A 144179-nucleotide genomic window follows, 5' to 3' on the forward strand; every position below is an offset into this window, starting at 1 on the left:
TATTTAAGATTTTCACTAGCTTTTTTTTTTTTTCTATTTTTTTCCTCTTTTTTTCCTTTTGCTGGTTTAGCTTTTTGGTGTTGAAGCTATTCTAATATCCAGAAAAGTCTGTGTATGCTTGGAATTAACTATTCCTTGAATTTACTTACAAAGTGAAACAGGCCTTTGTGAGATGTTCTTCTTAAGGAGGTTTCTGAGAATGGAGTTTGGCTACTGCTTATATGAGTATTCAGGTTTTCTCTTTCTTTAAAAGTTAGCACGGTAAGTTGCATTTTGAAAACACATCACTCCACAGCATCTACATTTTGAGCTGACCGTGGCATTTAATGTCTGAGATGCCTGTGGGCAAGGCTTCCTTTATTCTAACGTTTCTGGCTCTGTCTGTCTTCTTGATTAACCTTTTCTTATTTGTGTTACTCACATTTTCTTAAGAGTTGCGTTCAGCACTGATTGCTCATTTATGTCTGTGACTTTTATCTTCACGACTTCCTTCCTTCCTTCTGCTTCCTTTGGCACAAGTGAGGGAAGGCAGTGAAAACTTGAAATACTGAGAGGCCCTTTTGTCAGGGGCCGGGAAGACAGTCCATGACCCAGAGATGGGAGGTGAGGGGTGACAGAAGGGTGACAGAGGGGCGCCCCCACTGGAATGTGCTCAGGCTTCTTCCCTTAGCATGGAAACTCTCTAGCATTCAGTCTCAGGAATCCTTTATGCTCTTAAAAAGTACTTAACCCTTAAAAAGCTTTTGTTTAAATGGGAGATTACACATGTGCATGTGCAGGCACACACAGATACACACACAGACACACACATAAAGACACACACAGAGTTGTCCCTGGGTATCCATGGGGGATGAATTCCAGGAACCTTCATGGATAACAAAATCCAAGAACACTCAAATCCTCATATAAAATGGTGAAGGACTTGTGCACAACCTAGGTGCCTTCTACCTAGGCAGTATATCACCACTAGATAGGCTGGGGCGTAGCTCAGCGGTGTAGCACCTGCTTGGCAAGGTCTGGCAAGGTCTGGTGAGGTCTGGAGTTCAATTCTAGGTGCTCCCCCCAAATCATTCCTAGATGACTGTCTAATACAATGTAAATGCTACCTGAGTACTTATTATATTACATTTTTAAGGGAAAAACAACAAGAGTGTGCATGCCAAGCACAATTTTTCAGATATAGAAATTTTGGGGTTTTTTTTTTTGAGACAGGATCTCACTAAGTGATCCAGACCAATCTTATAGTACCCACTATGTAGCCCAGGTTAGCTTCAAATTTGTCCTGGCCTTCGGAGTGATGGGATTACAGGTCTACACCATCACACTGGCTTCTTTTAAGTATTTTAATCTGCAGTTACTGAAATTCATAGGGGTGGAATCCAAAGATACAGAGGACTGGCAGAGTACGCGTGTACACTGTGTCTGGTATATATATGTATATATATATGCATACATAATACACAGTTAAATTGTGCTGTAGTGTATAACTAGAATTTCTTCCCTGTATTATTTCATCTCTAAGACTACATTAGCTTGTTTCTAGTATAGAGAAGTATATGGTGCACAGAGTACAGCATGAGGATATAGAGGCACACTTGCTATTAGTCTCCTATGGAGGTGCAATGGAGCATTTTGGAAAACAGTTTGGAGATAAATGTATACAGTTTGATTCATGGACCTACCCAAGGATCTACTCTAAGGGAGAAGGAAACAAACTTAAGACCATTTGTGAGTGTGTGTGTGTGTGTGTGTGTGTGTGTGTGTGTGTGAGTTGTGATACACAAAGGCAACAACAAGTAGGACAAGAATAAGAGGCGGACTGAGAACTCCTCACAGTGCAGAGCAGGATGCTTGTATTTGGCTATGTCTCCACCCCTGGGGGAAATCATCAAACCTCTGAAACATATTCTCAGCTATAAAATGGGAGTGACTTTAATACTTTACAGAGCTGTTGTGACCTTAAAGTGAGATTATCCATGTCAAAAACACTTAACGTAACTCTGCCTTACACTAGAGCCGGTGAATCTGTATATTTTACTACTACTCTCATCGTGAGATACCATTCAACTCCATAAGCAATTAGACTGATGTAGAATTCAACACAACTGCATGAGAATGAATTCAGGTAGTGGAAGGTTCAGGAATTGCATAATTTTGCACAACTGTGCCCCTGTTTGCAAAAGACCCACGACAACACGGTTTATACCCAGATGTACATGGGCCGAGCTCTGTGCGCCTGGGTTTCCTCCCACTTGATCCGTGAAGCAGCGGCTGCACCGTGCCCCGGCTGACACCAGGAGGCGCAGCGGGATCTCGCGCGCTGCCCGCCGCATTGTGCACTTGGCTGCACCCAGGCCGCAACTGGGGGAGGCGGGAGGAGTGGGGACCTCAATCTAGCGCCCCGAAGGGACCAGGGCGGCTGGGCGGCCGGGGCGGACGCGGGCTGCAGTGAGCGTCGGACCCCAGGTGCGCGGCCAGGAGGAGGAGCATCCAGCTGGGCCCTGCTTCCACCAGGTCGGTTCCGGATCCCACTGCGGGTTCTGGGGTCCAGAGAGGCGTGGACTCCGCGAAGAGAATAGGGGCGGTGGCTTGAGACACTGTGCTCCCGGGGTCAGTCCTGGAAAGGATTGGAAATACACAAGGAGCCGCGACGTGGGCACCTTTGGAGAAAGAAGCTCGTGCAGGACAAAATGACCCCTGGGAACCCCTCGGTCAATTCTGATCGGCTGACCACCTGACATCGCAGACCCCCGAGATTGTGAGGCCGCCCTGCTGTTCCTTTACTGTGGCTCCCTCCACTCCGCTGGGTCCACGTGACCCAGCCGGGCCCTTCGGTCCACTGGACCTCCCAGAAGCTAAGGTCCTGACACCTCAGCTGGGGCCTGGCCCTTGACTTCCACTGGGTCCCCCACGGTGTAACAGGCCACATTTGGGGAGGCAAGGGCCCCATCTGTGCGGGACACAACTGCAAGATATCTGTGGGTGACTGACAACTCTCACAGCACTACTGAGGCTGGACACGATTTGGCATTGGGGCTAAATAGCTTTGCTGGGTGAGGAAGGGGAATCTGTGCTGGGGTTGAGGGCTTCAGCATCACTCTTAACCTCGGGCCGTGGTTGCCAGTGGCACAAAAAGGTTGCTGTGCACACACGCACGAGCGCGTGCGCACACACATGTACACACGTATACACGTACACACACACACACAGCCAGTTGCAAGGATTAAAAATGTCTGTGGATGTCAGCCAGCGTCCCACTGAACCAAAAATTATTCCTGGTTGGGAACCGTCGGTGTGGCTCAAATATGGATCTTGTTTTATCTTTTAAGGCAGATTTCTAGTTCTTGGGTCAGCACCTACTTTTTCTGCACCACCCAAATTCAAAGCTGCTTAGATCAATTAGTGCCTGCTTTTGGGCTGACGCCTAAGTGAGAATGACAAGTCTGGGTGCCAGTGTGTTTGGACTCCCAAGGCCCTGCTGCGGAGCCCTGCAGAGCTGGGCAAGGAAGGTGGCACTCGGGGCATCAGCAGCATCTGGCTTGTTTTGTTTTGTTTTTTTTTTTTTCCCACAGTTGCATCCACAGACCACATCTGCACAATGAGGCCAGGACACACTGCTGTGGTCACTTCAAAAGACAGAAAAAGGAAGGCTGGAAATTTAGCTCAATGGCGTAAGTGCCCGCCTAGCAAGCATGAGGTCCTGAGTTGCACCTTGGTACCAAAAACAAAACAAAACAAAAGAAGGAGGTTCAGCCCTGTCCCCCAGGGGAGAGAAGAGGCAGTGTACAGTTTGCTGGGCTTCGAATTACTTCATTTTGGTCACAGGGATGAAATTGCTAAGGCACAGGGCTGGGGAGGTGGGCTGCTTTGTGCAGTAGCATTCCTGAGTAATGGTCTTTGTAGCTTAAAGTCCTCTCTTCCCAGCAATGACTGACTTTCAGATTTTTCTTAGACTTCTTTGTTCCTTTCCCCACGCAATACCTGAGTTATCGCAATCATTGCAAACTAGCAGGAAATTTTAACATCGTCCAGTGCCCGGGTGGTTCTGGCTGGAACACGGCATCTGTGACGCTGTGGCACTAACCCGTCTTCCCCGGCCGGCTGGGCTGCAGGAATCACAGAATCACAGCCAAGATGTGTTGCTGACACCATTATTTCTTGAAAGAGACAGAAGGACCCAGCATCTTTATGTTCAGGAAGCATCTCATTTTACCGTCTCAGTTCTTGGACGTTGCCAGGAGTCACTGAACTGTGAGAAGCATGGAGGAAATTCACATTCCCCTGAAAATACATTTTTGCTCCATAAAGAAAAAGATACAAGTGAGGTAGGACTCTCTCCTGATGGAGCTGGACACACATGGAGAGATCAACAATGAGAGCCATAGCAAGGCTTCCTAGGCTTTCTGCCCTTTGGCTGAGCCTTTTCACAGCTTACCTGGTCTAGGCAGACCTCCCAGTGTTTGTTTTTCATTGCGTGAGCTGGCACCAGGTTGCAGGAGTTACCTGCAGTGCTAATGGTTTCAGCACTGCCTGTGCCCAGCTGAGGAATAGCTGCCAGCTTTTAATTGGAACCTACACATGAAAAAGAGAGACTTTTTTGACTGTTTATAAATTATCACAACTCTGTGGAAATATAGCAGCTACACCAAGACTTACGGAAGTTCCCTTTAAAATCTGCAAGGTTGCTTCATGCTTCTTTCTTTCTCTCCCTCACCCTCATCAGCTTTTCCTTTCTCTCCCCACCCTCATCAGCCTTTCCTTTCTCTCCCCCACCCTCATCAGCCTTTCCTTTCTCTCCCCACCCTCATCAGCCTTTCCTTTCTCTCCACCACCCTCATCAGCTTTTCCTGGTACAGCCGCTCTCTGCTTCTTTGTGCTCAGCGTTACCTCCTAATCTAGGCTTGCAATTCGGTCACTTGTTTTTCTTAATATTATGGTCTGATATTGACTTCGGTTTTCAAAAGTCTTCGTATGTATAACTTAAAACTTCAGTTTTAGCAAAGCATTGATTTAGGCTCTTCTCTCTATTGGAATGGAGCAAGTCCTGACCTTGGTGAAGGGTGTTCTTTAGAAGTACATCCAGACAGAGTCAACAGAGAGCACTGTCCTTCCTGGTTAATAAACGACAGACAACGGGAGCTCTGCATTCTGCCCCCTGAGGGAGACAGACTCCTAGTGGTGAGTGGGTGTGGAGGAACTTCCCCTCTGCCCATGCGGCCATGGTGGGTGAGCCGGGGGAAAGTCTCCCAGTTGGCTATGCAGAAGCTCTTGGAAGGCCATTAAAGTGGATCCTAGCCAAATCTACCTGACATTCTTGCTAGAAGAAGAAATCAAAACACAAACACATGAGAGGAAAGACTGTGAGGACACAGGAGAAGACAGCCACCTGTGAAGTGACAGGAGAGACCCCTGAAGAAATCAAGCCTGCCTGACTCTGATCCTGCAGCTTCTAGAACTGTGAGACAGTGAAATTGCACTGCCTGAGATGTGCAGTTCATGGCATGTTGGTGTGGCTGGCCAAGCTGACACCCTGGGAGGCTCTGCATGTTCAGAGCCCAGGTGACCAGTGGGTAGAAGGCCACTCAGTGGGGCAATGAGGTTGTGGTAGTTTGTACCTCTTAGTCATGAAGGAAGATGAAAAGTGTTATGATCCCCTGACCCTAAAATCACCTTGGCAGCCTGGACATCCAGGTAAGGCTGGGATTGGCTGGAGTCCCTGGAAGGTGAAGAAGTCTTGGATTTGTGAGTTTTGGGAGGATAGCTTTCCCCTCCCTTCAGTCTCCCCTCCTCTCATAGCTGCACTCCCAGCCTTCGGAGGACTTTTCCAGGTTCACTGGCATCCCCTTGGAAGGACCTGCTTCCCCATCTGTGCACTTCCCTTCCTCTGCACCCTCCTGGAATCAAAGGATAAAGTATTTGAAAGATGACTGACTAGTGTTAATGGCTGGGGCTTGGGTTGTGACCCTCAGACATCGCTTGTGTCAGAATCACTAAGGAGCTTTGTTAAAACATGGATTTCTGGGCTCCATCTCCGAAGATTCTGATTCAGGGGGCTCAGGGTAGGGCCCGAGAATCTGTATGACCAGTCAATTCCCAGGGAGTACTGGTGCTGTGGCTCCTAGGACCCTAATGTGAGACCCATTCATCCTGGGGACTGGAACAAAAAGAAACAGATTTCTTTCATTCTAGCCCCACCTAACCTTGTGTCTGTATTTTAAATGAGACCTTAATTGAGGGAGATGAATCTTAGAGGGTATCAGAAAAGGATGCTTTGCTGTGATTAAAGTTTTGCTCAAATAAAGGTGCTGAGGAAGCCAGGTATATCCGATAAGAAGACATTCTCTGACATTCCATTCAGCAAGGGTTTCTTTTGTGGGCTGATGATCAGTAGACAACAGCACCCTCAGTGTTCAAGGGTGAAGTATGCTCAAAATGCAAGGATACTTGAGTCCCCTACATAGGATAGCATAGTGCTTGGATACAGAAATGCACATCCTGTGTACTACCCATGATCTTTGAACCACTTATACCTCACTAACTGTAAACGCTATGTAAATTGTTGTTATACTGTATTCTTTAAGGAATGACATAAAAATTACTGACATAAAAAATTGAATATGTGTTCATTACAGGCACGAGATTTTCTTAAGTATTTTTGATCCACAGCTGTTTAAATTGGCAAATGTGAAGCTTGTGGATACTGAGGACTGTTTATAATTCAGTATTTAAATGTTATCCATCTTTTTCTTTACTTAAAAATGTACCAAAAAAATCTTGAAGGGAAGGAAATTACAGATCTGTGTGATCTTTAAAATGATCACTGAATTCATGGTGGCAGGGTATTTATTCCTCAACTTAGCAATATTGAATTTATGTTGAGTATCTGAGACAGGGAGAGTTGATCCTGCTCCAGTGAAACTGAGGGAATTGTCCAGAAGGTTCTGTTTAGGAAGATTAGCATGGCCCAGGACCCACTGAGTGACCATGGCTTGTAACTTGGGGGGGAGTTTTGTATTACTAGAGGTTTTGTTATAGAAGCGAGTGTTTGTGGGGTGTGACATTTTGGGATGGTCTGCACTGCATCTCCCAGCATCACCAGGAGGCAGTGTGTGGAGGCAGAAGCGCCCATCTACGCAGCAAGGTAGCAAGGGTGCCCTGTGCCTCCCCATGCTCACCAAGGGACTTTTGGTTGTCAGCACAAAGGCTGAGTCCAGAAGACAAGCAAAAAACAAAACAGATCCAAAGTTAAGGGGAGAGGGAAATGGAAAACTCCTGTTATATCTAACAGCAAACAAAGGAGCACATCAGGCTTAGCACTGCAGGGGCCAGGGAACTCCACTGACGAGATCTTGGGGACCTTGTTCCATAGCACCACATAACCCATGCCACATAACCCCATGCCACATAACCCCACACCACATAGCCCCACGCCACATAGCCCCATGCCACATAAGCTCACACCAGGAGTTCTTCAGGTTGGGTATTCTAAATCCACTCATTTCTATACTTTACAACTGAAACACTACAAGGTAATGAAGCTCGTGAGTATAACTATGTATGTTTTGCAGTAATACAAGTATGGTACAAAGAAAGAAAGATTCTCTGAAATAACTTGCATCTAACAATGTGTAAGCTCCTCCTGAAAATGCATCACACCCCCCTTATTATGGAATTATTATCCAACCAACTCCTCCTTTCTTACATGTTAACTAAGAGCTTGTAAATTTTAAGAAATACTAAAAGGAATTTTTCATTATGCTTCAAAGTGTTACTGACTTATTTTATGTGTTGTGATTGCTCCTGTAAAAGAGCTATGTCCTACTACTCTCCTCCAAACTGCTCTGGAGAAGCTTGGGTTCTTGTTTGTAGTAACTGCTGGAAGACAGAAAACTACGTGTCGTGTGTCCTAAGATAACAAGTGTCTGGGGCTAAACCGCAGAAGCCCTCACATCTAGTCTGCCTGTGGCTGCTCTCCAGACAGCCCATTTTCCTGTGTCTGTTAGCAAACATATTCAGAAACAACTTGCTGTCACTTGACAGGGTCAGCAATACGCCATCACAGCTACAAAACGCCCTGAGGACCCATGGACTAGTCAGGAACAATTTGGGTCTGGCTTACAGATGGCTCCGAAGGGTGCACTGGTACCCCTCACATGTGAATAGATTTTGAGAGTGCACCTGACTGACTTTTCCTTGGAAGGAGAAACATTGTGCCTCTCCAATTATCCAGAACATAAGCAACAAAGACATTGGAGGAACTCACATGGAGAACTGATGACAAGAAAGGTCAGGAGGTATGAGGACAGCCCTATTTAGAAGAGCACAGAATATGAATATTTGCGTTTCATATCAACGCTCACTAAATACGGCTCAGTCTAGGAAAGGAGGGTTTTAACAATGGGAAGCCGGTAAGATGACCAGTTCTGTAAATCCACTTTCCCTGGCTGTACCTGTTCCCCAGCTGCACCTTCTTTTCTCAGTGGGTTCATGAATAAAGTGATCACGGTGGAGAGACAGCAGTGTGATCCAATGTGGTGGCCGGCTGATCCCACACATCCAATGTGGGAGAAGTAGGGTTTCATTCTTACTGGGAGAAATACACTGCTGTTGGGTTCGCCTCTCTCATCTGCAGCCCAAACCATCTTTTAAACACCCCCTCACCACCATGGCACTCCATATAGTTTTGATTATGCTAACAGAAACACTTTTACAGCAAATCCAGTTTGCCAATGGGTTTTTGTGCACAAAATCAACCAATTTCACTCATTAAGACAGCTGGTTTGATAGAGCAATGAAATGGCCTTTTGAAGACTTAGGAACCCCGCTGGAAGACAACACTTTGCAAGCTCAGGTAATCCCCCCACAACATGGTGTATTCTCTGCGTCATCAACCAGGATGAAGTGGTGTTTTTCCCTGGCCATGACTCATGTATACGAGAGTCAAGAACAGAAGACTGGCTCCTCTCACAATTGTCCCTAATGACTCACTAGTGAAATCTTTCCTTCTGATGGCTGAATTTCCGGGTTCTGCGGATCTAGGATCTTAATTCACAAGAAGCGGTATGTCCCCCAGGGACAGCTGTGCTGTGGAATTGGGAGCGGAGACGGCATCTGGCTGCTTTGGCTCATGCTGCGTGAACCCATGGGCAAGGAATGGAGCTTCGGTGGGAGCTGGGGTTATTCATCATCACTGTGGGGCCATGGGGTGCTACACAGCTGGGGAGGTCATCCGGAGTGACCACGAATGCATCTGCCTCCTTCAGTGAGATGCTGCAGCCATCTCACACAGGCAGGACTTCTCCTGCATCCTGCCTTTCAAGAGTAAGGGTTGGGACTACCCAACAGAAAAAGCTCCACTACCAGCCCATGTGCTGGGTGATGGTGAAGGGAACACAAAGCAGGAAGCTTCTCTCTCCTTCCCCTTTCCACTCCAGCTCTTCTCATCTAATTTGCCGTGGGATAGTCATTCACTGTGTTATATGTCAATATTTAGGCTGCAGAGTAGACTGTGACTCAGCCACAAGACGGATGCCCATGACTCAAAGTAGAACACACTGACTATACGTAGCCTTTTTTGTGCAAGTGCTGGTGTGTTTTCAGGTGTGTAAGAGGCAGATGCTTGATGTTGCTACATTCTGATTTGGAAATTAAATATGGTCACACAGGTGTCACATGTTGAAGACAGATGGACTATGGTACTGTATTTTGTTTTTCAAAAGCATCTTGGCTTGGTTAAATGGAATCTGCCCTCTCAGAATCCATTGCTTGGATGATTCTGAGCTGGATTAGATGGAAAATGCCATCTACCATGCTGAAGGCAGCAGTGAAGCGGCAGTAGTTGCATTTGAGGGGTGCTTGTGTCAGGTGAGGGTTCAGTAGATGCTGAGACACTGATGGAATGGACTTGTCCTTGTCCTCTGCCTCTGTAGGTTCAGCCATTCTCTGTGACGGCTTGGATCAAGAGCAGCCCACCCCTACTACTAGACACTTGGCAAAGAACCGCAAAGACAGTACTGCCTAGAAACAGCTTCCTGCACCCACTCTGGAGGTCTCAGGTAGACTTTGTCATTTTGACATCTGCAGGTACTTGGCCTCTAGGACTCTGAATGGCTTCCTGGATCTTTGCTCCCACAGTTTCTCCTACAACCATTCAAGGTTCCACAGCTGCATGAATCCCAGACCTCATGGTGCTTCTGCTTTCAGAGTGAGCTTGAGTGATTCAAAAGCCTGTGTTAAACCAGGTGAAGAAGTTTCCACATGGTGCCTGACGGAGCAATGCATACGTACCCCAGGACACCTGGATAATTACTGATGATTATAATGTCCATATTGGTGAGTAACAGTAACAAGTGACATTTATTGAGTACCTACTATATTCCACACACAGGACTCCATGAGGTGTATGCCATTTAGTCCTTAAAAAATTTTCTCAGGTAGGTACATTGCTCAGCATACTTTGCAGCTAAGGAGAACTTGAAGGTAGCTCAAAATTAAAGAGCTATATATTTTTTTAATAACTATGCACTCTATAAAGAATGCCATATATTGTAAGTGTTTGTTGACATATCCCTGTTCTCCACTGGAATATGCTGTTTATTTCAAAGTCAAGAAGTACATCTTTTGGATGCCTTCATTCTTAAGCCCAAGACCTGAAAATTATGTTTATGATAAATGTTTGCTTAAAAAGCAGATAAATAGAATTAACAGCAGCCAGAGCAGGGCTGGCATAAGTACTTTGTGTTAAAAGAAAATGTCAGTGAGCCTTGTGACAGACTGGCTCACATTTGCAGAACGTAAGCCTAGCTCCGTAAAATAATTGAGAAAGAATGCAGAATGTATTTAGGCTACTGATGAAAACTGGTAACAGAAGTTTTATCACCATCTACTTCACATTTGGGCAGGGGCAGAGGGTAGCACAGGCAGGTGTTTTATAGGTGAAAAACCTTATATGTTGAAACAAGGCTTTTAATTTTATTGTTAAAGAGTGTGTGCACCTAACCAGCAGTAGGGGGAGTGAGATGCCGGGAAATCAATCTAAAACTTCCGAGCAAACACTAACCATTAAAAATGTGGGCCTCTGAGTCACCCAGAGATAAAAACATGGAAAAGTGATTTTGCAACACAGCTTGAAAGTAAAATATTAATATATTTTAAATACTTCTTGATTTAAAAGGGTTCTGACTACTCAGAGGGTCCTGATACATTAACAAACAGTTTGATATAGGTGCTTGGCCAAGGTAAAACAGAATTGATTGTTTTTAACCTAAATTATCTGATTCGTTCTTCAAGCATGGCAAAATCCTCACTATCTTTATGCCAATGTGATCCAGTTTTGAAGTGGAGCAAAAACTATCATTTAAATGAGCTTGGCTATACACAATGAAGGGTGACATGATGAAATCTCTGGTGTTATCCTTAGGTTTTGCTTGGATGGAGCATATTCAGTTTTGAAAATCAAAGAGAGATTCACAGAGCTTTTCAATGAAGACTAAGCCAGAGAAAATCAAGGTCACTTACAGGGTGTGATATCATCATAAAGGGCACACTTGTGGTGTTGAGGTTTGAGAGACTTCCTTGAACACTCTTCACAGCAAATCCTCCCTTAAGAATACCCATGCAGTTGGGCATGGTAGTGCACATCTGTAATCCCAGAACTCAGGAAGCTGAGGCAGAAGGATCATTGAAAGTTTGAGACCAGCCTGGGGTTCAAAGTGAGCCCAAGGCCAGTCTGAACTGCATAGCGAGACCCTGTCTCAAAAAGAAAGAAAGAGGAGGAGGAGGAGGAAGAGGAGGAGGAGGAGAATGAGGAGGAGGAGGAGGAGGGGAAAGAAAGAAAAAGAAGAAAGAAAGAAAGAAGAAGAAAGAGACGTTCAGCTGATATCAGAACAAATAACTCTTTCAAAATGATTTTGATCATTTTAGAATATTCTAATTAGAGTAAAAAAATTTTTGTACCTTCAAACTGAGCAACTTAGTTGCATAATGAATTATTCCTATTTCAATAGAATTACACAGATTTGGTTTGAAATCAATCCCTGTGCCTGTGAAATTAGTATTTGTTTTGTTTAATTCCTTTTTAGGGTTTTTTTCCTAGTCTCACCAAGCTCTGGAGCTCTAAAAGCCACACTTCAGGTTAAGTTCAGTGGAGCAGGAGTGAGAAGCCATTTGACATGAAATGCAAAGTGGAATGTAAAAGCTGACCTACGACGGGTCGTGCAGTCTTGGGCACCTGCTTTGGTAGTGTGAATACAGTCAAGCTCATTTCTAAGTCTGGGATGTGACAGGATTCTGTGACACGGAAGGTACATTTTGCGATTCACCACTCATGCCGTAGAATTGTGGCTGGCAGAGCCTGGCTGTCCTGTTATTTGCTTGAAGCAAGAGCTTTCTCATCATGATGTGATTTGTTCTCACAATGATTCACTCACAGACATCAAAATGAAGGCACAGGTTGCAAAGACGACTTTCTCTATTTCAATGCCCATTCATGGATGTAGAAACAGGCATACACAGCAGTCACAGCTCTGCAGATTTTTTACATTCCTAACTTTGGCAACTCAGAATCCCAGGTATTTTTTCACCATGCTGTGCATCACGGATCTTAATACTCATTTCAACTGCCTAATTCCCAAAACCTACCATCCCAGGTTTGGACTGGAAATCAATCTCAGGCGTGAAAAAAATTTCCACATTATGGTAAAAAATATTCTGGATCTCAGTAGACACTGGTTCATCATGGTTTGTCCCTCCATCTGCCTTTAACTGTAAGGAGCACTTATGAATCAAAAGACCCCTGGCTGGACTTTCCACTCTGTGCCCTATTGCTGCCTTCTGTCCATTAGTCAAGGGAGCTGGAGGGTGAGGGTACAAAGGGGAAGCCACGGGAGGCACAGACCCCTGTAGCCATTGTCCCTTTTCCTAACCTGAGTCAGTAAACTCCAGGAAGCATGTGCAACACTGTGATACCTGTAGGGGGCGTCACTTTTGGTGGACAAGAAAAGTTAGCAATCACCTCTCAGCTCCTGGGCTTAGAATTCAAAACAGCCTTTTCCGAGTGCAATTTACAATTCCCTTCCACATGCCAGTGGGAGCGTGCCTAATTAACCATGCACCCTAGCCATTGTGTAACCCAGTTAATGAAATCACATTTACACAATCGCTAGACAATTTTCTAAGTTATGTTGCATTGGAAGTTACTGTACATCAGCTTGGATTATTTTTACTCTTGGCCTTAATCATACCTAAAATAATTTTTTTTTCTTTTCATATCACTTCATTTATTTTTTTTAAGCAATGACTTGGTATTTTCGTTGACAATGATTCATACAGGCTTTGATTCATTCAGGCTAAATAGATGCTCGTTCGGTATCTTTGGAAGTGATATACTTAATTGTCATTGACTTAATCAAAGCCGGTATTCTTTTTCAGGTGGTTGGAACGTTGTTACATTGTCTCTTCATTCACGTAATAATAATAAAAGGTCTTGGAAAGCACGCACCACCATATCCCTGAATGAGACAGAATATACTGGGTAAACAAAGGAAAATTCTCAGGGCCGGGCATCCATGGAGCTTGAGGAGTGCGGAGGTCGTAAACACGCACTTTAATTGTGGTTTAGCTTTCACCGGCGTGTGTTTTGAGAAGATATCAGTCAATTTATTCTCTATGTGAGAGGGTATTTATAAATTGGGGAACAAACAGTAATCCTATATTACTAGCAATATATTCCAATCACTTTTTGTCCTTTTAGAAGTGTATTATTAATAGCACATTTTAAATGTATTAATTTTCTTCCAACAAATTCATCCATCAAGAATTGTGCCCAGGCATGAACCTGAAATGAAATTAGTAATACAAAAGGAGGGAACTGTACACTAAAATAAGCAAGCACTCAAGTCATATTTAGGCTGCAAACACATTGAGCTGTGTGGTTACATAAGCGGAAAGATTAGCATTTAGGTCACTAAATTAGTCTTTGAATTTCTTTGCTCTTTATTAAGGATTCTATTTGCTTCCTGGAATGATTAACCAGGCCGTATTAACTACCGCTCTTTATCTACCAGCATTCCAAATTTTAAACTCTTATCAATAACTGTATCCCCATGACAGATGTGTTAGTGGCTCTGACAATGAAATGTCACCTGATAATATCTATTGAATTTTATCTGCGATGGTAAGTGCTTCTGTAAAATCCTCACCCTCATGGATTAGAAAAGCACATTTTATATTCCTGCTTTGACAGTTTATGCACTAAAAAGATTTTGAAGCATTAAGAGATTACAGGGGGGATTCAAACAATTTTTCTTACAATACCATTTTTTTTTTACTTTAGAATTTTTTATTAAAAAGTAAAAACCAAAAACCAAAAACATTGTCTCTCTCTTTTTGTTTGTAGCCCTGAGGGTACAAGAAGTGCTAAGCTGAATCCATATTGCACCGTGCTGGCCAGGTCTGTTCTTGGTGACTGTCCCGAAATGACTGACTCTCAAAAATCAAAAGGCCCATTGGTCATTTGAAAGAGGCTGTCTGGTTCTTAAATAAGTTTTCCTTTTGCTGTGGACATGTATGTGAGGAAGAATAGGAACAGGATGCTTGTTATTAGCAAAGATAAACTATTTTGTTCTGACATGAAGGGCGCTTCCCATTGATGTGGGAATCCATAGAAGTACACCCAGTTCCCCATCTGGATCTTGCAAAATCACCCGGAGCCTCACCAGGCGGCCCCCAGATTTCTGCTTCCTTCAGCTTCCACTGTGTGTGGACAAGCAGTTCTTCCCACCACACGGGGAATCGTACAAACAGCGTTGCCAGGTGACGGATTTTCTCTGTTTTCTCTACTCATGTCTGCATCAGAGAAATGACTCCCAGAATTTGAAATCTGAAATGGAATGGTAATTGCTAAGCACTAGTTAATTCAAGAAAAACCATAAAAGCAGTTGAGGTCCAATAAGAACACAATTTGGGGGTACTATGTACTGATGTGTCTCAGCTGGAAAATCCTACTAGGAGTCAGTGAAAAAAATGGGGGGTGGTGTGTGTATTTAGGGTATTTTGATGTCTAGTAATTTTCCTTTATTCCCCATATGTTTCTAAAACAGTTTATAAAGAAGATGCCTGTTTACATCTATGTAGATAGACAGATGTGGAGTTTTGGTATTTCAGAACAAACTCCGCACTCTGCTCCTGCACGGATACAAGACAGATGGCAGATCTAGGGTGCCTCATGAAACCCCAGCAAAGGCGTCAAAGGCAGTGGACTCCAGAGATAGCTGCACAGCCCATGTCTCCGGGCAGACCACTCAGGACAGCCGAGCTAGGGAATCGGCTGAGGGGCCATTCCTGGATTGATGGAGTATTATTCAGCTACCAAGAAAAATGAAGTCGTGTCATTTGCAGGCGAATGGACAGAGAAGGGGACCATAATCTAGACTCAGAAAGACAAGCATGGCTTGTTTTTTTCTTTCTTTGTGCAATCTGGGGCTGGGGGAGTTATAAAATTGAGAGGGAACTATCGAGGAGGGGACTGGGAAGCAAGCAGAAGGAGAAGAGGAACACCAGAGGGAAAAGGGAGGGTAGACACCGTCAAAGTATGTGTTAGACGTATGGGATTCCATAAAGAAAACCATTATTTGCACACTGAGCATATGTGAATAATTTTAATGTGAACTGTTTTTAAAGAAGAAAGCCTGGCTGTCAGAGTTTCGCTTCCACAGTTGCTTGCGCTGCCTCCTCCTGACCACACACGCCCCTCTGCAGGCTTCTGTGCCTGCCTGACATTCCTTCACAGTGGAAGGTCCACGCCACTTTCTCACAGCACTTACACTGTGCTTTTGATATCGCTCACACGCTTCTCCCCAAAGCAGCGCTGCTGCGAGTTCCTGAGGTCAGAAACGTGATGTCCCCAGCTCTCCCGCCTGTGGCCCCCGAGCAGGGCCTGCCTGACTCCGGATGCCCAGCTCACAAGACGCCTCGCAGGGCTCTGGAACAATTTGTGTGACGTAGCAAAAGGACAGAGGCGGGGCCCGAGCTGCTTACCGGTACCGTAGCTTCCCTCCGGCCCCAGCGCCATGTCATGGATGGGCCAGGCCTTGTGCATGTGAAGCAATGACATGAGCCACTACTGATGAGGCGCCAACTAACTTAGGACACAAGTAAACAATCACCTTGGAGTGGCCGAGGTGCTCAGGTTAAAAGCTATTGCTCGTAAGTTTGTCAATCGTTTCAACATTGCACATTACACCATGTTCAGTATTTATTAGTGTCAAGTAGGTTCTTTGTTGATGATACAGCGCTCTGTGAAAATTACCGTGCTATATAAATGGCTGCCTGGTGAGGTTGTGAGTTCAATTTCTGATACCAAAAAAAATTTAACATGCTGTGCATGTGTATCAACTCCCCACAACCCACGTGATCATTACATAGGGCAAGCAAGTACTAATAACAATTTTTAAAACTGTATTTTCCAGTTTAAATACAAATGGTTTAAAAAGAAAAATAAGTGAATTAATGTCTGGCTATGCATTTGCTGGAAGAACATTTTTCTATGGAATAAGAGCTGTTACATTTTTTATTTCACGTCTCTTGCCTACATACAAAATGGTCGATAAACAAGAGTAACCAAGTGCTCTTTTGTTAGACGGAAGCATTCCTGGAGACGCTAGCTAGCCTGACTCTGCGGTTCTTCTCTTTCCCCAGGATTTTCAGGTGCAGGCTGTCCCCTGGTTTCTTCCTGGGTTGGTGACAGCCAGCTACCTGTCCTCACAGGGGTCGGTCACAGTGCGGGATCACAAGCCCAGGTTAGTGGAGGTGGGTGCATGCTCTGTGATACTTCTGGCTCATTTGCAGAGGCCTGTGGACTCTTTTGACCACAAAATGTTACCGCAGTGATGCATCAGCAAGGGTCCTGGTTGTCATGCAGGGCCACATCTTAGTTGGCATCACAGAAGGGGAAGGATGAGACCCGCCCTCTAAGGTGGAACAGCAATATAGTTTCTGACGGTAAAATCCCTAAAGGATTCTGGCTGTGGGACGAAGGAGGACTGATCACCCTTACCAGGGCTCAACCTAGCTGGCCTTGACTCTAGCCCAGGGCTTTCCTGACTCACTGGTGGATGGATGCCACAGAAAGCCAGTAGAGCAGTCTTTGGAGAGGGGTGGGTTGACATCTGACTAAAGCGGGACTCTCCACCTTGCGGTGGCTTAAAAGGAAAAAAGTTCCATCTCCACTAAAAGAAACTCATTCCTTTTTGAAGCAAAAAGCCCTCAAAGATGATTTCCCTGGAAAGGAAAAAAAGGCATTAGAATCATTTTCAGAGATAGTCATTCAAAAATTTAATCCAGGCATTCAAATGTAGCGGTGCCTCGGTTCACAAACTTGATTCTTTCTGTGGCTTTGGTTGCAAAGGAAATCGAATAAGAACTGAATCAAATTTGATGGTTAGGTTCGATGTTGCTCTTACTGGATTATTTGATCATGTTCTCAACCAGTTTGGTTTGTGGCCAGCATCCGGGAGAAAACTGACTCTGTGAACCAAGGTATCACTGGGTTCACCCAATGATTTACCCCTCCAAAATGAATTAAAATGAAAAAATTAGTCTGTGACTTTCAGAAACAGCATCCATAGATAACATTCCCATTCTTTATTTGTTATTAATAGAAATCCACCTCATCACCCTTAACACAAGGAGATAGTATTTATAAATCACAAGACTAAAATGTATTTTTATATCTTAGCTCAGATACTATCCTTTTCAAAAATGCAAATCATATCTTTAATTTGTATTCATCTTATGGCACAAGAAATTTCTTTTTTAAGTTCTCTAGCTCCCCCCCCAAAAAAAGAAGTAAAATAAAGTTTCAAAATTATGTCTTGAAGAGAATCTCAAAACGACTCACAGGAAGAATGGAAAACACTTTTGCCCAAAGAACTTAAGTATCTCAGTAGATCACCTGTCTTTGCTTCAGGATATTCTGATGAGGTCTGGGATCTTGGAGCACGCAGGCCCTCCTGGCAAGACCAGCTTCAGTCTGTGGACATGGGGTCAGCGTGGCCAGCCCAGCGAGTCCCTCTTACCCCACTGTGGGTGCACATATCATCCCACAGGTCAGACACCTCTAGTCCTAGACACTCCTTTGGGCTCTGCTGGGGACACTGCAGCAGCACCAGACCTTGGCCGTCATGGTCTTTCCCTACCCTGAACTGAGTTACTAAGACTTCTCAGTACAGTAGATTTATGGATGCCCTACTAATTGAGTTAAAAATTTAACCTACTATTTACCTCAGTCATAGTGCTTAACATTTACTGAATGTTTTGTCTGCCAGAAATTGTTTTCCAATCCTTTATGTACATTAGCTTTCCAATCCATTATGTACATTTGGACCTCATGTGACTAATTAATCCTACGAGTCCAGTGCTATTTATTATTTCCATCTCATAGACGTAGATCCCAGGTCTAGCACTGTGTAATTCCTCAGAGTCACACTCCGGGGATTGCCTTATGGATTCTATTTTTAAACCTAAATTTCTTCTATTGATAAAAAGGAAGCCCATACTAAAATATTCTTTTTAGCAGTTGATTTTACTTGAAACAAAACTAACAAAACTTTGATAACACTGTATGAGCCACACCTGTGATAAACACTTACACAGACATTAATTTCTTTACTCTTCGTTGCAATCCTGTGCCATAGAAATCATCTTTAATCTTGTTGCATGGAAGGAAAACTGAGACACAGAGAAACTAAGTAGGTGGTCCATGACCAATCAGCTAGTACATGACACTCAGGGGTAAAAAGTCTCTTGCTGGCCCGGGGGTTTAGCTCACTGGCATAAGCACCTACCTGGCAAGTGCTAGGTCATGAGTTTGATCCCCAGTACAAAAAAAAAAAAAAAATCTCTTGCCAATTACTGCAATTATGTCAACAGAATAATCCTACCACTGCTGTTTGCCTCTGAACAGGTTGCTCTGTCTTCCTAAATCTTAGTACTCTCATTTATAAGTACAAGTAGGGTCCCATGCCTTCGAAGATTCCTATTGATTGTGCACAAAAAATTCATTTAGAGAAAAGAAAACTTGCTTATGCAGCCCAAAGGCTGCAACACAAACTTCAGCTTTTAACCTGATTGCAAGTTCTAATATTTGTCTGCATAGCACTAAGGATGGTTCTGGCAGGGGACCTAGCGGGACAATTCGGAGACAGTATTGTAAAGGTCTCTGGAAACACAAACATTATCTATCTCCACATCTGCTAGCAGGACCACATAATCTCGAAAACCGTGAAAACCCTTTTTTTTGTCATTTACCAGTGGGATCATCCTAAGGAAATAGTCCATCTCTCTGACTTTGCTATCTTTCTCATAGAATAGGAGTAATAATGATCCTACCTCAGCAGAACTGCATGTAAACCTGGAGGAATAGTACATGGCCTAAGTTAAAGTGAGTAAAACTTAACATTACTATCGAGTAAGCTTTCTGCTCCTATGAAAGTTAGGACAGTCAGTTCCTATAATCAGAACTGCAGAAGTTTCGCCTGAAGTAGTATATGGAAATCCCAGACTCCTACCAAGATGTGGAAAACTGAGCTTTAACTTTTTATTTAATCTTGGGTCAAAAAAAAAAAAAAAAGAGAGAGAGAGAGAGAAAGAAAATCTGGTTAAATTGCTCATTGACTAATATAGTTATAACTTGATGGTAAACAAAGTTTGCTGGAGTTATTTCATTTCAGGGGGCCTTGTGGATGAGAGCAGCAAAAGCCAGAAGGATTTACATATTTAATCCGATCAATATTATCAGGCAATCAGAATCATGCAGTATAGACAGAGGTTTAGACTGAATTTTTTTGAAGTTTGTAGGGTAAGTATTATTCTGATCACCTCTCTTCAGTTAAGAGGTGGCCTGATTATTTGCCAAATGTCATTTGAGTTCATCGTCTGAGGGCTAGAAGCAGTTTTCCTGTTATATGACATATTCTCTCAAATTACCCATTATGCAGGGTAATGGAGGAGAAAACATAGGGAAATTTACTTTTGTTGTTCTTGCTGTTGCTTGGAAGTGTGAAAATATACTCTACTGCTGAAATGCAATACTACCGGAAGGTCCTTTTCTGTCATTCTTAGTAGTGTAAACCCACTTTTGCTCCATAGAAGAGCTCAACAAATTAGTCAAGAGCTTTAAAGTGAGTTTTTAGCCCAACACATATCCAATCTGAGAGAAAAAAATGAAACCTTTAAAAAATTTCTTATGGAATGGTACCCTAGTGGGAATTGATGAGGTATACTCACTCCTTGCTGTTATGTGCAAATATGATTGATTGTCTATCGGCTGAAACCAGTACCCTGAACTTCAGTAAAGCATTTAGAGTTGAAGGCCATCACAGAGATCACATCACGAAGCAGAGGCCCAGATTAAGTGATTCACTAAGGTTATTCCAATAATGAGTGGATAGTCCAGATTTCAGCCAAGGTGAGGCCAGGGAAGGCCAGTTCTTCCACAGCATGCATGGTGGGGTAGTAATCATGGCTGCAACCAATCATGGTCTCATGGCTGCAGCCACTGAGACTCTGTGTTGGTGACACTCGTAGGCCTTCGCCCAGAGCTGGGATCCACCCTTAGTCCTGGATCTGTACTCTGCAGGACCAGCTGCTCCACTGGGACTGCATTTTTCACTGGTTTCCCTTCACAGTCCACCAGGACAGTCAGGCTCCCTGAGCTTGCATCCAAATGGCCAAAGGAAGGCGACACCATTGCCAAGATTCCCAGGTCACAGGAAAGGAGAGACACCAGGATTTAAATTAATTCTTCATCAACTCTTCTTACAAATCAAAAGACTGTCAAAAGCATCAAATACAAAGTCTGCTAACGTACTGAAACATTACCTTTTTGCCTATAGTTAAGATCATAAATTTAGATAGCATCAAAATCAGATAGCAAAATCCAAGAGGCTAAGAAAAAGAATAGTAGGCCTTTAGCTCTGTATGTTAATATTCTGAGGTTAACTAGAAATATTATGGAAATGTGCTAGGTAACCTATTAAAGAAATGTGCTATGTAAAAATTCATTCTACTTGAAAAAGAAACCCCCAAATGTGTTGTACTACTTTTCTGTTTTTAAGTTAAAAACATATTGGTAATCAATGTAATCATATTTTGGGAGAAGATAACAGAAGACATAGTAGCAATGTCACAGCAACATATTTGAGATTTAACAGATATTTTAGATTTACCAGATATTTAAACTACCAGATTTACAGATAAATGTTAAAAGTGTTAGTTCTCAGGCAAAAAAAAAAAAAGCAAAGTTATGTTGAATTGTTTGGAAACTTCTTTTATTCAAAGAATTTTAAATATTAATGCTATTTTTCAATACACAGGTGTGAGAATACTCAATAAAGCATGAATTGGTTCATGTTGTGAGCTCGGGAATGTGGCAACCCAGCTAGCTGTTACTGCCTTCCAGTCTGGAAACCAGACCCTAGTAGTAAGTAAAATGCAAATACCCTTTTGAAAAATAAAGACAGTGCATGAGCAGAGTGTGGGAGGACAAGGGGCACACTCTTGCCTCAATTTGGCTTGGACTTCATATAGAAAGATCAACTCAGAGAGAGCTGGGCTTCTGTGCTCCGCAAAGGGAGGAAAAATACAAGCTTCTCATTTGCAAGCAGCTATAGAGGAGACCTGTGGTGGAACATAGGGGTTAGGAAATTTAGGTATTCCCAAAAAAGATTCGAGTAAAGTGCACAGTTACTGTCAAAAATATATTATTTTGATTCTAAGAAAATTAAGAGATTTCCTTTTTATCTGAGGAACTAGATTGCTGACCTTGTGAATACATTTGGTTTTCAAGGACCATACAATCACCATCGGACATAAAAAGACTAGATTGCTTTGTTTAAAAAAAAAATTGCTTGGAGTAATCTACAGGAATCTTGTGAACACAACTCAAGGATAACATTCGGCAGCTCTTTGGATATGGAATGATGTCCTCGGATCAGTCCGCAAAGGCGTCGAGGGGCTGCTAATGCACTGATGGAAGTGGGCGATTCTGGCCTTCTTCTGCTGTCCTCTCCCTAGTCGCCAGTACTCTCCTCCTCCTCTTCTTCTTCTTCTGCCCCTATGGCACGAGACCTGGAAATCATGAAGAGTTTCTCCTTATTTGTAAACTGCCTCTGCACAGGCTGGGGTGTTTGGGTCTCCAGTGGCTCTTTACTGGGACCCTCCGAGTGGCTTTGCTCACTCTCCATATCAGAGGCTGTCGTACAGTCCTGCTTGTGACTGGCCACTGAGTCCACCACTGACTCCAGCGAGGTGCCGGCATCCTGCAGCGGGGTGTAGCCCTTATCGCTGCTGCTGGACGGGTCATCGGACTGTGAGCTCTGTGAGTCCCGCCTGCTGGCACAGGGCGATTCTTCCAGGCGCAGGGGAGTCAAGGGGGAGGCGGCCGAGTTGGAATGGGTGGAGCCCGGGTCCGCGACTCTCAGGGAGGGCGGCGGCTCCGGCGACGGCGGTGCGCGGAAGTCCGGGAGCCCGCTGATGCTGCGGCGCCTCAGGGACGCGAACCTGACGGTCCTGGGCAGGCGGCCGCCCTGGCCTCCCGCGATGTGCGCCGCCTCCTTGCCCTCGACTTCCTCGGGCGCGCCGTGCCCCCAGGGCGCGCCGCCCTCGGCGCCGCGGAGGTCGGTGAGACTCAGGTCGAGCGCGCCGCCCCGCGGGAGCTCCGAGGAGCCACGCTCCCCGGGCGACCTCCGCCAGCTGCAGCTTGCGCCCTCCGCGTCCCCGTCCCGCTCGCGGTCCCCAGGCAAGGGCAGCAGCGCGAAGGCGCTCAGCGAGGAGCCCACGAGGGAGCTGGCGGTGCTCGGGCGCTCCCAGCTCCCGGGAGGGCTGCAGGGCGCCGGGCTGCTGCAGCCGCTGGCGGCCGTGGGAGCCGCGGTCCGGCGCTGGCCGGCCACCCCGGCGCGCTCGCGCCAGATGCTGTACACTGCCTCAGCCAGGCTCGGGGGCTCGGGCGGGCGGCGCGGAGAGGAGGCCAGGTCTGGCGGGGACGCCGCGCGGGGGCGCCACGCGCCACGAGCCAGCAGCGCCGCCGCTCCGAAGGCGTCGCCCGCGCCGCCCGGCGTCCGCTCCAGGCCGCGCGGCTGCAAGCGGCCCAGGAAGCCGTTGAGCGGCGCGGGGCCCGGGGGCGCGGGCGCGGCGGCGGCGGCGGCTGCGGCGGCCGGATCCTTGGCGCGGAGGCTGTGCACGTCGATGACGGTGGAGTAGAGGTCCCGAAGGTTGATGATCTTGGTCTTCTTGTCGCGGTTCTCGTGCAGCACGGCGTTGGCGCAGATGAAGAGGAAGATGCCAATGCCCATGATGAGCGGCCCGAAGACCTTGAGCTTGTCTGAGTGCAGGTAGCCCGAGAAGATGCGGAAGAAGAAGCCTACGGGTGCAGGCGTGGACCGGCCGGGCGCACGTGTGCTTCGGGGCGCTCCCATGGCACTGGAGGGGGCGCCCACCGAGGGTGCCTGGCCGCTGCCATTGGCTGGGGCGCTGTGCCCAGTGCCCGCTGGGGGCGGCTGCCTGCCCCCCTCCCGGGCGGCCCCGCTGGCTTTGGGCCAGTAGCCCACCACGGCCAGGGCAATGCCCACTAGCAGCACCAGGATTCCGCACAGGGCGATGAGGCCCGAAATGGAGCACAGTTTCAGCTTGCCTTTCACCACTACCACGTCGTTCTTGCGCCTCTTCTTAGCTTTCCGCTTCCGCTTGGGCACCTGGCCCGGGGTGCGCAAGGGATCCTGCTTCCGGGCGGAAATCCTCAGCAGGCCGCCGGTGGCGATCATGGCCAGTTCGTGGAGTGTGGGGCTGGCCCCGGGGGCCCGGCGGACGCTCGTGCAGGGGGGCCGCCAGCTGCCCGCTAGCTGCTCCTCCACCTCCTCCTGCTGCAGAGCAGAGGGAGACAGTCAGAGGGTGGAGGCTCGGCTGCAGAGACATCCCACGCGCACCATGGCCTGGCTCCTAGAGCCCATGGGGTGCCCCACCCAGCGCCCTTACCCGAGTGCCCAGTCTGGGAGCAGGGATGCATGGAGAGTAAGGGAGGGGGCACGAGGGCAGTAACCTAATGATAGTGGGGATGAAATAATTTAGGGACGCCTCTAACCCTCCATCCCAAGACTCCAACCGGCTCTTCCAAAACCTTCTGGCTTCCTGCGCGGACTCAAAGTAGTAGAGGAGGGCTTTCCTGACATTTCTGGCTAGAATCAGACTTCCTAAGCAGGAGTGTCCCTAGTAAGACAAGGAGTGTCCCCGGGGGCCCCAAATCACTAACGCAGTCACAAAAGTGTTTCTTGTCCAAAGGTAAAAGGAATTCACCTCACTGGATGAAAGGCCTTACACACAGGGAGAAGGCTTAATTACTCCACATACTTAATAGAGTTCAAGGGTGGAGGAAACACAAATGTTTTAATACTCTTGTAACAAGTCCCTGCACCAAGCTGCCGGTCTGCTATTCTGGTTCCTTTGGCAAACAGCAAGTAGATCTCATCTCTACCCTGCAACATCTGGACAGCTTCTTGGGGTGGAATATTTAGTTTTAGGTAACAGTTATGTAACTGAGCTCTGCCTAATGGCCTTCTCTCCTCCCTCAGAGGAATCCCTTAAAGATATCTCAGGCTACATTTCACCAGGGATTTTGAGAGGTCCTTTGGAATCTCCAAAGAGAAAGATTTTTCTCTCAGATGAGAAAATTATGGGGGGAGGGGGAGGAGTCACAGCCCTCTGCTGTAATAGCTTCCTGACTCCCTTCCCCGGTAACATGCCCACAGGAATGCCAGGACTCAGAGCAGTAGAGGATGGTCCTTAGGGTGGCATTTCCCCAGGGACAGCTGCTGGCTCCATCCTTTCCATGAGGTCATGTTTGGGGAAGGAAGGTGGCACCAATCCATGGACTGTCTTTTGGAAGTTTATTTAGTTGTTTGCAATGCAGCCTGCAGAGGTCAATTCCCAGATGCCTGTTTGTGGTTATCTGACAGCCTCTTGAAATCGCAGTCCCGCTGGACCCTCAGAATACTTCCTTTCCCATAACAGAGATGCTAATATCAAGGGTGTTGCCCTGGTCTGAAAGATGCAGTCCTCCCTGGCAGGCCTTTGGTATTTTACCCTTTCTAAAATAATCCACGTTTTTGAATAAACTGCCCTTTGAAAATGTAGGGTTACTTGCTTTGCATTGGTGTTGGGGTGAACACCGCGGGCCCTGAGCCCTCCTCCCATTGTATTAGTACAGGCAGACTCTTCCTGTAGCAAAGCAAATGGTAATCCACTTCAGCTCCTTGGCTGATCAGTGTCTCTTTGGAACTCTTTGGAGTTGAATTGCAGTAAACAAAGACACTAGGTAGACTAGGGAGGGTATAGAGAGGATACAACTACGCACCTTTTTAAATTTTAAAAAGTGTAAGTACAAATCTTACCCCCCAAGTCCCCAATAAACGCGTTTATCATGTAGTTGCCAGACAGAGACTGCTGTGGCCAGCCCTAGACTCCAGCATCTCTAATAACCCGGAGGTCTGGGGTTCTCTCCAGAAAGCACTAAGGACATTTTAGAAGCAAAGCCAGACTCGGTCTGCAGGGTGCCTCCCCCTGAGCGAAGGGCTTCCTTCTTGGGTCTCAGCCAGGGGCCCCAGCATGCTGGCTGTCCTGGATCTGGAGAAAGGTGGCCAGTTAGCTTACCCTTCCGCTAGGGCTCGGAATGGATTCCAGCACTGGTTTACTAAAGATCTTTAAAATGAGTTAAATAGCTAGTAATTAGCTCCCTGGTTTATTATTCCTTCAGCTCTACTGAAGGCTCAACTGGCCAGCGCATTGCCACCTGACCGACAGGAAACGGTGACCAAGGTCTGTACCTCGGGAGACCCCTTCGGAGGCGGGGGGCCTTTTTCACCCCATCCAAGAAACTTAGCGACAGAGGGAGGCTGGCTCCTGCCCTGGCGATAGCTGCCTGTGCCGGGCTTCCCGCGGAGAAGGGGTGGAGGATGGGAAGCTTCGGGGCAATGTCTAAAAATACAACTGCTTCCAAGAGACAGTCAAGTTCTCCGGGCTCATGATGGATGAAGCCCCCGGCGTCGGAGGCTCTGCTCCCTCCCGCGGGCTGTGAGAGCCCGACGTCCTCGACCCCGGCCCAGCGGGGCAGCGCGCCCGGGCCTCGGCGGTGGCCGCGTCTGTGCTGGGGTCACCTGCGCGCGGCGGCGGTGGCGAGCGCGCCTGGCAGGGAGGGGAGGCGGCGGGAGTGCAGCGAGCCACCCGCGCTCATCCCTGGGCAGCGCCTCTCGGGGACCCCGGGAAGGCGCCTCCCCCGGGACGCCGGGGCCGGGAACACCGGGGCCGGGGTCGGGGCGCGGGGCGCCCGGGCCGGTGACAAGATGGCAGCGGCCTCACCGAACAATCGCTCACTTACCCGGGCAGGGCGCGGGCGCTCGGGTGACACAAAGGAAGCATGGAGAAACTTTTCAGCCCGAGCCGACGGCGGGGCGCGGGGACAGCGGCGCGGAGGCCCCGGGGCGCGCGCGGCTCAGCGGCCTAGCGGGGGCGCGCGTCCTCGCCGCGCTCGCGGCCCCCTCCGGCGCCGTGGCGGGAGCCATTTCCAAGAGTTTCCAAGAAGTGTCGGGTCCACGGCGGCGTCCTGCATCCTGCTGGAGCCCGGCCCCCTCCGGCGCTCCGCCTCCCGCGCGCCGTGTCCCCTCCCGCGGCGCCCCGGCCGCCGTGCGCCCGCGCGGTCCCCGGCCTCGAGCTTCTTTTGTGTGGCTGCGGCGCGCCGGGCTCCGCCGGGTGGAGTGGAGCTCGGGGCGGCCGGACTGGCGGCTGTTGCTAAGAGACCGGAGCCATGACACTGGGAGATTGCGGCAGGATGGCAGTCGGTACCCGGCCCGATCCGCGGCTCAGGGCTCCCCCGCCCCGTTCCGCCCCCGCCTCCTCTCAGGACCCCCTCCACTGTGGTCCCCGCTTCCCCACTTCCTTTCCAGCCGGCCGCCGCCCGTCCCTTCTAAAGCCAGGTGTCTGGGAGCAGGGGCGCGAGGACAGGCACGAGGCAGCGTCCTGAGGCGCGGGGCAATGGACCTTCCCGCCCCCCGGGTCACCCCGGGGCCGCCCCTGCCATCACTGGGAGCTGGCTGCTTTCCCCTAACTACCTGTCTGAGCAGCAGCCAAGAGACGTCCCCAGGCCAGATCCGCCTCTCCTGGGCTTACCCCCATCTGCACCCCAGGCGCGCTCTCCTGGGAGTCAGGCACTGCCCGGCCCCTGTCCTTCTCCCTCTTGGCCTCCCTCCTCTTAGCCCTCTGCTCTTTTGTTGCCTTCCTTCCTGGACGCGACACAGCCTCGGCGGTGTCACCCGCTTCCACTTGGGAGTTTGCAATTGTGGACGCCCGGCGAGCGAGCGCAGTAAGTTGTCCCCAGCGAGCTCCGGCTGGTGGGGGCGCGGGAGCCTCTGTCTGGTGTCACTGCGCTGCCGCCCTCCCAGGCTTTGAGACCGGCCTGATGGGGACCTGGGATCCCAAGAGTCGGGCAGCCCGCTGGGGTACAGAGGAGGTTGGCGTGGGTTCCGAAGTTCCTCCGCGGGCAGCCCCCACCGCTCGCACCCGGAGCAGTAATCAGGGATTAAAAGGAAAACTAATTCTCCAGGAATGGGGTTAGCAGCAAAGAGGGGAGGTGGGGGCAGGGAGGCTGTGCAAACTCCCTACGTCATTTGCAAAAAAGTGAAGAGAGCGAGAGCCAGAGCTCCTTCTGCCCTGCTCATCCCTCGCCTCTCTGCGGTGAAGGAAAAATGACAGGCGAGAGAGAATTTCCGAGTGGAATTTCCCCACGGGTATTAGAAAGTAAGAAAGGCTTTAATTATCTATTGAAAGGAAGAAGCCAGGATTCAGGAACAGAGCACCAGAAGAGCAGGTAAAGCCAGTGCTGCCTGAGAGCTGGGATCCAGACAGAAATGTTTCCGTGGTGGTGGTGGTGGTAGGTGTTGTCTATTTCGTTTTGCTGTTTAGGGGTCCCCAGGAGGAGGGCCTGGTCGCCCCCAGTTTGAGTGGTCTCTGTGTAAGCAGTGTGGGCACGCATTTCTAAATAAATAAATAAAGCTCCCACATTGACATGTCCACTGATGTAAACGTGCATAATGAAGTGCGAGGTGGGGGTAGAGACTGTGAACAGACACCTGTGTGCAGGAGAAATGAATCCTACAGGCAACTGGGAACCTATTTGGGGGTTCGCCCTTGTGCCCTTTCTTGGGGAAGGAGGCATCTGTATTGTGATCAGGGTGACCAGAGCCCACTTCCTTCCGCCTGTCTAATTCTGCGCTGGCCAAGAATGCTAGAACTCAAGCCTCCACAGCAGGCCAGTTTTAAATCCCCCCTTGACTGTCTCCTTTTAGGGAGGTCACTACAGGGAAGAAATGACTCAACTAGATCTGGTCACCTTCTAATGCCTCTTCTGGCTGGGAACGTCCAGATTTCTTGAATACTGATGATGATCTGGATCCGCAGTCTCATTTCCTTACACAGCCAGCTGCCCAGCTGGAGCTGCCCACTCCTGCCCACTGCATAGGGAGCCACAGGCAGGAATAATGGGGAGGAACTCCGCGAGGGTTTCAGGTGGATGAAGCTGTTAATAGTCTCAAATTTTTGCATAAATTAGAGTCATCATTTGCACATTTAAGACTCATTTGCAGGATTTGGAGAAGACTTTTTCTAGACAAGTGGACCTTGGGCTATGGCTAGCTTTCCCTTACATGGGTGACTGAAACGGAATTTATGGCTTATCATCCAAGGGCTTCCCTTCCAAACCCAGCTCCTGGCTACTGTCAATTGTTGTATTTTAACCAGGAGAGTTAACAAGTTCAGTAATTTTCTTGGTTTTCAGCTCACAGTATCAGAGGAAATCAAATGACCCCATCTGTTGGCAGCGGAGTCCTTTATTTCCTCTGTGACACAGCATCTGCAGACATCCCCGGGACTTACATAGGGTTATTGCAAGGAGCCTTGATGCTCTTGGGCCTCTGGCCTTGTTTCCCTCTTGGTCCACAGTTAGGCTGGGCTGATTCCTGAGACCGTTGGATACTGCTGCTCTCCTGCCAAGGACCAAAGGCTAAGGCTTCCTGGTTTGGACAGTTCTCCCATGTCTCCCGCTCCCTGCAACCCTGGGAACCTGTTTAGCAGGGACAGTCTTGGACAGAGATAGTCTTGGGAATGGGGAAGAGAAGAAGAAAAACATTAGCTTAGTCTCATTAAACTCTGGCCAACCTGCAACCTTTCATTTGCTCTTTCATTAAAAGAGCCTTCTACAATGGCTTCTGGGTCATCATTTATTCATGACTTCCCTGGTCAGGTCACCAACCCTGCCTGGCAGGTTTCTCTGTGCATGTGAGCTACCAGTGGGGAGATGGTGGCCTGCCACAGGCATACTCAACCCGTCTTATCCTCAACTGTTTCCCCTGGGCCACACTCTGCTCAAGCCAGCAGCCAGGGGCTGCCTCCTCTGCACACACTAATTCTCCCTTCCACAAACTAGCTTCTTAATTTAGCTAAGAAATGAGGTTGCTTAGCTTTCCTGACTCAGTTCCCCATCTGTAATGGGATAATGATACCATTACCCCCCTTAGCATGCTGGGATGACATTTAAATGAGTTTAGTTGGCATAAGCCAATGCTTAGCACATTCTACGTGTACAGAATTAGCTAGGACCTTGCTGGTCCCAACAGCATTCAATTCGAAGCCCTCCCTCTACTGCTTAATTGAGTTCCCCGGAATCTACACTAGACCTGTGTGCTCCTCATCTCCTGCCCCAGAATCAGCCTGCTGCCATTAAATTGTCCCTAGCCACAGGGGCCCAAGGCCACTCCAGAAAGCCCACTTTGCAGGGTAAAAGCACTTCCTCCTTTAGTAATGTAGTAATGTGCTCATTTTGCAATTAACCTGGCTCCTTTAATTTGAGTTTGCTAAGTGAACTCAGATTTCAAATTCATATCACACATCATTCAAATTAGAAATTTGCAAAATCACAACCAAGAGATATATTCTCCAGGCTAGAAGCATGAGGACTCCACAGAAAGCCCCATCCCAGCCTGTAAGACAGGTCCTCCTAAGCAGAAAGAACCACCACCCTAGTCTGGGTCAGGACACAGAATCTCCCCTTCTTCCTCTTTATGCTTTCATCCTCTTCATATCCCCATCAATAAAAAATCAAATGGTAAACAAGTTGACAACCAAAAACAATGTGCTGAGCAACACGCGGGCTAACCAGCTCGACTGTCACCGGGACCCACCTCTACCACAAAACTATTTGCTGTCTACCTGAAATTAAAGCTTAGTTGGCCATCCTGCATTTCATCTGTAAGCCAATGTGACATCCCTCCATAGCTTCACAATTTGGTCTTGGTACAGCCAAAGGCCAAAGAACCCAAGAAGGAGAAAACACGACATACAACAGTGGATTAAAACCTCTGTCATGGTTTAATCCTGCAGTGTCCTCCAAAAGTTCTGTGTTTGGAAGATGGTTGACCATGGGTCCTGTACCCATGAGCGGATTTATCCTGTCATGGCTTCAGAAGTTCATATGCTGTGGGTCCTGGTTGGCAGGGTGTGTCATTAGGAGACCCCCCTCCCCTGTGTGTGTCTGCTTCCTGGCTACCACAGGTTGGGCAGATTTTCTCTGCCATGTGCTTCCAGTATGCCCATTCATGCCTTATAGACAGACAACCATGGACTGAATCCATGAAAACTGTGAATCAAATAAGCCTCTCTTCATTTAAATTGTGGGTGTCCCAGTGACAGGAGAATGACTAGTACAGCCTCGTTCAGTTTTTCTGGGAACAGGTCAGCAGGTAGACCAAACACCACCCTGAGACTGAGTAGAACAGTAGTGCCAGCAAGCCCCGGAGTGGACGTTCCTAGCTGGGTCGGTGGAGCTTTAGGGATTTTCCTAAGCGAAGGTTACGTGGTTTGCACCTGCAGCTTTGCTTCATAGGATGCTGCTGCCTAGAAGGACAGGCACCTGCCTCTGCCTCCAATCCTCAGGTCCCTTCCAAAGAGAAAGAATTCAGCTTCACTTTCAAGAACTACAGTTTGGAAATCCAAGGTAAAGTAACCCTAGTGTCAAGGTCACGATGAACCCCTTTCTTGTGCTGATGAGAAAAATCCACGAAGTTCAAACCCAGATTCCTCTGTCACAAAGCTGAGGGTAAAGGAATAATGCAGAATCTAAGTGCATCCCTCAGAGCCCATCCACCAGGTCTTCTCTTCTGTGCCATGTGCAGTGTCAGCCTTCATTCCTGTCCTCCATCCTTGTCATTACAGATAGCTGTGCTCTTGGTTACAGACCTACCAGAAGATTGGTTTCTTTAACAAATTCATTTTATGTACTTTCAATTTTCCCAAATAGCATGACTTCTCTACCATTTTCCATGTACACCATCAAAGCTGGATTCTGTGCCTTCTGGGGTAATTTGAGATCTGAGATGAGGACCTAGAAAGGCCGACTTAAAAGTAGATCAAAGATGGGCTTGGAGCAGACTTTGCAGAGCCCCGGAGAAGGGACCCACAGCTGCATTTGCCCTGTGTTCCCAAAGTACACCCAGAGTCCACCCTGGTGTCTAGGTTGTTTCGTATAATTTACAGTGTCCTGCACAGATGACTGGTGCCACTAAGAGCCCAATAAATTATAACTCACTTATCTGATCTTTCTAAATTATTGCTGATGGGAGATTAAGATGTATTATGTATCTCAGATACACACTAATAAAAAAAGAAATATCATGCTGTAAGCTGCCCTGGGTACACAGCAGCGAAGAGAAGTTAGATTTTTGAACATAAAGAATGATAAGATCCCAGATCTTTGATTCTCCCAGGAGCATTTGTTAAACATCTCTTGTGGGCCCAGCACTGTGAGTCCTGCACTCATCCGACAGTTTTCTGAGCACCGACTCTTTGACAGTTTCCAGGCACTGGGAACAGAGCGGTGATCAGTGCAAACAAATCCCTGTCCCTCTGTGGGTAGGGAGAGGGGCCAGATAATACATAAGTGAGATACACTGAAATGTTGAACTCTTGATAAGGGGCAGGAAGACTTTTAAAGAGTATTCTGGCACTGCTCAGAAGGGGTAGTAGGATGGATATTCAGGGACCGGTACTCAGGGAGTGACATTCCACTGAGAAGAGGAAGCTGAAAAGGAGCCATTCGAATGTATTCTTGAGACAAGAAACTAGTTAAAGGACACAATCTATCATCCAGTTAGACTCCAAGAAGAAGCAGCCAGTGCAGTGGGAGAGGGAGCATCTTAAAGGCTGGAGGGCTTTCAAAAATTACAGAAAATCCCTTCAGGGAGAAACACCAATCAGGGACAGTTTGCAAGTGTGGACACCGCTTCCTGACCTGCAATGGATTTGGAGGAGGGAAGGGAAAGACAGGCTTGGTTATGTGAGCAGGACATGGCCTCTCGGATGGCTGTAGGGGCCTCTGAAGTGACAGGGAAGAGAGGCTGGCCCAGGTGCTAGGTGGCCAGGCAGGCCATGGGCAGGCACGTGAAGAAGCCCTGAAGGAAGCCACTGTGGCCCTGTGCTCCTCCCTGTGCAGCCCTAGGACTTTTGTCCTGGAAGCTGCTTAGAACTGCACACAGGAGCTCAGTCCTGAGTCGGAGCCTGCCTTTTATCAAGTGGCCCAGGTGATTTTTGTGCACATGAAACTGAGAGACACAGCAACAGAACTTACCTGATCCTAGTCTTTGCTGTCTGTGACTTGGGGTGTGTGTGTGGGGGGGGGCGGAGCAATGTCTAACTTTCAAATGTGTCTTTCAAATAGTGACCCCGAAGATATCTGACATCTGAGGCCAAATTCTGAGTGGGTCTTTCACAGGGCACCAGTGCGTCTTTTAGCACAGACATGGGGAAACTTACAGCTTAGTGGCTTTGGTAGGCTTCTGCCTCTGTCTTGAAAATAGGCTTGGTGGGAGCCGGCCCCGAATCGAGCTTTTGAAAGACTGCATTTACTCTATTCTTGGCTTAATCTTAATCCAGGGCCCTCCCATGTTCCTTGCAGCCTTGCTACATTGAGCAAGTTACTTGCATCTCTGAATATAGCTGTGCTGTCTTGGGGGTGCCCTATGACTCCCCTCTCTCAAGATAACTGCAAGGAAATGAGTTGGAGGCAGCACTGAGCTACAGTGGAGACAAGGCCCCCACCATCCCTTTCACCCCTACAGAGCACCCTAGGTGGGCAGGTGGTAGGGAAAGCCATGTACTTGGTATATAATATTCCGCCAGTCTCTATCACCGGTCCTACACTTATTCTATGTCATGGAGCCACTAAGCCACTACTAGATTTGCCTGGAGTGTGAGTATCAAGGTCTGGAGCCTTTTTGTCACATGCTCGAGATCAGGTCCTGATGATGATGGTGAGTGAACCTACACTTGGAGCAGTCGATCCGGCATCTCGTTGGTCCTGGAGATGCAGTGGCAATGAACAGCTACCTGTGAAGCTGGGGTCTCATCTTGCAGGCTCAGCAGGCTCTTGCACTCGCTCCATGGTTCCCTGGGAGGCCCCAACAGCTGTCAGCAGGCTCGTGGTCTCCACTCTGTCTCTCTGACCCTCTTGCTGCTTCTCTTACCATGCTTCCACGTACGTGAGGTTTCCCTGCATCTTGCAGCCCTGACATTGGAACCCCAAGGCAGTGCTGCTGCGTAGGACTTCAGGTCATGTCTTTAGCAGCCTCTCCATGCCTGCAGTGTGCAATTATAAATTTGGAAGTTTAAGCCTTACGAAGGGGCCAAGGGGCCATGATGAGGGTATAAATTTTATAGTTCAGGGAGTGCCACCCAATTATTTTTTATTCCTTTCACATACCTTTCAGATGGTCCCATCTGGCAACATTTATGTTGCATTCATATTCCTTGGGGATAAAGAAAGTCATAACAAAGAAAAAAACCCAGCCTCCTCCAAGTCACACCATAAAGCATATATATGTTTAATTTATAAAACCAATGAGTCAGTAGTTAATTGTATCATGTTTTTGCCTAGTGCAACTCTTCTGATCTTATCAGAATCATAAAAGATATGTTAAATTATTAAAATGAACAAGTATATAGTTCCAATGGAGGGAAAAAGCACACATTTTTCACAGTAAATTTGATTTCGAATTTCTATAAAACCTTACTGAAAACAATCAGAGCTGGTTTCTTTATACTAAAGAAGACTGAAGCATCATTACATTGGATAAACATCACAAATATTTCTTTTCTGGTGAGAAAGATGCCAACATTACTTCTTGACAGACCACATAATTATACAACTTTTTGTAGAAGCAAGATACTGGTGTGGAATATCAGTGTACTGGAAATTGATGTGCAGGGAAATCAGACATAATGCTTTGAAATATGCCTGATTTCTGTTATTTTCCAAGGTCATTCCCTCCAAGGGTCAGGACTGGACTATGGAAAGGTCTGTAGAGAAAGAACTAAGTACAGCAGATCAGTGAGAGCTTAATACCTTTACCCTCAAAGTGTAACGGTGGTGGACTCCCTTCAAATTCCTCCCATATGCTTGTAGTTTATGACTTTGATGCCATTAATATGAATGCAATGATAGAGAAAGGATACTTTTCTGGGAATTTGATACTGATCAGTATTATAGTTCCATTTTTTTGTGTGGTTAGGTCAATCATGTTTTTCCCATTTGTCGCCACATGTATACATACCATCAAGACTAAGCAAACAGCAACCCAAGGCAGAAGAATTAGGCATGATTGCAAACGTGGTGGTCACCTTAAAAATCTCACTCACAGGTTGTTTCTCGAAGTGTGATAACTCACTAAGTCTGCATTTCATGGGCGGTGAAGGAATCATCCTACAGCTGTCAAATCCAAAGCCACGGAGGACGGCTGGGCAGGGTGGTGACCCTGACCTATGCTTCTTCTCACTAAAGGAAGTTACAGGCTGAGGACCTGAACTCGGTTTTCTGTTTCCATCTCTGCTGCTGATGGACGCATCAAAATGCTGACACATTTGTGTCTCTAAGCAAGACAGGTTCTAAACCAGGTCAGGCCAATGGCTTTTGTCCCCTTTCCTCTTTGAGCGATCTCCTCAAGCCATAGATGGGGTGGGGACTTGAAAATGTCCTGGGTATGAAGAGGATGTAGAAAGCCAAACCACAGCACATGATTTCCTCTTCGCTTTCGCAGCCGTTAAAATCTCCAGGATGTGTTACAGGACCTCTTGTACCTCATACACGTTAACATAATATTTAAAAGATGCAGGATGTTGAATATTTGGTATTGAAGGATGTGATGAAAAGGACCTACTATTCAGCCTTTAAAGAGTCTTTCCTTTCGATCCCCGGTACCAATAAAAAGGAAAAAGACCAAAAAAAAAAAAAAAAAGAGTCTTTCCTGTCATCTGAAATTTGATCCTGAAAAACCCAAACTGACTTCTTTATATCAAGTTCCTGGGATGCTTTTTCGCAGCTGTGGAAGCCTGGAACACGTCACTTATGTCACGTTCCTTGGGCAGCTTTCTTGGCCTCTCTAGTGAAACTAGAAATACTGGTTCATACAAAACCAAGTAAGAGGCCGACGTCCGGGTCACCGGAAGCTGCTGTGCTTCAGTTTGTGCTACTCTGATCCCGCCCCATTTTGACCCTGTGACTCCCCGACTTCCTCTGAGGTGGGATGTTTGAGAATCTCAGCTCTTTTTGGAACACAATGGTTCATCAGGCTTACAATACAGTCTCGTGAGTTTGGGCTGAATCATGGTGTGGATTGGCTGGGTGTCATCAAAGGCCGTGTGTTGAAAGCTTGGTCTCCATCCCCGGGTGCTCTCAGGATGGGGGCAGCTTCATGAGTGGGGGCCCAGTGGAGGACTTGCCACTTGCCGTCACTGGGTGCAGGGCCTGAGGGGAAATTGGGGCCTCTGCCCCGTTCTCTTCTACTCCTTCATCCCACCCTTGATGTGAGTGGCTTTGCTTGCCACGGACTCCTGCCAGAATGTGCCACCATAGGCCCAAAGCCGTGGGGCCACCTGATGGTAGACTAAACCCTCCAAAAGCACAAGCTGAAAGAAATCCTTTCTCCTTCTAACTGGACCATCTCAGGCATATGTTACAGTGATAGGAAGCAGGCCAGCATGAGCCACTAACATCAGATTCTTCCAGAGAAGCAAAAGACTCCTAAAATACACAAGGAAGATTAATGAAGGCCTGAAAACTGTGTGTTTTGGTCTGATAGCATTTTCTCCCTGAAATCACTCTGAGTCATGGGACATTTTGGCCTCAGTTATAGGAATACAACTGTTTTTCAAGAATATAATTTATGAAATACAACTTTGCTGTTTTGCAATTTCTATTATACATTTTGGTCCTTATTTACACATTTAGTTTTTCACACCAGAGAAACAATGTAGTATTTCAACATGTGTGGCTGATTTACTGCACTTAAGAGGATGGCCACAAGATGCACCAATTTAGCTAGGAATAATTCAAGTTTGTTCATCTTTACAGCAGAGTAATACTCCACTGTATTAAAAAATCCACATTTTCTTCATGCATTCATCAGCTGATGGGCATTTGGGTTTTTTCCAAGATTCAGGTGTTGTAAATTGTGCTGCTATAAACATGAGTGCACATCTATTGCTGTAGTATGATGTTTTCAGTTCTTATGGGATGATGCCCAGAAGGGGACTAGCTGGGTCCAATAGAACTTGGAATCCCAGATTCTGAAGAATCTCCACACTGGTTTCCACAGTGGTTGCACCAGTTTACACTCCCACCAACAGTGGAGAAGGGTTCCTTTTCCCCTCCAGCCCCTTCAGCATTTGTGACGGGTTGATTTCTTGATAGTAGCCATTTTTTCTGGGGTGAGACGGAATCTCAGTGTGGTTTTAATTTTCATCTCTTGAATGATCAACAATGTTGAATGTTTTTCGTACATTTATTTGCTGTTTGTATTTCTTCATCTGAGGAAGAAAATGTTCAAATGGGAAGGGGCATGAGAGAGGGGAGGGGGAAAGGAAGGAAGGGAAAAGAAAAAAAGATGAGGAAAGAAGGAAAAAATGGAAACCAAGCTTTTGTAAGTGAGAGAAAAAGGGGTTGACAGGCGGTAAGGGAAGTGCCTTATAATGAGCGTGATCATTCTGTATACCTAACATGTACCAATAAACTTAATTAATTAAAAAAGTAAAGAAAAAACTCACAATCTCAGCAGTCATGCGCTGAGAACCGCTGTCTCCAGCCACCAGTTTTCACCACACAGCGCGCTTTCCCCGGTGGTCACAGCGCAGACACCTCCTGCCTTCTTATTCTTGGACCTTCCTGGCCTCTTTCCTCAGCGCTGCTTTTCAGGTTTATTTAGCCCATTAGCCACCTTGTTGCTCTGGAAAACACCCCGGAGGTATTAGCTGGCATCTTCTCAAGCTGAGTATCATCTTTTCCCCAAGCACATTTTCTTCATCCAAGCAAACCTTTGCTTTCGTTGCTGTAGCCCTGTGGGCCCACCTGGCCCCTCTCTATTTGGTCTCTGCACAGGGAAGGTGCTGTTTACTCCCTTCACCTGCTCATTAGTGAGCTCCTGGAATCTCCTAGGGGAATTCTTCTCCACCCTCTGCATTAGGGATCTCACCATCCGCTCAGGGACAAGTGCCCAGAGGCCTGCGGTTTGAAAACAGAGAAAGGGCTCAATCCACTTCACATCCATCTTTTGAAGAAACGTTCGTAAGTACTGCTTTACACAGCTGGGGGGATTGCTCACACCCAGTTCAGACACTGCTACTGTGTTCCTGTCCTCAGGACTTCAGCTGTCACACTCCCCCGATGGATCCCATAGCATTTTTCTCATGGTGTGTCTGCAGGATGCTCGTAGTGAGGACTAGTGGTTTGCAGAGTTCTCTGGGCAGTTGGCAGGCTGGTCCTTCCCGCAGCCTCCGCCCCACAGGACTGGGGCAGAGCAGCCTCCGCTCTGTGCCTCTGCCTCTGCATCCCATAGCTCCTTCTTGTCCACACAGCCCCACAGACACTCACTGCTTCAGGATTTTTCTCCCCTCAAACCCATTCTCAGAGTCAGTGGCTTCTTCCTAGCCATTTCTCAAAGCCTCCAATCAAAGGCAAGCTCTGATCTCTCGGGCCAGCAGCATGTGTCATGTAAATACCACACGTGAGGAATTTGCAGGAATTACAGGATCTTGTGGCCAGATGAGGGAGGTTGTAAGTGAAGCCCCACTGGCTTTCCTGCAGCTTACTTCATCTCAGAGCCTGTGATGCGCCCCTCCTTCCCTGTCTTCTGCTGGCAAAGGCCCCACAGACCTGTGCTTTCACAGCCCTCCTCCCCCCCATGCTGGGCTGAGGAGTTGAGAGGGACTTTGGGTTCAGGCCAGTGTGGCAAACATTGTTGCTCTGTGTCTCCGAGATGGCAGATGGGAAGGACAGCCTGGCCTTTCACCAGGTCACCCATTCCTCTTCCAAATTCTCACTCACTAACCCTGCCACTGCCACCATGCTGTCCACCTCGCTGGTGGTTTCATGCACCTGGTCACTCTGTTCAGCTAGAAAGTATATTTGGTGTGAGCAGCGGCTTTGTCTCCTGCCCTGCTGCATCCTTAACACCAAGGAGGACTAGCAAGGACCTCCCGGGTACCGGGCTGCAGATGGCTTGGTGGGCAAAACAGAGGTACGCAAAATGAGTTACAAGTATCAGGCAGCAGCCTCTTCATCAGGAGATGATATAAATACAGGATTAGGATGGAAGTCCTGTCACTTGGATAAAGGAAGCAGGTGCATTTTTTTCAAGATGGAAAGACAGTAATAACGTCAGTTATTCCTTTGCTTTAAAGCAACACCAGCCCACCTTCAACTGGCTGTTTCTTTTTTAACTTTTAACTTTTTCTTTTTAAGTGTTAACTTTTAAACATTATTCTACAGATCTACTCAAGAGACATGAAAAGATATTTCCATGTAAGACTTGTATATGAATGCTTATAGCATTATCCATGGGAGCTTTATAAAAGCAGAATTAACTCAAATACTCATGAAGTAGTGAAGAGATTATAAAAATATAGCATATTCAGCTAGAGGAATACTACTCAGCAACAAAAAAGTAACGATGAAGGCCTGACACACGCTACAACAGAAAGATAAAGACATTGAGTGCAGGGAAGGAGAGCAGACACCAAAGGCCACATGTGGGAATTCAGCCTTCCATTTAGATGAAAAGTCTATAAAAGGGCAAATGTGCAGAGGTAGAATGTGCTTAGTGGTTGTCTGGGGCTGGGTGCAGAAGAGTAGAAAGATTGTTTTTCCCCCAGAAGACTTCTTTCAGACGTGATAAATACATTCTCAAATGAGAGTGTGAGGGCAGCTACAAAGTAAAGACATTAAAATCCACTTATGTATACACCTAAGGTGGGTGGATTTCTCTATCAGTGTATCTGATACACGGGTAAAATAGGGCATTCTGAAGTTTATGTGTAAGAACAGGGAGGTCTGGGGAACGAGGCGCTTATGGGAGAAAGTTGTGGGGGTACTAGGACATTCTCTTGGAAAAGTCTTAGAAGGAGGATTTCTGGATTAAAGGCTGTCCACTAAATGATCATAGCCAGCACTAATCACAATAAACACCGGCTTTCATAACAGACCCAGACTACACAGCACACTGTAAAAACCAAGCAAACCAAAAGGAATCCAACTTCAAAAAGAAACCCAGAACTATTGAATATTAGGAGAAGATGCTGGGGGAGATGTGTGGGATTTAGGCCTCAGGCCTAGTGGTCTTAAACATGACACCAAAAGCTCAGTGTGAGAAAGAAGAGGTGGACAAGCTGGCTTCACCTAAATTAAGAGCTTTTGAGAGCCGGCACAGCGCGGCCGTGGGCACCTGCCCGGAATGCACAAGGCCAACACCAGCCAACCAGTGACCAGTAAAAACAAGATCTTTGGTTTGACAACTGACCCCATCAATAGGATGACCCAAGAGTAGTGAGAAAATAAGTGTAAAGCACGTACTGAGAAAGGACTCAGGTGTAGGCTACGGAAATAGCCCTAAAATGCAATAGTGCAAAGCAAACTCCACAAGAAAATGGGCAACGTATGTGAGGCACTGCATGAAGGGGGCGTCACAGTGCAGGTCCGCGAAGCGGCGTTTTTCTGAGACCCCACCCCTTAGGAAAAGGCCAGGCCACGGGAGCGATCACTGCACCACCACCAACATAGCTAAAAGTGAACAATAATAGCAACGCTAAATGCTAGTGGTGGTGAGGAGGAAGTCTAATACATTACTGGCAGGGATGTAAAAATATAAAGTGTGATACATCACTGGTAGTAATTTGAGAGGCATATGTCCTCTTAAAATAAGGCAGCAGCTTTTAAGAATACTGAATATATTTTTACTGTATGACTCACCTTTTGCCTTCTGGACGTTCATCCCCGAGAAGTGAAAAGTTGTACCTCCATGCAATCCCATTCGCTGTTATTCACAAAAGCTTTATGTGAATGGTCAGGAGCTGGAAACAACTGAAAGAATGGTTAAGTAAACTGGCTTAGTCACACCCAGAATACTACTACCCAATAAAAGAGAACAGCTCCTGAGTTAAGCAACATCCGGGCTTCCAGGTGCGGAGTGGAAACGCCCGTCTGTAAGGTGCTTGCTGCACATTTCCTATTGGGTAATGTTCTCCAGGTGTCAGAGTTACGGGCACAGAGGACAGATGAGTTGGTACTGATACGTGGACAGAGGACTTGAGGTGGCTCAGCTGTAAGACAGAGACCCCTGGAGTGGGGGGTGGAGTAGTTCTGAATCACAGCTTCGGTGATGGTTACACACACACATACACACACACATGCACATGCACACGTGCACATACCCACACGCGTAGTCACACAGAGCTCTATCCAGACCCTGCCAATGTCGGTTTGACATTGTGCTGTAAGTCTGCGAGATGGAACTAAAGAAAAATACCAGGTGAAAAGTATACAAAATCCATCTCTTTGGACAATCTTAGAGAATCTATAATTATATTTTTTAAAATTTAAAAAGTGGTTAAAAAAAGTAGACATAAAATTATGTTATAAAATTATAAAATTCAGTCATTAAAGGGGTAGTGCAGATGATGATAACAAAAGTTACAGGTAGTTTCATCGTGTACTGATAGGTAAATCAAAGCGATTTCAACACGTGAAAAGTGATGCTTTTTGTCAGAAGTCAAGGTTTTTACCTAAAATTTCCTAGGTTAGTTATTCAGTTAAAAAAAAAAGTCCCTGCTTTTCACTATTCTCCAAAATGAATTGCAAATAGATAACATCTTTTAAAAGTAAAATAATTATACCACTAACACATTCAAAGAAAACGCAAATGAATATACGTTGGATCTCAGAATAGTGAGACAGAAGTCATGAAAAACCTATGCTGATAGTTTTGTACTACATACAATTTTAATATTTTAATTAACTTAACTTAACAAATTAAAATTCAGGAACAAAGATCAAGTTAGGAAGGAATTTCAGTGTAGACACCAAAGGGTTGGTGTCTAAGAAGAGGAAAAGCTCTTCAGGTGCGGGACAGGGCAGGACCCCGTCTGGGATCTGGGTCTTCGGAACCACAGTCAAACAAGGTAGGCTCGGTCTTTCTCAGAAAGACAAGGCCACAGGAAGGGACTGTTTTTCCATGGACAGCTGGCTACTCTGGAGTGGGGTTCTGGTTTCTATGACCCACTTTGGCCCAGAGGATTTCTGGTTTCTGTGACCTGTGCTGTGGGGAGTTGAGAGGTGAGAGAGGGGTGAAGGAGGAGGTCAGAGGCAAGCTTAGTGTCTGAGGTCTTCACTTTGGGGTTCATTTCCTGAGTCTCAAGAACCCACGCGAAGAGTCTATCTTCTTTCTTTAGAAAAGTACTTCATACTTCTCCCGATTCTGTGGACTCTCGTGCTTTTGCTTCCTCCCAATCTTGAATGTTCCCCATGTTGCTGTCTCCTTTCGCCTTGGTGTGAGTTCAAACAAGACACTCACTTGCTTCTAGAACAGACTCAGAGCAGAATATTCACTGCAAGATGGTTTCCTTTTTTTTTTTTTTTTGTTTTTTGTTTTTGTTTTGTTTTTTTTTAATTTTATTTAAGGAGAAAAGAAAAAAAAAGCAGGGAAAGGGTACAAGTTATACAGATTTACAGAAAAAAAATGAACAGTAGGAAATCACTAGTTAATGGATTACATATTGTCATCTTAGAAATAATTGTTCAAGTCACAAAATTAAAGCTTGTAAAGTGGACATTCCATCAATGATACTGCAAACAGTTCTGTTCATTGATCCAATAAAACTCTGTGATATCATTTTCTATCTTATACACTTAAATATACATGCAGTTATATAGTTTAGAGCACTTTCTTTTCCTCTCTTTTGTACTATGACTATTACACATTTTGGGTTTCATTGCTCCCACGGTTCTTATTACTTTTTTGGAAGAGAGTAAAACCAAATGTGACATAACAGAACAGAATCGGTCAAGTCAAAAGGGTGGACATAATAGATAATGTAAAAACATAATACAGGTGATCAACAATGGTTACCATAATGTCTCCCGCTATCTCTAATAGAATTGCCTATATCATTAGTTATAATACAATTGAACAAAACAGTAAAGAATAAAACCGACAAAACCAAAACATTGGAGACATTGTAGGTCTTCAAAAGTAGCTAAAAGTCAACAAGAATGGGCGTCATAATGAATCTCATTATCTTCACAGCTGATGCCTAAACTTTCGAACCTGATACTATCCAGCAAAACAGAATAGGGGAACATCAGTTAAAAACCAGATGGTGAGAGTAATACAGGGCTTTAAATCAAGGTAATGAAAAGTCAAAATGGGTTACTATAATATATCCTGCTATTTTTTTCCTTTAATTAAAAGGATAAAGATAAAAAAGTAAATAATGGAGTGGAGATTGAGATAAAAGAGGGCATAACAACGAAACAGCGCAGATCAAAACATAACCTGTCGATGTCCGCTCCCGGCCGGCAGGAAGGACACACGACAAAGTCTGGTAGTGGACAACCTTTTCTTTTTATTTTCCTTCTCCGTACAGCCTGCCCTGGGATCGCTCCCAGCCGAAGCCTCCTCTGGTCCGCTCCCCGAGGCTCCTTTTGTGCTTCAGTCTGCCCCAAAGCCTCTACCGGTCCGCTCTCCGCGGCTCCTTTTGGGCTTTTACTTCTGGGCTTCTACCTGGCTTCTTCTTCCGCCCAGGGGTGGCACCGGTATATATACGGGTACAGTGTCCAATCATGTTAAAGTAAGCAAGGCAAGCTGATTGGCTAACATCATCAGTTGCCAGGCAGACTATATTGTTGAGCGGGTTGCTTACGCGGTAAGCAGGAAACTAACGTGCTCGATGGGAGGGGTAATCTACCTCAGGCTTTGCTCTTTACTACAGGCCTCACGTCCGCCAAGTGAGGCAACCGGGCTCGGGGCTGCGGCTCCCAACATCTCCCCCTTTTTTATTTTTTATGAATGTGCGCATCGTAGCCCTTTCTGGACTGGGTGCAGAGGCTTATGCCCTATGCGTAGGCCCACCGTAGGTCCTTGGCTTAGACCCTGGTCGGCCATGCCATGGTCTGCCAAGGCCCTGAGGCCCTCGTCCTTTTTCTAGGGCCAGGCACAAACTGGACGGAACCTGGATGCACACAAGCTTGCACTCATTTCCTCTCCGTAAAGAAATCCCCTTGGAGAGAAATTTAGACCTGGGCAGCATCTAACAGTCCAGCGGCTTACGTGCAGGATGGGGTAGGGCCTGGCTTAGGTCGAGTCGTGCTGGGGAGGCACGCTCTTACCCGTCATTGACTCACCTACCCTGCTGTGTATTGTCACCTTATGGAGGAGAATGAGGGATGCCCGCCATATCTAGACTCGGTCGTGGGCCAATTGAGCAAGCCATGCATATGTCTGAGGATCTTCTTGTCTATTTCGGGCTACCGCTATTTCTATTCATCTTATTGGTTGGTCTGTGATGGATCTCCAGTAGGGCAGGTCTGATCTTCAGTCGAGGGCTTTGTTGCCCATGTCAGTCTCTCCGGTATCCACAGTGGTTCTCGTCCCGATTCCTGTGGGAAAACACAAACCGCGCCTCGGTTCCAGCTGACCACTGGATCCGGGCCCATCCATTGTCCTGTCATAGATAACCGCGCCTTTGGAGGCAGGCCTTGGCTTACTCCCCCTTTTTGTTTTTTATTTTTTATTTTTTATTTTTATCTTTTTCGTTTTTTTTTTTTTTTTTTTTTATTGGTACCAGGGATCGAACTGGCGATTGCCTGCTTACAAGGCAGGCGCTTATGCCGCTAAGCTAAATCCCCAGCTCCCATTTCCTCGACCGGCGTTTTTCTCAGCCTGCTCGGCAGAGAACTCTGTGTACCAGGCTCGCCAATCCAGGTAACTACCCGAGGGCAGACACGCCTTTGCCAGCTGAATCCAGTCCGCGGGGGTGAGGGGCCCAGAAGACAGATTCTCCAGCATGGCAATGGTGTAAGGCGCAGTCGGCCCAAAGGTTGTAACTGCATTTTTAAGTTCTCTAATCTGCTTTATCTCAAAAGGCTCCCATACATTGCGTCCCTGGCCCATAGCTACTTGTACAGGAAATATCCCGTAGGGGCCACTATCTATCCCAGGTGGATGTACCTCATGAGACAAGCGTCCCCCCTGCCAAAGCCGCCTGTAAAAATACCGACCCGCCGGCGGCGGAGCATAAGACAGCAGCCGTGATTGGGCGGAAAATGGGGGCCCGTGCATCACTTCCTGTTCTGGCGAAAGGGGAGAGAGCTCCCAGGCGGCCGCCTCGTGGCGAGGAATCGCCTCCGGAAACGGCCCCCAAGGTGGGGCGGAAGGCTTCGCCTCCCTCTCGCGCCGGGGAGCGCTCAGGAGCTCTCTACTCCTCCGCAGACCAGGTTGAGCAGAGCGCAATTCGCGGGGCAACGCTGGAAAAGAACCCTGCGACTCCTTATTGAGCGATTTAGGCTCCTGACAGCTGGTCTCTTTGGCCTCCTTGCCATTCAACTTTCCCTCGTCCTCGGAGTCAGACGACTCCGAGGTTAGAGCCCCGTCCTCCTCCTTAGCATCCTTGTTCCCCTTGACGGACCCCTCTCGGGAGCTCCCTGACTGGGCCTGCTCAGATACCCTGCGTACTTTTGTAAGCTCTTGAGAGCTTTCTCCACAACCACCCTCGCTCTTAGAGTTGCTACCTAACATGTTTCCCATCTTTTAATATGTTACTCACCGCGTGAGGCCCAAGGAATCCGCCACTTACGCGTGAGCCTGAGGGGAGTCTAAAAGCCCTGTAGGTGCGCGCCACCCAGAGCCCAGGCTTATCCCCAACTCACCTGTCTCGCAGCTCTGTACTGGAGCGTTGTCCACTTCCACGTCTCGGGGGTGATCAGTCCCCAGGCGGGCCTCCAAATGTCGATGTCCGCTCCAGGCCGGCAGGAAGGACACACGACAAAGTCTGGTAGTGGACAACCTTTTCTTTTTATTTTCCTTCTCCGTACAGCCTGCCCTGGGATCGCTCCCAGCCGAAGCCTCCTCTGGTCCGCTCCCCGAGGCTCCTTTTGTGCTTCAGTCTGCCCCAAAGCCTCTACCGGTCCGCTCTCCGCGGCTCCTTTTGGGCTTTTACTTCTGGGCTTCTACCTGGCTTCTTCTTCCGCCCAGGGGTGGCACCGGTATATATACGGGTACAGTGTCCAATCATGTTAAAGTAAGCAAGGCAAGCTGATTGGCTAACATCATCAGTTGCCAGGCAGACTATATTGTTGAGCGGGTTGCTTACGCGGTAAGCAGGAAACTAACGTGCTCGATGGGAGGGGTAATCTACCTCAGGCTTTGCTCTTTACTACAGGCCTCACGTCCGCCAAGTGAGGCGACCGGGCTCGGGGCTGCGGCTCCCAACAATAACCATTTAAGCAGAATAGTGTTTCACCACCAGATAATCCTAACCTAAAAGTAGTTACCATATTGTTTCTTTCTTTGAAATCCTTGAGTACAACTTCATATACTGTAGCATTAAGTATATCAAAACAATGTAAAACCATTCAAGAGAATGACAGCATTACAGAGTATTTAGAATCGACTAACAGAAAATGAACAATGGTTTCTGTATAATCTCCTTGTCTTTAAAAGGTTTTTGCTTATACTATCGTACATAATAAAATCCAATAAGATACAGCCTATTTAGACCATTGGAGACAGAAGGACAAAAGCTAGATGAGACTTCAAAACAAGATGATACTAAATCAGTATTACCTATTAAGATGTCATTTTCTCCAAAATAGCTGTTCCTATCATCCAATCTTCTCTGCCTCATTTCTGTTAAGCTCTTTTTCTGTCAGTAGCTGTCAGTTTGTCTTCTTTATTTTGTTCTCTGCTCCATTTGTTGTGGCCTCCCCGCCACTATTTCTGGGTTCTTTGTATTTTTCTTTTTTTAGAATATCCTGCAATACTTTCTGTAGAGTTGAATTGGTGGTTGCAAATTCCCCCAGTTCCTCTTTATCCTGGAAGCACCTTGTTTTTCCATCAATTTCCAGGGACAGTTGTGCAGGATATCTCAATCTTGGCTGGAGATTATTATCTTTCAATGCTTGAAGTATTTCCCCCCACGCTCTTCGTGATTTGATGGTTTGTGCAGAGAAATCTGCTGTAATTCTGATGGGTGTTCCCTTGTAAGTGGTCTGTTTCTTGTCTCTTACAGCTTTTAATATTCTGTTCTTGTATTGAATTTCTGGAATTTTTATTATTATATGCCTGGGTGTTGCTCTGTTTGGGTTGTAGGTAGCTGGGGTCCTGTATGCCTCATACATCTGAGTATCTTTACCTTTTGCTAAATTAGGAAAATTCTCCTGGATTATTTCTGTGAGTAGCTTTTGTAGTTCACTTGTTTGCATCCCTACTTCTTCTTTTATGTTCTTAATCCTTAAGTTATGGATCCTCTTATCATCTTCTTGTCTTTGTATTATTGCTGTTTGTTTCTTTGTTATTTTTAAGAAGTTTTTCATTTCATTCTCCCATATTACAAGTCTGCCCTCCAGTTCAGATAGTCTGTCCTTAGTTTCTTTCAAGCTGTTATGCCAGTCTTCTATAGACTTCTTAGTATCTTGGTAGTCCCTTTGAACCTGCTTCACGTATTCTATGCTTTCTCTGTTTTCTCCATCAAACAATTCTCCCCTTTTTTTCTGTTCTTCCATTCCACCACCTGTTTTTTCTTGGGTGGTGCTTAGCATTTCTCTAACTATTCTGCATACTTCTAGCTTCAGGTCGTTGATAACTTCATTCCTGAATTGGTCTATGAGGCTCTCTATATGGTGCCTTATGTGTATTGGTGCGGTGTCTGCTATTGCCTGTTTCTCAGAATTGGGGGCCGAGGAGCCTTTCTTGTTGCTGCCTCTTCCCATGCTGCCTCTTCTTCTCTGTTCCTTATATATGCAAGCTTATATAAGAGGCCCAGCTTCTCTCCCAGTCAGCCACAGCCTGATCGAATTGCGCCAGTTAGGTCCGTAACTCCCTGGTGCGCAGCGGTGAGCGGGAACACCTAGCGAGATGGTTTCCGAAACCCTCCCTCCCTGTCGCCATCACCATCTCTATTATTTATTTATTTATTTATTCATTTTGTCTTTTTAAAGCAAGGTTTCACTGTGCAGTTCAGGCTTGCCTTGCACTCACAGCAATTCTCCTGCCTCAGCTTCCCAAGTGCTGGGATGACAGGCATGCGCCATCACACCGGGCTCCTCCACCTCTTTTGAGAAACGTTTTCCTCATGTCCTCCCTGAACTCCACAGACTTGACGTCTGAGTCTCAAGTCTGTACCCTTTGTGCTGCAGCCGGCCCCAGAGGAGATGCCTGCATAGAAGCAGAGCTCTGGGCCGGCTCGAGGCAGTGTCCCTCCAGACCCTGGTCTTAGATGACACCTTAAAAGTAAGAGCATCTGGTGCCCCTGTCATCTCTGCAGCCTTCCTGGTGCTGCTGCCTGAAAATCCCACTTGTGTCCGTGTGGGTCCCAATCTTCAGATACTGCCTAGGAGTCGGGGAGCTAAACTAGGTCTGGGAGCTGATATTAGCAGGAAATATCCAGAGGCTGTGCCAGGGAGACTTCGTAGGCCCTTCTGCAGCCGCCTCCCTCCCTTCCTTGCCTTTTGTTGCCTAAACCTCCAAGTGACTCAACAGATCGCACGTCAGACTGTGGGTGGAGGAGGAGCAGGCAGGCGGGACTCTGTTTAAAATTTCTCAGAAACCGTGGAGAAGAAAATGACTGACAAATGGGTCCTGAGGGTCTAAAGAACAAGCTAAATTTTTAGCAAAAAAATATCAGGATGCCTCCGACGTGCTAGATGGACAAGGACACAGAGTGTGGGGCTCAGGAGAGAAGCCACGGGAATAACAGGTCCTCCGCACCCTCTGTCATCCTGTCAGTCTGTGAGGACAGCCACACTGATAATAACTCTCAGTATTTGTCACCCGCGGGGACCAACATGAACTTCTGTTTATTCCCAAGACAGTGCTGGCATTGGGGTTTGACTGATTCTTTCCACAAGGCACGTGGAGAAACTGAGGCAGGGTTTTAGAGAGAAAGAGATGAGTCAGAGAGAGAATGAACCCCAGGAACCATCTCTCTGCTTCTTCCTGCTACAGAAATGTTATTTATAAATTGTGTGAAATCATCGCAGCACCAAGAACACCAATTCCATCAAGACACAGTGCCCGCGTGCAGTTTCACTCCCCCTGGCCAGAGGTAGCTCAGATGTAGCAATTGCAAAGGCGAGAAGTCCCAGCTTCGGTGAGCAATCTTGGGGCTCCCTGCCAAAGCTGAGAACCTGGCCTAGCGCTGGAAAGGCACTTCCTCTTCCTGGGCTACAGTGATTCTAGAAGGGTTGTCTGTTCCCTGTGGGGAAATCTCAGGGTCAGGAGTTGCCTCAAACCCGATGGTTATTGGAAGGTTATGTGTTGAAGCTGGGGCTCGATGGAAGTAAGGGTTCTCAGCCCATACACAGCCCAGAGTTTGGTCTCCTACACACAGAAACCAACGAATAACGAAGTACAGTTCACGTCCAACAAACCCACGGAGGCCTTGGCACTGGGACCATAGGGGCAGTGCTCTGACTGAGAGGGGGCCATCGCCATGGCAACAGCAGGGTGGGCAGGGTGACACTGGTCCTCCACAGTTCTTTTAAATCAGTAATTTTCAAACATTCTTGGGTGACAGAATCCCCTGGAGGACTTATTAAGACACAGGTGGTTTCATAACTGTGTGGTCCTTAACAACTTGCATTTCTAACAAGTCCTCAGGTCCAGCTAAAGAACAGATCCAAATTCCTGCTGCTGCTGGTTCCTGTAAAGCCTGCAGTCTAACAATGGATTTTACAGATGAACATTTGCAATGAATGCCATGATAGGAAACATTAACTCTCTGTGAAAGACTGGCCTCCTCCACCACCAAATTACATTCTTTGCATTAGTAGACCTCTATGTGAATGACCACACTCAGTATTAGGGTTTGAAATTTATCAATAAAAACTTAATGGCATCTGTTTTCTTCTTTCTTGTGCTATAAAAATGCACATGATGTCCTCAGTGTTGCCTCTAAGGCCACACAGTCTGAACTTTATTTTTTAGCCCTATACGGAGAAGCTGCCAACCAACGGTCTAGTCCGTCATTACTGATCTTCGGGTAACTTCGAGAACCACTCTCCAGACTGCTTTTATTAATCCTTCTCCTCTCAGAGGCATAGCACGGCCCAACCTCCCGACACTCTAGGCAGGAGGTTAAGTGGAATCCAACAGAATGTAGCAATGACAGCCTCTGGGGATTCTCTGTCCACCTGGGGGACCTCCCCAACACCCCTACAGCCCCAGTAAACCAGCTGAGGCCAAGTCTTCAGGATGTGTAAAGTCTGCGATTCACCTCTAGTATTTATGGTACATTCATTCGCTTCCTTTTGCCTTTAATGATGAATTGCATGTTGTGGGAAATTACTGCTCTGAAAAATGTTACTTTCCAGAAAATCTTGTTTTGTCCCCATTCCCCAATTCTACTGTCAATCGAAGTCTCAATGTTAAAAACTGCTCAAGGCTGGGGTTTTTAGTTTCGATTTTTTTATTGTAGCTGGTCTGACTTCTACCAACTAATGAAAGGTGTAATTTTCTCTGGGAAAAGTTCTTCTGCCTTGACTCTTGCAATCAAAGAATGTCAGCTTAGAGCTTCAGCTCCAGGAAATCCTAAGGAAAGTAGAATGATGGAACCACAGGATGCAAATTATTTTTGCTGTCACATTGAACGTGACACATGGAAGAAAATTGCTTGTTTTTCTTTTTTACATTGGAAAGCACAACTGGAAAACTCTTGGCTATTAAGAAAGTTAAGAGAGAGAGCTGCTGAGCACAGTTCTTAAAAGAATTTTAGAGTCAGTTAGCCTAAATCTAAGCTCTTATTTTTGCACTAATGTAATGAACTTGGGCACAAGGACATCTCTCTCTGCACCATTTCTGCAGATGTAGTGGTGTGGAGACCAGGCTTTGGAGAAGGTTATAAGGACTATAGCAGATAATGCACAGAGTCTGGAGGATAATATCTGACCCTTGGCTTACTGTGACTCTGTAAATTGTAGGTCTTTATAAAGTGCTTTATTAACTGGAAGTTAATCATACCTGTAGAGGTGTTTCCCAGAAACCTGTCCATCTGTCTACTCATCAATTTATCCATTTAAGAAATATTTTTGAGGAACTACTGTAAGCAAAGTGCCCCTTGGAACTTATGGACACAGTGTGATCAAGGCCGGTATGGCCCCAGCCTGCTCCAAGATCAGTTTGGTGGCCCAAGAGGTCCTATCTCTGCATCTCTGGCTACAGCCTAGCATAGCCCTTCACTCAGATTCTATGCACAAAGAGTGTTTGTTAAAGAGTGACTGGGTGGCTGGCACATTGAGTGAGTGACAAGCTCTGTGTGGGGACTGGGACTGGACCACCATTACCCACAGCACAAGTGCTGACCGTTCTCCAAGCTCTGGGCCCAAAACAGATGTCCCAGTGGGTGCAAGGGGAAGTGACAGCCCCTGGGGAGGTGGCAGCCACTCTGACCGTGGTCCACATCTTAATTGCAGCCTGTAACTCAGTACTAAATTCTAAGTGGCAGCCACACTGAGGTTGTTTTCTGACATAACTAAATGTTCTTTTCCGCGCCATGGTATGCAGAACAAACTGCTCAGCTGTGAGCGAATTCCGGGAAAGGAAATATAATGCTTTTCAGATTATGGAGCAATTAATTGAGGAACAATCATGAAAATGTTCCAGATTATTCACAGCAAGCAGCTACTCAGTTACTTTATTATTTTGGATAATATTCATGATTGCTGTTTAATTTGTTTCCAATGCGAACGTACAGTTCTATGTAATCCTCTTGTAATTGAGCAGCAGTAAGAGGTCCACGTACTCTGAAATACTTCTTTATTCAATTATGCAACTTTTACAAGAATCCTGCTGTTCAGTTAACCCAGTTTACTAACATTAGGCAATCTGTTCTCTTTTTATTCATGCAGGCACAACCATAACCCTATGTGATTTAAATTGTGAGCTTCATGGCCAAAACCATATTGTCATTTCTCCGCGAGCCTAAGTAATACTACTGGGTCTGTAGTCCCTTTGAGGGCAATTCCTCAGTAGTCAGTTGGATAATTACCTTGCCCAATACATGAGAAAGGAGACTTGTAGCTAGTTACTCAGGAATTTTACAGAACTTCGTCTTTGAGCTCTAGACACTCAGCTTCCTTTAGAAAATAATGCACATAGGCATAGGAAGAGAATTTATGTCAAATGCTAATGTCAAACAATAGTTACAGGAGCCCACAAGGGACAGAACTATGGTCATAGTCAATTGTGAAAGTCTTGTACACTTTGGCTATCAGTCTCAGGGAAGGTCACCCTGTGGGAGAATGGTGGGCTGAGTGTCTTCCCTTGCTGCTCAGACTGGAAAACTTTTGGCCATGCAGAATCTGAAGTCCTGGCCCAGGTAGACTGGGCAGGACTCTGTCGTGTCATGAGACCCTCAGAGTTTCACAGAGCATTGAGATCACAGCAGCACTGGTGCCTCCTATAGATGCAGAAGTTGCTGCTTCTTACCTGAGGAAAGTGAGACTCATATTTGGTCATCTCATTTGAGCCTCAGCACAACAACAATTACTCAACAACCTCTGGATTGGAAGATTGAGGCAGAAGGATCCCAGCTTTAGCTCAAACTGGGACAAGTTAGTCGCTCTGTAGTTCCTACTTGAAAATAACAAAAGGCCTGGGGATGCAGCTCGCAGCAAACACCTGCGGTTTGGTCTTCAGTGCTGGGAGGTGGAGGAGGACAAACCTCGATGTGCCATCTGTGCACCAGGTACCCTGAGCATGTGCCAGCACCTGAGGACAGTGGTGGTTATTTCATGTTTCCTGTGACTTCCCCCTGTGCACTCAGAGGTGTAAGAGCCTCATAGATGCTCTGTACTCAGGGATCGCTCTTTCATCAGCCAAGACACAGCCACCTCAGAAGTGGGGCCAGGGCGTGAGTCCTGGGGAAGGAGATGCTCTAATGCCAGAGCAGGGCTAAAACAGGTCAGAACTGCGTTCAGTTTCCTCCTGGCCTGAAGACTCTGTACCCAAACACCTACCTGGTGTTGCATCTCATGTGCCCAACAGGCTTTTTGGTGATAAACATCCAAAAGAAATGCTGACCTTCTCCCACAAGTCCATTTTCCCTGAATCTACCTCTTCTTAAGGCATATGTATATATTCAGTTAATAATCATCCGGCAAATTCGTATACATTCATCAATTTTCCTATCATACAAAAATCCGTGAGCACTTTGTGAATTCCTCCTTCAGACTCACGATCTTGGATACATCCCCTTTGGATCATCTTCTTGAGCACTATCAGTCCTCTTGCCCTGTGAACCATGCTGTCTACCAAGTGCTTTTCCTGTCTCAACTCTGTTCTTCCCCAAGCTAGTCACCATACAACAGCCAGGATGTTCCCTTTGTATCATCCTAGTGCTTCACATTATAATGATTTCCTATTTACATTTTATAAATAGAAACAATCAGGCCTTGTTGGATCAGGATCTATACCCATCTCTTTACCTATCACATATTGCGTTCCAGCCAAACTGATTTTCTAAGTATTCTTTCAACATTACCATCTCTTCTCTACTATAAGACCTTCTCATTTGTTCCCTAGAACAATCTAGAATGATCCAGAACAGTCTGCATGATTCTTCACATGGCTACCTCTTGCTTTTTTTTGATCTCAAAGCAACTCTGCTGTTACATTGAAGATCTTCCCTGAAGTTCAAGTAGTTAGCAACCCCAGTGATCTTCATATATTTTATTGTTCTAATGATAAGCTTCAATCAAATTTTTACTTTTTTGTTTTTTTCTTATTTAAGTCTGTCTCTCAGCTTCAAAATGAACATATAAGCTTGGGAAGTAGCTCTTCTCTGGCTCATCTTTATATTCTAACCATTCAGTGTGAGTCAATGAATGAATGAATACAAATGTATTTCTAGGTTGGTGTGACTTGCTTTTTTTTCTTCTTCTATTTTCCTTCTTTTGGGGAAAACCTGAAAAGTATTTTTATCCAGTTTCCTACTTGCTAGAATACTGTTATGTAATTGACACAGATTATGAACACAGGCCTATACATTCTGCCCCTCCTCCAAACAGGTACACCAAGGAGCGATGTGTACTGTTTCTGTTGGAGACAAGTGCCAATAGGTACCTGGTGGAGGAGAGGAGCTTGCTTAACACCCAGCCATGTCTGCATGCAGCAGCATTTCCTTCCAGTACCTCCCCCAGGGGCCCCCTGAAGCCACATTTAGTATATTTATTTATTAGCTTGTCCATTACTGGGACAAAATGCCTACTACATACAACTCACAGGAGAGGTTCATTTTGCCTCATGGTTTCAGAGGGTTCAGTTTGTTGTCAGCTGGCTTTGAAGCTGAAGCATCATGGCAGAAGGGTGTAGGGTACTGCTTGCTTCATAGATGTTGGGAAGCAGAACACAGGGGAAAAACCCCAACGAGGAGGGGATCAGATACCAAATATAGTCTGCAAGATTTCCCTGTGGCCACCCAGAAATATGCTTTCCTAATCTGATAGACATGCCTCAAGCCAATCAAGTTGACAATCAAGATTAACTTCTGTGGGTAAATGGACCCCAGCAATGGTCCTCTTGAAGTATAACATAGGTAAGAGGGTCCTCTATGTCCCTATATCCTGACAGAATGTAGATGAAGCTTGCATCTTGAAAGGAGGTACATATAAATCTCTATGCCCTTAGAGAAATGTACCCAGACATAAACATAGAGGAAGCAAATACTACAGTCTCCTTAAGTGATTTAGATTGCTGTGTCCTTTTGAGCTCTAAGGAATTCAGAAACTTTTAGAAAATTGTAGTCAGCTACCTGTTTCCATGTCTAATACAATACCAAAGTTTACTTAATATCATAGGTGGAGTGATAGATGTCCCAAATGTATTTAGGTCCCAATCCCCCAGAATCTGTGAGCATTACCTTACAGATGCAGTTAAGAACCCTGAGGCCCAGAGATTGCCTTAGATTATCTAGATGGGTCTAGTAATCATTAATGTGTTTTAAAAGGTCAGATAATGAGAGCTATGTCACCTATGATGACATAACAGAGTGTTAGACTGAGATTTGAAGATGCTGCCAGGCGGGGTTTGAAGTTGAGAGGAAGCCATGAGCCAACAAAGTAGCAGCTTCCAGAAGCTGGGAAAGGGAAGGCAACAAATATTCCGTCTGGGCTCAGAGAAATCCAGCCCTGCTAGGAACACTCTGATCTAGCCTAGTGGGACCCATTCAGACTCCTGACTTCCAGATCTGAGGGATAATGCTTTGCGATGTCCTAAACTGATACATCTGTAGACATCTGTCACAGTGGGAGTGGGTGGTACAGATAAATGCTTCAGTCTTCAGTGTCACTTAAAAGTAAGGATTGTTTTAATGTCTGCTCTGGGGTCCTAACGGGAACCCTAAAGTCAAAGCATTTCAACCAGAGCAGGTCTGCCTACTGTGTTCACTTGGAAGCCTTTCTGTCTTAGTTGCCTTCTCATCACTGAGACACAGTACTCAGCACCCATAACTCTAGGGAGGAAAGAGTTAAAAGGGTTATTTTGTCTTGTTTGTAGAGTGGTCTGGGTCCAAGGCAGGGTGGCATGGCAGAAAAGAAATAGCCCATGGCATGGCAGCAGAAAGAGAGAGAGAGATTGAGAGAGAGAGATTGGGAGAGAGAGAGAGAGAGAGAGAGAGAGAGAGAGAGAGAGACCAAGGGAGGAAGAGGAGGAGAGAGAGAGACCCTTCCAGGCCACAGCTCCAGTGACCTACCCCCTCTCACCAGGCTTCACCTCACCTCCCAGCCTCATACGAGCTAGAAAATTTTCAGTGCACTAATCCATTATAGTATCAGTCCCCATGATCCAAACACCTTCCTACACTCCACCTATAATTGCATGAGGTTTCGGGGGCACATCCAGGTATAAACCAAACCACCCCCTCTCTATTTCTCACACAGTCCTTGTGACCTTATTAGCCAGCTCTCTGGCTTGCCACAGATTAAAAATAACAAATGAAGAATAGTTAGGGCAAAATAATGCCTGTCACGATATGTTACAGAGAACGGCTTGTCTGAGAAAGAAGACAGCAAACCCACAGAAAGGCCACAAGAGGCAGGCCACTGGGTGCTAACCAGTGCCCGGGATGTGACACTCCCCAGAGCAATCACTCAGCACATCCCCGCCTAGTACTCACTGTTTGAGTCATGGCCCTGAGTCATGGATCACAAACATTAAGCAAGTCATTCCTAATAAACCTCCCAGATACAGTGAAATGGGCCCTACCTTTGAGAGATGTGTCCAAGAAAAAGTTAAAGTCAAAACGATCTGAGGATTCAGGGTTGACAGTTGAGGTGGACTCTCTAACCGTACTGGGAAGTGTGGCATTGGTGTGAACATTTCTGTCTTTTCACAAAAATGACCGTTTGGTGTGGTTTTCTAGGACAGAGAGGATGCCTTCAGGGAACTTAATTCCTCTGTCCTTTCTGAAAAGAGGTGCGAAGTGATAGACGCTGTTGATTGTATTTAGAAAGAGTAGTTCCTTCCTTCCTGCCTGCCATCCTGAGAGAATAGCTGTCTGGTGAAAGGAATTCTCAGCAACCATCAGAGCTAAGTGCTTGCAATACAATTAGGCAAAGGCATGGTTGACATTTAAACATTTTTCATTTTTAACCATCCTGTAAGGATTAAGTAATTAAATCTCATCAGGCACAAATGCAAGAAAAAAATACCTTCAATATTCTGTGATGGAAATAGTTCATACAGTACTTCTGAACATTCACCTAGGAGGAGGAGATAAGTCTCCTGCTGCACACCGCAGCAATGTGCTGCTTTATTGATTTATTTCTCCTGTCGACAGAGGCCAGGGCTTTGTCCACGCTAGCCAAGTGCTCTACTATTGAGCTCCACCCCCAGCCTACTGCAGGATCTTAAGGCAGAGGTTTTCAAGAGTGCCCTGGTGTTATTGAAAGGAGACTGTCTGGACGTACAACCAAATGCAAATCCAGCCATAAGTTCCCAACATATGTTGGTGCTGCAGATCCAGAACTCAGAGTTTTAGAATTGTTCATCTTGGGTTCTGGTACAAGAGAAACACATTGCCAGTTCTCATTTCTATGGTTATGGTCCTAAACACCTCTATTCAACACAATAGATAGGATGAACTTTAAAAAGTATGTCATCTGTATCTTAATTTAAGCCTTGGTGGAGGTAGATGGATTTTAGAGGATACAGAGAAGTCAATACTTTGCTATGATTAAAATTTTCCTTACCGGAAGTGCCAGGGAAGGCCAGCTGTGCCCAGTAAGAAGATATTCTCTGAGCTGGGAGTGGTGGCTCACGCCTGTAATCCCAGCACCCGGGAGGCTGAGGTGGGAGGATTGCTGGGAGTTTGAGACCAGCCTGGGCTACAAAGTAAGCTCAAGGCCAGCCAGAACTGCATAGCGAGACCTCATCCCAAAAAAGACAAAAAAAAAAAAAAAAAAAAAAAAAGATTTTCCCTGAAATTCTGTTTAGCACACACTACTTTTTGTGACTGTATCAATTAGCTTTCCTTTGCTGGGAGAAAACAACTAACCAACAGAATTTAAGGGAGGAAAGGTCTGTTTTGGCTCATGGTTTCCAAGGTTTCAGCCCATGGTTCGCTGGTCCCAGAAACACCATTCAGAAAGCACACAGTAGAGGAAAGCTGCTCAGCTCACGCACGGCACTGGCAATCAGAAAGCAGGTGAAGAGTTGGAGAAGGAGGATCAAAAGGGGAGAAGCAGTCCCCAAGGTCTCACCTCTGAGATGCACCTATGTCCCCACGGTTTGACCCTAAATGTACTGCATAGTGTGGTAGTGCTGTGAGTGTCTCTTATCTTCTCATAAAAATAACCATCAGGTATGGTTTTCTAGGAGATACTGGAGGATACTTCGAGGGGACTTGATTTCTCTATCTTTCCCAGTAGTGTGTTTTACTAATCTTTTAAGATTCTCTCCAGTCCATCAAGTTAATGAGATTAATCACCATGGTAGTTAGTGAGCAGTAAACATACTACCTTCCCTTGGTGTTTGAAGTGGATCTGTGTTTCAGGATTCCCTGTGCATACCAAAACCTGAAGAGGCACAACCCTCTGCTATAAAATGGCATAGTGTTTTCATGTAGCCTGTGCACACCTACAGCCACACTTGAAATCACATCTGGCCCATTTATCACACTGAATACCATGTAAACGCCCTGAGAGTAGCAGTACACTGTATGTTTAGGGGATACTGACAAAGGGAACATCTGTACATGTTCAGTACAGATACCCTTTAAAAATATTTGCAGTCTGCAAGGGGTTGAATCCACAAGTGCAGACCTGGGGGTGCAGGAAGCTGATAGCTTCTAGTCAGATAGCTTCTAGTACCTTCCATTCATGTGGTAACAATACAGACCCCAAAGGTACCCATATTTTGTGGCACATACATGTGTGGGGTCTATTCAACATGGAGCTTCCTCTGCCCACCTTGTCCTCTGTAATATAGGATAAATCTCATCATGATCCACCCGAACTGGGACGGTAGAGTCCTGGTAGCTCTCCTGGGTTCCCTCCTCCCCACACATACAGTCTTTCTCCTCACCTTAGGCAATGATCTTATAAAAACTTGAATCAGATCAGCACCACTCTTTTGATTAAATCCTCCCAACTTGCCTTACTGTTACGATAAAATCCACTCTTCCTGATTTCTGTTATGGACTGCACTTTTGTATCTATCTCAAAATTGATGTATTGAAATCGAATTCCTGATATAATGCTGTTTGGAGTGAGGCCTTGGGAGCTAGGATCAGCATTCTCCTGGAATGGAGTTAGAGAGCTCCTGCATTCCACCACAGGTGGTCCATGAGCTGGAAGGGACCCTCCCCAGTGCCCAGCCACGCTGACCATCTGAACTCAGACGTCCAGCCTACAGAACTATGAGATGGCGTCTCTGTTGCTAGTAAGCCACCCAATCTGCAGCACTGGGGTGTAGCCTTCCTAATGGACAGAGATGACTTCAAAGCCCTGCAGGGTCTCATGCCTGCCGGCCTCTAATGCTGATCCTTGCTCATTAGGCCGGGTCACACTGGCTTCGTCCTCTCCGTCCAATAACCCAACCACACTCACTCCTAGACTCTGTACTGCTGCACCTCTGACCATCTCACACCAGCTTCTTCTCAGCCTGTTATCTTCTTTTCAGTCCTCCCCTAGCGACCCAGCCTACAGAGATATGAGACCCACTGTGATGAATAAAACACATGAATTCAAGAGTACTGTAAAAGTCACGATAAGTTTGGATCATTTGGAATTTTTTCCCAATTAACATGGCCTATGAAGTGTTCAACTTGTAAAAAAAAATTAAATTCCATCCTTGAAGGAAACTATGAGATGGAGCCTCTTTGCTGTTTTGAAAAATGCCTTGAACAAAAATGATACTACTACTGTATCCCAAGTTGGTAATTCAATATATATTCTTGGGATATTTCTCAAAACGACTATTGATTTTAATAGTGTCAGGTGGAAATACCTAGTGCAGTGTCAGGTATGGGGTAATAGAACTTTATTATTCTGGAAGTATGGGAGAACTTGTTTTTCTATGCTTTCCAAGTCCACATTTATTCATTGAAACTTAAGATAGCTTCACCGTCCTGTTTGCCAACAGAACCTATAAAGAAGAGAAAATTGCCACCAGTCCCACTGCAAGCAATTTAACTATCAACTTGTAAGACAGAATACATTTGCTCTCTAAAATACCCATCTGAGGAGCAAATAGGTTTATTTGTTATGCATATACAATGTGAATCTGCTGATTTGTAAGTTACAAAGAGACTGAATGGTCTCTAAAGAAGTTAAAAAGAGGTACTATTTTAAAAAGTCATTAGGAACAAGACAAAACCTGGAGGAACATGGATCATGAAATAGAAGAAGGGTCTTTGGAAGGGAGAGGGTCTCTATGATTTAGTGGGCTTGGAGAGGGCTGAACTACTCTGTGAACCTGCTGTCAGAATTAGAGGGAAGAGTTCAGAGTGCGATCCAGAAAGTGCAGGGGCTGAGAATGGGAAGAGAAAGTTAAGGAAGAGGAAACTAGGTCACTCACATGGAAAGGGTCAGTGACAGAGCTCTGTGACAGGGGACAGGAGACAAAGGGTAGTTTAGGGAAAGAATGTGAGTCATGGGATGATCTGTCATCGGAAATATGCTGGCTATATGACTATTCTTAGTGATCTTTCAAGCTTTAATAGACTTGACTTTATATGACTGCATGTGAATGCATTGCAAGCTGAAGAAGTAGCTAAATTTTGCAGTTATTTAGCGAGAGACATGGCCATGAGAATACAAGCCTTTCGGAAACTCACAGATCTCCTGGGTTCAGACCCCACCCGGAATTTAGCTTCATCTGAGAAAGCTCTTAGTACAAGCACCACAGTGCATCTGGATTTGAAGCCTTGGAAAGTTCTCGTGGATTGGATGGGAAGGACTAATAAAAGGCCTGTTTTAGAGCATTCTGCTGAGGAAGATCATTGGTGCTTAGCTGAGGGTGACACTGAGTGGAGAAGCCACAACTTTTATCTCTTGGTTACACACAGCTTTAGTTGAAGGACAAAGTGTCTCAATGCTTCGAATCAGACCAGAACACTTCTTACCACAGCTTGATAAAATTCCTACCTATAAACATGGTCAGGAATGATAGAAACTTGAATTTAATTTCACCGAAGAGAATTCCCCAACGTGCAATATAAGGAATAGTTTCACAAACGTTGAAAAATGACAGTAAGTGGCTGACAGAGGTGCTTAGTCTTTCAAGAAGTTATTGAAATCTTCAGTGTAACACTGAGCTCAGCGTGATAAAATGGCAGTTGTGATAGATATGAAGCCACAACATTTAAAATTTGATGCTATTTATTTATAAACCTATATTTATTTAAATGGGGAGAAAATAGATTAAAAGTGATCTAATTAAAGATTGTTTTCTGGAACATTACCTGAAAAAAAGTGCAACCTAGTGTATGAGAGTTGAAGTCTAAATTTTGATTCTTCAAGCTATTGTGGTTCTTCATTAAGCCAGGTGTTAACTTGAGGCTTATTCCCAACAATTCTATTTGTATAAATTTCATAGATTTTCAGTGTGCCCTTTGAACAGGTTATTACGAAATGTGAAGTGAGAAGATCAGTCTCCTGGTAAAAAGAAAAGGAGGTTTGTCATTGGACTTCTGGGAAGGTAAGACTCAGAGAAATCTAAGCAAACAAATGTAGTTTTGAGAGGATAAGCCATAATTGTATCCCTTATCCTCCATGAAGAGACAATTCTACTTCCCATGGCATAAACGGCAAAGGTAGGAATCCAGGCAATTTGCTTAAAGTACGAAGTCAGCAAATTAGCACTGGAAGGGACTGTCACACAGGTGGGGAGAGAAGGCTGCTCACTGGTAGCTCGAGTGTGAGGGGAAAAGAAATGAACGGGAAGGAATGATAAAACTCTAACTCCTTATTCCTCTTCCTTCAACTCTTTTCCATCCTCCCAGTTGGCTCCCTTTTCCCCTGGTTGATATCACACATGTGTGAGCACACACACACACACACACACACACACACACACATGAATTTCTTTTAACTCAGGCTAAATTTCTATTTAGGTTCCAACTCGGTCCTCTACCCATGGAGCTTTGGTTTTCCCAGCCATCTGCACATGGCCCCAACTCACAGGAAGGGCTTGGCTTCTCGTTGGCCTCGTGTTCCCCTCCCCTGCAGTCTGTGAATGGCACTGACTCATAGGAAAAGCCTTGCATCTGGTTCTCCACACAGTGGCCCGCACATGGCACTGACTCACAGCGAGGGCTCAGCTTCTTGTTGGCCTTTTGTTCTTCTCCCCTCTAGTCCTGGTGACTAAATCCAGTGAGAAACTCATCCCAGACAAGTTTCCACTTCCAGATGGAGGAGGTTGATGATCTCTCAGGGCTGGAGAGCACATTCCAGCAGGCAGTGAGTGGCACAGACACCTCGTCCATAGCTGTAAAGTGGAGCACTTGTGATGCCTGGCTTGGAGGGAAAGTGCCTCTGGCTCTGGGGCACTCACCATCTCTATGCAGGATCCAAGCACTGTGGACATCAGGCCGCGTGAGAAAGGGCTGCTGCTTACGTGGAAAGGGAAGCCCAGGTCTTGGTGAGATCTGCAATGACTCTTCATCATTGGACGTTAGGGTATAGAGCTGCTGGGTTGAGCCTGACGGAAATAAAAGTGAGCAAAGCAGCTCTATCTGGAGTGTGGCTAATGTGATCAGTGCAAGCTTCTTCAGACGCTGGTTGCAAGTACTGCTTTGAGTTTCGGGTTTCAATGAGGGTCATTTTCATTTATCAAAATCCTAGCATGTGCCAGATATTTCTTGAAAGCTGGTGTATACGTGGTATTAAAAAAATCATCCTGTCTTTCCTTGAGGATTGATAGCTTGTCTTACTGTATAGAGGAAAGATCTGAGCCCGGGGGTGCTGGATATTTAGCCCAGGTCAGCAGCAGAGGCCAAAACGTTTTTATTCAGTCACCTGGTCTTTCATTATGCAGTGTTCCTACTCAATAAAGGAAGGAAGAGCCAGGAAATTTGCCACCAGCTAGGGACCAAATTGAGAACATTTTTTGTTGTGGTATAAATAAGAAATTGGCATAATAAGAAATCAAAGGTAGAAGGAAAACTTACGCATCCAGATGGAAAGACATTAGATTACTTAATAATTTAATAAGTGATTTGAATCAGAGCACACAGCAAGGTCTCAAGAATTAAAGATGGAAGTGAAATGTCAAACTGACAGGGATAAACCTCAGAAGATCTCATGAGGTTTCATGAGTGGGTAGAGAGATAGCAAATGCACTCGAGCGTGGGCTAATATGAGGCAACATAGCCAGAAAAATCATAGAAAACTTTGCGTATGACACTTCTCATTTTCAGTGTGAAAAAAAGGAGCTTGAAACCAATATCAAATATCATATGTGTGTGTTTACATATATATAAATGATGGTCCTTATTTTTAAAAGATATTTTAGATCCATTACTTCTGGATTTCATAAAGAATCAGGGAGGGGGATTTCTGCTAACCCATTTTATAGAGAAAGACCAGGTTGCTCCTGTGCTTCTCAAGATCACTTGAGAAGTCACTGCAAGCACTCTAACTAAAAACCTGTTCCACACACATGGAATCCTAGAGTATGCTCTCCTCTCTTCTGCTGATTCTTCTATAGGTCTATAGGTCTTCTATAGGTCTTAAAACTAGTAATTTTAGGTTACTGGTTCAAATATTCTTTTATCTTTAGCATATCGAGAGAAATATCTTAGACTTCATAGTCATATAAACCTAGACTTTAATCCTATTTGGCCAGAATGCTTGGCTTAAGACAGGTTTACACAATAAGTTCCAAGGAGATGGTCAAATAGTAAACAGCAGAGAAGCAGCGTCTCCAACTTTTGGTGTCCAGGTGCTGGAATGTAGCAATGTGAGGAAGAGAATGAAGAGGGCAGTGGTCCCGGGACCCAGGGAGCATCTGAAGTAAGAACTGAAGCCTATGGGGAGAACAAAGAAGACAGTCCAAGACCTCAAGAAGAAGAAGAAAGAGGTGTCAGGTAACACTTCCTCGCTGAGCCCTGACTCAGTTTGTGGGAAGGGCAGCTCAAAACTGCAGATGCATGGGGACCACTGGTGACCTCAGAGGCCTCCCCAGAGAAACACATGACTGTAAAAAGGCAGTGGACACAGTGGACTGTAGGGGCTGGGAGTTACTTGTTGTCAAGATATCCCTGAGGAGATGGTGACTAGCTGGGAGCCATCTTGGAGAGGGACCAACAAAGATCAGAAGTTAGAGCCACTGCCAGTTCCATCTCGTGGCCCCCAGTGTCAGGGTAAAACCAAGGCAGCCGGAGATCGAGGGATTTCAAGCTGGCAGGAGACAAATGAACTGTTACAAGTTCAAAACTGAGTTCCAGCCTCATAGCCAGAAACCAGACTGAAGTTCAGGGGAACTAAAGATATAAGCTTGCTAGGATTGTCCACAACCTACTGTAAAGCTACAGCTGGCTTGCTGGAATCAATCGCATGGATCTGGAGTTGGTCTTCTCACTTAGTCTACCAATAACAGCAGAGACATGTCTGGAGGTGGAATTATTTTTCCCTTTTGTCCTCCAGCCTCGTTTCTACTTTCTTCTTCTTGTATTTCTGTTTTTACCCCAATCTCTTTTAAATTTCTCCCATGAGGGTAAAATTACCCTACTGATAACTACCATAGTAGAAACTATGCTCAGTGACTCTGCAGCAGAGATAAAAACAACTGAGGAACTTAGGAAAATTATGGAAACTGTGAGTGCTCAGCACAGGGAAGAAATAGAATCCCCATATCCACGCAGATATCCAGGAGAACAGACGGTCCACTGAAAGTATCTGCAGCAAAATGAGCCAATGTGAGGACAGAATCTCAGATGTAGAAGAAACACTTGTGGGGAGCAGTCATGAAAAGAAGGATTTATTAAAAATAGCAAAGGACCATGAGAAATCAATCCAGAAGCTGTAGGTGAAGCAAAGAAAAATAACCGAAGATTGATTGGAGCCCATGAAAAAGCAGGAGATAGCTCAAATGATATTTTAAAAAAAGACTTCATACACACCATGGTAGAAAACTTCCTTGGCAAGGAAAAAGAATTTGACATCCAGGTAAGTGAAGTGTTATAGAACTTTGGTTAGTCATGCTTCAAAAACAAAGAAAAAACCCAGAAATAAAAACACACACAGCCAGGTGTACCATAGTCAACAGTCCAGAAATTCAACACAAGAATAGAATATTAAAAGCTGTTAGGGAAAAGAAGCAACTCACCTATAAAGGAAAGCCCATCACAATCACAGCTTATGTCTCAGCACAAACCCTCAAGCTAAGGAGAGCTTTGAGTGAAGTATTTCAAGCCCTAAATAAAAAAGTGACCTTCAACTCAGATTGATGTCTCCTGGAATACTATCTTTCAAAATTGATGGAGAAACAAGATACTTCAATGACAAAGAACACCTGTGAAACCAGTATTCTAATCCTTTAAACCAGTATTCCAAAATGTTCTGAAAGACATTCTAGAAAGATACAAAAAGGACTACAATACTATGAACCCCAATAGAATGAATCCACCAGGCAAAGCCAGCAATAAAACAAAAGGGGGAAAGAAGGAAACCAACTACAGGAAAATAACATGACAATGTGTATCAGTTACAACCATTAATGTTAATGATCTCAATTCACCAGTCAAAAGAAACAGACTGGCAGAATAGATCAAAAAACAAGATCCAATAATATCCTGCATGTAAGAAACATTTAATTCAAAAACAATTCATAGAGTAAAAGTCAAAAGATGGAAACCAATATTCCATGGGACAGGAAACAGGGAAAGATCAGGGGTAGCTATTTACAGACAAAGTGAGTTTCAAGCTAAGACTGATTAAGTGAGACAAAGAAGGTCACTACATCCTTGTAACAGGAAAAATCCAAGAGGAAGAGATAACAATCATAAATATATATGCACCAAATACCTGTGGGGCTCACTATAAAAAACAAACAGTAACAGACATGAAAAATCAAATAAACACTGATGTAATTGAAATGGGTACCTCAATATGCCACTGTCACAAATAGATCAACTAGACAAAAAATTAACTACCAAATATTGGAAATGAACCAAACTTTTGAACAAATGGACTTAGTAGACATCTACAAAGTGTTCTACTCTTCAACATCAGAATACAAATTATTCTCAATTGTACATGGGCTATTCTCCAAAATAGATGATATGTTAGCTCATAGGACATATTCAAGTAAATTCAAAGGAATTGAAATTATCCCATGCAAGTTATTAGACCGTAGTGTAATGAAATTAGAAAACAATGGCCAAAGAAACCACAAGAATTTCATAAACACATAGAAACTAAATAACACTCTCCTGAACAACCAATAGTCACAGATGAAATCAAACAAGAAATTAGACAGTTTCTGCAATTAAATGATCATGCCAGTACAACATACTGAAACTTATGGGGCACAATGAAGCAGGCGTAGGATGGATATTTATAGCACTGAATTCCTGCATCAGAAAAACAGAGCGAGGTCAAATAAGTCATCCAGTGTTGAACATCAAGCTCCTAGCAAAAGAGCTAGTCAAGACAAAAGTTCATGTGAAGGAGGAAATCATAAAAATTAGAGCAGAATTTCATGCAATTGAGACAAGAAAACAATACAAAGAATCAGTGAACTGAAGAGCTGTTCTTTGAAAGGTTAAAGTTGAAAAACCTTAGCCAAGCTCATTTAAAAAGGAAAGAAAAGACTCATATCCATGCAGTTAGGAATAATAGGATGAAATCACAGTAGCCCCTATGGAAATTAGAAAATCATCAGTACTTCTTCAAGCACCTGTATTCTAACAAGATAAAAAAAAATACAGAAGAAATGGACAGATGCCTAGATATCTGTGAATAACCAAAGCTGAATCAACAATATATAACAATTCTAAAGAAACCAATATCAGTCAATGAAATATAAGATATATTTGAAAACCTACCAAAAAAGGAAATCCCACGCCCTTATGGATTCACTGCTGAATTGTACAAGAGGAGACCTGGTGCCTCTACTTCTCAAACTCTTTAATGATGTTGCAAGGGAAGTAATAATCTCAAATTCATTGCTGGAAGCAAGTGTTATCTTGATATCAAAATCAGAGAAGGATCAAATCAAAAGGCCAATCTCCTCAATGAACATGGGCACAAAAATCCTCAATAAAATACTGGCAAGCAGAATGCAGTAAATCATCAAGAAGATTATACACCGTGACCAAGTAGGATTCATCCGAGAGATGCAGGGATGGTGCATAAATCCATAAAAGTAATATACCATATTAACAAACCAAGGACAAAAAACATATGATCCTCTCAATAGAGGCAAAAAAAAAACCAACCAAACAAACAAACAAAAAAAACCACCTGGCAAAGTCTAGCATCCATTCATTATAAAAACCCTACAGAAAATTGGAATAGATAGGATTATCTTGATCTGATAAGCCATCTGTGATAAACCAACAGCCAACATCATAGTAAGCGGACAAAAACTGAAAGCTTTTACTCCAAAATCAGGAACAAGGAAAAGATGTCCACGGTCACTACTGATATTCAGTATTGTTTTGGAAACATTAGCCAGAGCAATTAAAGAAAAGTAAAAGGAATGAGGATAGGAAAGGAAGAAGTTAAATTATCATTATTTGCAGATGGCATGATACTCTATGTACAAGACCCCAAAAACCCCACCAAAAGAATTCTAGATTTAAAACCAAACTCAATAGTGTAGCTAGATACAAAGTCAACACTCAAAAATCAACAGCATTCCTATATAGAAATAACAAACTCACTGAGAGAGAAATTAGGGAAACAACACATTTTCAATAGTGTCCAAAAAATAAAAATAAAAAAAGAAACACCTAGGAACCAACCCAATGAAGGAAGTAAAAGACCTATATATTGAAAAGTACAGTCCTCTGAAAAAGGCGATCAAAGAGCCTAATGGGAAATTGAAAGATGTCCCTCATTCTCGGGAAGAAAGAACCGATACAGTGAAAATGGCCATACTCTCAAAATTGTTACACAGATTTAATGCTATCCTGATCAAAATACCAAAACAGTTTATATCATAAAATTTGAGAAAACAATTCTGAAATTCATTTGGAACCAGAAGGGACCTAGAATAACAAAAACAATTCCTGACTTGAAATTGTACCACAAAGCTATTAAAAAAAGAAAAAAGAAAGCATGGTACTGGCAAAAACAAAAACATAAAGAACCAACCAACAACAAAAACCCAGACCCAAGGACTAAAGGAACAGATTAGAAAATGCAGAAACAACTTTAAACACACTCCATGATGAAGGAGCCAAATACCTTCCCTGGAAGAAGGCATCTTTTATAAATGAAGCTGGAAAAACTGGCTCTCCACATGCCAAAGATTAAAACTGGACCTATAACTTCACCATGCACTAAACTAAAATCAAAATGAATTAAAGACCTAAATATTAAAATAGAAACACTAAATCTACTTGAATGTACAATAGATAGAACTCTTGAAGACATTGGAGTAGGCAAAGACTACGCGGGATCACATGGGAACTCACAGAAAGAATCAAGAACATCTCATCATGTTCAAAAGCTTTTGTGAAGCAAAAGAAACCAGCAAGAGAATGAAGGGACAACCCACAATGCAGGAAAAAATTTTGCCAGCTATTGCTCTGACAAAGTTCTAATATTTAGAATACATAATGAATTAAAATACATCAGACCCCTACATTTAAAGGCCCAAATCAAAAATGTGTGTTCAGAAATGAATAGACACTTCTCAGATGAAAAAGTAGAAATGGCAAATAAATACATGAAAAAATGTTCAGTGTTACTGGTCATATGAGAGATGCAACTTAAAATTACACTGAGATTCCATATCACTGCAAAACAAATGGCGATTATCAAGTAAACAACCAATAACAAGTGCTGGGGGAATGTGGGGAAAGTGGAACCCTTCTGCACTGTTGGTAGGATTGCAGACTGGTGCAACCACTGTGTAAATCAGGGTGGAGATTCCTCAAAAATTGTTTTTCCATTTGACCCAACTATTATCCCCCTTTTCAGTATCTTCCCAAAAGAATTAAAAGCATCATAGCACAGTGATATATGCACATCCATGTTTACAGTAGCATAGTTTATAATAGCTAAATCTTAAAAACAGCCCAAATGCCCATCAGCAGATGAATGGATAAAGTAGATGTGTTTTTTTTTTTATACAACAGAGTACTGCTCTGCCATAAATAAGGATAAAGTTGAGACATTTCTAGCTAAATAGATACCTTGGGGTCATTTTCTTAAGTGAAATAAATTGGACACATATACTTAAATACTGTATTGTTTCTCTGGTGTGAGAAGCTACAAGTGTAAATGACTAGAATGTGTAATAGACATTGGGAAATGTTTAGATGAGAAGGGAAAAGGAAAGAAGGGACAAAAAAGAATAGAAGTTAGAAAAGAAAAGAAACAAAGCTTTTGTAAATCAGCAGGCAAAGAGGGGTTGAAAGGAGAGAGGGGAATGGGAAAAAAGCGGTAAGATATACCCCGTAGAGGTACAAGCTCCCTGTGATGAGTGGTACCATTATATATGCCTAAAATGCACCAATAGAAACAGAAATGCTAGACAGTGTTGATTTCCCCTCACCACGGAGATGCAGAACGGTACCAGCCTCCTAGAAAATTTGAGGATTAAATGAGGTAAGGTGTGAAAAGATGTAGAGCCTGGCACATACGTATTGAAGGGATATTTATTTTATTGATGTAAATGGATGGAACAGAGCTGAAATCTCCTCCTTTGAAGTACCCTCTGTGCTCTAAGCATATACAAGTGGTTGATAAGATAATCAAAAAGCAAATAAACACATCTGGTTTATAATTCCATATAAACATTCACCAGGACCAGAAGTGGAAGAATACTGCAAAGAGCAGCTGACCTGGAGATGGGACCAGAAGCAGCTGGGTCGCTGGGTCGGTTCCCTCAGGTACTGGAGACCCAGGCCTCCCACCTGCACCTCCCACCAAGGGCAGAGCCAATTCCAGGATTCCTGGCCCAAAGCTTCTGGAGAAAAACGGCTGCCAATGTTACAGTCTCAGGAAAGCTGTGGGTCACAGAGGCTGGAGACCCACAGTGCAGCCTGGAGGTGTGTGACTCGGGAGAGTGAAGCTGAGATATCTTCCTGGGCGGGGTGTCTGCATAAAAATCAAGAGCCAACTGGGGGCTGTGGCCAGGCATGCGGACAAGTGTGTTTTCCGGCCAGGTAGGCTGCCCCCTTCAGGAAGGGAGGACTGAAACCAGAGCAACAAAGTGCCGCGAATGACGCATTGTGATCTATTGGTTTCAAGGGACTTTTCTGAGTGTGCAAATCACAGAGATGTTTGATGTTAAGAAAGAAAACAGAATAGATGATTCACAGGAAGAGAGTCGGGAAGTTACAATATTATTAACACAGGTGTGCTCAGAATGCTCAAACATAAATACTGAGATAGTGTTTATAAAAAGAGCAAAAACAACAAGAAATAGAAATCAAAGAAATAAAAAAAGAATATGTAGATATGACTAATAATCAGTTTCAAACTTTGGAAATAAAAAATCTTAAACATGTGAAAGCTTAAATGACCAATTTACCATAGGTGAGACACAAGAAAGAAACAATTGAGGAAAACATTGCTGCTCTCTGAGTGCAGCATCGAAACCAGAGAAGATTATGAAAGAGATGTTCAGATACACAGTGGGTAGACCGACAAGCCCCAGCAAGTAAGTATCTGCCTAACTTTCAGAGAAGCATCTAGAAGGAATGGTAGAGAGATAATATCAGAAGAGATAATGTCTAAAATTTTTGGGCATGTTTCCTCAGAAGGAAAGGTACTTACCAGGTGCTGAAATCAATGTGTAACTTGAAACGTTACTGTGAAATGTAGAACACTGGAATAAAAAAAGCTTGGAAACCACAGAGAGAAAAGCAGATAAGCAATACAAATTGAGCAGCCAATGAATTTCATCACCAGGAGTGATTAGAAAACATGGACTAAGAGGTACAAAATTCTGATGGAAATAATTTTCTGACTTGAATTTTCCAGCCATGGAAACTGTTATTCCAGGCTGAGTGAAGAATGAGAACACTTTCAGATACGCAGTGAGAAGAGAGTTTAGCAGTAATCTCCAGCTTCACAGCTTTCCATGGAGGACAAAAATTGTGCATATGGAAATATGGAATTTACCAATTCAACAGAGGATAGGAAAGAGAGCTAAGAAGCAGATAAGAAGAGGGTAAACAAAACCCAATAAAAACACAGATGCAATTTCAAAATAATTAGTTACAGAATACATATATTCATTAGTTTAAGGCAAAAGCTAATGCAATGAAAAAAATCCAATCCATGCATATGCTGTTTAAAAAAGATACATAAAATAAAATGATACAGATATGTAAAGAAAAAGAAAATAATGCCATACTAAATAAATATTTATAAACCAAATTTTAAAGCATAGTTGGTGTCATAATAGCAATATGATATAAAATAGAACTTAAGGGAAAAGGCATAAACAGCATGAAACAGGAACAAAACATATATAGTCAAATAAGAAGCTATAAAAATTATGAACTTTTTGATATAGAAATTAAAGCTGAAAGAAAGACACAATTAGCATTTATACATCTTTGCTCTTGGACTTCATGTTTATTCAATTCAATAAATTTCATTAAATTTTAGCCATATACTCTCTTGATATTTTAAAGCCTAGGCTTACAAGGAAATTTTGCTTTATATGCAGAATTAAAATTTGACTTACACAGTCCATCCTGGCTGGAAGAAATAAATGCAGCAATACAGTTTAGCTAGGTAAATGAAATACAAAGCCAATTTTGAAGATGTCTTTGTGTCTTTATCCTCAAGAATTTATGGCTAGAATAAAAAAGAAACCCAACTGTTTTTCCCATAAAATACTTGTTTTCTCCAATGTCTGACGCAGGAGATGGTCCTGGGTTGTTCTCTGATGAAAGATTGGTACATTTTATGGCACTGCATGGTACACACAGTGAAACTATGTGAACTCAAGAGGTTTCTTTGATGTGAACCTATTAAACTTATTAAAGCTGTCCTCCCAATTCCTAAGTGGAAATCCCAGCCCCCACATGATAGTAATCCCCAAGGAGGGAGAGCTTTTGGAAGATGATAGGTCCTGGGTGTGCAGCCTTCGTGGTCAGGATTAATGCTGTCACACAAGGAATTCCAGAGAGCTGCATCATCCCTCCTGACTACCGTGGGCACAGTGGGAAGACTTCCTGCTAGGAAACAGAGCCTCACCAGACGATAGAATTTCCAGTACAATGACCTGGAGCTTCCCAGTCTCCAGAACGTAAAAAATATATGTCCATTGTTTATTAGCTCCCAACTTTAAGTATTTTGTTATAGCATTTCAAATGGACTCAGACCTCTAGATGTTGTTAATAATGTTCATTACTGCCAGGCATGGTAGCGTGTGCATGTAATCCCTGCACTCAGGAGGCCGAGGCAGGAGAATTGTTGTGGGTTCTAAGCCAGCTTGGGCTACAAAATAAGTTAAAGGCCAGCCTGAACTACATAGTGGCACCTTGTCTCAAAAAAGATAAAACATAATAACAACAGTAATAGTATTCATTATTACTTCATTCCGAGCCTCCTGCACTTGGCTTTTTCTTCTTTTTAAAAATAGTGTTTTATCAGTCCATGTTTCATTTATCATGGGGAAATTGTAGGTGTACATAGTACCTCTTCATTCTGTTTTGTTCCCTTCTCTCTCTCTTCCCTGTTCTTTTCAATTCTTGTTCCTTTTCCATTTTTCTCTTTATTCCTCTCTTTTTTCCTGAGAGGCTGAGTTGTGAAAGGTGACGAAGCCCGAGTCAAGGACAGTCACTCTGGGGCCAGGGTACAGAGACCATTGGAAGTGCAAATTAGCAGGCACACATGAAGCCCAGGGTCCCCCGTCGGCTGGCTCAGTCTGTGGCTGCTGGGCATCTCCCCTGGGAAATGAGCATCCTTCCACGCCCTCCGTGGCTGGGCTTACACACTCAGAATGGGGACTTTTCACACTTGGGGGGAGGATGATGGGCATGATCCTAGGAAGAAGGTTCCAGTAACATTTCCAGAGGAGATGTTCCCATTAATTAACCAGAAAAGCCAGTCTTATTAGGATGGGTACCAGTCCTTCTTCTCATGCCCCTTCTGCCAGGATTGGGACAGAGATTGGGCAGGGAGAGAGGGAGTGGCAGGGCCTGGTGACAGAATCCAGGTGCTCAGGTTCAGGGATGCACAGACCCATGGACCACACCCATCTTGGAACGCACATGCCTCAGAGAGAGAGAGAGAGAGAGAGAGAGAGAGAGAGAGAGAATGCTTTGAAGGAAGAACACGAATGGGTGCCTGCATTCGGTGTTCTGAGTTTCCTGGATCATTGCACTAACGAGGCAGACAACTGACATTCAATCAATCTATAGATACAATGCTGCACATGGATACATTTTTTTTGGCTGATTGGACTCACATTTGTTTTCTGTGTTTTCCTTTCTATACCACTTTAAAATAATTCTCAGTGCTTCATATCAACTCTGTTGAGTCTCTGCCTGATGCTTCTAAACCATACATACATGCACACATAACACTCTGGGTTTCCATAGAGGGATGACCTTAGCATGAAAGCTGAGCTGGGTCTGACTGGATCAGCTCCGATCTCTCCTCCCAGCTCCACATTCAGCAATGTCATTTTGGTAGCTTGAAAGCAGCTGCCACCAGTGTATGTCCACCAGGCAGCTAACAAATGTTTTAGCCAGTACTTAAAGATTTCCCAGCATCCTCCTGCTTAGAATCCTCTCTCGCCATGGTGCATTTCTGTTCAAATGACTTCCAAAGCCAGAAACAGAATCATCTCAGAGGAGATTCTGCTTGCTGTGTGGCACGATGGCACTGCAAAGTATCCACCCTAGTTGCACTCGGGGGCTTGTAAGCATTTCTCTTTTTTTTTTTTAGCATGAAGCTGAGTATCAGGCCTTTCCTTTGAAGCGTCATATGAACACGTCTCACTGTTAGAATATCCTCCAACAACAGCAAACACGTCCTTTGGCTAAAGCTCTCAATACTGATTCTCTTATTTTATAAAACACTGGCTCCCACTGTACCAAATTATTATAATTCTTTCCAAATATGCTTTTCCTGTCAATCAATGAATATAATATTTAATGAGTATTTATCACACATGCAACAGGGTGATAGGCAATGCACCAGACACAGGATGACTGTGCAGGTATATGATTTAGAGAGAGGAAGACATGTGAATGTGGAAAGCTAGATAAAAAACTTTCTGCAGCTGTGTACAATTTCAATGTACCTTGGCGGTCCTATTTTCACCTCATGGGCAGTCTTGTGATATCACGGCATCAGTGTGGGTGCATGTGCGTGCACACACATACACACACACAAACACACTTTACTGAAGATTCTTATTAAATTTTTTTGACAGGTAGACACCAGAAGACCACTGTGGAAAGAGTGTTCCATATTACATAGCAAACTTTTCTAAAAATCCTCTTTGAATAGTGGTGTGGGCTGAATTTCTTCAAAATGCAAGTGGAAGCTTAGTCTACAAAGGCATGCATTAATGGTGTTTGGAGCTGGGGGCTTTGGGCTGTGATGGGGACCTGCTGAAGTCAGTGGTGGTTTTACACAAAAACGCAAGCTGGCACCTCCATCTGCAGTGCCCTCTGCTGTGTAAGATGCCACAAGAAGGTCCTGGCCAACTGTGGCTGGATGCCAGGGCCTTGCTCTTGGGTTCCTAGCCACCAAAGCTGGGACCCTAAGAAATGTTTGTTGGTGAAACACTCACCTATTAGGGAAACCGCTGTCATGAAAGCTAAAGGAGAGAAAGATGGTTGTTTTACCATGTTCCTTCCACAAAGACCATTCCAGAACAGAGCTAAGGACTTGTAGGTTTTCTGCTCAGAGAGATGGAGACGTGAAAGCTGATTCAGGGTGAAAAGGCTTGGGAGAGGGGTGGGTGTGCAGAGGGTCTCACAGGAGACAGATGCAGCCTAGATGATGCCCACTGCCTCTCTCATCTGTGTGGTTACCTGCAGAGCCAGCAAGGTCAGCTCACGGTCACCTTGGGAAGAGAACATGGTTAGCATTCCAGCTGCAGGCAGATGACCACTCTTGCTTTAAGTCTCATCACACCCATGAATATCCTCAAAATGACCCCCCTTAACTTCCTCCCTCCTTCCAGAAAGGAAGAGGAGGAGGAAGAGAGGGAGGTGGTAGAAGGGGAAGAAGAAAAGGAGGCAGGGTCTGTTTCCTGCTGACTCCATGGAGTAGAGCTAGATTTTCAGGGCTTCTCTGAGGGTAGATCTTACCTCAGATATGTGGACCTTAAGTGGCTTCATGTAGTGTCACACATGAAACCTAATGACCACAATGGCTGTGCCGTACAGTCTGGGTCACAAAGCGCTGGCCATCACCCTCCCTGGTCCTGGTAATGCTTGTTGCTTTAGTTCCCATCAGGTCTGAGTCTCTCTTCTTCTCACTAGGGACTCGGACAACTTTAGTGTCAAGAAAGAACCTAGCTATCAAGCGTGGTGGTGACGACTCTGCCAGCTTGAGAATCTCCAGCCTTCTCCTCCAGCCAGGCTGATAGGTTCAAAAATCTTTTTCCCAGTTAGGAAACACTATCAGTGCCCAGAGTTCACCCGGGGAATTGCACACTCTGCTATTTCCATGATGGAGAAGTCAATGCGGAACAAACTATAAAGTTGTTAAAGCAAGGACAACCTGGTTTCCTTCCTCTCCAGAGGCTGGAGCATCTCAAGGTATCCAAACACCACCTTCCTCAGCCAGCTCCTGAGTCCCTAACCCTTCCCGCTCATGCGATTGTGTCAGAGACCCTGGAGCAGTCCAAGCATGTCTCACCAGGGAGTCCGGATATTTGTCCCATCTGCACTCTGCTCCACGGCTCCTCCAGCCCTGTAACCTTGAGTCAGTTATCCAACCTCATCCCAAACCTCAGCATTTTCATGTCCAAACCAGGTTAATGACACTGCCTGTGTCTCCCTGAGTTGTTCTGAGCACCTGGATTAGCTCATACGGAAGAAACCACTTGGAAGCAAGATATTCTGCATGGTATCTTAACGTGAAGATTGTAAGATACCTCTAGGCTGATGAGAAAGCAAAATTGCAGTGGACCCTTGAGTCTCATACACTGACTGATCCCAGAGCTGGCACAGAATTAAATTCCTCAGGTCTGTTCTGTGGTGCTTCTAGGAAGTTCAGTCTTTACATAGGGGTTTTCTTAAGAGAAATATTCATTTCACTGTGGTTTCTGATAGGTTGCACTTCTGTTAAATTTTCTTTGACACAAGTTATGGGAAAATAGGGATAAATCATCACGACCACTTTTCCAGTAAATACTGTGTAGCCTTCTTGAAGTCATGACCTAGGTCCAAACGTGGCCCAGCGAATACCTGGGAAACGGCAGCACTAGTGAGCAAGCCCCCCGGAGGGTGACCACGGCTCTGTGTTTCCTCACCTGTCAGTAAGGTTTCCCAGGTCTGGCCCTGGTGCATTTCCTTTTCCCATTACCTTCCTTCCAGGCCTGCATCGCACAGCCTGAGCATCATGCCAGCAAAAGCAGGGTCCTTCCAGCCTGGCAGAGAACTGGACTGAGCCAGACCCCTCATGTAGTGCTGGGGATAGTCTGTATTCAGGTGGTTTATGCAGTACCAGGGATGGAACCCAGAGTTTCACATTGAGCTGCATCCCCAGCACCTCTCCCAGCATCTTGCTAAGTCATTAAACTGCTCAGCTGGGACCCAAGCTTGGGATCCTCTGCCTCGGCTTCCCAGAGTGCTGGGATTACAGGCTTGTGCCACCATGCCTGGCTCACATTCTGAATTTCAATCCATTCCAAGTACAAACTGGAACAAGGACTCTCACTTGAATTATGATGGGATTCAGCCATGCCTGGGCAAGCTGGGCATCCTGCAGCAGTCCGGCACTGCCAAGGGTCCGACTGGAGGAGGAAGCAAAGAGAACTGCAGAAGAAGGCAGGCAGGGAGAGGGAAGGGTGGAGCGGAGGGCAGCTGGCTGAGGTCACTGGGAAGGATCTGCGAGGAGAGCAGGCTGCCTAAGCAATGTCCCCAAGGTCTGCACCCCATGGGCTCACATCAGGCACCCAGGAGAGCATGTTACTCTCAAGAATGGAGGAAAGGAAGGAGCTGAGACCTTGGGAGAAGGAGGAAGGGCCAGGCCTGATGCCAGAGCTCTGCTGTGACTGAAGCTGCATCTTCAGCTCCAGGGACATCAGCCAGCTCAGGGCAGGCCTGAGTGGGACCAGCTGTGGTTGGCAGCAGCCAGAGCCTTTGCCAGCACTGGAGACATGGCTGATGGTTTACAGATTGCAGTGTAAGAGGCTGGGTCCAGAGAGGAGGCGAGTGGCTCAGGGCAGCGAACAGACACACAGCACCCAGGAAAGATAGCAAGAGCATGAGGGAGCTGGCATACTGTGTGGGACCCTCTAGGCAGTGGCCTTTCTCTGTATCTCTCTGACAACCTAGTCTTATGAAACCTCATTCTTGCGAGACCCAGCTAAGTAAGACCTGGCTAAGACCCGGCAGGAGACCAGCATTGATCCATTCTGAGTTCAGTGGGCCCCTGATCCAGTCACCTAATTTTCACACTTCCCCAACACTCAAAGGTTCCACTTCCACATCAGGACAGGAGAGCACCCAGCTTTCAATGTCTCCACCTATGGAAGTAAGCTGGTTCTTGACTGCAGCATGGCCTGGGAGGGAGACACAGCTGGTTGAGGAGGAATCCAGGAACCTGGAGGGCATGGCTTGCACTTTGGGTAAGAGCTGATTCAAGAGACTCAGGAGAAGAGCTCAGAGAGAAGAGCTCAGTGAGTAGAGACAAGGGAGCCTCTGTGTCCATGGAGAGCACAGCTGGGGATTTATAGTATTGTAGGTGGTGTCTGGACATAACAAGACCAGAGTAAGTACTCTGCACAATTTAGATGTACAGATGGACCCAGCCCCCAAAGCATCCCAGCTTGTTGCCAGCAGGTCCCTGGAATGGGATCAAAGTTCTTTCCCTGCCCTGTGAGATGCTGCAGAGCCCAAGGTTGCAACCTGTGGATAGCCAGAACCATGCATGCACACGTGCATCTAGTTAGAAAAGCATTGCTGGGAAGGATCAATGAAGAAAGTGCAGAGAATTGCCCAGTACAGAGCTGCCTTCCTGAACTTCCGGCAGCTCAGAGGCAGAGGCAGGAGGATAACAAGCTCAAGGCCAGTCTGGGCAACTTAGTGAAACGCTGTCTCAAAACAAAATATAAAGAAGGGGCTGAGGCTGTGTATCTCAGTGTAATCCTACATCCAATCCCCAGTGCCATGCAAAGAAAAAAAAATAAAAAAGGAAGTTCAGAAAATATAGAGAAGTATTAGAAGAAATCCAAGCGACCTGTGTTCCTATTCCTTATGAGTAATATGTATTCAGTTTTGCCTAATTCCTTTCCTGTCTTCTCTAAACAGATGTAAAGTATTACTCCGTTGTAACACAGTATATGCAGCTTTCCTCTCCCCTTGAGATCACGTGACAGAGAAGATGCCAGGCCTGCCAGCCTGGCTTTGCACATGTGTGTCATTATCTCAAATGTACTCTTTCTCTCTTGTACCAGTGAACTCCAGTATTCCCTACTCTAAGTGTTAAAAAACCACATCTGTGCAGAAAATCTTGGTGATAGTTCTAATTACTTCTTTAGGACAGATTCTTATGAATGGTTGGGATAGTATGTGTGCCTCTATGATGCCTGCTGGAACTCGATTGCCATAGTGCAGGTTTGGGGAAGCCTTTGCAATGTGGTCAGGTTATTGACACTATTCTTGCGGGACTGAGCTAGATCTCACAGCAGTGAGTGACTTCTTGCTCTCACCGGCCCGGACAAGCTACTTGTTATATAGCAAGGCTCCTTCTTTCCCTCTTTTGCACCTTCCACTGGGTGTTTGCCCCTCTACTCTCATGAGCTGAAGCCACTGAGGCCATCACTAAGTGTAGCTGTGATGTTTGCCAGCCATGGGGTCCATATACCATGGATTCCCTAGACTCCAGAACCCTGAGCTAAAATAGCCCTCTGCTCCTAAAATTTCAGCCTCAGGCAATTACAACCATAGAAAATGCGGTATGGAGCACAGGCACATTTTAGATATTCACGGTGTACTCTTTTCATTCTTGCAGTGCATATTTGTCTGGGGGGGGCACCCTGCTGTGTCCTGACCTTGTGGCCCAACATCCTTGGTGCTCATGGGTCTGCAGGAGAAGCATTAGAAGGATTTACATTCAGGCCTCTGTGCGCAAGATGCAGGAAGAGTCTGCTGCTGCCAACCGACACACCAGGGCGCCTGGGCACCTGCCCTGGCTGTCTTGTTTTGGTGATGGCCAAAGGACGGGCATGCAAGTTGTGGCCCAAGGAAACTGCCCAGGAATAGGAGCTGGTGGGGACACAGGCTCCCGGCAGTGGAGAAGGCGTGTACAAAGCTGTGGGAAGAAGTACAGGTGCATTCACATTCTTAAATGCGACCCTGACACTCCCATGAGGAGTGTCAGGGAAGCGACCACAGGGACAAGTGAGGCCATCACAACAGACTCTTCCAAGATGCCTAAGGAATTTGCTCACTGGCTCAGAGGTGATAAGAAGAGAGAAGTGGTCACTCTGTTGCCCATCTAGCAGAGGAGGACGCTAGCTGGAGGCTGGGATAATAAGCCAGGTGAGAAGAGCCATCATTTAGGGAGATGATGGCAAAGATGGAAAAGGACAGTTTCCGGGCTTTTTAGGGTAAAATATCAACAGAATTCTGTTCCTGATGAGATCTAGGAGATAGGAGTGAGTAAGGGTTCAGAGAGCCCCCCAGCCTGTCTGTTGTGGACGCTTGCTGGGGGATAGCACCAACCGAGCAGGAAGGACAAACAGGCATCAGAGCTGGCAGGATGCAGCGGGCAGCAGGCACTGGGACCTGTTCATTCAGCCAAGCAGTACTACAGTGGCAGAGGAGACAGAGGTGGAGGTGGGAGGAATTTACATCAGGGTGCTCCACGTTCTCGATGTGGGACCAGGTACCACTACAAATGTGCCTGGATACAGCAGATCCTACTCATGGTGCGCCCTGCTTCTCACCTCTCTCTGTCCCCTGCAGACCCCTGAGCTCCTGGGTTCCAGCTACCCTGTTTCTTTTTCACTGTCTACAGGCTCAAGACATGACCTGGCACTGCTGTCAACACACAGACACTGAGCGAATGTAAAGGATTCATTACCCACAGCTCAGGTGCACCCAACTGCTCCTAAAGCAAATTTGAAATAGAAGTGAGCACTCTGCCTGCAGTGTGGAGCTGGGGAGGAACTTGGGGTTGAAGACTCTGGGTCCTCGATGTCCATGGAAGTGGCATGAGAAGCAGACTGGGCTCATAGAGATCCCGACCTCCAAGGGGGCAAAGAGCATCACCATCCAAGATGATGATTATACTCAAAGGCGCTCCCATCAGGGTGGCCAGTCATGATAAGTCACGAGTCTCTCAAGGGCCAACGAGATAATCAGTAGTTTGCTTCTTTTTTTTTTAAATTTTATTTAAAAGGAAAAAGAGAAAAAAACAAAACAAAATAAAGTGGTGTAAGGGTACAAGTAATACAGAACTACAAAAAAAAAAAAAAAAAAACAGTAAGAAATCACCAGTTAATAGATTACATATTATCATCTTAGAGATAGTTGCTCAAAGTAGTTTGCTTCTAAAGCGGGTCGCTCATCAATCATAGGGAGTCTGGCATTTGTGTGAACTGCATCAGTGCTGGCCTTTGGTAAATGTTGAATGACTATTTGGGGACTATGGTGTTGGGAGGGGTGGAATGATTGGCTCTCCTGCAGAGCATGCAGGGCGCTGGGTGACATGGCTTCACACAAGCCTGGGTGCAGCAGATCTGAGCAGAGTGAGAGACTACCGGCTCAGAGAAGGGGCTGGGTGACCCGTAGGCAGCAACTCACTGGGTGTGAAAGTAACGGACTGGACGCCAGAGGGCACAGGCAGCTGGCAAAGCAGGTGATGACAGAATATTGGCATTGGGTTTCCCAGCAAGCAGCGTACTGGTCATCTTTGGTGGCGTGATTCTTTGAAGGGAGGCAAGGACACTGTGATGCCAGGCTGTGGCTGGGCTTGTGTGTTTTGGTAAGGTCAGAAAGGGAGGACAAGAACTGGGTAGCTCTGACAAGAGACTGGGCCTCCTCAGGAGGAGGAAATGGAGCATGTGTCTCCCTGTCCACTGGGCTGATGGCCTGTGCGTTCCTGATTTGGCAAAATGATGCTTCAGGGTCAATACACGGTGTTTCACAGCGGGAACACTATGGTGCTGGAACTCAGGCCTGCCTGGGATGTGTTAGGCCTGTGCACCAATCACTGAATGATACCTACAGCCCTACTGTTTGAATTTTTGGCCTTTATTCCATTGCTAGCAATAGTGAATATTTTCTGGTGATTACGTCTAATTTTTATATTGCTATTCATGTCCTTTGCCCAATATTCTTTTATATTAGTCACCATCTTACTCATTTTGAAGATGTATTTATATCATAATTGCTTTGTAGTGGCATTTCAGGCAAATATATTTTCTCAGTAGTCCAAGGACAAAATTATCACATTTTAGTTTAGAGATCTTAATTGGCTTTATTTTCAGTTTGCAAAATTGGACAACCCTGCCTTCCACAAAATAATCAGCGTTCCAAAGAGTGAGCAGAGAAAGTTGGTTTTGTAAGTGGAGAAGGGTCAAAGAAAGCTGAAACCAGACCAGCAAAGCATGGCTTGATCATTTCATCGTAAATGGGGAGCAGGGAGAAGGAGCAATAGGGAAACAGCTGGTTATTAACACCAGGTCACTTCAGATTATTTTCCTGTGAGGGTTAGAGAAGAGGGAAGGTTGTTACTGTGCCAACTGAAAGGAGCCCATTGAGGAAATTTGGCTGTTATCACCCCAATCCTGATTTTTCAGGAAGGATGAGTTGGGAGGCATGGTATGCCTGCTGCCTGTATCCTAGGATGAAAAGCATACAGTTCTGAAAGGTATGCAGCAGCCCAGGAAACCAGGCATCCAGGCAAGACCGAAGCCCTGCTGAGGTTGGTGGATGGCCTGCAGACTGTGCAGTACCAAGGTGCCAGCTGGAGGAGCCAGAAGTGTCCCGCTGGAAAGGTGGGCCAGCAAAGAGGTCAGGGACAGACAACTGCAGGACGGCACTCAGAAGCCACAGCATTTCTGCAGCCTGCAGTGTGCACCTGCTGCTCTGCCCACACCTGACAGCCGTCTCAGCCTTTGAAGGTGGTGCTGGAGGTGTTGGCTGCAGCAGGAGGCTCAGCAAGACAACGCCAGAAGTTAGCACTCGAGATCCAGCAGCAGCAAGAGGTTCTTATGGCCAGAGATGGATGCAACTACTGCTGCAACCAAAATGTCCTGCTGGTTCTGGCCCAAGGTGCAGGCATCAGGAGAGTCACTCAGTTACTGGGAAACTGCTGGCTGGGCATGTGTATGACCTGTGATCATAAAACATGGTGAAAGTTAAACATTTTTAACAATCTACTAAGAGACATGTCAAGAAGCTCAAATCCCTCAAAATCTTCTTACTTTCAGATACATTTAACCCATCCTTCTTTCTACTTTATGAAGCAGTTCTGGAGTGCTCTTTCCTGAGTGTCTTCAGCTGCACTAGGCTGATTGCCTCAGTGTTCCGAGTTGATGAAAGTCATTTACCTTTCAAGGTCATGTTGACTTTGGGGCAGAGCCAGCAGTTGCAGGGTGCAGCAGCAGCCAGTGTATTTTTGATCACATATCATAAAGACACTCATGAAGAAGACTTCCAGAGCTGCTTCAGAAAGTGCAAGAAAGGTGGGACAAGTATGTGCAATGGAAAGGAGAGACTTTAAGAAGGATTCGTGGCAATGTGTCTTTATTTATTTTATTTCATTTTATTTTTTATTTAAAGAGAAAGAAAAACATGGAGGAAAAAAGCGTAGAAATAATACAGAATTACAGAAAAATAAATGGTAAGAAATCAGTTGATAAGTTACATATTGTCATCTTAGAAATAGTTGTTAGGTTACAAAATTAAAGTATGTAAAGTGACATTCAAATAGTGACACTGCCAACAGTTCTACTCAATGATCCAACAAAAGCTTCGTAATATGGTTATCAGTCCAAACACACTTGTTTTTTATCTTAAAGAGGGTAAGATTAAACATATCAAAACAGAACAGTTCAAAAAGAAACAATTTAAAGAAATACGGATTTCAAAGCAAGTCCACTGGAGATCTTCACTGTCTATCGTATTGTCTCTAGTTTTCTTCCAAATAGTTGTCCCCATCTTCGCACACATTGAATACATACTGCATGTTATAGAACTAATCAAATCATTACAGGATGATAGAGGCTTTTTAGGTCTTCAAGATCTGCCATTGGGGAAGACACTAATGACTACCATAGTGAGCCTACCAGTGTGTGGGCTGAGAATAACCCCCATCCTCATAAGCAACTGGCTGGGTTGATAGCAACTGAGGTATAAAAAGTAATTGAATGCTTGTACTATTTGGTTGATTTTGTAGGCCTGGGACCAGTGGTCTAAGTATCTATTGGGAGGATGATAGCATGCAATATAGAAAATATGAGGGATTTCCTTCTATCTGCAGTTAGTTATTACAGACCGAAAACATGTACTAGTCAAAAAATGAAAAAAATTAAAGTCTGGATAAATCTGTTATGAATATTCATATCAAAATCTTAACAATGTTACAAACAAACGTGGAGGAAATAATATTTTCTTTAGTTTGAAAAACTTTAACAAAAAAGGAAATTGAAATAAATGATCACAAGTGATTCTAGCACATTTTTTGGAGTTTGTAACATGCCTGAGTATTTAATCCACTCCATACTGAGCTTCAGGTCTTTTGTACAATAGAGGTTACTTTCTGTAAGCACCTGAAACTAAAATCCTCTGTTCCAAAAGCAGTGTTCAGTGTAACTCAATGAAAGAAAGCTCGAAGCATCAGTACTTCAGTTGAGAAGATGAAATTATTCCTATTTTCAGATAATGTATCTGCTTATCTAGAAAATATTTTAAAAAATTAAATTTCTTTTAGCAATAGAATGCAATTCAGCTAAGTGCACTGGTTTCAAAATTAATATCCATCTTCAGTTATTACAATAAACACACAGTGCTGAAATATGATCTTTTTATAAAATAAAAATATGAAATATAAAAATATAAATATATTAAACAATGTACAGAACCTATCAAACTCTCTATACGTCTTGAAGGACATTAAGAATAAAAATAAATAAGAAGGAGGACCTACAAAATTTTTGGATGGACAGATATTCAACATACCAATTTTCCCTCACTGAATCCATGCAACCAGTGTAACCCCTCAGGATGCCAGCGGGCATTTGTGTAGTGCTGTGACAGCTGAGGGTATCTGGAGACACAAACGCTGGGAAACTGGATCCCTGTGCATACCGATCAGTTCAGGGAGGATACAGAAGGATCCGTGCATAATGTTTTCCCCTCGTCTGTGAAGCTTGCAGGCTGACCCGAGATTTCACAGACCCGCATTTCTGAGTAAGCACACACGTTACTCCCATGACTAAAAATGGGAGTGCCATTACAGTATTTCCATCTTGTAGAGAAGTGATTCTTAACTTTCACTGCTCACCAGACATGTATAAGGGCTTAAAAACAAAACAAAACACCCCAGGAGGTGGCACATGCCTGCAATCCCAACCCTCGGGAGGCTGAGACAGCAGGAATGCTATGAGCACAAGGCCAGCCAGGAAAACACAGTGAGAGACCATGTCTCAAAAAATAAATCCAAAACACAATAAAACAAAACACTCCCCAGTGCAGTAGGTCTTGTCTCCAGCTCCCGATCAGACATATCCAGGTAAGGGCTCAGGCATGAGTATTTTTAAAAAGCTCCCAGTGGCTCCATGTGCAATGGGGCTGAATTCTACGCTACAGGGAAGCCCAGACTTGGCCACAGTCTGGAAGCTCAGCTGTGAATTTAGTGGGTGGACAACGGCATTAAACACACAGGTAGTCACTGAAACGGGGAAGCCACTGGTATATGTGACTCCAAGGGTTTCAGGCTGCAACTAAAGGCTTTTCAGTTTAAAACTCATATTTACACATCTGACTTTTGTCCATTTACCGAGCCCCTGATTCATTTTTCATTCACTGCATATTCAAAGACAACAGTGCCCACCAGAAATCCTTGAGTTTATCCTGCCTAATGTAAGGAGATGCTCAGCCAGTGACTGGCGAGTGGATGAAGGTTGCCTTCATTAGTAAGTCGTAACTGCCTGGTTCTTCCTAGAGCTGTTTTATAAACTAATTTCTCTTCACTTCAACTGCCCCTGGGCTCCTAGTTAACTGCTCTGGGTGGACCAAGCCAGGAGTTCGTGGATGGGCGTAACAGTCACCCTTTCACTCAGCTGAGGACCTGCAGACTCATACCCAGGTTACCACGTGGCACACAGGTGTCTCTCCACAGCTAAGTTACTCAAGAAGGACAGCAAGAAAAATCTGGCTGGTATGAGTTGGCTTTACTTGAAGTAAGGCGTTCCATGATGGCTTCCATATTGAAAATCAGGTCATCAGAAAAGGCCCTTCCAATCCTCTCCACAACCAGTTACCTGCGCCAATAATTCTTGCTTAACTGTCTTGGGAAAGGGACTGCACCAAATATTTCAAAAGAGATAGAGCCGCTTATACCAGGCGAGGCTGATTGTAAGTGAGAAAGAAATTCAGATAGAACAGAGGGAAAGTGAGAGATGTCAAACAGCAAAATCATCCAATCAAATAGCTAGACACACAGGACATAAAACAGAAAACAGGACAGGGTTTGGGTAGGTAACACCCTGGGCCTGGATGCTGGACTCCAGTTGGCCTGCAGCCTTTCTACAGGGGCTTGTTTTGTGTGACATTTTACAAACTGTTAATAAAATGGCCCTAGCTGGGAGCTGTTTCTCTCTCATCTCCATGCTGGTGGGGCCGGGATGCGTGGCTCAGTCAGCTTTCTGGCTGTTTCTCTCTTGTGTCCCTGGGAGTTCGCTTCCCAGGAGAGTGATGGAGGGAGATAGAGAATGGAGGGTGATGCTATCTACAGTGTTACTGATGTTTTGCAGGAGCCAGCCATGGTTCAGACTGACAGCGTCCGGCTTCTGAAGCACCATCCAGAGACAAGGAGGAGGCGTTCTCGGGGAGCGAGCAGCCTTGCAGGAGAGTGGGCGTGAAGATGAGGTGCCAAGCAGAAGTAATGCTCAAAACCGGAAAATTGCACACTTAAAAACCTAAAAAGAATCCGAATGAAAGAAGGGAGAGTTAGTCCAGAAAGAAAACGCCAAGAGGTGACAGGTGACGTTGTTAAGAGTCATCAGAAATATACAGAAGATGATTTCACAGGGGGAGCAAGAGAGATCTGTTTTTTTCACATGGTGAGAAGGGGGAAGAACTTACCTCTTCTCTCCTCTTCTTTATGTTTTGAAGAAATATACGTTTAGGGCATCTTTTCCACCATGCAGTTGCTGCAGGTGAAATTCTATTTACCCACGTGAGTGTGCACTGACTAGAAAGATCCAGCAAGGCATGAGCTTTGTCTGCAAGAGGCTACCTAGAGGGGGTCCCTGGTGGCACTGATGGAACTGCTTCACCCGGTGTTTTTTGGAAACAGGGTAACAAAGATCCACATGAACCCCTGACCTGGGTGTTCTAGGCATGTTCTATTTATCTGTTCCTCTATGCTCAAATGCTCACCAAGTTGGAGAAAGCTGTGGAGTTGCTCCGGGGAAGAGTGTGCCTTGCGATTTACTATGTTGTCTACAGAGCAACGGGAAAGGAGAGAGGAATAGATTTGTGGGGATGAATACTTTGTTACCAGTTTAACACTAGCAAAAAATGGAGTACACACCTTGGAGCACAAGATTTTTAAGTCAGCGAATTCTTCATTCTTTGATTTCTTCCTCCTAAAGGCGGACATTCCAATCGCCTAGCGTACAACATAGATTGAATTGTGAAATAGGCTTCTGTCAAGCTGAGTGTGCCGAGAGCGGACACAAGTTCCAAATGACTTGTCAAGTTTCAAACAACTACCCAGACTTGAAAACTTGGTCTTTTTCTCCTGGGAGTTCTTGCATGGTAGCCTGCTCTCGGCTTTGATCTTGACAGACTATTACAACTTAGAGACTTTTCAGTTTAGGAGCACTTGCCTGGGGCAAAACAGATAAATAAGTAAATACAAATAAATTGCTTTCGCTAAATTCCAGCTTCCCCAAAGGTTAATACATTTTCAAATTAATATGTACCCAAAGTGGCTAATTTGAAAACACTGCCCACAGGGGCATCGGGACCAGCTATGTGTGGGTGGCACTGGTATATGTCTGACTCACCTACCTGATGCCAGCTTATTCTTCCAGGTGGCACCACCTGGTCATGTGTTCTGGGTCTCCCAGGGGCCAGAAAGTCCATCTCCCCTTACACCAGGTGCTAGACTTCGTCTTTATTTCCCTTCTCCTCATCTTCAGTTTTCCATACCCTCATTTTTTGTTTCTCCCCACCTGCATGGATGTGAGCTGCTTGAGAAGAACCACTTTTATCTGATTAGTTCACAGCTACATCCCAAGGCCTGGCTCATTGTGACACTCGGTAAATATTTGCTGAATGAATAAATTAAAATATTTTCACCTAGACATCTGCACAGGTGAATTTGCTGGTTCCTGTGACGGGTATTTCAGAATCAATAGGATGCATGATGTGTATCTGTGCCGCTCTCTTTCTCATTTTAGATTTAAATATTCCAGGCTGAAGGCACATGGGTAATGTCCTGGCGGTCAGGAGAGCCAACTCCAGCCTCCACACTGTAGTAACAAGGGCTTATGAAGGACCAATCTGTGCTTTAAGAAAGATATGAAGCTGGCCATTCTGGAGCATGATTGCAAATTGGTTGAAGATGAAAAAAGAAAAAAATTCAATTATCAGCATTAAACAGGCTGAGTTTCACTTTCTAATGAACTATTCGTTGAATGTGTTTTTGGATTCCTTTGGTCAGAACCTGGCTGCCTGCTAATGTAGATTGCGAGACCCAGAGGCTCAGATGATGGAACAGTAAGAAGTTGCTGTCCTCTGACCCCACACCAGCAGAAGAACAGACCTGGCTGGCCCCCACCAGCAGGGCTCACTGTGGCAGGGCTGCCATGGCTCAGTCATCAGAACACTGTCTCAGAGACCAGCCAACGCCGTGCCCACGGGGTGCCGTCTCATCCTTCCACCCTCGAGCTGTGTGATGCCATAGAACCAAGGTCTTCGATGGGTTGCTGACAACAAGCTCTTGGGCTCCAGAACTGTGAGAAATACATTTGTGCTGTTTCTGCAGGTTACCTGATGCGCGCCTTACCTAAGCTGTCGCTGAAACACTAAACAAACGCGGGCAGGTAGAAAACCATGAAGCAGCGTCTTTCCGTGCTTTACTTTTGAAAAGATGAAGTGAGGTAAGATGAGCCGGTAGCATCTGATGTTTATTTATTTATCCTGCAGAAACACATCTGGGACCGCAGCATTTCCCGTGAGCTGCAGGCTCCTGTACGTCCAGTCACCACATGTGTTAACATGGCTGCTGTTACCTGCAGCCCGATCCACGCTGGAAGAGCCCGGCTGAGCCTGGGATTCCTCAGTACTTTGTGCTCTTCATCATCCATTTGCCTTGCTCCTTAATTGCTAAATCAGCGGGAACTCAGTCAAGTTCCAAACTGACATAAAAGAGAAATTGCTGGGTGCAGCTCCCTCCGCCCAGAGTACCCTGAAATAGAACCCTTGGGAGGAAAAGAATTTAACTCTCAATATTCTGAACTCAAGTGTCATTTGGCCTGCTTTCTGCTCCCCCTTTCCTTGTTAATGGCTGTTCTTAGACCACTTCACTCCACAGCACCTCTCCATACCTTTGCTTTGTCCCTGGGTCACTGTCATGTGTTGCCCATAACAAAGGAGGCTTGGGGTCATGCAGCACTGTCCCTCCACACTGCGATCAGTGCTTGCTGTCCACTTCTCCTCCTTCAGGAGCTGGGCCTGCCTGGGTCCCTGCAGGTCCCCTGGAAGTCCCTGAGCCTTATAGCAGGGCCAGCGGGGGTGTATTTTTAATTGATCACTGGGTTCAAAATCAATCATCTTCCTGCAAGGAAGATCTGCATGGGGCAAAGACTTGGAGGCAGACAATTTCTTGGGAAATCAAATTGCTGACCACCAATATGCCAAAAAGCCCAGCTGTGCAAATTGACTGGTTTCACTCATGAGTCTGAGTCGAGCAATTTACGCTTTTATCTTCCCAGCATCATTTTGAAGAGTCTGTTTCTACTTCTACTGCAGAGGGATCAAGACATGCACAAGAGTACATGGCAATGAAACATATGTCGGAGAAAGATTTATCCTGAATATATTGTTCATTAATAAGCATATTCATAAGAAGAATGTATTTATAATTCTGAATATTCAAGAATCGATTAAGATATATACTCTTCATGCATGTATTTATAAGCTTGTAACAAGAATGCATTTATAGAGAATATATTCATGAAGCACATATTCTCAAAGAGTAAGAATATATTCACAGGAACGCTTCATATTCAGAATCACATTCTCTAGCCTTAGGAGTTGCAGGGACAAATTGAATATTCCTTAAATAATATGAAGCAGAACCCGAGTGAGTAAATGTGGAGAGCCTGCCTCTGCCGTTCCCTGAGGAAACACCTCTAGATCCTGCAGTGTGCAAGGGCCAGGACTCGGGATGGAGATTTTGTAGACAAAAATGACTCAGTCCCAAGCCCCGGCATGTTTGAAAATCAGCACTGCTTGGCAAGTGAAAGGTGCCATGGCTTGCGGTCTTGTGTAATTAAGCTGTGAATCTCCTGGGATCCTTTTTAATATGTGAGATAAGAAGGCCAGGCTGTCTAATCACAGGGAGGGGGGAGGGGGAAGAGGTGTTCAGTAAGTAAAGACAGACTTTCTGTGCTTAGTGTCCTAGGGCTGTTGGAAATGGCAGAGAAACTTAATTTTGCAAAAGTTATCTGACATTGCAGGCGTTCAAAGATGACAGTCCTGAAGTCCCAAGCGCCCCAGGAGTTTTGCTAATGATCCAACTTCTAGCCTCGTGATGTGTATTCTTCATGTGATGCACAAACGGCCCTGTGGGACTGCTCTTTCTGAGAACCTGGAAGTTGGGATTTCATGAAGTCCATCTGGCAAATCTATGCTTTCTCCCTAATGAAACTCACACTCCAGGTGGGATTTAGAAAGGAGGCCAAGGCCAGGATCCTTCATGCTATAGGCACATGGATGCTGCTTGACTCAGACAGTGCACATGCACACATGTGCATGTGAGAGTCATGTGCATGCTCGTGTGTGCATGTGCACGCTCGTGTGTGTGTATGTGTGTGTGTGTGTGTGTGTGTGTGTGTGTCTGTGCGTTGGGGTCCTCCTGGCAGAATGAAGAGTTTCAACTCTCAATGCTCCAAATCCTTCTGGGGAGCAGGATGGGAGGGGAAGTGGTCAGAGTAAAAGCCAGAGGACAGAACTGAGCCCCAATGCCCCTCAGCCACAGCTGTACTCTCCCCTGGTTGGGCATGGAGCCCCTCCAAAGGGAGCGGGATGCAGAGCTCTCAAGCTCATCAGGCTCCCTGCACATTCAGGGCCATCTGTGGGTGACCCTGCTGGAAGGTCAGTCCCCCGTCAGCGGAAAGCATGGGTTGGTATGTGTTCATAATGCCCTTAATTCCTTTTTGATCCCCTTCCCCTTCTTTCCTGGGCTCCATCTCTTGGTCCCACTTCCCTTTGCGAAAGATCTGTCTCTCTACTTACAATAACCCACCTTTTACTTTGCTCTTTATTTACACCCTGGGTTTCTCATGAGTGTCTAATAAATAAAAAGAAATGGATTTGTGCTTCTTCTGTTTCCTCACAGCTATTTGTGGTAACAGTATCTTGTGTGTTACACTACCTGCATTTATAATTATGTGTCTATCCCCCAAATCAAGTTTTAAGACCTCGGCACAGGCGTGATTTCCTCCTTTGGCAGAGAGGCCACACCTGATGAAGAGACACCTCGCTGTGTGACAACAGTCAGCCACGAGGTGAGAATCAGGGATGAGTGCGCGGGCACAGGGTCCGTCCCCACTGATCTCCTGAGCTAACGGAGACAACAGACAGCACTGAGGGGAAGGTGTCGGGAAAGGCTGCTGGGGGTGTGCAGCTAGGACACCTTGGGCAGAGGATCCTCAAGTGTGAGGCCGGGAGGGGGCAGGATGGGCTGAATCTGGGGAAAAGGAGTTGAGTGAAGATTTCAATGTGGAATCACAACGTGGGAAAACCCAGAGGGAGAGGAGAGAACAGAACACACACAGTGTGGGGCCAGCTCTCCAGGTTTGGGACAGACAGTCAGAAGGTTAGATTTTCATTTCCTGGAATAGGCAGCTCCTTACCACTTACTTAGGAGGACTGAGCTCCCTTTGAAAGAGGGTGAGGCTGGGCACATGGGTGGCAGCATGGTGGTGCCTAGCAGGTATCCAGCAGGTGTCCAGCAGGTAACACTTGGCTCTACCACTAGTGATCACACCTTCTTCCAGGAATTTCAATCCCACCCAGTTCACTTGGCATCATTTTTTACAGCTCTAGGCCTTCCTGCTGAAATGACATGGATTAAATTATCTGAATCACAAATCTTGGGCATTCCACAGAGCCTATACAGTGAGCACCTGGGAAATTCTTAACAGGAAAACCTCCAGTTGAATCCATCTAACCATTAACCCACACCCTGAGGGAACATGGTAGTCAAAATCACTTGCTCTGCTACTGACACCTGGGGTACCTGAATTCCTCCACAGCAGGACAAAGAGGGCTTGGGCCCAGGTCACAATGACACAGTCACTCGGACAGGGGTGGTGTGGGTTTTGTTTCATCTGTTCCTTATCATTTTGAGTATATAAAATTATAATAGCAGGAGCAGAAATTTTCAATGCACAGGGCAGTCAACAAAAGAGAAAGCAAAACAACACACAAGACACAGAAACAAAATTTACATCAACTGACCTTATGTGGAAACTACATTTAGGGAAGGCTCAAAAGAAGCATGGTGCATTCGTATGTTCTTGAGAAGTCTACTGTCTTCAGTGCCCTAAATTTTGAGCAAGTCTCTGAGCAAAATCAGCTTTCATAAACCACAAAGGCTCTTGGTGAAGTGTTTCATACGAGGCACCTTAGCACGGCTCCCTCTTTCTCCCCTCCCCAAAATGATGAAGGAGTCTCCACTTCCAGAGGGCCTCTGCGCTGTTGCTAGGGTAAGAGTACCAAGAAGTGGAAGAATTGAGAGGGACTCGTCTTCCCTAACTGTGGGTCTAAGGTATGAAACAAAACACCAATGAGATGGGACAACGAATCAGAACCTTTCAAACCAGACAGATGTCGGGCTCCTGCCTCAGCCATCGCCCCTTCTCCCGGTGTTACTGTCTGTCCAAGTGCATGCAGGCTCCTGGTGTATTTGTTACCCAGCTCCAGCTTCTCATTAGACAGCTTCCAAGCATGGCAGGAAATCCCGATGAAGTTGGGTCTGGCCCACCAGCTGGTGAGGGTGTCATTGCTGAAGGAAGGCCTTCGGGAGGAGGGGTCCTAGCAGCTCCTGGAAATGCCCACCAGGCTCTCTCTTGTCCCTGCTGGGAATGTTCCTTTATCGGGTTCCCCATATGTCTTGGGAGTGTGGCCTGCAAAGAGCTGATGGAGTAAGAAGGGGAATCCACACACCATGAGCACCTGTGCCTATTGTTGTTGTTTACAGTCATACTTTCCTGAGTAAAGTACCCACATGTCACTGTGAAATCTTGTCCAAAACACTACAGTTCCATCACTTAAGACTCACTCAATCCATTTCTTCTCATTTATTAAACACTCATGAGAAACCCAGGGTGTAAATAAAGAGCAAACTCAAATGCAAGATGAGTTAGCTGGGGGCCATGCCCAGCGCGGGCCTGGTGAAAACTCACCCAGGATATGGATGAAGACTGTAACTTGCTGCTTTACTGCTTGGAAGACTTCTGTTTGCAAATGGAAAGTGGACTGCTTTTGCATCGAGGAGGATACAGGTGGATGTGTGGGCCTTGGCCTGTTGGCTGTCACACATCAGAGCAAGAAGTATCCCCAGCCACTGAAGCCCTGACACCTGATTGCCAATGAAAACCTCTGCCCTCACAAGCAGCAGGCACTACAAGGGTCCACACTAAATACAGCAATGACTGTGGAGTCATTAAAAGCAACTGATGGGCACTCGTCCCATCGCTGGAGAGCAAAGGTCCATGTGCCATGAGCAGCAGACCCTCTTCCCCTGCTTCCTGGCCCAAGGCAGCTTCATCCTCCCTGAGGCCCTGGGAGCTCCTGGACATCAGGATGGAACCGTAGACCATCGGAGCTGGGCCCAGCTTGATCTCCATGACCTTGACGATGTCCACCCAGGCCATGTATCTGCTGCAATCAAATACATGAACTCAAGTCAAACCCACCTGCCACAAAAGTCAGTTTGTCCAGCCAGAGCTCCTGGATGCTTGGTGACTCTGGGGAGCTGGCAGCAAGAGAATGAGGTGTCCTTTATCTGCCCATCAGCTGTCTGTTCTCCCCACCTGGAAACAGAGAGAAGCCAAAGCAGAAATGTGGGTGTATGGTCACCGTCTCCAGGTGGGTTCTGCTGGGCTTTCTTCCTGGCTTGAATGAACCTGTATAAAGAGCTTTAAGACTAACACCAAGAATCTCAAGGACTCTTTCCTGAGAGAACCATGTGCAATGTGATACTTAGTACCATGTATAACAGTGCAGTTCATCCCAGGCTGCCAATCCAGCAAAAGTAAAGAACGTACAGCATTGCCGCAGGATTGGGCATCTCACTGCTGCCAAATTCACATCTCAGCGATGATGAAGGCCTCAGTTTTAATTTTTAAAACAAAATCTGCTTCAACCCCCCCCCCCACACACACACATACACACACACACATTCGGAATCATAGCAGTCTTTATAGAAAATGTTCAGGGAAGTTATCTTTGGCTGGTAGGATGATGATTGGGTTTTACTTCCTCCTTTTAATGTCTCTGTGTTTTAAGGTTTCCATCCAGAATAAAAACTATGGTACCCAGAACTGTCTACACAGTAAATGTTTTATTTTGTGACTTTGAAAGGTGTTTTATTTTTTATTTTTATGTGTTTTGCACTGCAGGGGAATTGAACCCAGAACCTCACATGTGTTACGTGAGTGCCCTATCATAGAGCCTCAGCTCTGCAAAGTATTTTGAAAGGAGTTCAGAGTGACTCTTGGCTGGAGGGGACCGGGTTCTGCAGAGCGCCCTGTCCCAAGGCAGTGTGGTACTGTTTTGCTCAATGCAGTAATTACTACGCCATGTACATGGCAGATTCAGTCCTCATATTGTGAACTTTCAATACCTTTATCCTATTATAAAAACCTTAGAAAAACCACACATTTCAGTCTGAAGTGTGACAACTTTCCCAAATCACAGAGGGCAAGTGGCTACTGCCCAGAGGACCTAGAAACCAGAGCTGGACTCGCAGGCCATGCAAGGTCATGGCCCTCTATCATATTGTTTATGGACACAGCTGGCTCAACTGACTCTGGCTCAGGGGCCCAGAAGAGAGGAATGCACAGGGTTTCCCTGGCCACACCCTTCTGTAAGCCTGGTACCATGGTTCTCACCCTCTTCAAAGATAGCAGCACAAAACTAGAGTCAATGTCTCTCTGCTGGTAATGACTCTAAGAACAGAAAGGAGGGGGTCTTGAGAGTCCCAGGACCCCAAAACTCAGAGTATTCTGTCCCAACTCTGCATGCTCTACAAACTATGTGCTTTTGAGAGGCTGGAAGGGTGGTTTTCTGGAAGCTCTAGGGCAAGACAGAGGCTCGGATGGAGGTGGCTGGAGGCCGACTGCCTTTGCCTGCCGTGCCCAGCCTTCCCGAGCCTGCCCTTGTCTGCCGCGGTCTACTACTGCGGTGTTCTGAGATCAGAAGAACATGATGATAAGAAACTCAGCAGCCTGCCAGGCATGCGGTAGGCTACAATTCATAGCCAATGTCAGTGGGATTTGAATTATTAATCCGCAGGTGGTGGGCTCTTTTCTGTAGCTCCAGTCACTATGATTACTTATCCCAGGGAAAACACAGACCCAGGAAAGTTCAGAACACTCCCAACCGTGAGGAGGCAGAAAGTTCACTGCGGTTTCTCAAAGTCCCTCCAAAGCAGGTGCAGGCAGGGGCGGGTGTGTGTGTGTGTGTGTGTGTGTGTGTGTGTGTGTGTGTGTGTGTATGCATATGCGTGTGAGAGAGAGAGAGAGAGAGAGAGAGAGAGAGAGAGAGAGAGAGACAGAGTCCCCTCTGCTCCCTGCTGCTGTCCCAATGGGGGGCTCCCCTCCCTCGTGTGACTTTGCACCACCAAAGCACAGGTTTCTTTAAGTACTAATTGACTACTGTGCTCACTTGCCCCTCCCCCAAGTGGTACAGCACCTCATGGCTGTCCTTGTGTCCACCTACCCCACACTGAGGGCTCCTTTCCTGCTGGCCCCCTTTCTCTGCCCTCCCGAATGCTCGTTTATATTTAGCTAAGTGGAAATGAAGCTCTTTTGGCCCGGGAGACTAGAAATGTGTCTAACTTTTACATTGCTTACTTCTTTCTTGAAGCTCTTGGCATGCTTTTCACAGCCTAGAAGAGACTGTACAAACTCAGCCACCTACAGCGTGAGATGAAAAGACTAATTTAAAACCCGCACCTGAAATAATTTGGGGGTTGTAGTAACTCGACATGTACGTAAAACAAACTTCGTGTCCCTCCAACTCTTGGGATTTAAATAGCAACCATGAAGTCTCACTGGCATTCATCAGCTCTGGAATCAGCCTGGCTCCCGGCGTCCTCCTGTCTTCAGGTCACGATATGAAGGGTTTTGGAGACATATTGGACCAAATATCAATGGCCTCCCTCTGCATGAGGCTGGCTCTGGTGTCCAACCTGGTGGGTTGGGGTGAGGGAGGGGCTGTGACTGTGGGCAGCAGCCATCACCAGGGCTTCCAGGACGTGAGACTGTCGCTTCACTGTAGGAAGACTGATGGCCGGACCCTTCTGATTGCCAGGTAGGCTGCAGGACCTTGATAAATCTGTGCTTCTTGGTGTCCCACACAGATGACAATGGAGCTGAAGCCCAGGGCTCTGGACAGTGTCCCCAAGCCATGCTCAGCTCCAAGGCAGCAGAGGTGGTTCCAGGGCTCAGGCTTCCTATCCGCCAATCCTGAGTCCTGGCATTTCCCCCTCTCCATCTCCATGCCACCCTTACCTGCCCCTTCCTCTCCTGCCGCAGCGTAGGAGTTCTAGGCTGTGCAAGAAGGCACAGGAAGTGCCCTATGCACACTTTTGGGGAGCAGCATGAACGGCAGAGATGAAACCTTTATGGATGCTGGACAAGCGGAAATGATGCCAGGGTTCTGGCCACTCCTGGAAAACCCAGTTGTGTGGCTACATGAGGTGCCCTGGTAGACTAAGTCCTGGAAAGAGACCTTCTGGAGGCCTGGCCTCTGCCCTGCTTCTTACCTCTTGACCGTCTGAATTTGTGTTAACTGAAGAGCGGGCGCAGGCCTGAGCGCTTTCCCTATCCCATGGAGATGTCTAGAAGCCCTGACCCTGAACCCCAAAGCGCAGGGACTTTCACCAACACGGTCCTCCTCAGAAGCTCGGGGAACACTCATGCCTTTAGCTTGCCCGACAGCTCCATAAGACCTGCTGCAGCAGTGCAGTCTAGCGGGGCAGGAAGCCAGTGGTCAACTTGCTGAGTTCCTGTGCTGGCCTTTTTCTAGGTTGCTCAAAGCACAAGTGTATGGTATTTGCAGGAAGCTTGACCGAGCCAGGGGAGGTGGACCCTATCCACAGAGACTGCAGCTGTACAAGTGGTTAGTTAGAGAGAGGTCACTCACCCCTGCTTGAAGATGCTGGGCCGCGGGGAGGCTGCATCTGAGGGGCTGGGCATGAATCAACAAGGAGTGCCAGCCGGAGGAGAGGGTACAGGACACCCCACTCCTTACTGTGATTGCAGCCCTAAGTGCAAGTCTCCCTAAAGTGGTTACCAAGCCCACCAGATCTCAGGTGGGAACTCAGGTGCCATAAGGAGGGGACCCTGAGGTGGTCCTTGATGCCGCATAGTATTTCTAAGGAAACACTTCCAGTAAGGGGGTAAAGAATACCAGCTGTCAGTCCAGAAACAGGGGAGCCTGGTTCCAAGGTATACAGCAGCAGGGGTCCAGGGCAGCCCGGCTGAGAGTAGAGGGGAGCAAGGGGAACAGGTGGCGGCACGGCCTCAGCCATGGTCTGTACTTAAAGCAGCTTAGGGAGCTGGAGCTTCCGGACCCACTGAGTTCTAGGCTCAGGTCACAGTACTGCAGCGGGTGCAGCTGGACTGGGTCCAGGTGCTGGGTGTTTACGATCCGAGCTCCCCAGTGGATGCTGAGGTGCATTGGGGGACGTGGACTATGCAGCAAGGGCAGAGCGGTGACTCAGTTTCACTGCAGAGGCCTGGACTGGGCCTGCTGGAGACAGGGACAAGGTGAAGGCTGGATGGCATCAGCTGCTGTTCAGGGGCAGCAGGGGACCTGAATGCTTCGTGAGGCACAGAACGGAGAGCCAAAGCAGGGGAGACGTTGAAGGCATAAGGTACCCAGGGCTGGGGACAGCTAGGGACGGGCTGAAAGGGACCCTGCTGAGTCTGGGCACATGCTCTGTGCTGGGGCAGCATTTCTCATCCACAGCACCACTGCCACCTCTCAGACCAGGGCACAGCAGCATGCTGGGCACTGTGGGGATTCAGCTGCATCCCTGACTGTGACAACCAAAGACAGGATGACTCCCAAGAGGAGAGGACAACAGAAATAGGAAAAGGTCCAGGGATGAAATAAAGACCTATGTTTCGCTCTGGCTCAGAGAGCAGCTGTGCTGGGGGAACCCCAGTAGCTGTGGGGACAGAGCCACAACACTGAAGGTTGGCGGAGTGGTCAGTTACAGACAGGGCCTCTCACACATGCTCAGAGAGACCTGCTTCTGCCCCGCAGAAGGGCTGCAGGGGCACCTCCGTTTGCATATGCTAAACTGTCCTTTCCTGGACAAATAGTCAAGCAATGACTCCATTCTCCATGGCAGCGTGAGCCCAGACACCACTGTGTGCATCAGAGGTAAAGTGTTTTTTAATGGGAATGAATAATGTGTTCAATAGCACAGAGTGAGCATAACCACCCCTGCTAGCTGTCTCTGCCTCTGAGGCCACTGTGGTGCTGTGGCTACTCAGTGGTCCCTGAGGCTCTGTCCGCTCCTGCAGAGATTTCTATTCCCAATGTAAAGAGCAAAGTTCCATGAATTCCATGGAGGCCACATTCTCTGGCCAAGACCTTGGAAACATCTGAAGGCCTAGATCTGGCATTACCAGTGGGTATTTATCTCTGGAGAGTACATTGTACCTTGAGTTTCAGTGACTAGTCTGTGTCACTGCAGAGTACCCGTATAAAGTGGAGAGCTTTATGCACCATAGACTAAAAGGGAATTCATTCTCCCTCATTCTCCCTATAGAAGACAGTCTTTCCCCTTCAGGTTTGCGGAAGGTAATGGATAGCTGCCCACCCAGGGGTGGGTTCCTGAGCTGCAGGATGGGTCTGCTTTCTCCAGTCCAACTAGAGGACAGACAAGGTGACAGCCACTCCAAGATATGGGGCTGTCGTGTGAGGTGTGGCCATGGCTGTGGAAGGTGCTCACATCGTATGGCCTGTGCCACTGTCTATGGCTTTAAGACCACGGGGTGGCACACACCCATTGCCCATGTTCCCCGGGACACAATGTCCAGGGCCAGATCCCTGCCTGTTTTGCAAGGATACCGAGTGAGTTAAATCAGATATGAGACAGCACTTCAGGAGGATGAAGAGGGATGACACAGCCTGGCCTCAGACGCACCTTTGTTTCACCCAACTCATGTCCCCCCCACGACCTACTTTCCTGCTCCCAGCTCAGCAGGGTTGTGCTTCAGCCTGGCTGCCGCTCTCTCAATCTCCCTGAACGGTGCTGTTCCTGTCTCAGAGATGTGTGCTGGTTGTACCAGCTAAACGCCCACTGGGGACCGTGTTTCCAGCCTGAGTCTCATTTCTTAACGGCAGAGTTTATTTGGCCTTTTTGTGAGAGCCCATTTGTGGAAGGCTACAGTGCTTAGCTAGCAGTACCCTGGATTTCTCAAAACATTCCCTCCTGTGTAAAGACTGCTTGTAAAGTGACTGCCATCTTTTATAGCTAATGAACATTTGGGGAGCACTTGGTTGAGCCTTCAATTTATATGGGGCACTTTAAGAAGAATTTTAGCATATAAGAGCAAAAGTACCCATGTCTGTGCCAGCCATAACTGAGGCAGACCTGTGCAGTGTCAATGTGTACTAACATCACAGCCAGTCCATAGGTCCTGCACAAGACACCTGGTAATCCTGGACTAGTTGAAATTTACTTACTACTCATCCATCCACTAATCTACCTATCCCTCCACTCATTAATTCAATCACCCATCCATCCACTCACACACTCATCCATCCATCCATCCAGCCATCCAGCCATCCATCTACACACTTATCCATTCATCCATCCACCCATTCACTACCTATCTATTCACCTACTCATCCATCCACCCATCCATCTATGCACTTACCCATCCATCCACCCACTCATCTATCCACTCATCCATCTACCCACCCACACATCCACCCATCCTCCCACCTACCTATCCATCCATCCATCCATCCATCCATCCATCCATCCATCTATTCATTTACCCATCCTTCCACTCACTCACCCATCCACCCATCAACCCGCTCATCCATCAAACTACTTATCTAGCCACCCACCCACTCACCCACTTATCCACTATCCATCCATTCACTTATTTACTCATTCCTCTATCCTCTCATCCATCCACTCATCCACCCCCGTCACACATCCAACTGCCCATGAATCCATCCACCCACTCGTCCGTCCACCTACTTATCCACCTATCTACTGATTCATTTACTCAATTATCAATCCATCCATCCATCCATCCATCCATCCATCCATCCATCCATCCATCCATAAATGCACTCATTCACATAATACTTAACATATTCTCTTTGCTTTGAAGTTGTAAAATGTCATAAGAAGATAACAATATTTTACCCCCTACTCTCCAAAGCTTACACTGTCATGCAGGATATAATCCTGGGCCCTAGTAAGAGACACTTTTACACCAGCAATAACTCACCCGTGATCAAAACTTCATCTCTAATGAAAGTTACACTGAATAATAACCTTTGCGACACCTTGTCTGCTGTCTTCTCTGCTTGCCTTTCATGTCCTACAACTCAGTTGACTTCACAGCCTACCCATGCTTTGACAAACACTGCTGTGGAGAGACGGCATAGTCACAAAGCTGTGGAAGCAGCTCCCAGCTTGGGGACTGTCACAGAGATGCTGTGCTAGATCTGCTTTGCAGACAGCGGGGTGCAGAGCAGAGGTCTCCCTTCCAACAGGGATGGCAGACAAAGGTACTCTATCTTCTGCTGTGGACACCAGGCGGATCTTGCTGAATGGCACAGAACACAGGATGCCCAGGTCCATTTCTCATACCCTGCCCCTAACTTCCCTGTTGGTCCAGGGCTAGCAGAGCCAGAGGTCCTTATTAATCTGCTGAGGGCAGAGCTGCCTTTCCACATGGCCCTCCCCACACACCACCCCCTGGTGCCCAGAGCAGCCCGCTTCACCCTGTGCTCTGGGCAATACTTACTGACACCCTGGAGTGAGTGATGTTTTGTCTTCAAAGACACACAGAGTGCCACACAAAGCCCCATCTCCAGCCCATCAAGCTTCTTTCACTCCCAAGACCTGACCTGGCCTAGGAAAGACCTGCATGCACAGTTCTGTGGGAGAGGGAGATGGAGACAGAGCCAGCACCTCAGGGCCCAAGCAGCCTGTCAAGGGGTGTCCCCAGTGCAGTCAGAATTACAGATTCAGAAGGCAGCGTCCATGCAGGAGCACGGGTGCAAGGCTCAGGCTCCTGCAATGGCACAATTGCTCTGGGGCGTCCTGGCAGTCCCAGGTCGTCCCTGTTTGTGCCTCCTGTGGTGTGGACACCTTGCTCCGGCATCACCTCGGCAGCCCTCTTTCCCTTCCTCTTCCTGGGTCCTTGGGCCTCAAGGGCATCTCTGGACACTATGTCCCCTGTCCCAGCCTGCTCTCTTTCACAGTGCTGCCCTGGGCTCCATCCCCTGGAACCACTCTCCGGGCACCTGTATGACACACAGGGACCTGTGACACTTGTGAGTCGCATCAAACGTCACCATGCTGTGCCAGCCCAGACTGGGTGCTCTCCCTAGTGTCACCTGTGACACTAGGCTTCTGTGTTCTCCCCTTTATTCTCTGGATCTTCTCCTGCCACCGGCTTTGGGGTCTTCTCCTCCTGAGGGCTGAACTATAGTGCAGAGACTAGAAGTGGAAGCACATCTGGCCTTTTCCACTTCCTCATCCTGAGTCTCAACTCCTTCCCTGTGTGGCTGCTTTTGATTTCCATCCCAGTCACCTTGTGACAGCAGCACCAGTCCAGGGCCTGCTCATCCCACAGTGGGAAGCTGCTGGCTCCATGCTCTGCCATATTTCCTGTGCATCTTTGTCATTCTCTCTTTTCCCTGAAATTCCGTCTTCACAAAGTGACTCTGGGCCCAGGGACCCACAGCTGCAGCTGCCCGCTGAGCTGACTGCCTGGCCCAGATGAGTTTTCTCCACGTGCTGATTTGGGCACAGCCCTGACCATGTGACCTCAACAAATTACTTAGTCTTTGGGTGCCTCAGGGTCCCTGCCTGTCAGAGAGCAAACTAAGTGTGTCTGCCTGCCCACTCTTACCTATCTCTTGGGTTACAGTCGAGCCCATAAGACAGCAGCTGGCAGGAGAAGGGACATCTCTGGTCTCCTTCCCAAGTGACCAGCTCTGAGGTCAGGATGGGTGGTGGGTACCCCGGGAACACTACCAGCCTGCTCTGCCCCTGCTGAGGGATGCCTGGGGAACCACAGGCCACGATGTGATGTGCTGGGGAGGGCACAGAATGGCCCCCTTCCTCTCATCTCTGAGCAGCCTTGGCACCTGCTGGAGAGGAAGACCGAGGCTAGGAGGTAGCACAGGCATCCAGGTGAGCACTCCAGGGACATTTCCTGACCTGTGCAATGCTGGCTTCAGCTCAAATCCAGTTCAGAGTGACCCATGGCCCCTTCATTAAACAGATACATTATCTAAATCTCGAGTGGTTAACAATTCATCACAGGAAACTGTCAGCGCAGCCCTTAGAATACAATTGCCTTGAACAGGAAGCACTTCTGCAGGACTACAGTAAGAATGACTCCTAATGGAGCCAAGGAAGAGCTAAAGCTGCCAAGCAAGCTCCTGGTAAAGTCTGATCGCATCTTATGTGACTCTGGGACCATAAGTGCATCATCAGCAGTCAACCAAAGATTGACCTGATCGTTTTGTGGCTTTGGATGGAGACGTCAGCAATGGGGACCCACAGGTTCCGCAGGGCCTGAAAGGTGCTGGGAGTGGACGTTGTCCTCCTGCAAGGACAGACTAGAGCCTGAGCTGCATGCACCTTTATGCCTGTCCCGGCCCTCCTGGGTGTGGACCTGCACAGGGTAGACAGCCAGGGGGCTGCAGGATGGTGTTGGCCTTAGGTCAGGGAGGGCAGGCATAGAGTCACATGACCAAGCAACCAGGATTCTTGCTACTCATTCCAGTTCGGACTTTGGACCTTGTGTAGAGAAACCCAGCAGCAGGCAGGTCCCACCCAGGCTCCCAGTGTGCTCTGGGTACCTCTCCTACTCCCATCGGGCCACTCAGCTGGCCTGGATGTCAGCCACTCCAGAAGCAGCTTGCAGTGCTGCTCCCTGTTGAGGGGTAGGTCCTGGAGAGGGTGGGTGGCCATGGAGGTCATGACCTCTGACTGGCAGGGCACCCTGCTGCATCTGCTCCCTTGAGTATTCTGCAAAGAGAGCAGCAGGAGTAAGCCGGGCATCAGCTGCAGCCTTGGAGGAAGGCAGGAAAGACACCCACATCTCCAGCAGCCTTGTCTCCAGCTCTTGGGCCACTGAAGGAGGCACCCTGAGTCAGGCCTGTGCCGTGGGTCAGCTGCAGAACTGTGGTCTGCAGAGTGAGTGTTGGGAAGGTTCAGGAGATGGGAGCCGCCTTGGCTGAGTTCAAAGGTCTCTGGGAGATGCTTCTTGGTGGCCAATGAAGGCTAGCATGTCACTGTCCTGGCTTCTCTCTCCTTAAATATGGAGACAGAAGAACCTAAGGACCATGCAGAACGTAGATCCTGAGCAGACTGGCATCACCAGCCTTCGGGGTGCTGTGTGTGGGGGTGTTGGTGCTTCTTCCCAGGAGCCACGTATCCATCTCTGCAGACAAAGTGAGCCAGCTCCACAGCTGGCTCTTTAAATCCCCTGGTGGTGCTGAGTGAAAGGCAGCACAGGATCCCCGAGAGAGTCTGGGTGACCCGGATGCTGCTGTCTGTCTACATCATGCTCGATGACCTCACCTGCATGGCTGCGTGGCTGCAGGAGGCTGCAGACAGCCTTGGTGGCTTCCTGGCACCAGCACCCACACACATACCACAGCCCCCAGTGCAGAGGACAAGGGCCGCCTGTCTAAGGCCAGCTGCTGTCCCCAAGGCCTGAGACCTTTAGCACTGCTCTCCCGCTCTGCCGCCTTCCAGGGTGACTTTGCTCTTATGCTTCAGCCACAGAGAACATGGAAGCACTGATCTTATTCCTTCACTAGTTCACTTCAAAGCTGCAGGTGCAGAAGAAGCAAAACCTATAGGATTTCAGAGAAAGCCGAAGCCGCTGTGCCTCTGAAGACACTTTCATATGAAATTTTTTATTATTATTTTAAAAAGAACAAAGCAAAACCAAAATGAAACAAAACAAAACAATGAGAACAATACTGCAAGAACACAACAATAGGAAATCCACAATAATTACTGTACTGTATATTGTTGTCTTCTGGATAGATGCTCAGGCTACTGACTTTTAGACCTGCAAAGCCAATCAAACAATACAAGCATATAGTTCTTTTTTTTTTTTTTTTTTTTTACTTCATTTGCTATCATCTCTGCCTGTGTTCTTCCAAATCAGCTGATTGTTTATGGGGTGAGGGGAATCTTCTCTCATGCGCTGATTCTCTCCTGGCTTAAGACACTTTGAATAAACATTAGCAAAATGAAACTATTGAGACTTAAAAACACTCTCAGAAGAAAGACCAATCACAAAAAGAGACATTTTCCCCTTTCTAAGACTCCAGCTTTCCTGCAAATGGCAGATTAAGTAGCAGGAGCGACTACAAATTTAAGTTCTTTTATGATGGGTTATGTTTTGCTAACAGAGTCTGCTAAGTTACTGTGCAAGTATTTCCACCCAAAATGAATTAGTTTTCCCTAGGTGAGGCTCACCTGCACCTCACATGGTTAGACACATACCTGTGAGGAATAAGAAAGGTCTAAGCTGGGAGAATAGATGTCCCTCATGGCTCTTCTGGGCACAGAGCTTCTTTCCTAAGTTGGAGCAGACAGCCTGTATTTACCCCTGCTTGCTGTCTACACAAAGAGACTGCAAAATTGCCTGCTCCTTCCCAATTCTTATGCTCCAGTTGCAAACAGCAGCAAATTCCTCTCTAACTACTGACTGTCCAGTGCTGACCTTTTTAGTATGTAAATAGGTTATCTCTCCTCGGGTAGTTCAGCTAACGGTGTGTAAGGCTGCAGGTTCTGAAAGAAACATCACATCTTCTTTGAAAAGCCGGGATTCTGACACATGTGAGTGTTCTTTAATGAAGTTGTCTGGTAAGACAGGGCCTAAACAAATGCAGAAACTCAGGAGGCGTTTCAGGGAGCTGAGTTAAAGCCATGTACTCTAGGGGCTAAGCCCTGAACCAAAGATGGATTTTATTCTGGAGAAGAATTACTGCATTGCACAACTGGTTGTTTTTGCTGAAGAAACACAGACTTTACCAACAAACAAATAAACATATGTGTCTCAAACCCATGCCTCAGTTAATTAATCGTGTATAGTTTCCAAAATACATAGAACTCTGAAAAATGACAAGTAGCGAACCCTAAATTCAGAGAGTAAAAAGATGCCACGTAATGATGATTGGATTTCCGAAGGCATCAAAATATGTAGAAGACACCGTTTACAGCCACGCAGAAACTTTTCATCACCTTCATTTGGGCAGAAAATGTGTGTTGAGATCAAAACACCAGCAGCTGAACAGTGCCTGGGCCACGCGGCCCATCAATACTCACTGCCAGGCTGATTCCGGGCTCCAGAGGGTAGCAGATGGGGATCCCCTGTTAGTGCAGGTAGCAAGGTGGCTCTTAGTGACGACAGAGACAGGAGGCGATGGCCACATGCTGTCCCCTTGGACTACTCGAAGACTGACCGGAACCTGACAGGGGGCCCATGGAATAATCCACTGGGCTTCAGAGGTCCAGGCTTGGCCCTGGGTACGAGGCTTTGCCTGCTGCTCCTCAGCCACAAGGTCAAGTTCCTGCTGGCCAGAACCAGTTACATGCTGAACGCGGATCACTGCCATCAGTTTAAGCACAATATGAGATGGGCCGCTTAGAAGCTGAGGGAATTTTCCCCTGCTTTGTCCCTCCTTTACCCCCTGTTTTGCACTTTGCAATTCTATTTACCCACATTCAACCAAAGTGGACATATCAAATGGACTCAGGTGTGGTGGCACTTACCTGTAACCCCAGTACTTCAGGAAACTGAGGCAGGAGGGTCACAAACTGAACTTCTACCTGGGCACCTTAGTGTGACTCTGTGTCAAAAAATTAAAAAAGTAAAAGAGGTTGGAATGTGGCTCCTCTGGGCCACAAAATAATCGATTTCTAACATTAAAATTGTATGTGTTGTCCTGAGCAACACGGTGAAAGTCTTGTGCCATCTTGCCTGGGGTGTGCAGAGCCTTTTGGCTGCGTGTCTGCGCTGTATATGCTGCCTACCCGGTAGTTACTCAGCTGTCGCAGTGGATGTCACTGTAGTGTTGCAGAGTTGTGCACAAGTTGCCCTTATTTACTTAACAAAGCCTTAAAAGGCATGAGCAATGAGTCAAAGGAGGCACAGAACACGGGAGGAGAGATCAACCCTAGGTGTTGCGTGGCTGTGGTGTTGGCAAGAGGGGAAGAAATACAGTGCATAGAAAGTTCTGTTGTAGGTGCGGATTCTGGTGAGAAGGATAACAGTTACAGCTGTTGCCATGGCAGCTACTACTTTAAACTCGGTATGCAAACCCCTTGAGGTCAGGATTAATGTTTTGTGTTCTATTTCCAGAGTCAAAGTCTTGCTATGTACTTAGCTGGCCTTGTACCCAATGTGTGGCCCAGGCAAGCCTTGAATTCATGGCAGTTCTCCTGTCTCAGCCTCCTCAGTGCTGAGGTTACAGGTGTGTGTCCTCATATCCAGCTAGGATTAATGTTTTACGAAGGGAAATTATGCAACTCTAATATAAGATTAACTTTCCAATAGTAACAAAAGAGGGACTGCATTGTGTGGAGTATTTCAAGGTAACTATTTTGCCTTTGTCCTGTTTTACCAGTAGATCTACTGCCACAGTGGATGCTTTTGGAGTGGACTCTCAGGCACTTCAAATGCCTGGATGAATCTTCCTCCAGGGCACGGAGGGGTGAGAGGCAAGATCTGGGTCAACACTGACTGCTTAGCCTCGAACCTGGTGCCTCCATGTCACAGTGACAGGAGTAACTCAGAGACTTAACCTGTAAGCACAAAGGTTTTTCATCTCTAGTGTGCGCTAACAGTGTGTGAGCTTCACCAAGTTTCTGTGCTGAGGCTCCTCACTTGTGGTGAGGAACCAACACACATCAGACCTCCCAACACTGCTCTAAGGTCTCCCGGTTCTCAAACTTGCAGTTCAGTGTGGGCGCACAGAATTTCCAAAGCCACCCTGGACAAATGTTCCCAAAACCGATGAGAGCGGAGATCCAGGGTAAGATTCAGGATCTTGAGGGTCATGTCAAATTTCATGCCCAGCTGGCCCTGGCATGGCCAAGCAGTGGTCACTGAAGTTCTTAGCTGGAGTCCCAGTGGATGGGAATTGGACTGGCGTCCTGCAGCTGTGACCATCTGGGTGGGACCCTGCTCCCTTGGCCATCTGGGGCAACCTGTGAGTGGCAGTCTCATGGTGTTGCTAAAATGCAGCGGGCCTGGCAGCTTGGAGACTGTGTGCCTCTCCGCAGACTTTTAAAATTGGAGTGATTTGCATCATTCTCAATTCTGCGCATAAAATTAGACTGTTGAAAATATTCACTTCAAATTTGCATACATTTTTATAAGAAGCGAATAACACTGATTTTAACGTTTTTCCTCAAGCCCAGAAAACCCACGCTATAACAGATACTCCTGAGATAGCTGCTAATGATGAGAGAACGGAAGCAGGGGGCAGAAGCGCGCACCGTCCAGGGCTGAGCCGTGCTGCTTCGGTCAACAAGGGCTCGAGGCTGTGAGGGTGGACCCAGGAGAGCATCATCGAGCTAATGCCCGAATGATCTGGTGCCTTACCGTGCTTCTTCTAAGTAGGTCTAAGGTGTGTGAACACCACTGTCTGTGGCTCCCAGGGACTCAACACAGTGCAGGCCACAGCCTAGGCTGGCCTGGGACTGTAAGGTGCTCTATGGTGTCTATACAAGGACAAAGTCACCCGATTATCATGAGCAACTCACCACCATCCTGTCATTAGCAAGCTGGAAGAGTCCAGCGGGTCTAGGGGGCCCCTGGGTGCCGAGGGCTGCCTATGTGAGAGGAAGCTTGCAGAGAGCATGCACTTGTGTTTCCTCTGTGAGCTCTGCAGTCCTCGCTCTGTTTCCAACCTGGGCTCTGGGCTCCGGGCTGCATCCAGCACAGCCTCCCTGCAGCAGGGCCTCCTCCAGGCTCCAGGAAAGGAGCGCAGCCTGCAGAAGCAGAGGCAGCAGCGTTCCAATCCATCTGGGTGTCCTCACGCCAGGAGGCTGACATGGCCTCCAATGGCAATGCACGAGGGACAATAACGTAAGCTGTCCCCACACTCAGGACCCCTTCCTCCATCAGCAGATCAAAGGGCAACACAGGTCACTTCGGTGACTGCCAATCCAGAACTGTCAGTAGGAAGAATTTTTGGCTATGATGTTCTAACACTGAGTGTTGTTTGGGTTAGGGTGGTGGGGGAGATTTATATAGCAATATGTTTTATGATTCCACCAAGGTGCTAGAGCTTTCAAGCACACCCTGGTTTCTGGGGACCATGCAACCAGCTCCATATCCCCAGTAGAACACAGGGAGGTCTGTCTCCTCTGGCCATCCAGAAGCACTTGATCCATCTCCAGGGACACTGACGCCACAGAGGAGGCAGAAGCCTCTGAAGCAGTTGGAGCCCTCCCTGTCCGCCCCCATCCTCCTGGTCCAGTGGCTGTGGGTGGAGTCCGGGGGCTGTGGGCGAGTCCAGTGGCTGTGGGTGGGGTCCAGTGGCTGTGCATAGGGTGACACTTGGGATCTGTGACTTTGTCACAGTACCATCTGCTTCCAAGGGCCGCAGAGTTGTTAAAGCCGTATTTCGCCTCTGAAGGATTTTAATTCATCTGAAAATAGGATGAAAGTAGGTCCTTGATTTCCTCTCTGCCCCCTCACTGGTCCTACCTACTTGTGTGCTATGCTCACAGCTGACGAAAAAAAAACCTTTGCAGAAATGCTCTTCAATAATATGGCTGTTTCTTCTCAAAAGCCTCAAATGACGAAACAGAAGCCAGTGGGTCCTAGGTGTTGATTCTCATCTGCTGAAAATGAAGACTCATTTCATGATAGCCCATGGCTATGAAAGCAGGAGCAGGTCCACTGTGTCCTCTGCTCCAGGAAAGAGGAAACAGAAGGCTCCGAAGCCCAGTGACCTGGTTCTTGCTCACTGTGTGACCTGTGACAGTGGCTGGGCAATGCCCCGGCCCCCAGCATGGGCTGAGAAGCCCCACTGTCTGTCCCAGGGCCAGAGCACCTGTGGCTACTGCCAATGGGGAAGCTCAAACTTCCAGAAAGGGCTTCCTTTGTTCTCCTCCTGTCAGATGTGTTCACGGCCTGTGTAACTCACATGCTTGGGGCCTCCAGTCATGGTCACCTGCCCACTGGAGTTGGAGGCTTTGGAGCCCCATAATCCCTCCCTTTCCCATGTCCTTGTCACTTCTGTTCCCCCCCAAACTAAAGGAAAATCAGACGTGGAAAACTGGGTGCTTCCCTGGCACAGAGGAGATGCTGAGTGTCTACTGAGTAGATGACTGACTGACTGACCACTGAACTCCTGTGTCAGGAAGGCGGGAACTTTCCAAATTCACTACAAAAGTAAAGAGACTTTTAAAACTAGATTAGGAGCCACTCAGATGTAGAGCTGCTTTCTCCACGTGTCACCCCTCATCCCCAAACCCTGCGGGAGTCTGTGGTAGCCTGGCTGCCCTCTCTCCCGCCTACAGCTGGACACCGGCAGGGCAGAAGTTAGGGAGCTAGAGCTTTGGTGGCTTCTGGTCCCTGCCACCACTGCTGTCTCCCCAGTAAACCTGGGCTCAGCTCCTCTGGGCTCGGCTCACCAGCTCCTTCCCTCTGGGCCCCCTTCCTGAGACCTCCTGCCTCCTCTGGCCAATGGCCTCTCTTCGGTTTGCTCAGAAGTAAGGAAGGGCCCAGTCTTCCATTCTCCCTGGCCATCAGCCACCTCCCTTTAGTTTCCCAGGAAGTGAAGCCATCACCACCTCCCTTTCAGGGTCAGCCATCACACCTGGCAGGTGTGTGGGCCACCGTCTTCCTGGCCTCCCCTGATGGCTGCCTCACAGGGCTCCTTCTAAGAGACGCACTGACTAGCACAGCCGAATCTCGACGGGCCCAGTAACCCAGTTGGGTTCACCCCCCAGAGCAGGAAAGAGGGCAGTCTCTGACCCTTCCTTCAGTCCTACTTCAGCAAGTGCCCTTGAAAAGGCCCTGTTCCCAGGAAATTGTCCCTCAGGTTAGAAACCCAGAGCCCTAGAATCCCACGCCCACCCTCCCTTTGGCTTTATCCCTGATGTGCCCTGGAGAGGCAGTGAGATGAGACCCACACACAGGTCAGCGAAGGGCAGTCATTTCTGAACTGTCCCCAAGCCTTGTGGCATGGCGTAGAGCTGACACACAATGTCCTGAGCACAGGTGCTTTGTCACAGAGAGATTGCGGGGCCATCTGAGGGATTCTGCAGCAGAGACACACGATGCTGATGCCATGGTGAATGCTACATGCTCTGTGCCAGGAAAATGGTGAGTTTCCATCCTGCCTTCTCTTATCTGGCAGAAAGGCTCAGCACGGGGAGGCTGGGAGCTGTTCTTCATCTGAAACCTGACTTACTCCTCCATTAGATATTTGAGAAGCAGATCGCCCTCGGTTTCATTCTGACCAGAATGTGGAAAAATCCACATTTGCTTTGATAGGTTAGTCATCCTACAAAAGACTCCAGCACATCATGTTTTCTGACCACTGAAGGGTGACCTTTGTGTTCCGTATCTGCTTCACACAGCTTGAACTTTATTAATTAACTTCTCTGATTGAACGCTACAATCCAATCGCCCAGTGTGTATTTCTGCATCCCCTGCAAGACCAGCTTCTGCTGTGGCAAAGGTGAAGCCAGAACCAGATGAATGTGGCTGTGCTTACTGGAGAACTGGAGGCGCAGCTCTTGTCTGAGTGGACATCAACCTGCCTGGTGGCTTCCTGTGGCAGAGGGAAAAACACGTGCCATCGGTCTGGTGCTCGTTAAGTCCCACAGGTCTACAAGGCCTACGATCTGGAAGCTCTATGAACAAGATTTTAAAAAGACAGTGCTGCAGCTCAGAGAGGTGGCTTCTCTGTGCCCCAACACTTGGGGTTGGGTAGCAGTACCTGAGTAAAAGGAATAGACAAATCTGGAAGTACAGCTTATCTCAGATACCTGGACCAGAAGTTGTTTAGATTTTTTTTCAGAATTTGTAGTATCTGCTATCTATAATGAGATAACCTGGGCATTGTTATGGTTCAGATCTAGATGTCCCCCAAGAGCCTCATGCACTCATATGCAGGGCTTGTTGAAGGTGATTAGATCACAGGATTCAGAGCTTGTTAGGAAGTCAAGTTTGGTTGGAAAATGCAGTCCCTGGGTGTGGGATGGAAGGGTCCATCTCCTTCCCCAACTCTTCCCTTCTCTCTCTGCTTCCGGTCCACCATGCCTTGAGCAGCTCTCCTCTACCACCAGGTCCCTCTGCCATGCTGTCCTAACCTGGAGCCAGCTGATCTTGGACTGAAATTTGTGCCAAAATGAACTTCTCCTCCTTTAAACTGTGGGCTCAGAGATTGTACCTTAGCAATAGGAAAGTCACTAAGACATCGACTCACATCTCAGCACAGAATTCATTGATGTTTCATAATCACCTTTTATGCACAGCCCAAGGTAATTTTATGTAATATTTTAAGTAACTTCATGCATGTCAAAGTTTCTACTTGTGAAATTATGTGGACACTCAGAAAGTTCTAGACCTTGTAACAGTTTGGATTTTTAGTTTTTGGGTTGGGTGTTCTCAACGTACACTCTTAGTTCAGTGCAGGGGAGGGACAATCATGTCTGGCCTTTTCACATGCAGTGTGCATAGCAAAGCCACACAGATCTCACTGCCTGATCTGTCTCTCAGTTCTGAGAGGTGGGGCAGGATGAAGGAAGATAGGATGCCATATTGTACCTGGTTTTGAAAATTCTGCCCTCAGGGAAACACTTGCATAGGAGGTCTCAAGGCTGTCTGCTGACAACTGATGGGACAGGCATAAGCTGCAGGGAGGGAGCAAAAGGTGTCCACTAGAATGAGGAGAACCCTGAAATTCTTACCGTGTCCATGTCATGATGGTGCCTCCTTTTCTCCTCCTTCTCTTCCTCCTTTTCCTTGCCTTTTCCTTCCCCTCCTTCCTCAGCCTTCCAGAGTGCTGGGGTTACAGGCATGCACCACCCTGCCCACCCAGCTTCTGCTTTCTTTTCTCTGCCCTGTTCAGAACCACCAGTGATCTGTTTGAGCAGGGCATCGGAGACCCCCCCAGGGAAAGATGTCAGGCACATGCTGAAGCCTGGATGGCTCTGGAAAGGGCACTGTCCTGTTGTCCTTGCAGCCAGAGCAATAAGGACTTATTAGACCCAGGGGACGGAGCAGGCAGGCATGTGGCTGCAGAGCAGTGTAGCCATACACTTGCTACATAGCCCCCCCCCCAAGGACTTCTACTGCTTCTTCCCTGCTACCTGTGCATCTTTGTCTAAAGGACAGTGGCACTGGTGACACTTGCTCTTAGAAAGATACGGTTCCTGTCTCTAAGAGGAAACCTTCTCCTTCAGCACTGCCAGTACTTGTGTCCCCAGACAGGCCCTTGCGAGGACTGTCACATCTGTCTCAGACCAGTGTGCTCTGATGTTCCCAGGGGCCCTGCTCGGAGCAGCATCAGAGCTGAACATGACAGTGAGGATGGCACTCTGCTCACCTGGCAGGAGGTTAAATCCAGCAGCCCCCCAGCCCAGGGCCCCCCAGGTGCCGTGCCTCTGAGCTGGGGGCCTGGGGTCCCACTCACCTCTCCTCCCCATCCCTGGCAACAGGCTCTGCACAGATGCTTGGACCAGCGTGGTGCCTAGGGCTCCTCTCACAGAAACACAGACATTTGCAGACAGGAGAGGAGTCAGATTGCACCTGGAGCTCCCTGGGCCGTAAGTGTCTCTTCTACACATCCTGCATTCCAGAGCACCTGTTTTCAGAGGCTCGGGTGCTCCACCTGCCTGCAGATAGCTCTGCTCATCGGAAAGTGGCTCTCAGCATAGATTTTCTAGCATAGGAAAAGCCAGGCTCCCCTGCATGGGTTAAAACCCAGTAAGTGAATATCACCTTGTGATACCTCCTGTCCCTCTTCACAACTTATACCTGCTCTGCCACCTCCTCATGATTTATGCCTGTCCCATCCCTTGTCAACACTGTTAAGCTGAACTGTGTGAACTGGATTCTGGGCTCCAGCTGGGGAAAGTGGTGGGGTGCACTGCTGGGTGTGCCTGGGTGGGAGAGGTGTGGCCTTGATGTCGGTGTTCCCTCACTGCTTCCTGTCTTGGGTTGTTTCCTGCTCTGCTTCCTAGTTACCACGGACGAAACGGTTTCGCTCTACCACGCCCATCTGCCACAATGTTTCTCGCTTGGAGCTAGCTGGCCATGGACTGAATCTCCTGAAACAGTGAGCCAAATACATCCCTTCTCCTTTGTGTCGTGGCTGGTAATGTCTCAGCTTCTAGAAACCTGACTAAAGCACCCTCTTAATTCCTTTTCAGTATTTCATTGTTGGAAACATGTTTGTAAATGCTTTTTACATTTCACTGTTAAGAAATTCAAGGACAAAAGTATTTATGGGCTATTTTCCTCTTGTAGGAGCTGTGCCTGTTTCCAAAGCTTGATCTGCTTCATGGAGCAGCTGGACACAGCAACGATATGGGGTGGGCTGCTCCTCAAAGGCCCTTGTCCTGTTGCTTTGCATTTTTTCGTGCTCACACAGAGGCAGCAAGAGAGACCAGCATCCCTGTCACCTCTGCTGTCTGGTGAGGCCCACCCTGGAAGGTGGCCCCACCCACTCCGTTCCTTGGCTTCTCAGGAGCCTGCCCCAATTGCTTTCCAGGTTTCCCTCTGTGCACAGGGATCCAACTGTGAGGCCCTGCATGAGCTGCCATGAGCCAGTGTCCTGTCTCCTACCCCTTTGGAGTCCTCTGGGCTTCGTGGTCTGGTCTCACCTTCTGCTAATTACAGGAGGCACCATGGGATGCGAAGATTAGAAAATCTGGACAGGTGTGGTGGCGCAAGTTTATAATTTCAGCACTGTGGGAGGCTGAGGCAAGAGGATTTCAAGCTCAAACCCAGCCTGAACAGCCAAGCAACTTATAGCCTGTCTAAAGCAATTTTATAGGAAGGTATGGGGCCTGGGATGCCACTCAGTTCTAAGGCCCTGGCTTCAGTCTCCAGTAAAAAACACGTACACACACACACACACACACACACACACACACACACACTTAGAAAAGTATGGATACAGCAGAAAATAAATTTAAGGCTAGTCTTTGTTGTCTTCTTTTAGTAAAAGGAGAGGCTAGTGTTGTTTTTTAAGTGACTTTGGTCTTTAGAAACTGTAAGAATTTTTTTTAGAAAACCTAAATTATATTAATTTTAAAGAAAACCAACTGGTTCTTCAGCTGAATAAAACACATAAAAGACTCCATACTCTTCCTTCACTGGCTCAGGCCTTGTCAGAAACTCAGTTCCAAGCCCTGCAAAAGCAACTCTTTCCTAAAATAAATACCACATGCTGATGATAAGCTGATCTTTTCTAATTTATCAATATGCTAGGGAACAGGAAGCTTTCAATTTTCTCACAGTGTGTGTGTGTGTGTGTGTGTGTGTGTGTTGGATAAAAGAAAACAAAACCCCCAAACAGTCCAAATATTTAAATGATGAGAACAAGCACTCGACACAAGGAAAAAGCAAGCCATGAAGCCTGGGGATAATGAGGGAGGAAAGGTCAGATGCCTCCTCCTTTAGAAGCACAGTTCCGCGGTAGCGATGGAGATATCACCTGCCACCATGGGCCTCCTCCAGGCCACAGTCCCCTGTGTCCCAGCCCCACCCCTTTGCTCATCTTGGGAGTGTGACCAGAGCAAGCTGCGCTCTCCTTGTAGTCAGTGGGGTCTTCTGTGCCTCAGAGCTGATGCCCCAGGCCTGCTGAGCTGTGGACACAGCTGGAGGTTGCTTCCTGATGACAGTGGTGTGGGAGCCGGGAAGTTCTGAGGAATATGAAGCCGTCTGTTGGATATAATTTTCAGCCTTAAATTTGAACTCCATGTGGAAGCTCAGGGCTGGGGGAATCACTAACAGCCACACAAAGGTCTGGGCCTCTGAGCTCCCTGACGGGTGGAGGGACAGCCTGAGAAACATGCTCTGTGCAAATTTAAAGACTAACCAGGAGAAATTGAAGGTGCAATACAGTATACTGTACCTGTATTGTATAAATTTAAGGTGTTGCGTAGGTTTCAGGTGCTAACTCTGTAAGTCCATGATATCTTATAAAAATGATAGTTTATCTCGTTTGCATTTAGACAGAATGCAAATCTCAGTACTGCATTTCTCACACACATGCCCAAGAGGGATAGGATTGTGTGGACTCAAACAGGAAATCAATTTCTCCTGTATTTAGTAAACTGACTGCTGTTTCCGAGTCACATGAATATAGCAAAAGATGAAGGATTTGTAACCCATGTTTTTATGATATTAGCAAGTTAACTACCAAGCAAGACATCTTAGTGACTACTTGAAACCCATCACATCAGAAACTTAGATGACAACTAAGGGACATTTGAAGATGTGGCGAAAGGGTTTTCCCTTCCAACAGAAACTAATCCATTTTTGTGGGCCTTTGGCTTACACCCAGGATAATGGGAGGAAAAGCTGAGCAGACTTCCCAGGGAGCCTCCTGTCTCCTTGCAACCCTTTCTGAGAAGGTTTTGGGAGCAAAAGCCTCACTTCTGATGGGGAACGTGTGTCACTTCTGATGGGAATGTGCCTCCTGCCCTTAGTCATACAATGCTCACATCCAGACCCTGCCATACAAAGCTGTTGCAATAAACTGCATTCTGAATGGGTCACTTTCCACTGGACAGCACTGAAGCAGCCGTGTCACTCATCCTGTCCCCGGGACACCTGGCACATGATGACCAGATCACTGTTCATGAAGCAGCCTGGGCGGTGGCCCCCATATTCCACAATGCCCACACCCTCTCCTACTTCTCAACTCTAAAAAGCAAGCTGCTACTATGCATGTGTTTGTGTGGGAGGGCAGCGATTTCATAAAAAGCAGTGTTAGAAAATAAAAGGATTTTAATAATGTTCGTGTTGGCAGACGAAGAACCCAGGTGTGCTGCCACTACATGCTCAGTCCCTGCTAATTGCGATGGGGAATATTTAGAAAATGCTCTGAAGGGCTTCTAATAAGCCACAGGCAAGAGAAAGCATTGCTATCAACAAGAGGGTGAATAGTGGTGGGAAGAGCGGCAGTGAGGGCAAGGGTTGGTAAACGAGAACCATCCAGTTCCCAGGCAGGAGACCTCTCCTGCTTCCCAATCACCTGAGCGTTTTCTGGGGCTAAACCTCCCCCATAAGCTCTGCTTCCCTGCAGGCTGGCATTCTCATACTGCCCCTCTTATACACAGAAAGTTTCTCTGTGTTGAGCTGTATTTTACCTGGGCCATCTGAAATGTTTTAAAAGATCACGTGTATTTATTAGGGCACGTGGGTGCAGTTCTTTGAGGGGTTGGATATACAAATTACTGGGGCCACAATTTGCACAATCGCACTGCTGAATTCCAGCACTGACCACCTATTTGAGAATATTTTCCACTGAAAAATTATAGTTGCAAGCTTTCTATATTGCAGAAAAAAAGCAACTTCCCTTTCATGGCCTCTTGCTTTTTGGTGGTTTCTGCTATGTTGTTTGAAATGGAAGATGATGACAAGAATATGGAGCCAAAGAAAACAGTAAATGTGCTTGATTATGTAACTAATAATGCAAGGAGCCTTTATGTGACCATATTTTTGTCAGATAAAGATTTTTCAGACATTTTAAGGGCAACACTATCTCAGATTTTATATAGAGAAAAAGTCTATCTTCCCCCATCTTTACTATATTAGTCTAGCAGAGATAGCTGTGGCTGCTTCTGTCCCCATTTCTTTCTTGGTGGAAAAATTAAGTGCTAAGCTAGAATCATTTGCATGCAGGGCGACTCTGAACCTGGCTTCTGAAATATTCCTGGACTTTGGCTTTCCTGAATCATAGGTAATGATCTAGGTGTCAATTACTGGTCAAACCACGCTGGTTTATTTTAGGTAGGGAAATAAAACCTGCTATATGGGTCTCCTACTGTCCTTTTCTAATGATCAAGAAAGCATCATTCTTGACTCTGCCACCTTCCCAGGAGCTCCATATAGCAGCACCACTGGAAGGAGAGACAATTTAATGAAAGTATGTACCTGCTGGTTGAAACTTGGCAGCCTATTTAGAAAGTGCTCTGAAATGTAAGTGAAAAGCTCTTAGCCGCTCAAGGCTCAAGTGAGAGCATCAAGCTTAGGGGCAGGATGCAGAGGAGACAGAAGCTGGGGAGAGGCTCACATGGCCTGAACCAAAGGCAACAGCATGGCAGATTGTTAAGTTTGTATCTGGATGTCCCCCCAAAGCCTCATGCAGTCAGGGAGGTGGGCTTCTAGAGTTTGTGAATGGCTCATGGTCCAATTCTGGGTGTGAGTGCTGCACCCACCCTGGTATGAGTATGACCTTCATACAATATAAGGGGCAGAAAGTGTCTTCTCCCCATGCTCCTCCCCTTTTGCTCTTGTTGATTGTGATGTTTTCTGCCACCATAAACCATTGCCCTCTGCCATGAGCCACTCGGCCTTGGAGCCAGCTGATTATGGACTGAAACCTCCACAAACTTCAAGCTAAGTAAATCTTTTAATTCCTAATTTTGAGTGTAGGGTATTTTGTCTCAGCAAAATGAGAAAAGTAACCAAGTCACAGACCTTGGAAAGAGGGAGCTGTGGAAGCAGAGAGTGGGTCTTCACCCCGGCTAACTCAATGGCCAGAGCCAAGAAGATGCCGGGGGTGAAGCATATTTTACAGGACAGCGTGAGCTGCTTTGCTTCTTTGGTCCCCAGTGATTGCAGTTGGTTTCTTTGTCTGTATGTGCTCAAGCCAAGCACTGGCCCCATGGTCCAGCTCTCGGGCACTGCTTACCACACATTGGGAGCTGTTTTAAGCATTCATAGGGAGGAAAACTAGGCACAGAAAAGAACTGGGATTTCCTAAGATATCTTCTTGAAGGTGGCACAGCTGGGGTTCAGAAACAGGCTGTGTGGCATCGGGGCTATGCCAACTGCTACATTGCATTTCCTTTATTGGAGAACCAGAGGGAACCTAAATATAAAGGAGTGAGGTCAACAGAGAGGCAAGAGTTGGTGGGACTCTAAGGGGTGTCCTTACCTGCTGAGGAAGGGGGTGGTATGGCTGAGGTGGAGAATTCTGATCAAAGATCAGGGCTAGAGAACAGAGCACTGGGGCAGAAGATTATGTGACTCTGAGTATGTCTGTCTAGGAGCAATGACCACAGTGCCAATTGGAGCAGATATGATCCATGTTTTGTCCTTTACCTTCTCTTCAAGCCAAGGTCCCATCAAAGGAAACCCCAGTGAATTCATCCTCCTGCTGCCGAGAGGAGGCTAAGTCTCTGAGGTGGCTCACAGCCTCAGGTGACCCAGCGCGAGGGCCTGGCAGAGCCCAGCCTCAGTGCTTGGAAGGATGCAGGTCTGGGCAGGGCTTGTGGCCCCATTTTGGTCCCCTCTCCTACCCTTCTTGACCTCCCTTGGTGGGCTGTGCTAGTGATATAGGGGAAGGAAACTCCCAACCTGCTAGATTCATACCAACCGGTATGAATTCATGTTCTCTGAAACTGAAGAAGAAATTTTAGGAGCAATGGTGGTTAAGAGCAGAATGTATTTATTAAGAGAGAGAAAGTTTCTGTCTGAGAGAGAGACAGAAGGGATCCTGAGTGGGCTGCCAAAGTCCTCACCTTTTCTAGGGGCTTTTCTAGGGCAAAACCATGAGGTGAGATGGGGCCAAGATGGGGAATAATGGGAACACACAAGGTGCATACAGAACTATGGTCAACAAATAAGGTGAACTGTTCAGGTAAAGTTGATTAAGTCAAGGATAAATGGGGAAGTGAGTTACACAGCAAGCAGGCATGCTCAGGAGCAGCGACTCTGTTTGGCATGATGACTCCTGGCTCCTTCAGGGTGATGAGAACTATTAATACTTAGGGTGTGGTCATGTTGTTTTGCCTTTTGCCTTGAGGCCTGGCCCTCTGCAGGAGGTGTCTGTCTCCTCCAAGGTTGCAAGGTATCTGATCTTCTGCACTGGGCCCCTTGAGGGTTCAGCTGCCTATAGCCCTAGGAAGGGAGAGGACTGAAGGGAGAAGGGAGACAGGGATCATGCTAAAATGAGGGTATTTCTCAAAAGTAGCACACAGTGTAAGAAGGAATAATTCATCTTAACCTGGACAGAGCCCCTCTCCTCCTCCTCAGCCCCAGGCGTGAACATAAGGAAACCCTGTCCCAGAGCTCCTGTGGCCTGTGCACCAAATGGGAACCAGCTACATTTTAGTTTTAGTTCTGGCTGCTTGAGTCTGTCTTTAGCATTCCCCTCATAAGGCAAAGCCTCACCATGGACCTTGGGTCCAACTCATCTGTCTCCCGGTGCTTCAGCAGCGATGAGAAGCAAAAGCATCCCTTACCTGTCTTCCCAGTGCCTCCCTCCCTCAGAAAGCCTGTGAGAAGGGTTTAAAAAACAATACAGAAGTGACTAAAAGTAGGTGAGTGGGCAGGCGAGAAACAGAACTCGTGGGGAAGTTCTACACCAGCGCATGATTTGAAGAGTTAACAAAGTGAACTGGTAAACTAGGCCACCGAAATCTATTGCACCAATATTTTCTCTGGCAGGAGACTGCTTGCTGCATTTACATTCAGTTTCACTTAACTCTCTGTTTTTTTTTTTTTTTAATTGCAGAAAAACTTTCCATTAGCTGTGAATTTTTCGTAGACTGAGCTGCAGCCTAGCCAACACATATTAAAATCAACAAGTAAGCATAATCATGTGAAAATATTCAGACTTGGCAAGCTATTGGAAATAATAAAAGTTCTCGAAAAAGTCATTGCATAAATTAATCTGGCGCTTGTCAGAGTTCTAATCAAGAAGATCGGCCAGAAATGGTGGAGATTTCCCTGGCCAACACACAGTGGAATATCAGCAGATCCCAGCTGGGGGAACAGAGGTGTTGGCCCTACATTAAGCCACAGCGCAAGAGAAGGTTACCCTCTGAAGACCCCTTGAATGATTAGCTCTGTGGCATAAACAGCCCCTCTCTAACATTCATAACAATTATTCTAATGTAATTAAAATATAAATGGGGTTTTAGGCAATGTGATAAAAGGTGGCAGGGGCTCCATACAATAAAAGTACTCATGGTTGCTTCCAAATTTTTGTTGTTGTTAAAATAGAGAGTGTTAATTGTATTTAGTCTAAGTCAGTGTTTGAATTTAAGTCATTAAAAATTCTAGTTTCTACAAAGCATTTTTTAAAATAAAGCATTTTAAAGCAATCTTGCTTGAAAACTCATTTGTCTAGCCAGTGTTTTTTCTATGGTTAAGGAAAGCAAACGTTGGGCCTCTGGACCAAAATTATCAGACATCTTTTGTCTCCAGTGTCCACAGTGATGAGATTTCAACATAAATCCTGTTGCTATGCATGTGTGTGTATCTACTTTTAAAAATCACTGTGGTGTAGTTCAAAGCTTTTGTAAGTACATAAAGGGTTGAGTTGTTGGTTCTGCAGAGATTTTAAGTCTGACAAAGGCAGGCTGATTAAATGAGAATTTCAGGCACAGCAGTCCCACCAGGTCCTGTTCCCAGGGTTTGACAGCCTACTTAGGTCCCCACTCTTCATCAACCCCAACTGTTCCCTTCGCTCCTCCTGTGGGGCTCGCTTCTATGCACAGGCCCTGAGGTGACAAGAAAGGGGCAAGGTCCACTGGGTCACATGCTGTTGGGCTCTGAGGATTCCTGGGTCCTTGTGTGGGTTCCACGGAGCCAACAGAGCCTGGGCAGGTGAAAGTCTGCTGGGACCTATGGGTCCTGGTCCATCCCCACTCGTAGCATCATCAGGTGTGCAAACCCCACTTGCTCCAACCCAAAATACCAGGGCAGCTTAATCTCAAGAGAAGCCAGAAATCTGCTGTTCATGAGAAAAATCTCTTGGTTTTCAAATGCTTGCAATGAATTAAAAATGTACAAAATCTGCACTGGTCAAACAATGCTGTGTGAGCAAGCACGCAAGGCTTCCTGTGTGCCAAGGTGCCCTCTGAACTAACACTGGTGCTGAACACACGTTTGCATAAGGAGATTAAGTATTTGCAGACTGCTGTACAAGCAAGGCCTGGAAAGAAACTACTTGGTTTTTAAACTAATGCAGATGAATCTGTATTGGCTCATTTCTAATTTCGTGGTATTCTGCAGGCCCTGAGAGTATGGGTAGGCCTTTCAACAGGCTGGGTGAGAGCTCTGTGGCCAGCTGTTCCAACTGTAGCCGCTGGAATGCAAGCAGGTGAATGCCATCCTCACCATGGGGCCTGAGGGCCTGACACAGGAATCTGGTTCATCTGCCATGCTGAGGACCTTGGAGGGGATCTGAGCCTGGACTGCTCTCAAAAGCTACTAGGGGGTCCCTTCCCAGTCACATGAGTCAGCAGCATAGCTTCCTCCAGAGCACAGCAGGTGGGCCCTGCACCCTTGCCTGGTGCTCAGTAGGGGCTCTGCAGGGGGCAGCTGAGGCCCTCAGATGTGCTTATGGCCTCTCAGTGGGAAGGCCCCAAAGGACAGATGGAGGTCACAGCTAGGGAACAAAGCCAGAAAAGGCTTTGGAGTGGGAAGCAGGTGTCAAAGTGGTGTTTTGGGAGCACTGCTTGGGCAGTGAGGGGACAGAGGGTTAGGGGAGGAAACAGTGCCTGCCTGGACTCCGAGGTCTTTTCTGCAGGGAGGCCTCCCGTCCATGTGCACCGATGACTGCCTGTTTTCTGTTTGCCAGAAAATAAATCTAACAGTGTCTGCTTTGTGCCCAAGTGTCTGCTGACAGATTCCTGAGAGCCTTTTACCGAAAGAGACCTAGAAACCTGGAGAATACAGAAGTACTGCGAGCAGGTGACATTTGGTGTGCTTTGAACACACCCGAAGCTCCCGGATCCACAGAGACCGCTGCGGAAAGGGTGCTTTGCCTTTAGTAGAACTCAGTGACTTAGCTCCAAACCGGAGGTTTAGTCACAAAACCAGAATTACCCACGTCCATGTGAAAAAGCATGCTGGGCCCTGACCTCAGCATCCCGTCATTCATCTCGCTGAGGGGCTTGGAGAGCAACGGGTCCCAGTTACCCAGTAAAAATGAGCCAAGGGGAGCCCACGGGCTGCAGCCGCTCCCTCCCAGGATGCAGCCTCTCGGCCCCACGACCTCTCACTCTCCTATGTCACTGTCTGGATGGCCTCCTGTCCCGATTCTGTTCTTTCCCAGTTGGAGGAAGGTCCCCCTTGTGGCTTGCCCGGAAGAACATGTGCTTCTAGCATGGAAATTCCTTTGTTGTTCCTAAAACAGAGTTGTGGCTTTAGAGCCAGAGGGAGCTGCGCCTTGACTCCAGCCATTCCAGCCCAGCTAACTTGTGACCTCGAGCCTGTTACTCCTGTCTAAGGCCCCTATTTCCTCCTCCATAAAATGCCATCTCACTGGATCAGGAGAGATGAATTGTTTGGGGCTTTTGCTTTGATAGGAGGACTAAACAGTGGGCGAGAAGGGTTTATGAGATGTGTGTATATGGATGGCAAGCGCTGTTCTCACTTTGCTAATGTCCTTGTCTGTCTCTGCCTCTCTGACCCGACCTGGTCCTGTCCTCCATGCCATTCTGATCCTGGCCACAGCAGGCCTCTGAGTGGTCACCTGAAGTTGACCTGACCCATACTGCTCTCTCCTTCCCGGATGCCCCACCCCAGCCAGGCACCCCCCTGGACACAGCCCAGACGGGGCCTCTGGAGTCTGCAGGCGTTTAAGATCCTGCCATCTGTGGCAGCCCTGCCTGCCCAGTTCTGCCCTTTCTTGCTATATCACAAACTGTACTTTAAGTTATGTCTGCCTCTGGAGCCGGGCTGACTCCCTTGTCCTTAGCGAAATCCCTTGCACACCAGGGGAGCGAGGAGACACACACTGAGCAAATAAGCAGAGGGCATGAGGCTCCTGCCCTGCGTGGCCTGTCTCCTACGCAGTCCTCCAGGCCATGGGGCTCTGTTAGTATCAGGCACCTGCTGCTGACCGCTTCTGAATGCTGCCCAGAAACTGTGCCGTCCGTCATGCCACGCCAGCCATCTTGGGTCTGCACTGGAGCTGCCTGTGACATTAGCCAGTTAATCATTCTCTCATTTACGTTTTTCCAAAACTAGACTGGGGAAAGGAGATGATGAGAGAGGTAAAATACTGAACACATTTTAAAAATGAATGTAAGATAGCAAGGAAATTATCTAGCCTGCTGCTGGGCTAGACAAACTCAGGTCACCTGCAAACGCTGACATTGTCAACTGTGGGCACTGAGCCGGCACCTAGCTGCACAGGTGACCCAGGTGCAGCAGCTCAGAGCAGACACAGTGCGGGACGGGGACCCCTTACACCTCACGCCTCCTCGCACTCTCTCTCTGGGTCCCCTGCCACAGAACCCCGGATTTTAGACTTTCCCAACCTTGGGTCTACTTCTCCTATCCCTGACGAAGGCCCAACAGGAAAGGCAGAAGGAGGAACAGTTTGAAGTGGCAACACCAGAGGAGCCACCATGGAGTTTCCTCCTGGCTCAGGGTGAGAGCAGAGGGAGAGATGGTCTGTAGGGAGGGTCCTAGAACCCCATCTAGTCTAGGGGAACAGAAGCTGTCCTCGGGCCCTGTGTGGGTCTTTGGGGCAGGGAAAGTGTCAGCTCAGATCTGGGGCCAGGGGCTGCGTGGCCTGTTTGAGACCAGGTGGGTTGAGACCGCGGGCTAGCTTGGTCGGGCACCATAGAGACCCAGAGCTCCTGTGCACTTGAGCTGTTTGCTGGAAACTCATAGGAGCAGGGTAGAGTTTCAGGGATGGAGAATCCATGACACATGTATTTTGGAAAGGACGTGTATTTTGGAGAGGCTGGTTTGGTGGACTGTGGGTCTCAGAGTGGAATGAGCACTTTTGGAGCCAGTTGTGCCCAAAGTTCTGAGGAGGGCAAGGCTGGCAGCCCAGACACCATTTCCATTGGCCTCCCTTGGGTGCCCTCCTGAGACTCACTTTGTCTTTCCATTTGAAAGGTGCTTTCTAGATATCCCAGTGACAGAGCTCAGCTCAGGAGAAACAGGCTCAGGATCATGCTTGGATTCGGGGCTCTACAAACTGAGCCAACAAGAGTTCAGGAAATTACGGAATCTGGAAGAGACCGTGCCCACTATTTTGGGTAGTGAAACAGCTTTCACTCTTTCACTGTTTATTTCTAAGCTAAAATACGATGAATTAACCTACAAAAGCTCTTTCAGAAGCAAGTGAATTTGTTGTTGTTGTTCATTTGTTTTTTTCCTTGTTTTTGAATTAGGCAAATTCAGGTCTGTTAATTTATACCAAAGGAGTTCTACCATTTGTAGTTCACCAAAGAAAATAATTCTGCTGAGGCAGCCTTCCGACATTTAAGTTTTACAAAATTATACATCACGACAATTATTCCTCATACAATTCCTTGGGTATTTCAGCTTAGGTGGCAAAATTAATGAAAAACATGATTATGGCCTTTATTTCTTACAAGGACACAATGGGAATAATAACATTTTATTCCCCGGTTATTTTATTCAGACAGCACAAGAACAGAACTTTCAACCATTCAGGAGTCTTATGTGTGCTTGTAACTGAATAAGGTTCTTACTAGGTAAAGTTAAAACAAAATATGCATCCTCCACTAAGAAACTAGACCCCATCATGTTAGGGAAATTGAATGAATGAAGGAGTGACTGGTTGGAGGCTGTGGGAACCCCCCTTACTCACGTCAGCCAGGCTCACAGTGGCTCCAGCAGTGGAGGGCGCTGGCCCACTCCTCCACCTGTTCTTGTCTCGTCCAGTCCCAGGCCCTGCAGACACATGGCCACCATCTTGGGGGCGGTGCCTCTCTGTGCTGCCGCTGTGGCTGCCGATCAGGGCCTCCTCTTGCTTTTCACTGTCAAGCTTACTGCTTAGTACAATAAAAGATGCCACCAGCCCATCTTCCTGGGCACCTCTTGCACTCCTTCTAAAATATTTTCTTTGCTCACATTTAATGAAGAATCGCGAACTGCATACCTGGGACTGATCCACACACCCAGTTCCTTTGCTCTGGGGTTTCAATCCTCGATGCTTGGTCTCTGTCTTATCACCCAGAAAGGATGCTGGAGAAATGTTTCTGGGGAAAATCCTGGGACTGACTTCTCTTTCGATGTGACTCAGCCAAGTGAAAAGATGAAGCACACCAAAGATGCCAAAAGGTAAGAGCTTTGAGGTTACAAAAGTAAGCTGGGACTGACAGGCAGAGTCCAGGCCTGGGACTGTGGGACAGCTAGGATTCTTTACGAGAAACAAGTTCTGTCACATAAATTATCTTATGATCACATCCAGGTAATCAGCTCAAATATCGTCTTTTCCTTGTGGTAAGAATACTTAAAATTGTTTCTTTTAAGAAAGCAAACTCTGTGGGGGGGGCAACAGGGGAAGTGGGTGAGAACACAGTATGTTACACGCATGTGTGAAAATGCCACCGTGATCGGCATTATCTGATATTTGGACTTAGGCCTTCTTCACACCAAACGCATGGAGTCCTTGACTGGCTAAGTGGAGAGTCTCCCCTAAGGCTCATTGTTCTGAAGGCTTGGATGCCAGCTGATGGGTTTTGGAAAGTAATTGGATGAGCAGGGCTCTAACTTTATCATTAAATTAACCCATAACTGTATTCATAATTTGATGGCATATGGGGATGATGAAAATTTAGAATGTGGGCCTAAATGGATGAAGCAGGTCCCTGGAGGTGATGCTCAGATGACGGTGTCTCCTCTCCAGACCTCCTCTCTGGGTCTTTTACTGTCATAGCTTCCTGGCTGCCGGGCAAGCAGCTTGTCTCCATCACACCCTTCTGTCATGAAGCTCTTCTCAATACAGGCTGTAAAAATGGGACTGGGCAACCATGGAAGGAAGCCCTGGAACTAACTGTGAGCCAAAGTGAACCGTTCCTCTTTAATGTTGATTTTTCTCAGGTTTTTTGTCACAGTGATGGGAAACTAACACAAGGATGCAAAGCAAAAGATCACCAGGCTCAATGCTGTGGTATTTGGGGATTTAAAGAAGATTCAGGTGGGATGTATCTTGGAAGTAGAAAGTCCATGAAGAAGTTTCCCCCAGTTTTTCTCTTCCAAAAATTAAAACTGAAGAAAATGAATAAACCCTACTAAAACTACTGCTAGAAGCAGTGGGGAAGAAACCTTGACACACTTTTTGCTCAATTGGCCTCTCTGGCTCTAATTCTCAGCCTGGTTTTATTCCTCCACCCCTGCTTGGTCCCAAATCCTTATCCCATCTGTGGCCAACTCTGGCCAATGCATGTCTGTCCTAAATATGTGTGACTGTCAAGTGAAAAGCAAGTAAAGACAGACTCTGTTGAGAAGATTGCAACTGCAATCTGGGAAGGGGCGGTTCAGCGTGGTGCTCTCGGCAGCGGGTAGAGAGAGCCCGTGTCTGCAAGGAGCAGGGGTGAGGCAGAGGCACCCTCTTAGCACTCTGGGGAATGGCCTGCTCCAAGGGACTCTCTGCTAACTCAGGCTGAGGCTGAGCCAGGAAAAGGGAGAGAAATGACTGAAGTCTTGTTAGCAAGCATCTTGTTCCCACTGAATGGAAGACTTGAGTTAATCACTCCTGAGGAAGTGGGAACTTGGAAGGTTCTTGAGGACCCATGATGTATCTCCTGTAATTCACACGGTGAAAGGTGCTTCTTCATGGTAAGCGATTTTCCAGAGCACAGATGGCGGAGGGATTCCTGAACCTTTGCTGCCTCCAGTTTTTAGTCAAGTCTAAATGGCAACATTGGCAGCCCCACCCCCATTCCTGTGCTTGCTGATGGCTTCCGACCTCGGTGCCACTCAGGGGCCACTCAGAGTAGCCTGTGATGGCCTCTGCCTTCAGGACTCTCCATTTCCAAATCTCTTCCAACTCACAAATGCAACTGTGTCACTCTCCAACTCAGGACAAAGTAAACAAACAAATAAATTACACGCTGTACTGAGTTGATTTTCCAACTCTCTCCTATTCACGGCAGGATAAGGAAGTCACGTTCACCACGGGTCCGAGACCCGACCCTCACAGTCCCACTCCCACCTTGCTCTCCCTGCGTGTCCTGCATGTCCAGTGGAGCCAGACAGCCACACTGCCCCCAAAATGTCTGCACTGCTCTAGTGCTGTGCTTTTGATTGATTTTGCCCATCAGGAGTTGCTTTCCTCGTACTTCTGTTTGCTGAGATTTTATCCACCCTTTAGGGCCCAGTTTAAATGCTATGTTTGCTTGAAAATGTCTTTGAATCCAGGGAGAATCAGTCAGCTGCCCTCTGTCACTTGTCCTGGTCTAAAGCTGTAGCAGCTCTCGATTCATTCTGCCTTGTATTTGTTGTCACAGTTTCTATCTCTATGCCCAGTAGGGGTTACTTATCCTCTCTGAGTGCATCTTGTGGTCTGCAGAAAGTGTTCTGTGTTTCATGAGGTGTGTTGAATGGAAGGAAAGGATACTACATATGGATCACTTAAGACCTGCTAAACAGTAAGGAAAATGGCCACAGGAATTTGCCCTCATTCTGCATGGAATATTACCAAATTCCAAAAGTGAACCTCACCATTCTGTATTATTAATATGTACTCATTCAAAGAAAACAAAACTACAACAAAGAAGCTAGGCAAAGAAAACACCACAAATCCTACTTTCCAGAGGCACATCAATTCCCTAGGTTCTAATATATGTGCAAGAGGGGCCAGGACCAACTGTGACTGGTTGGTGGCTGTGCAGAGGCAGTGAGGACACAAAAGGACAGGGGTGGCAGGTATCGTATGCGCCCAGCTCTGGAAAGCCAAGTCCTGTCCCTGGCATACAGAGAGGAAGTCAGGGCCCAGTGAGCACAGGGCACAGTGAGCACCACCTCAGATGAGAGTTCACTGATGACACTTATATTAGTAAAGCCACCCGAGATTAAATTAAGGTAAGTACCCATCTGGACAGCCAAGAAAGCCTGCTATCCCCTCAAAACCTCCAAAAGCAAAATATAGAGGTAAATGAAGGAAGATGGTGGGCAGGAACTGACAGGAAGCAATTGCCCCACATAAGACAATAGTTGCATTAGTGCCATCTGACTGGTGGGCTGGTTTTGCAGTGCTGGAGTCTGGCAGCTTCCAGGGCAAGGCTGAGATGGTAAATCATAGTTGCAGCCAATTTCAGCTTCTGGTGTGGTAACATCTGCCCATTCCCCACCTCCCAGCCATGTGGCTGGCAGATGCGCCTGCACTCCTGAGGTGGCTTCCAGGAGGCCCCATGAGTGAGAAGGGCAGGCTGTCCTCCAGAGAGTGAAGGTCTGCATCCTGCCTGCTGATGCTTGCTTTTGACAGTGGAAATGTGGACTCGGAGGTCTTCACAGTGATGCGCGGGTCTGAAGTAGCTTCCAAGGTATCTAAAGAGACAGGGCCTTCAAGTTTTGTTTTTCCCCTTCTTCCAGGAATTTAAGGATTAGGGCATTTAAAAGCAATAGCATACATGTAGGAAATTTTAAAAGTCACTGAACATGACCAGCTGAAGATGTAGGCTCAGAAAATAGCTAAGAAGATCTTAAATTTAAAGCTCATGTTGATCTTGGGCACTGAGATATTAAAAACAACAACAAAAACCACAAACTCTAGGGAAGGAGAATAATTAATATAAATACCTGCAAGGGTCCACTTTTTAACAAACAGTAAGTCACATAGCATATAAAGGAACAAAAAAAAATGGCCAAGAAAAAAATAAATCTCCAGAAACTGTCTCAACAAAAGAATGGACGGCAGACTTATCAGACAGACTTTAAAACAAAGGTCGCAGAGGGGCTCAAAGGGCTGAAGGAAGGTGTGGACAAAGCAAGAAAAATGATGCATAAATCAGGTGGAAATATCAGATAGAAGTGCAAAAGAGGGCGAGACGTCTGGTGCTGAAAAATATAATAACTAAAGTGAAAAATCCACTGAAAACTTAAAAGTTCTCTAAAGGTATCAGAAGATTTGAGCAGCAGGAGAAAGAAGTAAACCTGAAGTTAAGACCATGGAAATGACTGAGTGCAGGGGCTAAGAAAAAGATGAGGCTGATGTGAGCAGAGGCTCAGGGACTTCAGGGCACCATGCAGCTTTATAGGAATCACTACACTGTGCAAGGAGGAAAAGAGTGGAAGGAGCACAAAGACCACCAGGAAAACCAGGCTGAATGTCCTGCCCTTGAGGAAAGCCGTGAGCCTACACATCTGACAAGTTCAGGGAACTCCAGCAAGGACGGATCTGAATGAGACCCACGAAGATGTGTTATCCCTACATTTTCAAAAGACAAGGACCAAGAATCTTGAAGATATCCAAGGAATACTCACTTGCTACATAAAAGGGCTAGTGGAGAAGATTATTGAAAGATTTTCAGGCAAAATCTTGGAAGTCAAAAGCAGGATTATATAGAGCACTTAAAGAAGATAAAAGCTGCCAACCAATGTGTCAGAGTTTACTAGACAAACAGGCAAAAGGGTCATCTGTGTGTCATAAATCTGCAGCCACAGGTCAAAGGCCTAGAGCTCAGCTCACTGTAGTGTTCTGTGCAAATCTGTATCACAAAGCCTAAGGGTCTGGGCTGGAAGGCTGAAGAGTCTATGCTGGAAGCCTGGACATGGACATCCAAAGGTGATGGTGAAACTGGAGCTCCCCCAGATCAGCAGAAGCCACACCTCCTTCTTTCCCTTTTTATTCCACCCTCGCTACAAGCCTATTGGCTGGTGCCGCCAGGATGTCTCTTCACTCTTCCATTAAGTCCATCATCCAGACATACATAGAACTCTGCTAACCCATCAGTGGGCACTTCTTATACAAGCTGACAGAGTTAACTACCACAGTCAATAATTGCACAGGAACCAAAAATCATCTTTCAAAAATTTGTGAGAAATGAAGTCATCACCAAACCAACAAAATTGGATGGGATTCATTATTACTAGACCTACTGTATTAGAAGTGTCAAAGGCAGCCTTTCAAGTTGAAGGGAAATGCTACCAGACACAAAATGAAGGTATATGAAAAGATAAAGTTCTTCAGGAAAGATAAAAATGAGAAATATTTTTAGAAATAATTTTTGTATGTAACTCTGCTTCTTATCTACACAATTTAAAAAGATTAATAGGTAAGGAAGAATTATTAGTCTTTGCTTTTAGACATACAATGCATAAAATGTAATTTGTACTATCAGTAACTGAAAAAGATGGAGTCAAATAAGATCAATTTTGTATGCTTTTGAAGTCAAGCTGATATAAATTCAAATGAGAGAGCTATAACATTAGCACATTAGGTATAATTACCATAGTAACCACAAAGAAGATATCTACATAGAATACAAAAAATATCTATGTCTACACAAAGAAAATATCTATACAGAATACAAAGAAAGAGGAAAGGGGAAAGGAATTTTAAAATTTCACAACAAAAATTGGACACCAAAGAAGACAACAATGCAAGAAACGAGAGGATAAAAGAGACTGGCGGATAGATTAAAAGTGTTCCCGTTCTATTATTTAGTCTATAAATGATTCACTTTAGATCCAAGGGCATAAATAGACTGGAAATGAAAAGATGGGAAAGGTTGTTCCATGCAAAATACAACCAAAAGAGAGTGGCATCATCCCACTACCAGAAAAATATATACTTGAAATTTTTAAAAAATTACAGAAAAACCAATGGATATTACATATTGATAATGTCAACAGCAAGGCAATATAATAGTTGTAACCATTAACACACTTAACAAAAAGTCTTTAAAATATATGATGCAAACATTAACAGAATTTAAAGATAAACACAGTGTTCTAAAGTAATAGTTGAAGACTTTATATCCTGCTCTTTAGTGAACAGAACAACCAAAAGATAGTAAAGAAGTAGAGGATTTGGGTAACACCGTAAAGCAGCTAGAACTCACAGGAAGGGACAGAAAGCTCTGCCCAATGGCAGAATAGTCATCTTTTCCTAATGTACGTGAAATGTTTGCCAGGATATACATATATTAGACCAAATCTATGTCTCCATAGATTTAAAACATACAAACCATGAAGAATCTTCTCTGAATGTGATTGCAGAGACTGCATCTGGGGTGCTTGAAACAGCAACGGGAGGAAAATTAGAAAATTCATAAATTTGCAGAAATTTAACAACACACTCTTAAATGATTAATAGGTCAAAGAAGAATCACAGTGAAAACCAGAAAACACTTAGAGACAGACTTAAATGCGAGCACAAATATGCAATAAAGCAAAAATGATAATGAGGAAAATTTGTAGCTGTGAATGTGTAGTAAAAATGATCTCGAATCAATGAGGTGATTTTTACAAATAAACAAATTAGAAAATGAAGTGCAACCTAAGCCCAAACCTAGCAGAAAGAAGAAAATAATAAAGAAAAGAACAATGATAAATAAAATAGTGAAAGAAGGGACAAACAGAAAATCAAAGCAACCAAGAGTTGCTTTAGTAACCCCTGGAGGGTTACTAAAATTGACAAACTTTTAGCTAGACTTATTAAGAAAAATCAAATCATTAAAGTCAGAAGTGAAAGAGAGGACATCCAAACCAACTCTATAAAAATAAAAAGGAATATAAGAGAATGTTAGGAACAACTGTATGCCAGCAAATAGGATAACACAGATGAAACAAATTCTTAGAAATACAAAAGGAATAGAAGGCTAAATCAGTAATGACAACCCTCGAGCAAATAAAATCTCTGGGTCATATTACTTTATTCCTTATTGGTGAAGGTCAACCAATGTTTAAAAACTACAATCAGTTCTTCTTAAACTTTTCTAAAAATGGAGGTGAAATGCCTACTCATCCACAGAGTGGGATGCAAATTGGAAACACAGAAGGCAAATTATGCCTGTTCACATTTGTCATGATTTAACATGTCAAAATCCTAAATAAATGCTAATGTGACCACCAGTGGGTGAGTGGACAAACACACAAATATATATAGTATTTGCACACAGTGGAATATTATTTACTCCTTAAAAATAAAATTTAAAACAAACCTCAACATGGATGTACTTGGAAGGCATTTTGCTGAGTTAAGCAAGCCAGACACAAAATAAGACTAGTCAAACACAGAGACCGACAGCTGAACAATGGTACTAGGGGTTGGAAAGGGGTCATTGGTACTGCTGCTTAATGAGCAGAATTTCAATTTCTGATAGCGAAGTTCTAGACACAGTGGGTGGTGATACTCTCCCAATCTGAATATATCTAACACACTGATCTGTAACTTTACATGGTTACACAGTAATGCAGACAATAAAAACACCAAAAGGAAACAGCAATGCCCTGTCTTGGTATGACAAACACATTTCTAACTATGTTATTAAATCCAAAAGAAAATTTAAAAATGATAAATTAAGTGCTAGGCAAACCTAAACTAATCAACTAACCAAATAAATACTCATAAACAAAGCCAAAAGGCAGATGAAATAGGAAGACATTTGCAATTCATTTCATGGAGAAGGAGCTAATTTCCTAGCAGATAAAGACTTCTTAGGAACCAGTAAAAATAAGACAAACATGGCAATAGAAAAATTGGCAAATCCACATAAAAAGAAACACGAATGAACCTTAAATATATGAAAAATACTCATAAGGAAATGCCATTCATAATGAAAAACTTCACTCTCAATGAAAAATGCAAATTAAAATTCTATCAAGATGGTATTTTTCCATTACCATGCTGAATAAACCCAAGTGTTTGATAACATACTCGGTTGGGATGCAGAAACAGGCATCAAAACTTGCTGGAAATGGGCTGAACCAGCATACAGTGTACATCAGGCAATCAAAATGACAAATGGATATGCACTCTGTTCCATTCAGCCATCCCAATTTGCAGGACTTAGCCTGGCAGCACACGTCTGAAATAACATGCACCCAGTGCCCATCACAGCACTTACTGTGATAACAGACGACTGCACACCTCACATCCCATGAGAGGAGCGAGGTTATGCAGCAGACGTTCTACACCTGGCTGTCAGATGGCCCTCCCGGCCTTCAGAAGGGGCCTGCTGTACAGAAAGGAGGTAACACATCCAGAATATGTTCTTGTGTGAAAGCAAGACCAAGTGAGACAGTGCCTAGAGCCTGCTATTTATTTTAAAAGGTGGTGAGAATAAAAAGTCTGTAATATAATAGTTCCTCAGTAACAAATTTGATTCTTTCGACTATTCTGCTCACAATCAAAGTGGTCATAAACTGAACGGAATTCAGTGGTGCGGTTCCCTGTTGATCCTACAGGAAAATCTGATTTGGTTTTCACCAGTTTAGTTTGCAGCCAGAATTGTGGAAAGAATTGAATCCATGATCTGAGTCACCACTGTATTGGGTTGCTTACATATAAGGAGGCTCTAGAAGGGTCCCCGAGACAGTTAGCAAGGGCATGGGATGGGACTGTGCAGCTGGGGGATAGAAGTGGGAACAATTTTCATTAATTTTTTATATTAACTTTCTGTTTGTTTGTTTTTGTTTTTTGGTACTAGGACTCAAACTCAGAACCTTGTGCTTGCCAGGCAGGCACTTATGCCATTGAGCCTGGCCCCTTTTTTTAATTAAAAATTTTTTAAGAAATTAATTTTATTTTTCATGCCCTATGGAAATACTACTTACCTAAAAATTAAATTTACATTGAAAAAGATCACACAAAGATAGCTGTGCTGTATGTCTTGCTTTACCACAGAATCTGGAAGGTACAGTTCTCTGCTGTGTCATCTCCCGATTAAGAAGACTCACCAAGACCTTTCCTTGGTCTCAATAAGGCATGGATCTGGAGATGTGTCCACGCGGTCTGAGAAGCAGACTGCATCCCTGCAGAGGGATGGTCCCCTCCCGGGGCCATTGGTGATCACACCTCACTGCTTCACTGCCCAAAGCTGCCATGAGGTCACGCGTCTGTCGTCTAGGGCAAGTAGCATTTCAGGGAGGTCAGCCTGTGTCCGACAGGGAGAGGTGTACAGACCACTCAACCACGGCAGGGTATGAGATGGGACAGGTTTTTACGTAAGTACCTTTGTCAGCAGCAGCTACATCCAAACACTGGAGGCTACGAGGATTAGACAACGATGTACACCTTGTGTAACAGCCAGCTGTTCACAGCCGCTCAGATCCACATCCTAGGGTGCTGCTCTGACTTATCGCTGAGTCCACTGGGACTCAGGGACGCAGGACCATGGGCTGCAGTGCAGCCTCACAGTGGCTTCCTCTACTGCACGGCACTGCGATCTGACTTTCGCTGATTGCACTGTGCAGTACAGGGCTGTAGTTTTCGGTTCTGTCCTGTTATTATAGTGCTGCATGTCAGGGTTGTGCAATTAACAGCGAAGTCATCCAATTGCAGTTTCCCTTGGCCATTTCTTTGCCCTAGGGACTGTAATGTACATACTATAGACAGTTCCTTCTCTAGCGACCAATTCATGTAACGACCTTGCAGGCACTGAGCTCGGCAGTTAATCCAGGGCTGCCCGTGCAGTTACAAAGCATTAAGTTTGCCAAGTCTGAGGACTGCAAGCCTGGCAGCCTGTGGGCCTCAGGGGGGCAGATACGAAACATTTGAGTCGGACAAGAGCCTCTCTCACTTCTGCAGGCCTCCCTCAGCTCCTGAGCAGGTGGGGATTTGGGAGAGGTGCTGAGGTAGATGCGCAGACACACAGGCCGTGGCTGGACGGGACAGGAAGGCTGCTGGGCAGGGCAGACCTGGAGATTCCGAGCAACTTACAAGGAAGTTGCAGGAGCAGCTTCACATAAGGCACCTCAAACTCCAGAGAGTAAAGCGGAGGCTGGGAGAAGCCAGGGAGTCATGCCAACCATGGAGGACTCCCCAGGAAACCCAGGCCTCCTGACTGATCCAGCAGGGACCCCAGAGTTCCCAAGTCCACACCCAAGTTAAGGACCCAGGGCCAAGGCTGCATACGCAGGCAAGAGCTCCGCACAGCGCTGGTCCTGGAGGCTCAGCTCTGCGCAGTTAGCTCTGTTCTCCCCGATCTTAACTGATCCAGACAGGGAAGAGTTGCCACCCCCTTCCCTTATGAGTCAGTGCAGGCTGGAGACCCAGCGAGCAGCCAGGGGCTGAGTCATTTCTTATCCAGAATTCAGACAAACAGGCTTCCTGCGGCCCCCGTTACCCCCCTGCTTATTCCCATCTCTCTGCCACCGATGTTCGCTGTCACTGTCTTCATGTTTTCAGGGACTCTTTCAAAGTCTAGCTGTGGCCAATCCTTCCACAAGCTGCAAGGTGTTAATTTTTTTTTTTCTTTTGAAGAAGGTAAATTCAAAGTGATACATCTCTGATTAATCAGCCTGGACTCTTTCTTAGTAAGACAGGCATTAAAATTGAGGAGCTACAATCTGGAATAAGAAGTGCTAATGAAAATGTCACTGAGCCAGGGTTTAGACGTCCAAACGCCACTGGCCAAAGGAGCCTCTCAGGACCAATGTGGCCGGCTGGGTAGCTCTGGCATGGCTGGCTTTATCCCTTTGAAATGTCCTCTGGATTTCACATCAAAGGCCTGTGGTTCATTTTGATAAGTGATGACTCAAATTTTGAAGCAAAAAAAAAAAACGAAGCCGAGCAAGCCTGAGCGGGAAGCAGCCTCTGGAGCCACAGAGGGCGGACTCCTCCCAGCCGCCGCCTTCCAAGCCTCAGCACACAGGTCTCTGTCTTGTAAGACAGATCGGGCTTCAATCTGTGTTTCTTCAGTTTTTATCAGCGCTGGCCTAGATTTCCAAGGCTGAGCTAAAATGGAAATATTCCCCCCCCCATCTTTAACCCATCTGTCTCCTTTTATTTACATAATATAACATCTTTTTCCCTGAAGAATTCTGAGTTGTTTTTTTTTAAAGGCAGAATGGGAGTAAAATAAATGGAAAATTTTCCCTCACAAAGGGAAACAGAGGATCAGATTCATCCACAGCTAGGCCTTCGTACCACAGTAGGACTGTATGAAAATTAGTGTGAAGCTGCTCCTGCAAGCACTGAGGTCAGAATCCTACTTGGTTCACCCTCGGCAGAAGGAAGGAGGCGCATCCCTGCTACCTGCCAGCATCCTGCTTTATTCCAAAGTGAGAAGCCAGTGTGGATAAGTACTCAGCTGAGCACCTGCCAGGCGGGAGCTACAATCCCCGAGACTCAGTCCTTGTTCCTGGAACAGTCTGTAGCTTCCCGGGCCTCGGCGAGGTAACAGAGGAGCCCCTCGTGGCTGAGAAGTGACTCTAAGGAAGATTTGGTTGCCCTTATGTGTTTGAAATGTTGACTGAGGGGCTGAGGATTTAGCTCAGTGGCACAAGCGCCTGCCTGGCAAGCGCAAGGTCGTGATTTCGATCCCTGGTACCAACAAAAAAGTAAAAAATAATAATAAATGTTGGTTGAAAACATGTAGGCAAGCTAAAGCGGCATGTGACAATTGTCTGCCACCTACGAGAGCACATTTGGAAAGATAGAGAAAAATTATAAAAAGATCAAGAGATAAAGAATCAGAAGTAGATTTGGGGTATGTTAAAACTGTAGTATCTGCTCATAAGGCCAGAATTTCTGCAGACAGGGAGAGTTAGGAGAGGAGACAGTGACAAAAGTGGAGAGTGTGGGTCCTTAGTCGGTCAGTCTAATACCTGCTGGACAGCTGTGCTTTCCATCTACTTGGCAAACTGCACCCCAGCCCCACGTGTGCCGGCACTCAGCTGCCCTTGGAAGCAGCAATCACAAGCACCTTTGGGTGCCCTTGTCCCCATCTCCCAGTCTCTGGTGAATTCGCTGCTTCTCAGACAATGACATGGACACTCAGAGGCTTCAGGAATGCACCGGCTCTCAGGACCAGGGGACGCAGGCCATTCTGCTCCTGCTTCTGGTTTTGTGGACATCACCAACATACACCACGAAATAGCAGGGCCACAGTTGGATGTGGGGTTTAAAGGTCCACTTTAGGTGAAGAGGAGCCATAAGTCTTGGCTGCATCTCCAGTGAGTGGACTTTTGTTCCTGAGGATAAAGCTCCGTTGTGTTTTGGGCTGGATGTATATCAGACCAAGTTCTCCTTAAAGACAGGACTTGAGTAACGACAGTCGTGTGGGCTGCTGGGTGCATAGACAGTGAAGCTCCAGTGAGTCCAGCACCTCACTCCCACGAGGCCAGGCTGGGGAAATGGAAAACGTGGCCTGTAGTTCACAGAGCAGCAAAGATGAAGGACTCATCAGTGTCCTGAGAGCTTCTGCCAGAGCTTCAGCAGCACAATGACAATTCAAGTTTGATTTCTTTGTTGATGCAAGGAGGATAGAGGAGGAGCATTAAAAACTTTGGGAAATAGGGCAAGGTACCACAAAAGTGACACAGGAGGACACTAGTTGGAAGAAAAGTGCTTATAAAACTTGCAGAAAATACATTTGAAAACAGATACCAGCGGCTGGTTTTAATGGCAGTGCACCCATCAGCTTTATGGTACTGTAACAGAATACCTGAGACAGGATACTTTATAAAGAAAAGAATTTTTCTTCACTCACAAATCGACAGTGGAAGTCAATCACAAGACACCGGATCTGATTGTGTTTCCTTTGTTAGTATCACACCTCGTATGTGTTCCGCTCTTTATAAAGTCTTCTGGGCCATGCCTACAGTGACCTGTCTCTTCTGACCAGACCTTTCCTCCTAAGAGGGAGTCAGTTATAAGTTCTCAGAATCCCACCACCTTCCAAAGGTCCCATCTCTAGGTGTGTGAGGCTATAAAGGGACATCTAGGTAGAAACTGTGTCAGGATTAAACTGCCTAAGTCTGAGGGGATAAACCACAGCTGTTGGTTTTCCAGAGTTCAACAAGACCGGCCATCTTTCTCTTTAGCTCAGTGGCAAGGACATGTAACGTAGCTTCTAAGCTGACCAGCAGGACTAGCGTGGCACAGTTGCCTTCAACTGAGTTAAGGATCTGTGGGTCCTTGGTGGCTCCTCAGAGGTCCGAGTCCTGGAAACACGCTGTGCTGTCACTCTGGGCACCAGCTTGTCCTCTTGGCCCTCCTTCCTCTCCCCCATCCATAGTGGCCCATCTGGCTCTGGCCTCAGTCAGTGACTGAGGGGTCCTGACACGCTGCTCACTTCCCAAAGGAAAACAAATCATGGGTAGTCACATTTGTAGCCCCTCTGGGGCCCGACCTCAGTGTGGCCCCGGGCAATCCCTGGTGTTGACCCCTGCCCATTGGCCAGAAGTCACAGCACGGGACACTCCCTTTTCTTGGCACAAATTCTCCTCCTGCTTCCCGCATTGTGAGTGGGCTCTTGCTCACTTCTCAGCTGTACCTGGAGGGCCGCCTGCCTCATGCTGACTCAGCACACCAAGTGCAAAAGCCTGTGTGTCAAGCGTTTCACTCCTTCCCTGCCCTGTGATGCCAAGGACCCGTGTGCTTCTTCTGTTCCTCGGACTTCCGAGTACCCTGGGCCTCACCTGGATTTGTGAGCTGCTCTTGGTGGCCCCAGTCACAGCCTTGCCCTGGAAATGCCATTGCCTCCAGCTTGTCCTCAGGCTGCTGGGACCTGTGCTGTGTCCCTGCCATGTGCTCCAAAGGTGCTGCCTCGCCCTGGCTTCCAGAGCTCTTCCTGGGTGACTGTGTGGCTGGAGTCCATCTGATTCTTGCAATGTCCACGCTCAGGGCTGGCCCCGTCCACATCCTCAGCACTGAGTGTCTCGGCCCTTGGTACTTGCAGAAGGATGGACTGGGGAACAGGGATTGATCGGATGACTTCCCTGTTCTCATGAAAGGATTTCTGAAGCCCTTTTTCTTTCCTCAGGGCTTTTCTGGTAGAGAGACAGGGCCAACACTGAAACCACTGTGTGATCTTTAGCCAGAGACTTCTTGATGGTCTCTTTGGAAGATATCACTCAGTATTTCCAGCTTCTTCTGCCTCACATGGGCCACGAGAGTGACACAGCTGAATTCTGAAGGTTCTCCATGAAGACAAAGATGATGCAAATATACTGCATTTTTCACCAGCTTCACCAGTGCCCGTTCCTTCCTTTTGGAGGACCTGTTTCTGAAGAAGCCACCTTTTCAGGAAGAAGAGTGGCAACCGGTCTGTTTATCCATCCACATGTCTGTCCATCCATCCACACATCCATGTGAGGCCCTCCACACAGACTCTCACTGAGTACAGGACTTCAGGTGACATAAGACTGGGGCATGGAGTGGGGGGATCCAAGAGTGACCAGGGATGAACAAGGGGTCAGCCAAGTCCACTCTGGGATGTAAAATCTCAGTCAGCAGGAGGTGGCCAGGCAGGGCTAAGCACATGGGTGACCACACAGAGGGCCAGGGGAGCAGAGGCAGCAGAATCAGCAGACTTGGAGGGGAGAGGAGAATGGGGGGTGTCCAGCAACCTGTGGTCCAGCAGGCTGGAGTGGACACCAGGAGTGGGAAGCAGGGGCACAGGCAGGTCGGGAGAGGGAGAAGTTGGTAGGGAATCTGAGATCTCAGCTGCAGGTTTGCAGCCCCAGGAGGGGGAGGCGGGTGCTGCTGTGAGGCTTCCGGAAGGCAAGGCAAGGTGTTCAGAGTGCCCAGAGCTAAGGCCAGAAGTCAAGTGCCCCCTCATCACTGTTCCCAAACAGGAGAAAGGCATTTATAGATGCCAGGAGCCATGGGGACAGGGCCACCGCGGAGGCTTCTCTTTGCAGTGTGTCCTCTGGAAGACTTAGGTAGCCCTCCAACTGGAAATGACCACCCTCTCTAATTGGTTATTGAGCCCAGGCTCTGTTGGGCACTGGGGTTTCAAAGACCTAAAGTCAGTGTCATATTAGCTGTGAAGTGTGCTTTTAGAGGCCCGCAATGGGTCTAGTGTGTACGATAAAGCCCTGGTTAGACTTGTGCTGTGATTTTTCCTATATATTCCCATGATAAGATTTATAATTTAAGCATAGTAAGGGACTAAAAATTGATCAATAATAAAACAGAATGGACTATTACTAGAATAAAAACTAGGCCATTCTTAAGTCAAATAAAGATACCCCGAACCAAGTCACTGTATATTGTGACATGAATCTGAGAACCAAGTCAGCAGCTGAGTAACTGACAGGAGGGTAGCTTATACAGAGTAGATACCCGCGGGTGGAAGGATGGTCATGCCCCAGGACAGGCACAGCAAGACGTCTACCATGCTGCTCAGCATAGTTCGTGAGTGAGAATTTGTTTATTTTAGAATTTTCTATTTCATATTTACAGACCTGTTGACCATAGGTTTGCAGAGAGCGAAACCATAGCCACAGGATACCACTGCATTGTCCTTGTGAGGACACTGCATTAATGTCGAAGGAAATTCCACACTGTGTCCCCTATGGGTCCAGAAGATAGTCCCTGGCTGAGGGTTTCTGCAGGAGAAGACATGGTTTAGAGTAGGGGTGGGGGCCCAGGTGGGCCAGGGCTGGACCCAAAGTCTTGGAAGTGTGAGAAAGCACAGTTGGTGTGGAGGGAAAGGAACAGAGCATGCAGTTAAACTCGAGGAACAGGGCTGGAGCCTCGGGAAGGGTCAGGTGGTGAAGACAGCTGCAAGCCTGGACTTCATCCTGCAGACCCTGGGGAGCTGACTCAAAGGGCTCCCCGAAGGAGACCTGTTATCTGTGTAAGCATTCCCTCCTCCTCCTTCCCTTCCTTTTTCCTTCTCTTCTTTGTCTTCCTCCCCCTCATCTTCTCCATCTTTGTAATCATCTGTGGAATTAAGGCTCCAGTTTCTTCGGAAGCAATTTCTTTCTTTCTTTATGTTTGTCTTTTTCCTTTTTATCAGTACCAGGGATCGAACTCACGACTGCCTGCTTGCAAGGCAGGCGCTTATGCCACTGAACTAAATCCCCAGCCCCCGGAAGCAATTTCCAAGCACCACGAACCCCGTTCTTTTTTTTTTTTTTTTTTTTTTGTCTTTTTTGAGACAGGGTCTCGCTGTGCAGTTCATGCTGGCTGTGAGCTCGCTTTGTAGTCCAGGTTGGTCTCGTTCTTGCATTGACTCCCTTGCCTCAGCCTCCTGGGTGCTGGGATCACAGGTGTGCACCACCACACCCAGAAACAGGCCCCATCGTTTTATCCCTAGACTGTTCTGCAGGAACTAATCTGGCACCTGTAACTCCAGAACTTTCCATGCGGATGGAAATGTGAAGATGCCTTTGTGGCCCCTGATGGCCCAGGCTGGAGGAAAATAGCTCAGCTCAAACCCGTAAGCTAAGGCCGCCGCACCCTTCAGGTGGGTGCACCAAGGTCCTCGGCCACCCTGTCTCAGAGCAGCTTCCTCAGCTTAGGTCGCCGCTGTTGACCTGTAAGTTTCTGGTGATCACGCTTCTGAGGCAGAGACAGTGTGAGACACAGCCCCTCAGAGCCCAAAGAGGAGGAAACCGGGACACTCTTCACACTGGCACAGAGTCACAGTGCAGCAGCTGTGAATTTTATTTACTGTTTCTAGGTTTTACCCTGTAATTTTGAATTATAAATACATGCTATGTCACCAAACATACTCTGCACACAGCACACGTTTTCTGAACTGCGCTAGGCACTGACTCAAGGCAAACTCACAAAACTGAAGGCAGCATAGCCGCTGTCCCACACAGGTGACCTGGAGGGACAGATCCTGCAGGGAGCCCTCAAACACAGGGCAGGCGGGAGAGGCAGGAGCGATGCACTCTGCCTGTCAGGAGATGTAGGTGGCAGACATACCACTAACCTCAAGGTGGACCAAAGAGTTTGGAAAACATCGCTGGCCCCCGCCCCTCCCCTGCCGCACAGTGAGAAGCTCTGAGGCAGCAAATGGAAGAAACGGGATTTTTTCAAGCCTCCTGGGGTTTTCTTATGCCTGCCCTGATTTCAGAGCCCAAATTTTAAGAGATGCCTAGGATTCTGTGCATGCAAAAAACGAGGGAAGGTGAAGACAAGGATGTGAGGATGGAGATGAGCAGGTGATAGGGCGGGATGGACTCCTGGACACCCAGGAAGACCACGGATGGTGACTTTGAACTTCCACTGTGGAAGTGAAAACCATGTGCATGTTTGGAATCCCAGAACCCCAGTCTCTTGGTTGGGGGCAGGGGCTGGACCATGTGCCCTGAAAGAGGGAGAGGGGTCCCACAGCTGCAGTGGGTCTGAAGCCAAGTGCCACACTGAGACCACAGTGCTGCATGCTGAGAGCGTAATCGAAGTCTAGATAGAAAACAGTGGAAGGTTCCACTGTGGTGATTGCCATGGACTGGCTACTCCAGAGCCTGGTGTACAAAAATGAGTGGCGCCACAGCACTGGGCATGGGCGAAGGGTGTCTGAAAGTCCTGGCACGGCGTGGGGCCCTAAAAGCCAGCTGGAGCTCATTCCTCCGTCACCACGCCTGTTCTGGACATCTGAGCAGGAGCCCATTTCTAAAGAACTGGGTGACCAAGAGGGAATGTCATTCCAATGACTGCCGGAGCCCTGAAAGAATTAGGGTTTAAGAAAAGAAAACCCCAGAGCAAAGGCTGTGATTAGCACAATATTAAAGAACAGCAGTGGCAAGGATTTCAGCAAAGTTGCCTGAAGGGATACAAGTTAATTACTGACTTCACATCTTCTCAAGGACCCCAGTGTTGATATTCTGAAAGGGAGGCAAAGGTGGTTGACAGACAGTTTAGGATGGATAACACAGTAATTTCAGATCACCAGCACTGTATAGAACAGGCTCATAGGATACAAGTCTTTTCCCGAGGAAATAAAATGTAATACACAGGGACTACCCTTAACGTTTAATGAGAATTATTATTCACTGTGTATGTTTTCAAAAACAGTTACAGGTTTTAAAGTTGCTATTGTTACTGTTGTTACTATTATTATTACAGTGTTGGGAACTTGGCCCAAGGTGTCTATGCTGTACGCCATGCCCCGTGTACGCCCGTGTTATTTTTTACTGTGAGACAAGGTCTCATTAAGTTGCCCAAACTGGCCTTGAACTTGTGATCTTCCTGCCTCAGCCTCTCAGAGCACTGAGATTACAGACATGGCCCAACGTGCCTGGCCATTGCACCCCTTTAAAATGGACCTTCCTGAGAGTGTCAGGCTGCAGAAGCAGAGGTCCAGGCAGGCAGCTGTATCAGGTAAGACTATGCGAACTCAGTGTGGTGGGTGGGGGTGAGTGATCCCGGGCCTAGTGTAGAGGCTGCAGGATCAGTCGTTCATGCTGGTGGCAGAAAAAGGAGTTTTCCTGGCCACCGGAGTCTCAGGGGTCCCTTTCAGCTTAACAAAGACAAATGGCAAATCATACATGAGGCTATAGCTTAGAAACTTCCTGTATGTTGATCCAGGCTTAAGCTGTCATTTTAATCATATTCAAAAGTAGATCCACTTCCTCATTCATTTCCAGGTGCATTCATGCAAGGAGCATGACATGAGTAAATTCAAATCCACTCATATGGCGAAACACTGTCACCCACCAAGCCCCTACTAGATGCCTCACTTTATGTGTGTGTGTCATTTCGATCTCTCTCTTCAATCCTTGCTACGGTTTCCTGATGAGTGGTGATATTATCGTCATTTTTATAGAGAAGAAAACTAAAGTACAGAGAAGTCAGGTTAATTTATCCACCATGAGAAAGCTGATGAGCTGCAAAGCGTAGTCCAAAGCTGAATCTCGAGCCCTCCGGTTAGCAGCTTCCTTTTCTGGGCCCATCTAACTCTGTATGTATTTCCATCACTGTGCCGCTGGTGGATAATTAATCCAGGAGTCCTCGAAGGAGATGCTTTTCTTCTCACCCATCTCTGCATCCCACATCTCTTGTCCCTTACCCAGCTGAGGCACTGCGGTTCCAGAGATGAACAGGAAGACAGGTACACAGCAGCCACTCCACAGGGCAAGTGGGCATGAGGGAAGCCATTAAGATAGCGTAGCACGGCTGCTCCACAGGGGACCTTGCACACTACAGAGCGGAGAAAGAGAAGGAAGGGTGATACCAGGCTGAGGAGCAGAGAGAGATCTCCAAGGGGAGGTGAGAGGTACTGGGTGCAGGTGAGCAGGACAGCGGGAGGATGTGGAAACAGGGGACTGTGTGCAAAGGCTGGAGGCAGGAAGACAACTGAGAAGGTGGGCAGTGGAAAGGGATGGGGCTGAACATGAGCAAGAGCCAGGGCACAGGGGTCCTTGAAAGCTGCCTACACTGCAGCTAGCTTCTGGGGGCGCTATGGAAGTGACGCAGCACCCCATGGCGTGGCTGCATCCAGAAGATCGCTCCCAGTGCAAAGGCGAGTGGGGAGTGAGGAGCACAGCAGAGGGGCCTGGAGGACAGGAAGGCAGAGAAGACACCGTCCCACAGCCCTGTGGCCTGGACTAAGTCACGGCGGCAAGGACGGTGAGGAGGTGCCACAGGCAGAGTTAGAATCTATAGAGAGGTTTTCTGTCCCAGGCAGGTCAACCAGATCACCCAGCTGGTGCAGACATGCTTGGGAAATGGATGAAGGTCCAGGGAGGATGTGTGTGAGCTGCTGAGAGAGGGCTGGAAGTCATCAGTGCGATTTCACCAGAGAGTGCCATGGGATGATGCGGAAGTCAGAGCCAGGAGGGCAGAGAAGGCACTAAGACAGGAGCGAGCAGAAGTAAGGAAACTAGGGAAGGGCGCTGCCTCGGGAGCCCTGGGGAAGACTCCGTGAAGGGTCGGCCACTGCTCAGGCCCCCTGCAGCCCTGGAAAGCTTCCCCAGTCTTTGCAGTGAGGAGTGCCGGGCAAAAGGGTGGTGGGTACC

General features: G+C 46.6%; 2 protein-coding genes across 2 annotated transcripts; one reads left to right on the top strand and one right to left on the bottom strand.

The window, feature by feature from the left end:
- Positions 1 to 17617: 17617 nt before the first annotated feature.
- Positions 17618 to 26562, bottom strand: Tmem200c (transmembrane protein 200C). The gene is made up of 2 exons (XM_063231953.1): positions 26423 to 26562; positions 17618 to 23915 (listed from the first exon to the last, which is right to left on the bottom strand). The coding sequence occupies exon 2, from the start codon at positions 23814 to 23816 to the stop codon at positions 22068 to 22070; it is 1749 nt and encodes a 582-aa protein (XP_063088023.1). The 5' UTR covers positions 23817 to 23915; positions 26423 to 26562; the 3' UTR covers positions 17618 to 22067.
- LOC134471858 (collagen alpha-1(I) chain-like) lies at positions 23815 to 93461 on the top strand. Its single transcript, XM_063232033.1, has 5 exons — positions 23815 to 24005; positions 26082 to 26882; positions 27339 to 27403; positions 27868 to 27907; positions 85431 to 93461. Exons 1-5 carry the CDS (start codon positions 23815 to 23817, stop codon positions 85468 to 85470), a joined length of 1137 nt encoding a protein of 378 aa, XP_063088103.1. The 3' UTR covers positions 85471 to 93461.
- The last annotated feature ends 50718 nt before the right edge of the window (positions 93462 to 144179 follow it).

This window comes from Cavia porcellus, unplaced genomic scaffold (assembly GCF_034190915.1).
Source record: "Cavia porcellus strain 051 isolate PalLab524CR breed Dunkin Hartley unplaced genomic scaffold, mCavPor4.1 scaffold_20, whole genome shotgun sequence".
Classification (NCBI taxonomy): Eukaryota; Metazoa; Chordata; class Mammalia; order Rodentia; family Caviidae; genus Cavia; species Cavia porcellus.

What these genes read in the sequence shown, in the direction of transcription:
- LOC134471858 (XM_063232033.1), top strand. Translation starts at nt 23,815, where the DNA reads ATGGCCAGTTCGTGGAGTGTGGGGCTGGCCCCGGGGGCCCGGCGGACG. An exon ending in ACGCCCGGCGAGCGAGCGCA is followed by an intron (nt 27,404 to 27,867) that starts GTAAGTTGTCCC and finishes ATCTATTGAAAG; the next exon opens with GAAGAAGCCAGGATTCAGGA. An exon ending in ACAGAGCACCAGAAGAGCAG is followed by an intron (nt 27,908 to 85,430) that starts GTAAAGCCAGTG and finishes GATGTTTTGCAG; the next exon opens with GAGCCAGCCATGGTTCAGAC.
- Tmem200c (XM_063231953.1), bottom strand. Translation starts at nt 23,816, where the DNA reads ATGATCGCCACCGGCGGCCTGCTGAGGATTTCCGCCCGGAAGCAGGAT.